Source organism: Panthera leo, chromosome A3 (genome assembly GCF_018350215.1).
Source record: "Panthera leo isolate Ple1 chromosome A3, P.leo_Ple1_pat1.1, whole genome shotgun sequence".
Taxonomy (NCBI): Eukaryota; Metazoa; Chordata; class Mammalia; order Carnivora; family Felidae; genus Panthera; species Panthera leo.
Window position 1 is genome coordinate 15,014,714 of NC_056681.1, and position 119,741 is coordinate 15,134,454.

At 50.9% G+C, this 119,741-nt stretch overlaps 12 protein-coding genes across 25 annotated transcripts; 6 read left to right on the plus strand and 6 right to left on the minus strand.

Annotated features, from left to right (window-relative positions):
• Nucleotides 1-6,353: 6,353 nt before the first annotated feature.
• On the plus strand, nucleotides 6,354-16,681 carry LOC122215473 (phospholipid transfer protein). Of its 2 annotated transcripts, none has more exons than XM_042930814.1 (16): nucleotides 6,354-6,450; nucleotides 7,067-7,177; nucleotides 7,265-7,364; nucleotides 8,036-8,164; nucleotides 8,446-8,601; nucleotides 10,009-10,072; nucleotides 10,150-10,213; nucleotides 10,917-11,008; nucleotides 12,382-12,558; nucleotides 12,649-12,708; nucleotides 13,945-14,109; nucleotides 14,207-14,274; nucleotides 15,505-15,547; nucleotides 15,652-15,715; nucleotides 15,800-15,876; nucleotides 16,288-16,681. In XM_042930814.1, exons 2-16 carry the CDS (start codon nucleotides 7,078-7,080, stop codon nucleotides 16,417-16,419), a joined length of 1,491 nt encoding a protein of 496 aa, XP_042786748.1. In that variant the 5' UTR covers nucleotides 6,354-6,450; nucleotides 7,067-7,077; the 3' UTR covers nucleotides 16,420-16,681. The 2 variants fall into 2 exon arrangements, with proteins under 2 accessions (XP_042786748.1, XP_042786749.1); XM_042930815.1 differs by having other exon boundaries at nucleotides 6,432-6,515.
• CTSA (cathepsin A) lies at nucleotides 16,524-22,492 on the minus strand. Of its 2 annotated transcripts, none has more exons than XM_042930812.1 (15): nucleotides 22,422-22,492; nucleotides 22,037-22,230; nucleotides 21,775-21,886; nucleotides 21,464-21,514; nucleotides 21,286-21,372; nucleotides 20,900-21,055; nucleotides 20,495-20,586; nucleotides 20,063-20,147; nucleotides 19,379-19,470; nucleotides 19,219-19,297; nucleotides 18,989-19,128; nucleotides 18,246-18,321; nucleotides 17,504-17,593; nucleotides 17,212-17,349; nucleotides 16,524-16,958 (listed from the first exon to the last, which is right to left on the minus strand). In XM_042930812.1, exons 1-15 carry the CDS (start codon nucleotides 22,473-22,475, stop codon nucleotides 16,875-16,877), a joined length of 1,530 nt encoding a protein of 509 aa, XP_042786746.1. In that variant the 5' UTR covers nucleotides 22,476-22,492; the 3' UTR covers nucleotides 16,524-16,874. The 2 variants fall into 2 exon arrangements, with proteins under 2 accessions (XP_042786746.1, XP_042786747.1); XM_042930813.1 differs by having other exon boundaries at nucleotides 17,212-17,316; nucleotides 22,422-22,491.
• Nucleotides 22,493-22,769: 277 nt separating this feature from the next.
• On the plus strand, nucleotides 22,770-24,600 carry NEURL2 (neuralized E3 ubiquitin protein ligase 2). Its single transcript, XM_042930826.1, has 2 exons — nucleotides 22,770-23,596; nucleotides 24,359-24,600. The coding sequence occupies exons 1-2, from the start codon at nucleotides 22,855-22,857 to the stop codon at nucleotides 24,472-24,474; spliced, it is 858 nt and encodes a 285-aa protein (XP_042786760.1). The 5' UTR covers nucleotides 22,770-22,854; the 3' UTR covers nucleotides 24,475-24,600.
• A 996-nt stretch (nucleotides 24,601-25,596) lies between these two features.
• On the plus strand, nucleotides 25,597-27,077 carry SPATA25 (spermatogenesis associated 25). The gene is made up of 2 exons (XM_042930827.1): nucleotides 25,597-25,808; nucleotides 26,182-27,077. The coding sequence occupies exons 1-2, from the start codon at nucleotides 25,688-25,690 to the stop codon at nucleotides 26,811-26,813; spliced, it is 753 nt and encodes a 250-aa protein (XP_042786761.1). The 5' UTR covers nucleotides 25,597-25,687; the 3' UTR covers nucleotides 26,814-27,077.
• A 388-nt stretch (nucleotides 27,078-27,465) lies between these two features.
• Nucleotides 27,466-30,576, minus strand: ZSWIM1 (zinc finger SWIM-type containing 1). 4 transcript variants are annotated; one of them, XM_042930820.1, is made up of 2 exons: nucleotides 30,332-30,576; nucleotides 27,466-29,481 (listed from the first exon to the last, which is right to left on the minus strand). In XM_042930820.1, the coding sequence occupies exon 2, from the start codon at nucleotides 29,334-29,336 to the stop codon at nucleotides 27,966-27,968; it is 1,371 nt and encodes a 456-aa protein (XP_042786754.1). In that variant the 5' UTR covers nucleotides 29,337-29,481; nucleotides 30,332-30,576; the 3' UTR covers nucleotides 27,466-27,965. The 4 variants fall into 4 exon arrangements, with proteins under 4 accessions (XP_042786754.1, XP_042786752.1, XP_042786750.1 ...); XM_042930818.1 differs by having other exon boundaries at nucleotides 30,286-30,576; XM_042930816.1 differs by having other exon boundaries at nucleotides 30,219-30,576.
• A 927-nt stretch (nucleotides 30,577-31,503) lies between these two features.
• ZSWIM3 (zinc finger SWIM-type containing 3) lies at nucleotides 31,504-41,262 on the minus strand. The gene is made up of 2 exons (XM_042930811.1): nucleotides 41,014-41,262; nucleotides 31,504-34,273 (listed from the first exon to the last, which is right to left on the minus strand). Exons 1-2 carry the CDS (start codon nucleotides 41,166-41,168, stop codon nucleotides 32,338-32,340), a joined length of 2,091 nt encoding a protein of 696 aa, XP_042786745.1. The 5' UTR covers nucleotides 41,169-41,262; the 3' UTR covers nucleotides 31,504-32,337.
• A 396-nt stretch (nucleotides 41,263-41,658) lies between these two features.
• Nucleotides 41,659-53,028, plus strand: ACOT8 (acyl-CoA thioesterase 8). 3 transcript variants are annotated; one of them, XM_042930823.1, is made up of 7 exons: nucleotides 41,659-41,790; nucleotides 43,091-43,227; nucleotides 48,341-48,566; nucleotides 50,449-50,606; nucleotides 51,166-51,360; nucleotides 52,093-52,196; nucleotides 52,798-53,028. In XM_042930823.1, the coding sequence occupies exons 1-7, from the start codon at nucleotides 41,672-41,674 to the stop codon at nucleotides 52,876-52,878; spliced, it is 1,020 nt and encodes a 339-aa protein (XP_042786757.1). In that variant the 5' UTR covers nucleotides 41,659-41,671; the 3' UTR covers nucleotides 52,879-53,028. The 3 variants fall into 3 exon arrangements, with proteins under 3 accessions (XP_042786757.1, XP_042786758.1, XP_042786759.1); XM_042930824.1 differs by lacking the exon at nucleotides 52,093-52,196; XM_042930825.1 differs by lacking the exons at nucleotides 51,166-51,360; nucleotides 52,093-52,196; nucleotides 52,798-53,028 and adding an exon at nucleotides 50,894-51,103.
• SNX21 (sorting nexin family member 21) lies at nucleotides 53,019-58,822 on the minus strand. 2 transcript variants are annotated; one of them, XM_042930821.1, is made up of 4 exons: nucleotides 58,755-58,822; nucleotides 58,145-58,412; nucleotides 57,560-57,717; nucleotides 53,019-54,086 (listed from the first exon to the last, which is right to left on the minus strand). In XM_042930821.1, the coding sequence occupies exons 2-4, from the start codon at nucleotides 58,404-58,406 to the stop codon at nucleotides 53,412-53,414; spliced, it is 1,095 nt and encodes a 364-aa protein (XP_042786755.1). In that variant the 5' UTR covers nucleotides 58,407-58,412; nucleotides 58,755-58,822; the 3' UTR covers nucleotides 53,019-53,411. The 2 variants fall into 2 exon arrangements, with proteins under 2 accessions (XP_042786755.1, XP_042786756.1); XM_042930822.1 differs by having other exon boundaries at nucleotides 58,145-58,787.
• A 5,518-nt stretch (nucleotides 58,823-64,340) lies between these two features.
• On the plus strand, nucleotides 64,341-65,650 carry TNNC2 (troponin C2, fast skeletal type). 2 transcript variants are annotated; one of them, XM_042930114.1, is made up of 5 exons: nucleotides 64,341-64,540; nucleotides 64,676-64,819; nucleotides 64,912-65,026; nucleotides 65,195-65,331; nucleotides 65,496-65,650. In XM_042930114.1, the coding sequence occupies exons 1-5, from the start codon at nucleotides 64,438-64,440 to the stop codon at nucleotides 65,525-65,527; spliced, it is 531 nt and encodes a 176-aa protein (XP_042786048.1). In that variant the 5' UTR covers nucleotides 64,341-64,437; the 3' UTR covers nucleotides 65,528-65,650. The 2 variants fall into 2 exon arrangements, with proteins under 2 accessions (XP_042786048.1, XP_042786047.1); XM_042930113.1 differs by having other exon boundaries at nucleotides 64,341-64,819.
• A 4,666-nt stretch (nucleotides 65,651-70,316) lies between these two features.
• On the minus strand, nucleotides 70,317-74,045 carry UBE2C (ubiquitin conjugating enzyme E2 C). 2 transcript variants are annotated; one of them, XM_042930115.1, is made up of 6 exons: nucleotides 73,879-74,045; nucleotides 73,296-73,323; nucleotides 72,437-72,523; nucleotides 71,203-71,407; nucleotides 71,028-71,087; nucleotides 70,317-70,563 (listed from the first exon to the last, which is right to left on the minus strand). In XM_042930115.1, exons 1-6 carry the CDS (start codon nucleotides 73,977-73,979, stop codon nucleotides 70,505-70,507), a joined length of 540 nt encoding a protein of 179 aa, XP_042786049.1. In that variant the 5' UTR covers nucleotides 73,980-74,045; the 3' UTR covers nucleotides 70,317-70,504. The 2 variants fall into 2 exon arrangements, with proteins under 2 accessions (XP_042786049.1, XP_042786050.1); XM_042930116.1 differs by lacking the exon at nucleotides 73,879-74,045 and adding an exon at nucleotides 73,679-73,801.
• An 875-nt stretch (nucleotides 74,046-74,920) lies between these two features.
• DNTTIP1 (deoxynucleotidyltransferase terminal interacting protein 1) lies at nucleotides 74,921-102,068 on the minus strand. 2 transcript variants are annotated; one of them, XM_042930828.1, is made up of 13 exons: nucleotides 101,964-102,068; nucleotides 101,337-101,407; nucleotides 98,788-98,884; nucleotides 91,635-91,733; nucleotides 85,162-85,230; nucleotides 84,844-84,900; nucleotides 84,534-84,592; nucleotides 83,622-83,667; nucleotides 81,085-81,143; nucleotides 80,922-80,982; nucleotides 77,165-77,236; nucleotides 75,374-75,429; nucleotides 74,921-75,262 (listed from the first exon to the last, which is right to left on the minus strand). In XM_042930828.1, exons 1-13 carry the CDS (start codon nucleotides 102,066-102,068, stop codon nucleotides 75,124-75,126), a joined length of 990 nt encoding a protein of 329 aa, XP_042786762.1. In that variant the 3' UTR covers nucleotides 74,921-75,123. The 2 variants fall into 2 exon arrangements, with proteins under 2 accessions (XP_042786762.1, XP_042786763.1); XM_042930829.1 differs by lacking the exon at nucleotides 101,964-102,068 and adding an exon at nucleotides 101,785-101,869.
• WFDC3 (WAP four-disulfide core domain 3) lies at nucleotides 102,067-117,422 on the plus strand. 3 transcript variants are annotated; one of them, XM_042930831.1, is made up of 7 exons: nucleotides 102,067-102,299; nucleotides 103,833-103,921; nucleotides 104,383-104,514; nucleotides 106,937-107,083; nucleotides 114,729-114,860; nucleotides 116,400-116,585; nucleotides 117,209-117,422. In XM_042930831.1, exons 1-7 carry the CDS (start codon nucleotides 102,067-102,069, stop codon nucleotides 117,223-117,225), a joined length of 936 nt encoding a protein of 311 aa, XP_042786765.1. In that variant the 3' UTR covers nucleotides 117,226-117,422. The 3 variants fall into 3 exon arrangements, with proteins under 3 accessions (XP_042786765.1, XP_042786766.1, XP_042786767.1); XM_042930832.1 differs by having other exon boundaries at nucleotides 102,067-102,245; XM_042930833.1 differs by lacking the exon at nucleotides 102,067-102,299 and adding an exon at nucleotides 102,331-102,754.
• Nucleotides 117,423-119,741: the final 2,319 nt, after the last annotated feature.

A 119,741-nucleotide genomic window follows, 5' to 3' on the forward strand; every position in this document is an offset into this window, starting at 1 on the left:
AAGAAGTCACATGAAGTCCTGGGACAGATGAGACTTTCGGGAGGCGAGGTGAATGGGGCCTGGTGTGGGTTGGGTCAGGGAGTCCTGATTTCTGCACAGACAGCTGAGATCCTGAGGGAGTACCCTCCCCCCCGCCCACCGACTTCAAGGACCGTTCAGGCCTCTGAAGAGATTAGGAAAGTATGGCATTCCTGGCTGCAGACCAGCGCCGGAGAACCCCAGAGAGATGGAAGGGGATGCGTGGTGCCAGCGGGGAGCGGAGGGAGCTTAGAGGCTCAGGAGGGAATTAGGCTGGGGCTGCTCAGTCTGTGATAAAATATCCTCCTTTTGAAGGGTCTGCAGATGGTAATAACCACCCACACTCCATGTACCAGACTCTGTGACGGGCCCTGGGGACACAGCCATGAATAAGTGTCAGGCGTCTACCCCACTGGGGCCTTCAGTCTGCTGGAAGAAACAGACAATAAGGAATTAAACAGAACAACAGGCAGCGATGGGGAGGGGGCCTTCCAGGGCAGATGACGCTTGAGTAGAGACTCGAGGGCATGAAGGAAGCCAACCAGGCAAGGTCTGTGGAGGGAAGAAGGGTAAATGGCAAGTTTGAGGCTGAGTGAGTGGGTGTCCCAACAGTGGTAGCAGATAGGTGGAGAGGAAGGTAGGCAGGAGCTAGACCACCTAGAGTCCTTCTGGGCTCCTGGCCAGAGTCCAAATCTTATTTTGTGTGTGATGGGGAGTGACCGGAGGCTTTTGGACAGGATAGTAAGATACTACGGTTTCTACTTTTTAAAGATCACTGTGGTTGGTGCAGGAAGGCTAGACCTTTAGGGGCAATCATGAGGCAGGGAGAGGAGACTAGTGGTCCAGGTAAAAGAAGAAAACAGCCTGGACCAGTGGTGGTGCAAAGGGAGAGGTGTGCACGGATGCGGGGCACCTTTTGGAGTTAGGGACACCAGGATTTGCCACAAAGGAAACAAGAGAGTCGAGGATGAGTCCTGTGCTTCTGGTTGGAGCGTCTGAGTGAGTGTGGTGCCATGATCTGAGACGGGAAGCCTGGGAGAGCAGGAGAATTTGGCACCCGCGTGGGGACAGTGCTGACACACGGCTCCAGCTGGGTGACAACGAGGAGGGAGGCCGGAGGGCTGTGATGTCCTCATGACTCCCGGCCGTGTGCATGTTGGGCCCTCACAGACTGTGGTGGCAGAGCATCTCGGAAAAAGCCAAGATGCTGGAATGTGCTGGGTGCTTCCTGCAACCTTTGCAAAGGCCGGCAGAGAGGCGAGCGTTGGCTGAAGACGGTGGCCCATCCTCATCGTCAAAAGGAAAAGTCCCTACCGCTTGCTGCCCGCTCCCGTCAGTTCCTTTGAAATTATATTTCTGGCTCGTGAACTCCAGACATCTAGCCAGCACTGTACAGATATTCCACCCCCTTCCCCAAAGCAGTGAGCAGCTGGGAAGCCCATGCCCAGTGCTAATGAAAGCGGGGACAGGAGGTTTAGAGGGCCATCAGCAAAGAGGCCCCCAAGGGTCAGAGTCAGCTAGGCTTCAAGAGGCATGGAAACTGGAAACGAGGGTGAAGCGCAAAGGAAACAAAGGAGAGAAATCAGAAGGCGAGTAAGTGGCTCGAGGCCACACGGAGCCGGAGAGGTACCAGGACAGGCATTCACAAGACCCGGGATCCAGAAGATCCTTTGGGGGCCAGGTGGCCGGCTCCATCTACAGAAAAAGGAGCTGGTCTCTGAGGAGAAAACTAAAGAAAAGGAGACACCAAAAGGCCAGCGTCCAGGCTTTAGAAGCCACAGAAAGGCAGTCAGCGGCTCTTCCCTGGCCAAACTCAGAGAGCCCCCGTCCTGTCTTCTCCCCATTTGGTAAATGTCTGGCCCCCACGCGGGGTCATTCCGCCTGCTTGGGGAGATGTAGTCGGAGGCTGTCGCTCTGACATCTGTCCCCCCACACATACCTCTCCCCCGTTCCAACACCACCCCCTGTCACACATTCCCAGGCACACCCACGCTGACCAACCCAGGCACGTACAGCCACAGGCTCCAGCGGACTGAGAGGGAGGGGGTTCATTTCCTGAGGGGTAGCTTGGATGGGCGTCGGGGGCGGGAGAATGGTCAGGAGGGGAGATGGGCTGACGCAGCTTCTCCAAGCCATGCGAGGATCCAAAGAAAACACAGCTGGAGACAGGGAGAGGGCGGGGGAAGCCGGGCTACACATGTTGACATCTTGGGCAGAAATCCAACTCGGTATCTTGTGGTCAGTGGAGACTGTGTTTACTCACTCGGACCAGTTACTTCCTCCCGCGGTACCTCAGTTTGCCAGTCTGCAAAACAGGGGCGATAACAGCGTGTCTCGGGGCACCTGGGCGGTTCAGGCAGTTAAGCATCCGACTCTTGGTTTCGGCTCAGGTCCATGAACTCAAAGTTCTCGGTTTTGAGCCCCGCGTTGGGCTTTGTGCTGACAGCTCGGAGTCTGCTTGGGATTCTTTCTCTCCCCCTCTCTCTGCCCCTCCCCTGCTTGTGCTCTCTCTGTCTCTCAAAATAAGTAAATAAACTTAAAAAAAAAATAACTATCTCAAGGAATTGTGGTGAGGACTAAATGGGGTCATTTAAAAAGAGACACAGTTGAGTAGGTTGGTTAAGAGCATGGGTTCTGGAGCCAGATTGGCTTGAGCTAGTTATGTAACCTCTCTGGGTCTCAGTTTCCTCATCTGTAAAATGGGATGATGATACCTGTCTTACAGGATGTTATGAATTTTCAAGTGAGTTGATATTTGTTTAAAAGAATTTTTTTTAATGTTTTATTTATTATTGAGAGAGAGAGAGTATGAGCTGGGGAGCGGCAGAGAGAGAGGGAGACACAGAATCCGAAGCAGGCTCCAGGCTCTGAGCTGTCAGCACAGCCCAGTGCGGGGCTCGAACTCGTGAACTGCGAGATCATGACCTGAGCCGAAGTCGGACGCTTACCCTACTGAGCCGCCCAGGTGCCCCAGTGAGTTAATATTTTGTAAAGCACTTCTTGTTTGTTAAACAACTAGCTAATGCTAATGACCAGAGACATTTATTGAACCTTTAGCATGCCAAGTAGTAGGCTCATCACTTTATATACTTTATTACTTTAAAATCTCACTGCCACCCAGAGAGGTGGGCAGGTACTAGATTGTCTCCATTTGACAGATGTGGAAACTGAGGCTCTTAAAGAGATTTACTTTTTCATTTACTCTTGAACGGGGTTGGCCAACTGTGGCCCACGGGCCACATCCAGGGAGCCTTGTTTATAGCTGCGTCCAGGCTGCAGTGGCAGAGTTTGAACAGCTGTGACAGAGACCACAGGGCCAGCAGAGCCTGAAATATGTACTACCTGACCTTTCACAGGAACACCTCTCTGACCTCTGCTCTAGAAAATGACAGACGCAAGGTCGGAACCAATTCTGTCTGATTCCAAAGCTCTTAACTGCTTGGCTCCTCTCATGTTTTACAATATCACTGTCCCGGGTGCATAGCAGGGGCTAGAAAAGCATTGCTTTCCTGTCCCTTCGAGTGCTGGGAAGTCCCTCCTTCCCTCTTCAAAGCCGGGAGCGAAAGTGCAAAGGGATTTGGGTATTCTGATCTCTTCAATCCTCAAGCCAAGTGTTGAGGAGCTTGGCAAAGTCCCTCCTGGGCTTCACATCTGCCAGTATCACTGAAATGTGAGGGTTGGGGGCACAAGCTTTGGGAGAAAGGGGAAACCAGTGTGAGGGAGAGGGCTGGGCTGACCGGGCAAGTCCCTGGAATCAAGGCCATTGAGTACATCTTTTCATCCCCCAGCCCAGGGCTGTATTTAGGGTCAGTTGGGCTGAGACAAACAGCGAGGTGCAGAAGTTGCGGAAGAATCCAGGGTGGTATAGGTATCACCTGCTCCCCGGGCACGTTTGAGGGCTCCGAACCTGTCCAGTCACTCCGCAAATGGGCACTGCCTACACTTAGTGCCAGGCACCGTTCTAGGTACTGGGAAGGAGTGGTGAGCCCGAGCCCAGCTCTCATGGAGACAGGCCATGTCTCCGACAACTTGGTAAACCATTAAATAGTCACAAGATCAATAAAAGCAAACAAACCAGGCTGATGTGATTGAGAGTAACTGCTGCGTAGGCAGGAAAGTCCTCTCTGAGCAAGTGCCATCGAAGCTGAGACCGAAATGACAAGGAGCTAGCTGTGGGAAGATCAGGTGGAAAGGCATTTTGAGCAGAGGGAACAGCAAGTGCCAAGGTCAGTGTGGCCAGAGCAGGACGTGAGTTCGACTCAGATGGTGAACTCACGGTTCGTGGGTTTGAGCCCAGCTTCGGATCCTCTGTCCCCCTCTCTCTCTGCCCTGCTCTCCTCTCTCTCTGGCTCTTTCTCTCTCTCTCTCTCTCTCTCTCTCTCTCTCTCAGAATAAATACATAAACATTAAAAAAGAAATGCCAGGTGCTTATCAAGCCCTTTAAATGCATTAACTCTTTTAATCCTCAGGAGAGCAATCCAGATGAGGAAACACAGGCCCAGAAGGTTAAACCACTGGCCCAAGATCACGGAGCTGTGTTTAAAGCTCACTGGGGCTGCTGTGGGGACAGGGAAGTTCAGGGGATAAGAATCCCCTGCATCTCCCACAGGAGATAACAGTGATACAAAGACGAAGCTTGCATTTCAGTGAGGAAAATGAGAGGAAAGAAAACTAACATCCACCAGGTTTTCTGCTTGAGCCAGGCTCCGGGAAGAGCGGGGTTACTAGAGTTCAAAGGCATTAAGGCACTTCCTCCTCTGGATATCCTTAGCACTCTCTTTGTTCCTGTCCTACATGCTTTCTGTCTCGTGTGCTTGTGGTTTGTGCCCCTAATCTTAACAGCCAGCATTTATTTGGCACTAAATGGTGTACCATGTACCATGTCTAAAACATGCACTATGCCCACTTTTTAATTTTGTAAGTCTATTTATTTTGAGAGAGAGAGAGAGAGAGAGAGAGAGAGCATGAGGGAAGGTCAAAAAGAGAGTCCCAAGTAGGCTGTGCACTGTCAGTGCAGAACCTGATGGGGGGCTTGAACCCACGAACCATGAAATCATGACCTGAGCCGAATTCAAGAGTCGGACGCTTAACCACCTGAGCCACCCAGGCGCCCCCATTTAATTTATTCTTGCAATAACTTTATTGTTTCTGTTCTAGGAAGAGGCAACTAAGGCTCAGAGCTGCCTCAGCAAGGGGTCCAACAATTGGACCTGAGAACTGACGGCCTAGGATTTGAATCCTGGCTGTGTGATAACTACTAGGCTGTAAACACCACCTCCCACCCTTTCACAAACAGTTCATGGCTTCTCTGATAGTAACTGCATGATGGTCTGTTTTCCTGCTAAAGCCCGTCCATACTAGCGCCAGCCTCATAGGTTAAGAAGATTAAATAAGTTAATCTAGATCTAGTATGACTAGCCATCCTGGTTTGCCTGGGGACCCTGGAACCATCCTGGAAGGGAGACATTCAGTTTCAAAGCCGGGAAAGTCCTAGGTAAATCAGGACACGTTGGTATTCCTACCTGGATGAGTGCTTGGTGCTAAATACACGTTCAAGGGACGCTAATCTTTATTGCTTCTCCTTTCCTCTTTCATCCATTGATAACAAAAAGGTAGCAAACACTTACTGTGTGCCTGTCCCAAGAGCTGGGAACACTGTAGGCAGCATATGGAGACACTGTGCAGAGAACCTAGCTTCAGAGGTTCACCAAAAAAACCCACAGAAAACAAACAAGGTTCACAGTCCCTGAGAAACACCAAACCCTCTGGGGTGATTCCAGCAGCCTGTGCACTGTCCTCCTGAGTGGGCAGCACTTGCTTGGATCCCAGTGGGAGACGTCTCTGGGCCTGTTAGGACCCTAGTCAGTGACCCAGAGACATTTAGGGGGGTCCCATAGTGAAGCCTGGCAAGGAGAGGTCTTCAGATGATTGTGGGTGGAAGGGAAGGGAAAAAAAATGTGCCTCCGGCATTGATTTTGTGGGTGGTTCCAATTACCATGCACATTTTGCTGGATGAGGAAACTGAGGCTCAGTGACCCAAGTGAAGTGACTTGTCCAGGATCATGCAGAAAGACATGGGCGTTTGGCATTTGAACCAAGGTCCCAGAGAAGCAAGGACTGTTGGGACTGGGCGGGTCAACTCCTGCACTTCCCTCCCTCCTTCCCGGCTTGGGTCCCCCACTTGTCTTGACAGCGGCCGGGCCTGTCACGGGGCTCCGTACAGCCCTCTCCACCCTCCCGGCTGCCAGCGTTCCGCCCCATCCCCTCCCAACCCCCGAGGGAGGAGGGGAGAGCGGGAGAGAGGAGGGGGGTCGGAGAGGCCCGGCATTATAAAGGCTGCTGGAACAGCGCAGCCCGCCAGACCCCGCCGCCCGGATCCCCTGCGCAGCCCGCCGCACCACGTGACCCCGCCGACCACCCAGCTCCGCCGCAGTGAGTCGGGGCGCGTCCCCATCCACCCCCAGACCCTCGCCGAGCCGCCTGGTCTACTGAACCCGGTGAGGGGAAGAGATCCCATGAAGGAGGGTGCTGATATGGGGGGTACCAGGCCGAATCTCGATGGCAGGAATTTAGGACCCAGCAGAGCCGGGAGACCCGGGAGCCCTAGTTTGGGCAGGCAGCCCCCTTTTCTCCCCCGGCGCGGGGCCTGGGAGACCGCAAGCCACCCCCCAGGAATGCGCGTGCAACCGTTCCCATGGTAACATGCAAGCCGCGCCCGCCCTCTGCTAAAGGAAAGGGGAGGTGGGGGGGGGGGGGCCGCTGGTCACTGGGAGGTCCAAACTCGTCACGCGGCGGGTGCACGGGGGAACTGAGGATGTCCCCTCCCCTTCTCCCCGTGCCCCAAATCCTCTGGGAGCCAGAGCGCGAGTCGCATCGCCCTTCTGAGCCTCAGTTTCTCCATCTGCCAAATGGAGGCAATATAATTGGTTCCGAGTTCCCCGAAGAGCTATTTCGAGGGTAACCATCTCGCCAGCCCCTCTTCTGGCTGGACAACCGGGGAGTGGGTTTTAGCGGCCCTGATGACTCCAGCGACCCCACCCCACCCCAGGCCCGCTCGCCATGGCCCTCGTCGGGGCCCTCTTCCTAGCGCTTCTGGCAGGCGCTCAGGCCGAGCTCCCCGGCTGCAAGATCCGCATCACCTCCAAGGCGTTGGAGCTGGGTAAGGCGCGGGGCCGGATGAGGGCGGGTGAGGGAGGGGTCGCTCCAGCAGTGGGCGCAAGACCTAAGGGTCTCGCTGCTACTTCAGTGAAGCAGGAGGGCCTGCGCTTTTTGGAACAAGAGCTGGAGACCATCACCATTCCGGACCTGCGGGGCAAGGAGGGCTACTTCTACTACAACATCTCGGAGTAAGTAGGAGACCCGGAGGGCGGGGTCTCGGACTCCGGGGTGGAGCCTCTGCGTTGGGGGCGGGACCTAGGGGCGGGGAAATTGGCTGGGTCTGTGGGGCGGGTGGGGGCGTGGCCAAACCGGGGAGGCGGGACTCAAGAAACTGGATGGGGCATTGAAAATAAAGGTCAAGCCCTCCGACGTAGGCCGGACTAAGCACCGCGAAGCAGAAGGCTTGGGATTGAGGTGTCGCCAAAGAGCACCGAAGAGGCGGAGTCACGAAACTTGCCCAGGGATGGGAGTGGGGTCTAGGGTACCCGGGAGAGGTGGGACAGGTCAGGGGAACAAGAGAGAAGAGCCTTGCTTGGGATGGCGGGGATAGGAGAATTGGGATATGGAGCGGAGCTCAGCCGATGGAGACAAAATCAAAGGACTCTGTTAAAAGACCAGGTCTAGCAACCATGGGGTGTGAGAGGGAAGGGAATGGAAGCAATAGACTTCTAAGAGAAGGGGGGAAGCTCCTCTCTGAGCTGTCCAAGTCCAGGCTGGGCACTCGAGGGGCAACGGAAGAATTCGTTCCACCCGCCCCGGTTACCCCAGGCCTGGACTGGAAGAGAAGGGAATGAATTTCCTGTAGTTGGGCGGGGCCCCCTCTCCGCGGTCCTGAATATGACCCCGAGGCCTCCTGCAGGGTGAAGGTCACAGAGCTGCAGCTGACAGCCTCTGAGCTCCATTTTCAGCCAGAGCAGGAGCTGATGCTACAGATCAGCAACGCCTCCTTGGGGCTGCGCTTCCGGAGACAGCTTCTCTACTGGTTCTTGTGAGGATCTGGCACCCCTAGGGGAGTGGAGGGGGCATCTGGAGGGCTGGGATGCTGTGGGGCTGTGGGCAGCCCTTTCGCCTGAGTCACAGTTTCTTCATCTGTACAATAGGGAAAAGCATACCCACTACATAAGGGTCGATAGGGCTTGGTAAAATGGTAAACTGCCGAAGTGAAGCCTTATTAAGAGGTATCATGATATATATGGGGTGGGTAGCGGGGTAGAGAAGCCGCGGTTAAGCTCCAAACTGGACATTAAATGCCCCGCACCCCCTTGGCAGCTATGATGGGGGCTACATCAATGCCTCTGCCGAAGGCGTGTCCATCCGCACAGCTCTGGAGCTCTCCAGGGACCCCACTGGCCGTATCAAAGTGTCCAACGTCTCCTGCCAGGCCTTGGTCTCCAGAATGCACGCAGCCTTTGGGGGAACCTTCAAGTAAGCCCTGTCTCCAACCCCAGTCGCACCCAGGGCACCCCCTTTGAGCCTTACTGGCCATCTGCCTAGTGCAATGCAAAGTGCACAGGCTTGGGAATCAAGCCAACTGGGTCCAAACCTCAGTACTCTCATTTCCTGGCTGTGTGACCTTGGGTAAGTCATCGAAGCTCTGTGCCTCAGTTTCCCCGTTAGTAAGATGGGGATGATAATAGAAGCTATTTTATATGATGTTAGGAGGGCACTTTGTTAATATATGTAAAAATATTTAGAACGGCACCTGGCATATTAGTGGCTAGCTTCCTAGCTAGAAGTCATTGTGAGGATCAGTAGGCAGTTGGGCGTGAACTTGGTTCTCAATAATTGGTAGCTCTTGGGGCGCCTGGGTGGCTCAGTCAGTTAAGCGTCCCACTTGAGCTCAGGTTTGAGTCCTGCGTCAGGCTCTGTGCTGACAGCTCAGAGCCTGGAGCCTGCTTTGGATTCTGTGTCTCTCTCCCTCTCTGTCCCTCCCCTGCTCACGCTCTGTCTCTCTCAAATGTAAAATAAAACAACAACAAACATACCTGGCAGTTCTTACTACTACTTAACAAAAAAAAAAATAGCATACTTCAGGTTTGGGGCTGAGAAATGGACTTTGTGATAGTTCTCAAAGAGAGTGGGAGAGAAAAGATGGTGGTTTATCATCTGGTGTTGGTACAGTGCAAGTTTTTTGTTGTTGTTTATTTTTTTTGGGGAGAGAGAGAGTGCGCGCAAGTGGGGGAGGGGCAGAGAGAGAGAGAGAATCCCTAGCAGGCTTCACACTGTCAGTGCAGAGCCCGATGCAGGGTCCAAACTCATGAACTGTGAGATCATGACCTGAGCCGAAATCAAGAGTCAGATGCTAAACTGACCGAGCCACCCAGGTCCCCCTCAGGTTTTTATTTATTTAGCAAATAAAGTGTATGCCAGTCCCTGAGGATTCATAAAGGAGCTCAGAGCCTAGTTGAAGGGACAAAACATTTGCCATCAGGGCTTTAAGGGAGGAACGAAGAGAGTACTCCGGGGGTTCAGAAGAGGGTAGTCTGGGAAGACTGCCTGGAAGAGGAAGCATCTGGGCCCAGACTGGGGGAAAATATAGGACAGGAACATTGAGGGTGGAAGGGAGGGCATGAGTAAGCCTCTGGAGGTGGGGATGCTCGCAGCGGGTCTGAGGAACTGGGGGCAAATTCAGTTTGGCTGGCGGGAGCAGGGGTTAGGAGAGGTCTTTAGAATCAGGCTGGGGAGGGGATTTGGAAAACCTTCATTAAAGAGCTGGTGCTTCAGGTCAAAGTTGAGCCACCTCCTCCCCATCTCTCTGGCCACTGATTTCTCCTGGGCCTGGTTTGGGGTCGGGCAGTGTCTGGGCTCACACGGTCTCTCCCCTCCTTGCAGGAAGGTGTATGAGTTCCTCTCCACATTCATCACCTCGGGGATGCGCTTCCTCCTCAACCAGCAGGTACGGCAGTGGTGGTGGTGGTGGCGGGTGGGGTGCCCTCCATTTTGAAGGCCCTGACTCTAGACCCCACCCTGCAGATCTGCCCCGTGCTCTACCATGCAGGGATGGTGCTGCTCAATTCCCTCCTGGACACCGTGCCCGGTGAGTTGGCGCTGGCTGGGCGGGGAGCTCTGGGCCACGCCTGGGGCTGGACCGGGGTGGGGGGGGGGTGAGGAGGAGGCTGGGTATACAGCTGCCAGGCCATGGCTCAGAGCAGGCAAGGCCCCTGCCACACCCTGGGCTCCCATATGGCCTCTGCTGCGGACTTGCCCTGTGTGACCCCAGGTCGGTACTCACTTCTCTCTGGGCCTTGCCATCTTCGCCTGGCTGGGGTGCCTCCCCGTGGGGTTGCTGTGAGCATTAGCTGCGTGACGATTGTCAAGGTCCTCTGTCTTTATGTGCTCGCTGATCATTGGGACCCCGTGTGTGTTCATCCCCTGCACTTAATAGGTGCTCAACTAACGTGGGTTCCCTTTTCCTAAGCTTTGACCTCTGTCTGCTGTGGGGTAGAGATCACCGTGCCCCCTACACGGGGCACAGGGAGGGAGGGAGGAGGCAGGGAAGACTCATGAGGGCAGGGAATCCCTTGCCACGTTGGTTCGTGATCTGATAAAAGCCCTACAGTAGTGGTGGTGGTAGGAGGAGTAGTAATAGCAGCTTCTTCCCACATAAAGCTAATTTGATCCCCGCAACAACCCTATGAGGGAAGATTGATGACCATCATTTATGGGTGAGAAACAGGCCCCAAAGGGCGAACACCTCGCCCAGCATGACACAGCGTGAGTGACCGAGCTCCTTCCCACAGTACGCAGCAATGTGGATGAGCTTGTTGGCATCGACTACTCCCTCCTGAAGGATCCTGCAGCTTCTGCCAGCAATCTGGACATGGACTTCCGGGTGAGCTGCCTGGCTGGTGTGGCATCTCTGACCTGTCCCCTGCGTCTCTGCCTTTGTCTTCCTGAACCACAGCTCTGATGAGGCCACTCCGCTGCTGAGCCTGCCATGGCTCCCCATTGCCTACAGAATCAGGGTCAATTCCTGGGGCTGGCCCCACCTTTCTAACTTTACCCTGTTTCTCTGCAGTTATTCTTTCCCAAACATGCACCCTTGTTTCCTACCTCAGGGCCTTTGCTCATGCATTGCCCTTCCCCATCTTCCCTGAAGGAGCTGGACATACGGCTCTATGCACATAATCTCATTTCACTCTCACGACTGTGTGAGTCAGGCACTTCTGTTTTATTTATTTTGGGGATGTGGACACTTGCTCGAAGAGGTGATGTCACTTGCCCAAGGCCACACAGCTACTATGTGGCCATTTCCTTTGCTCCCCACAGTGGATGGAGTGTAGCGGTTTCAGAGCAAGGATTAGAGCTGGCATGTCTGAAGTTCACGTCCTGACTCTGCCACTTACTTGCTGCGTGATCTTAAGCAAGTGGCTTAGGGGCACCTGGGTGGCTCAGTCGGTTAAGCATCGACTTCAGCTCAGGTCACGATCTCACGGTTCGTGAGTTCGAGCCTCACGTCGGGCTCTGTGCTCCCCTCACGTGGGGGAGGGGCAGAGAGAGAGGGAGATGCAGAATCCGAAGCAGGTTCCAGGCTCCGAGCTGTCAGCACAGAGCCCGACGTGGGGCTCGAACTCACAAACCGTGAGATCGTGACCTGAGCTGAAGTTGGACACTTAACTGACTGAGCTACCCAAGCACGCCCCCCCCCCCAAATTTTTTTAAGCAAGTGGCTTAACCTTTCTGTGCCTATTTCCTACTAATATGTAAATGGCTATAATACAGTAAGAAAACATCTCTCACGGAAGATTATGTGGATTAAAGGAGTTGGTGTATGTCAAGGGCATGGAAGAATTACTATGTAAGATGTAAGCAGCAGCTGTTATTGCTGCCATATATCGTTCAAGGCCCACTGAAATGCCACTTCCTCCTGAACCCTTTCCTGAGCTTCTGTTCTCCAGTCTGACGGAAGTGCTCCCTTGAAGCTGCCCTCCTCTGCATGCCTTTTTAAGAATTGTGCTAATGAGGGTGCCTGGCTGGCCCAGGTGGGAGGAACATGCGACTCTTGATCTTGGGGTCGTGAGCCCAAGCCCCACGTTGGGTGTGGAGATTAAATAAATAAAACTTAAAAATTGTGCTGAGGAGTCCCCTAAGGACAGCAGCTGGGTCTGACCCCCACCATCCCTCACAGTGCCTGCCACAGGGCGTGGGAGCATCTGGGTGCTGGGCCAGTCTGCCTTGGCCTTGACCCTGATCCCCCAACTGCAGGGGGCCTTCTTTCCCCTGGCGGAGGGTAACTGGAGCTTGCCCAACCGGGCGGTTGAGCCCCAGCTGCGGGAGGAGGAGCGGATGGTGTACGTGGCCTTCTCCGAGTTCTTCTTTGACTCCGCCATGGAAAGCTACTTCCGAGCGGGTGCCCTGAAGCTGTCACTGGTGGGAGACAAGGTATGCCAGGGCCTGTTTGTGGGATGGGCAAGAGGGGCCCTGTCAGGGAGCTCCTGATGACCCTGCTTCACCCCCAATTTCCCTACCCAGGTGCCCCACGATCTGGACATGCTGCTGAGGGCCACCTACTTTGGGAGCATCGTCCTGCTGGTGAGTGCGGGCAGGAGGTAGGCACCTGGCCAGGGTGGGAGGGCATAGCACCTGCATACCAGTGAGGGAACGGTGGAGGTGTGCGGGTGGAGTCCCCCCGAGGCCACTGTGGAATACACAGAAGGCCTGGCCTCCTGCCTGTGACCCGGTCCTCTTATTTGTCAAACTCATTTCCAAGTCCTTGAAGGGCCCTTGCTACTTCCTGCTCTTCATGAAGCTCTGAGGACAGGCTGAGACCCAAGCTCTGTAAGTGTAGGGGCGCTTTAACAATGACTGATGTAGTCTTTTTTCTTTTTAAGTTAGTTAATTAGATTGTTAAATAATCTCTATGCCCTTTGTGGGGCTTCAACGCACGACCCCAAGATTAAGAGTCACGTGTTCTACCGACTGAGCTAGCCAGGTACCCTGATGTGTTTTTTTTTTTTCCCCTTGCTTATTTTCCCTTGTTTAATGGAGGAGTTCCCACCTACTCTTTCAAAATGTAAAAAGCATCTTAGTGGCCATTAAAGGACTTGCCCTTAATTTCCTTTACACTATACAACCTCACAGGACTGTCATGAGTATTAGCTGAATCAATTCATGCAAAGGGACTGGAACAGCACCGGGTGCAGAGTAAGTGCTCAGAAAACACTCACTGGCTGCTGTTATTATCATCGCTGTTAGCACCATCGTCTCCATCAACCTGATGGCCAAACGTCAGTAAGAGTGTGGACTCTCTTGCCAGACTGCCTGGGTCTGAATCCCAGGTTCTGCAACTGGAGGACCACATAACCTTGGACAAGTACTTAACCTCTCTGTGCCTCAATTTTCCCATCTCAAAAATGAGTAGAATACCTGCCTCACACGGTCATTGAGAGGTTTCAATGAGCTAACACAAGTGAAGTAGGAGTGCCTATAGGGCAAAGGATACGGCAGGTTAGAGAGAGGAAATATGGCAGAGAGAGGGGATATTTGATGCAAACACAGTCTCAGGAGTCTGGTTGAAGATGGATCCCCACGACCAAGAGCTCAGGAAGGCAGAAAAAGAGGAAACATTTCTAGAATGAGACATTCCCTTGTGTGAGCAAAGGCACAGAGGCTGGACACAATTTTGAAGGGTCTGGGAAGCCACACCAGCCTTCATATCTGTGTGCCTGGGCTCCCAGCGGGCAGAACCTGAGCCAGCCCTCCTCCCCTCCTGGTGCTCATCAGGGAACAGATCTGGGTTTTGACCCACCCTCGCTCCTCTGTCCCCAGAGCCCGGCGGTGATTGACTCCCCGCTGAAGTTGGAGCTAAGGGTCCTGGCCCCACCTCGCTGCACCATCAAGCCCTCGGGTACCACCGTCTCTGTCACCGCAAGTGTCACCATCGCCCTGGTCCCGTCCGACCAGCCTGAGGTCCAACTGTCCAGCATGATTATGGTGCGGGCACCAGATTAGGAGCTACTGAGGGTCAGGGAGATGCGGGCTGTTGATCCTTTGGGTCAGTAACACCCCCCTCCCACCTCCTTGCCTGCAGGACACCCGTCTCAGCGCCAAGGTGGCACTCCGGGGAAAGGCGCTGCGCGTCCAGCTGGACCTGCGCCGGTAAGCAGATGGCCAAGATCTCGGGCAAGCCCTTAACCTCCCTGAGCCTCCGTGTCTTCAGGTTAATTGCACCTGCCCAGCAAGTGGGGAGCTGAAATTCACTCAGATCTACAGCCACTGGAGAGCTAAGGTCTTTGTTAATGCATCTTATTCAAGGGTAACTTCTCTGCCTTGTCTTACACCTGAGAGAGAGGCAGAACAGATATTATGAGATGTCCAAATTGGCCCAGCAAGGTTAAAGGACGTGCCCTCAGTCACACAGCAAAGAGCCAAACAACACGGGTTCGGGCAGAAACCTCAGCACAAATTTTGTGATCTTGAGAAGAGTCACTTTATCTTTGTACGCTTCATTTTCTTCATGGGCTAAATGTAGGGAAAAGTAGCATCCGTTTTGTAAGGTTGTGCTGTTTGTGATGCTAGCCACAGGTGCTAGGGGTTAAATGAGATACTGCAGGGCAGTAGTTAAGAGCCTAGATTCTAGAGGCAGATTCTGCCATTTACCAGCTGTTGAGACCTCAGACAAATTACTTAACCTCTCTAGGCTTGATCTGCCCCATCTAAAAAGTGCGAGTTGTTGAACAGTGCCTACTTCTTAGGGTTGTTATGAGGATTAAGTCAGTTGGCATTTTATTTTTTTTTTAATTTTTTTTTTTTCAACGTTTTTTATTTATTTTTGGGACAGAGAGAGACAGAGCATGAACGGGGGAGGGGCAGAGAGAGAGGGAGACACAGAATCGGAAACAGGCTCCAGGCTCCGAGCCATCAGCCCAGAGCCCGATGCGGGGCTCGAACTCACGGACCGCGAGATCGTGACCTGGCTGAAGTCGGACGCTTAACCGACTGCGCCACCCAGGCGCCCCAAGTCAGTTGGCATTTTAAAATGTCTTAATGATAGTTAACTTTTTGTAACACGCTTAGTGTCTGGTAGGGAGGAAGCTCTGTACGTTCTGTTAAATAAACACAAACAACACAGGCAAAGCTGCCAGCACGAGTCTGGCGTAGAGGAAGCGCTCAACAAATTAAAAGTAGTAGCCTTGGAAAAAAGGAACCCAAAGAGGGAGAAATGACTCACCCAAGGATGCACACCTGGAAAGCGGCAGAACCCCTGGACAGGTGTGTAGGTGGGAGCATGGCAGGCCGAAGGTCAGGGGCTTCTGGCGGGTAGGCCTGGGTGGCCTGAGGAAGGGGAACTTCCAGGGTTCATGCCCACTAGACACTTGTCTCCCATAGGTTCCGAATCTACTCGAACCAGTCTGCACTGGAGTCGCTGGCAGTGAGTTGGGAGTGGCGAGGGGGCCAGGGCTGGGTTGGGGCCGGGCAGCTAAGGCAAGTCCGCTTCCTGCTGGCTGCCCTGACTTCCCGCCTCCTCCCTCCCAGCTGATCCCACTGCAGACCCCTCTGAAGACCATGCTGCAGATTGGGGTGATGCCCATGCTCAATGGTATGGCTGGGGACGGGAGGGAGGAGAGGGAAAGGAGAGGGGAGCTGGGTGGACCCAGGTTGAGCCCGCTGCTCCCACCCACAGAGCGGATGTGGCGGGGGGTGCAGATCCCACTACCCGAGGGCATCAACTTCGTGCGCGAGGTGGTGACCAACCATGCGGTGAGTGGGGGTGGGGAGCGAGTGATGGAGAGAGGGCAGAGCCTTCCCCCCACTTCACGACCCTGACCTCCCTCTGCTGTCAGATCCCAGCCCCTTCCTTATCAAGTGCCGCTCCCATTTTAATCTTCCATCAGACCTCAGCCCTCTGCACAGGCTGTGCCCTCACCTTGCAACACTCTTCCTGGATCCCACTTTAACACCTGAGCTAAGAGGCCATCTCAGAGGCCCTCCTTGACCCCCACAGGCCACGCTCCTGCAGCCTCTTTCACACCCTTCACAGGAGTTAGAACTTCTTTGAGGCTCCTCTCCCACTAGATTGAGAGCCCTTCAAGGCCAAGGGCCTGTCTCGATCTTTAGATTTTGGTCTCTGTAATGGAATGAAGAGGCTCCCCTCTCTGCCCCACTGCACAGGGCTTCCTCACCATCGGGGCCGACCTCCACTTTGCCAAAGGGCTGCGAGAGGTGATTGAGAAGAACCGGCCTGCCAGCACCAGCGACACCTCGGCATCCAGTGCCCCACCACCTGCCACGACGGCTGCCTGAGCCCTCAACCCCACGCTGGCAGGGGCATCCAGGACTTCGACCCTCTCGGCTCCTCCCAGCCTATAGCATCCTGTGTAACCCCCAGTGCCACAGAGAAGACAGGGTTTTAAGCTGTACCCAATTTAATTCCATAATCACACTCAATCCATCAATTAGTCCGTCCACCCTCCCCGTGGGCTGTCCTGAGCTCTGCTGTGTTCCAGTGCATTAAGGGAGGGGGCCAGGCCGCACCCCAGTCAGGAATAAAGTGCTAACTCCCCCAGGCTGTCTACGTGAGGGACTGGGGCCCGGTCTGGGAGGCAGAGGGCTGTGGGGGAGGCAGGGGCGGGGAAGCAGTTCTGGAGGCAGGGACCTGCCCCACAGGGGCATTTTGCATAAAGGTGGACCTCCCTTCTAGCAGGAGGGGCCAGGAAGAGGGGCTGGATCAGGCAGAAGGGGACCGGTCTCCGTGGTCATCAGTATGGCTGCTTATTCAGGAAGCGAGAGAACATGGTGAGGGCAGCCTGGGGCTTGTCGGTGGGGACCATGTGTCCAGCGCCCTAGGAGCAAAGCTCTGTGAGATTCCCCTTCTTGTGTAACCCCTGCCCCTGGGCGCCCCTCCATCCTACTGGATCCCCCCAGCCAGCGACCTTCCTCTTCTCCCAAGCCCTGCATTCTCCCCACCCTGCCCAGAACGCTTGCCCTTATGGGGCCAGATGGTAAATGGGTGTAAAAGGGAGTCGGAAGGAGAGGACGGGTGGGTTCTGCCCCATCCCCTCCAGCCAGGTAGCCCTTGCCAGGCCCAAGCCCTACCTTGATGGTGAGAAAGGCGATGTGGGAGAACTCCTTCACGAAGCCTGCGATCTGCTCCCCGCTGTCCCCGTAGTCCACTAACCAGGGCCGGCGCTGGACCTCCATCTGCCCCACCAGGGAAGCCTTAGCAGCCTGCGGCTGTCCCCAAATCTCGCTCACATCTGCCAGCAGGACCTCAGGGGCCCGAACTCCCCCCAGGTTTGTCCTCTCTGTCTGCCAGAGCCAAGCTGCCAGGCACAGCTGCCCTATCCCTGCACCCAGCCTCACCCCAGAGCCGGGATCCTTGCCTTACCTTCTGGTTCAGGGAATCCACAAACCACTCGTCCCCCATGAAATTGCAGGCCATGTCCACATCTCCGTTGTAGAGCAGGATCCGGTATTTCTGGAGCAGAGCAGGGGGGGGAAGCGGGAGGGTCTGGAATGAGCCCAGGCCCCAGCCCTTCTCGGGTTCAAGCCTTACCCCCTCAGGGAATTCGAGGGGCCTTGCTAAATAGCACAAAGCAGGAAACACTCAAGTTTTCTGACTGTTTCCTACATGACTGGTGTTTTACTAAATGCTTTACCCATGCAAGTAGATACCATTAACCCCATTTTATAGGTGGAGAAACCAAGTCTCAAGATGGGAAAAACTTGCCCAGGGGCGCATGGCTAATGAAGGGACGTACACACAGACGATCTGACCCCTAGAGGTTATGCTCTAACCACTGGTCCTAGCCTGGCTCTGTCAGGATTTCCTAGATGACCTTGGACAAGGCCCTCTCCCACCCTGAACCTCCATTTGCTCGTTTGTAACGCATTCTCGCCAGCTCTTCTCAACCTAAAAGCTCCTTGGCTGATGCAGCCTCCTACGGCAGAGCAGCATGGGGTGGGGACAAAGCAAGGTTCAAATCATGACCCTGCCAGTCACTGGACTTCATTTCTTGGAGTTTCAGCTCCCCGTGTCCGGAGTGGCACGCTAAAGGGGGCCCCGCCTTGTCATGCCGCTCCAGGGTCCTGAGGCTGCTGGTGGACCCAGCTGTGCCGCTCCCACTCACCTGTGTGGTGAGCAGCTTAAGGTACTGGGACTGCATGCTTTGGTAGAGACGGCGGTACTGTATATTCACCAGGAAGCTGCGGGAGCACGTGGGCGGGTCCCAGGAAGACCAGGTAGAGGGAGAAAAAGAGATCAGCTCTCCTCTCCCGTCCCCTCCTACCTCCAAGCTCCAGCCTGGGAGGCAGAGTTGGGATTCAGTCCCCTCCTCAGGCATATCATCTCTCTAGGACTTATGTGGATGGGGGGCTGGGATTCAGCCCACCCCCGTGCAGAAACGTGTATGGGAACATTTAGTGATTGGTTTGCAACTGGCATTTAGCGTGCAGGAGCCCACTGGTGGGAGAACCACAGCCTGTAACGGCAGTAGGGCAGGGGCACTGGCCAATCAGCATGGACCTGAGTGGCCCCTGCTCTGCCAGGCGGCATCTTTTACTCATGCGGGTCATAGGAGATCTCTGCAGCTGGGGACTACATTGGAGTGGGGGTGGGGGACAGTGTCTATTTACTAAATGCCAGGGGAGTAAATTGCTATTTTACCAGCCCAGGTGGCCATTTAAGAACGAACTAGCTAAATATCAATCAATTTAGGGGCTAAACACCTGCACGGGACCCTGTGTCACACCCTGGGTGCCTGAAGCGCCCCTACAAGAAACCCTAGCCAAGGGATCCTGGGAAACCTTTCTGATACCCAGGAGCCCCAAGTGCCTGCCACCCCTGGGGCCACGGCTGGCCGCAAAGCCTCACTTGCACATGTCCCAGTGGGGCAGCTGCTCGGGGATGTGGAGGGCCTTCCGCACATAGGGGTTGTTGAGGTACGTGGAGGCGGCTGTGGTGTTGGTGCAGGGGGGGTCCATGCGCAGCCTATCCCCAGAACGCAGCAGTGCCTGGGGGCACAGACGGCAGGTCAGGGTCTTCGTATCCCTCCCCCCCCACCCCCCCGCCACCAGGAGAAAGTCCATGCTCTTCCTGCACACCTGATGCCATGTCCGCTTCAGCGGCAGGCGAGTGAAGATGTTGCCCAAGTCATGGAGCACAATGGCGTCCTTCTCGTACCTGCAAGTGAAGCGGGGGACGTGTGCCTCAGCCTCCAGATGGGGGCTGGGACTGGCCCCCAGGGCACACGGCAGGGCCTACCTTAAACGGCCAGGCACACCCCCAGCACATGGGGCATAGAGGTTGTAAATGTTGAGGCCGGAGTTGCCCACGATGCGGGACACTTCCTGCAGCTGCAATGATACATGGGAGCCACCGTGCTTCACAGAACCCTGGCCTCCCCGTGATCTCACCAACTCGTCCCAAGATTGACGGCTCTCCTACTCCACTTCTTGTCATTACCCTTCCCCCACTTTTTTTCCACAGGCAGGGAAACTGAGGCTCAGTGGAAGGAATCTGCCAGACCTGGGTCCAGAGCCTACTGCCGCTACATCCTAGCACTGTGACTTCAGGCGAGTGACTTTAACGTTCTTGGCCTCGGTTTCCTCTTCTGGAAAACGTGGATAATACGATCTCCCTTAAAGGAATCTTGAAGATTAAATAATCTATGTTGATATAGTTCGGCCCAGTGCCTGGCACAGAGTAGATGCTCGACAAGAGGGAGATCCTTTCCCTCACAGGGGTTATGGGATTTGCCTAGAAAGTCCCAGAAGTAGTGGTGGGAACACATCCCTAGACGTATCCCAGAGGACATCAAATTGCTGGAGGAGGCAGGATAGGAAAGCAATAGGGGATGGGGTCAGGGAGGCCCGAAGGAGGAGATGTGGTCCTATTCTCGGGGCCGGGGGTGTCAGGGGTGACACAGGTTGGGCGGCAGAACCTCACATTGGTCACGCATTCTGGGTCTCTGTTGTCATAGAAGTTACACTTGTTCTGAGAGCAGCAGTGGGTCTGGAGAGAAGACCAGAGCCTGTAGGAGACGCATGAAAGTGTTCAGGCCCAAGGTGGGCTCCCACCCTCCACATCCAACCTCCCGCCACCACCTGACCCCAGCCAATGAGGAAACAGATCACAGGGGATGGTATGCAAGTTCCAAACCTAGCTGCTCTGGGGCCACACAGCCAGCCCTCCTGAGTCCATTTAAGTTCTGGCCTCCATTCTTTGGCCTTTCAGCACCAAACACGTCTAGCAATCCCAGCCCCCACCCCCTGCTCAGAAACTAGGGTAGGGCCTAGGGTATCATGTGCCTGGAGGGCAGACCTGAGATCCTCAAGACCTGCCCCACCCTAGAGATTGCCCAACTGCCCCCTCCCATACCTGTTCCCAAGGAGGCCGTGGTAGTAGGCGAAATAGACCAGGGAGTTGTCATTCTGCTCGTAGGAGGAGAGTCCGTTGCCCACAGCCAGCCCCTGTGAAACACCCAGGGCATTCAGGTCATCTGGAGGGAGAGGGGGAGCCTCCCCTGACTACACCCAGACCTTCAGCAATCTGGAAGCTGAAATCCAAGGTGGTTTGTGGGGAGGCCACTTGAAGCTAAGAACAGAGCTGGCTGGCAGACAGGTGAGCTTCCTGTTGTGGGAGGCACGTGAGCAGAGACAGGCCACCCAGTGGCAAGCATGTTATAAAGGGGACCAGGTTGGACAGAGAAAATGGCCTCTTTCACGCTGCTAACCACAAGGCCAGGACAAGTTGCCTCTCTTCCCTCCTGCAGCGGCCCTGTACCTGAAGGTTCATGCTGGGATCCTGCATGACCAACACTGCCAGGGTGGGGATGTAAATGCCGGCATAGCTCTCTCCTGTCAGGAAGAGCTCATTGTCCTTGTACTCCGGGAAGAGGCGGAAAAAATCCTTAAGGGCCTCAAAATTACTCTGGGCGACCTAGGGAAAAGAGGAGGAGAGGATCAAAAGGCTTTGGTATTTGAGCTGGAAAGAATCTGAGATAACGACATCCACCCGTTCTGAGCAAGAGGAAGTGGCTTGGCCAAGACCACACACAGCATGTGACAGAGCCAAAATCCAGACTCCAAGGCCATGCACTTTCCCTCCTGGGTCTCGCTGCCTTTAGAGAACCAGGGAGGCTGGGGCACAAGGGCAGGCACTGGACTCACCTCTGTGTCATTGGTTGCATAAGACTTGTCATCAGAGTAGGAGAAGCCCACCCCAGCTGGGGACTCAAGATACAATACGTTGGCAATCTGGAGGGGAGGAGGAAATGAACTGAAGAGGAATCCCCAACCCATCCAAGTGCTCAGACACCCCCACAGGACCCCCTGGCTCCGGCTATACCAGGTTCCAGGAATAGGGGTTGTACTCCAGGGTGGCACCATCTGGCTGCACCTGAAGAGGAAAAGAGATGGCTAAGTCCCAAGGACTAACTGGATGGAAGGAAAGGGCTACCGTGCTGGGCAGTTCACATTTGGGCAAAACCCTTGAAAGGTACAGACAGTGAAACGAACGGTACGGATGAGGAAACCCAGGCTCCGGAGAAGGGCGCGCTTGGGAAAAACCTCCGAGTCCTGTTCTCCCTCCTCCCGGGCCCTTTCCTTCAGGAATGCTTCCCTTCCTGGTTAGGGGGCAGATGGTGGCTTTCCACTCACCAGGAAGGGGCCGTGCTCCGTGAGGAAGCCGTCTAAGGAGCTGCAGCCCGGCCCTCCGTTGAGCCAAAGCACCACAGGGCTGCTCTTGGGATCCTTCTGGGACTCCACAAACCTGGGAGGGGAGGCAGAGCAGGGTGGGTGCAGGCGGAGGGGCCCCTTCCAGCGCTCCCTGCTCTCAGGCTCCCTCAGGGGTCTTCAGACCCTCCCCCACCCCGCGCCCCGTCACCTCCCCGCCCGGGACGGGGTGGGGGGTGGCGCAGACCAGTAGTGGAGGTGCTTGGAGTCGGAGCCGCGGAGGTAGCCTGAGTACTGGCGGAAAGCTGGCTGCTTGGCCAGCCCGGGCAGGCACTGGATCTCGTCCAGGTCCGGCGCTGCCCGACCCGGGGGCGCCCAGGCCAGGAGCAGCAGCAGCAGCAGCAGCAGCAACCACGGCGGCGACAGCGCGGCTCCGACCATCTGCGGGAGGAAGTGGGGCCGACTGTTTCCGCGCTCCCTTGCTCCTCCAACGCTTCGGTGCGATCGCCCCGCGGAGGAGCTGACGGCGAGGCGGCTATCGGAGCCCCCCAACCCGGCCCGGCCCCAGCGTCCGCCCGCCCGCCGCGCCGCCCGGGACCGCGGGTCCCCTCCAGCCTCCAGAGAGACCTCACCTCGGCTCCCCAGCGTCGTTGCTCTCCCGGAGGGGCTCGGCCTCGGGAAGTCATGTGGAGTCCGAGTCACGTGGGCGCCGGCGCCACGTGACGGTCTTCCTCCGGCGCCTCTCAGGTCTCCGGGGACCCAGGGGACGCAGGCGGCGGCGGCCGGCGCTGGGTCAGAGTCCGCGGGCTTCTCAGGTTATCTCGCGGGCGCCAGCCATCGGATGACCCAGATGTGGGCGGCCAGGATCCCCCGGCCTCCCGGGGGCCCCGGTCCAGGCAGGATGGCTGAGCGAGCGGCGCTAGGACCCCCGGGCAGAGCCTCGGGGAAGGGGGTGGGGGGGGGTGGAGTGGGAGGGATACCTTACATGGTGCCCCCGCGGTCACCCTCAGAGCACGCCGCCCAAAATAGCCCCCAGCGCCCGCTGGCCTATCTCACGGCTGGGAGATGGCTGCTGTCTCCGAGCCCGTGGACTTGGGTGCGCCTTGGAGAGCCGCGCGCCCCGAGCCCCCTCCCACCCGCTTCCACAGGGTGCATGGTGCCAACATCCGCGTGGACCCCTCCGGGACGCGGGCCACACGCGTGGAGAGTTTCGCTCACGGCCTGTGCTTCAGTCGCGAGCCGCTGGCCCCGGGCCAGGTATTCTTGGTCGAGATCGAGGAGAAAGAGCTGGGCTGGTGCGGGCACCTGCGCCTCGGCCTGACTGCGCTAGACCCTGCCACTCTGGCCGCGGTGCCCGAGTTTTCGCTGCCCGACCTGGTCAGCCTCGGCCACACCTGGGTCTTTGCCATCACGCGCCATCACAACCGCGTGCCCCGGGAGGACGGCCCGGAGGCAGAGGCAGCGGTCCCCAGCCGCCCCCCAGCCCTCCTGGTGGAACCCTATCTGTGCATTGAGCAGTTTCGCATTCCCCGAGACCGCCTGGTGGGCCGCAGCCGGCCCGGGCTCTACAGCCACCTCTTGGATCAGCTGTATGAGCTGAACGTGCTGCCTCCGACCGCGCGCCGCAGCCGCCTGGGCGTTCTTTTCTGCCCGCGCCCTGACGGCACGGCGGACATGCACATCGTCATCAACGGCGAGGACATGGGTCCCAGCGCCCGGGGGCTGCCAGCCGCCCAGCCCCTCTACGCAGTGGTGGACGTCTTTGCCTCCACCAAGAGTGTGCGCCTTGTGCAGCTCGAGTATGGCTGTAGGTATCCCACCCCCTGGGCAGCGACCCCTCCTGGCCCAGTGTGGGACAGGAACTTGCGAGGACTCCCAAGCCAGCTAGCAAGGCCTTGGTCTGTCCAGCATTTGTTTAGAAGTTGGGGAATCGAATTTCCAATTATGCCTCTGCTTGTGATCTTGGACAAGTGGCTCTCTGGCTCTGGGTCTCAGTTTAGCCATCTCAGCTGTGATGGATTAGGATGCTGGCTTTGCCAGTATTTTCTGTATTAACCTAGAATCCCTAGGGCAGGGATTCTAAACTGATTTTACATCCAGGCTGCTTTGAAAATCGTGTGCCCTTTTATTCGACAAGTGCTCCTAGATTTAGGCATACCAGTTCAAAGGCACTGTAGGCCCCGGATTGAAAGCGTCTTAATCCTGAGGTCTGGTTCTTTATAGCTCTGCTAAGCTCTTTATTTATACCTCTGATCATTTTATGGATTCGCTGAACTAGAACCCACTCTGTCAGGCCTGTGCCGGAAGCTGGGTGAGCATAGGTGAATCAAGCACTACCTATATCCCTGGAAGCTGCTAAGGAGGGGTTAAAATAGAAATAGGGCTGCAGCAATGTCAAAGTTTGGAAAAGAGGTGCTTATCTTGACCACATGAACAGCCCCATGACTCAGGCTGGGCCTGGAGAGCAGAAGGAACTTGCCTAAGTTAATGACAAAGGGAGAACCGAGACCTAGATCTTTTGGGTCTCGGCCTCAAGTTCAGTTTGCCTTTGACAGCCTTCTTTCCACAGTGCCGTCCCTGCAGACTCTGTGCCGCCTAGTCATCCAGAAGAGTGTGGTGCACCGGTTGGCCATCGATGGGCTCCACCTGCCGAAAGGACTTAAGGATTTCTGCAAGTATGAGTAAGGGCTTGCGGCCACCCTGGAACAGGGCCACAGGAGCATGTCCTGGCCCTGGAGCTGTGGCTGGTCCGAAGCTGGCCATACTGCTGCCGGCCAGGCCTGGAAATAAACACAGCGATGCTGACACTGATCACTGGAGGGTCTCCTTGCCCTGGAAGCCTGTGAGGGGCACTTTTTAGAATTGTTGTGGGTCAGCAGGTCAGAGAAAGAGAGAGCATTTTATTTATTTAAGTTTATTTATTTTTGAGAGAGAGAGAGAGAACGAGTGGGGAAGGGGCAGAGAGAGAGGGAGAAAATCCCGAGCAGGCTCCACATTGTCAGCACGGAGCCCGATGCTGGGCTTGAACTCACGAACCATGAGATCATGACCTGAGCTGAAACCAAGAGTCGGGCGCTTAACAGACTGAGCCACCCAGGCACCCCAAGAGAGAACATTTTAGACGTTACCTAGACCAGTCGTACCCAGCCTGTCTACTCATTAGGGTTATCTGGGACACCTAGAAAGCTGATGCCCCAAACTCCATCTCCAGAGATTCTCATTCCATTTGTCAAAGGATTAGGCCTAGACATCGTTGGTTTGTAAAAACAGCCTGGAGGTTCTAACAGAGTCAGGATTGAGAAGCGCTCCTTTAGAATAGAGGTCTTGACTTTGGCATATATTATAACCACTGAAAGACCTTTGAAAAATACTGACAACTGGGTCTGACCCTGGCATTCTGATTTAATTGGTCTGAGATGAGATTGGACCTCAGTATTTCTAAAAGCTCCCAAGAGAACTTAATGTGCACCCCAGTGTGCGACCCAGTGTCCCAGACCAACGATTTCATTTTGCAGTCAGGAAACTGAAGCCTAGAGATGGGAACGTATTCCAGAGGCACACAGCAAACTCCCTCTCTCATACTGCAGAGCACAAAGCACTCGCCTCCTTTATTTCTATCTCTGATCTTTTGCTTCCATACGAATAATCGCATTTAATCCTCACGACGCTGGTGAGGTGGTGGGTGGCCATTACTCCCATTTTAGAGAAGACTGTCCAGGAACAAAACTGTCAAAGTGACTCGCCCACGGTAGAGGTAAGAACCTAGAATGTCCGGTCCCTGGTCCAAGGCTCTTTTAACCCCATCCCATTGTCATATGCGGGTTCTAGAATGAACAGGTCAGTGCTGTGAGGTGGGTTCCAGGTGTACAAGGGAGGGACTATGAAGTGACGTTCTAGAATGGTGGAAAGGGTAGGAGAGGAGGCAGGTGACTGTTCCCTCACAAACGGGGGCTTTGGGGCAGACATGTCCTATTTCATGTCTCCACAAGCTCATCAAGGTCTTCTGCCTTCCAGCCAAGGTGAGAGAGGGTCTTCTGGAACTGGAGGGGGCACCACAACTTCCCCTGAGAACTTGTTTCCTGCCTCCTGGGAGGTGGAGGTTCTGCCGGGGATTTGGGGGCTGGCCCTGGAGTCAATTCTCTGAAGAACGCCATTCCAAAAGTCCTTGCCGGTAGCTACCTGCCTGCTCACTCATTCATTCAACAAACACTTCTCCGTTACTTATTCGATGTTGGGGCCTGGGGATGTGGGTATGAGGAAAACACCTAGTTCCTGACCACTAGACAGCCCTGCTGGGGCTCCTGTTTCCAGTGCTCTGCTCCTATGCCCTGCTCCTCAGGGCCTCCTCAAAGAGACCAAGAATAACATTCCATCTCCTTCCTGTCTCTACAGGTGGGGCTGCTTCTCCGGGCTCATCCCTTGGCCTCTATAGTGCTGTAGAGCCAGTAGTGGTGGCCCCTGGTGGACTAGGCCCACTGAGCCAGAAACCTGAGCAGGTGGCGCCTGCTGCCCAGGCCCGGGGCCCGGCCCTGGCAGTGCCGGGAGCCAGGGGCTGCCCTGGGGGGGCTGGCTGGGAGACCCTGCGGCGGAAGGAATACAGCCGATACCACCACAAGTCCCCCCACGCGAGGCGGCCGGAGAGCTTGGGCTGGGAGGACGGCTGCTCCACAAACAGAGCTCCCCACCCGGGTGGCCCCAGCAGGCCTGGGCCCCTGCTGCTGTGTGGGCTGTCACCAGGGATTTTACCCATGCCCTCTGAGGCAGGGGGGAAGGAGGCCGGCTCCCAGCCTGACATCTGCATCCTTACCCTGGCCATGATGATCGCTGGCATCCCCACCGTGCCTGTCCCCGGCCTGCGGGAAGAGGACCTGATCCGGGCAGCTCAAGCTTTCATGATGGCCCATCCGGAGCCAGAGGGGGCTGTGGAGGGGGCGCGGTGGGAGCAGGCACGCGCCCACGCAGCCTCTGGGCAAATGCCCCTAATGAGATCCAGGAGAGGCCAGCCTCCTGGCTCCTGCTTGTAGCTGGATGAAATAGCACCAGACACACAGGGTGGCTTCTCCGTATGGTTTTTGGGCAGACAGGATTGGGGGTGCCTGTGGCAAGGATGGGGACAGGGCAGTCGTTGGAGCTGCTCTGACGAACGCAAGTCTTTCATCAGGGTCCAGACCCCAGGAAGTCTCTCCAGATAGCACTAAGTCAGGAAATAGATCTTATCAGAGTAGTTATGATGAAAATTACCTGAGGTAGGGGGCCCGGCTTGGAGTGGAGGTCGCTTTTGTATTGTTTTGGGATCCAGTCAAGATTTCTTGTACAACGTCCTAGGCAATGTGAATTTTCCTCTTGCCTTACATTTCCCGGCCAGCTGAGGGCAGGTGATGGGAGCAGAGGCAAGGAAGGAAAATGAACAGTTATTTGAGCACCCACTGGGCACTGGGCCCATTACACGCAGGCTCTCCTTTAGTCTTGCCAATGCTGTGCGATCTCCATTTTTACAGATGAACAGATTGAGCCTTTTTAAGGGTGTCTTGCCTGAAGTCTCAGAGCTAGTAGCAGGCACAACTAGGCCTCAGAAATCAGGCAAGGAACCAGGATTTGCATGTAGTGTCAGACTCCAAAGTCTTTCTGCGATATTTGCTCTGCTGCCTTCTAGAAGACAAAAAACTAGACAAGGGCTGGAATAGGCAACATTTGACTTTAATGACCTCTGGGTGGGGGTTAGGGGACAAAGGCTGGGATCCACCTTCTCTGTGGGTCAGGTGAATCATCTAATGACTGGGGAAGCTGTTACCAGGCCCCTGCCCTTGATCTCCACTCAGTGTCTTATCCTAGAGCAGGGGGTCACCTGTTTTTGCAAGGCCCTTGGGCTAAGAATGGTTTTTAACCTTCTGAAAAGGCCGTCAACGCAAAACCAAGCCAAGAATATACAGCAGAGACTGTGGCCAGCAAAGTCTAGAGTATTTACTGCTAGGCCCTTTACAGAAAAAGTTTGCTGACTCCTGTCTTCGGGAACGAGACACATTTTAGGTAGCAGTCTGCAGTAGAATAGAAGAGCCTTGTCCTTTCCTGGAGGGAGGGCCCATGGAAGTACAACAGTGTGAGTGCATGTTGGTGTGTGTGTGTCGGGGTGGATGTGAGTGTGTACGCGTGTGTGAGCATCTCCGGGCACAGGGTAATCAGAGCTGGACCTGCTCATAAGGGCCGATCCAGCTGTCGGCCAGTTCCCGCAAGGTGCTGTACCTCCGTTCGAACTCCTCCTGGCTGCAGTGCTGCAAGAGCTGACTCACCTCCTCAGTGAGGAGCGCCACGGCCAAGTGCTTATCCAGCGTCTCACTCCACTTGCTGCCCAGGATGTCGTCTAGACTGGCAGCACAGCCTGCTGTCCACTGGGCTGGCAGCATGTCGGGCTGGAGCACCTGGTGGCGGGCACTGAGCAGGGCTAGGATGTGGCGGCAGGGCAGGTGGAAGGCCTGGTTAAAGTAGCAGCTGCAGCTGGCAGGGGGCTGAGGCTGCACCCTATGGGTGTCCTCCAGGATCTGTATGTTCACCTTTTCTGAGCCGGAGCCAATGAGGTGCACCGATTTCTGGACCACAGCAAGCTCCCCCAGGCAGAGCTGGGCTGCGGGCCCCGTGCAGATGGCATTGAGGGAGTGCTGGATGCGGGCTTCTACTAACTGCTCCACTCTGGGGCTTTCGGGGCTGACGTCTAAGGGGGCGTGGTTGTTCTGGGGACTCAGGCCCAGGCTGGAGCTTGCCATGTCTCCAGAGTTCTGCTGCATGTATCGGAGCAGCAAGGTCATGCCTTGTTCCACACACGGGGTGGTGCCAAAGAACTGGCTGAGGACGCGGGTGGTGACCTCCAGGCCCTGGAAGTAGCGGCTGCTCTCAGCCCGGCTTCTCCAGCGGTGGGCCAGCCAGATGCGGTCATTGAGCAGCCAGTGCGAGTGGAGCTCGGGCAGCTGGGCCGGAGGGATGCAGCTGCTCAGGAGCGTATACAACTTCCTCAGGTTGCCAGCTGTGGCCGAGCACATCGTGCTCTGCAGGGAAGTGAGGAGCACCCTCTCCACAGGCTGTTCAAGGGACAGCTGATAGAACTTGCCCTGGAGGAACTTACAGATGTGGAAGGCTGAGAGCAGGACCTCGGCTGCGGGGAACTCCATAGTGAGGGTGGGCAGGGGGAGGAAGTGGGGATCCACCAGGATAGTACAGACTCTCTCCCATGCTGGGTTAAACTTCTTAAACACCTGGAACATCTGGGCCAGGCCTTCAGCATCCTCCTTGGCGGGAATGGCGAAGTAGACGGCCCGGGCAAGATGACCCTCCAGCTGCACCCGAGGTCCATCTACCAGGAAGGTATATAGCACCTTGCCCACTGGGTTATAGGTCCGGTGGATAAATAAGATCTCAGGGAAATGGGCAAAGACACCTTGCATAAAGCAGCTCTGGTAGTTGAGGGTATCTAACTCAGCAGTCTTGCTAATCTGATACAGCAGCATAGGTGGGTTTGGGTCCTCAATCAGGAGCTCATTCAGCATTGCCAGGGCCATGGGGAGATGGGAGATGTCTGGATGCCAAGGTCAAAGTACTTTCTCTGCAAGGCTGCTGTCCAGGAGACTCTCAGGATCTCAAGCTCCAACTAAGTTGAAGCCTGAGGCTGGACTGTAGTTCCCAGATCTTGTTCCGAAGATGGGCCTAGGGAGAGGAACACAAGTTTAAGGCAATAGTAGGGGCTCAGCTCTTCAATTATGTATCCAGACAATATTGCTTACTATGTAAGTATTGCTTATTACTGTGACAGTATTGCTTACTGTTCTGGGGGAGATATACAATAAACGTGTAAAGAGATAAAGATATAACAAATAAGGAAGGTTACAAAGACCACAAAACTGGGTAACAGGTAGAGAGTAAGGTGGGGGAGGAAGGGATACTTTGGCTAAGGTGGCCAGGGAAGCTCTCTCTGGGTGGGGAGAGAGGATGACATTGGAGCTGAGACCAATTGGTAAGGTGGCCATAGGAAAATTCAGTTCCAAGAGATTGAAATGGGCGTGAAGGCTGGAGGTGCATGTGGCCTTTTTTTTTTTTTTTTTTTTTTTCTTAAACAGCATTTTAAATATCTGTTTAGTGCTTTATATTTGCAAATTACTGCTGGCATCCGTTCTTCCATTTGGTCCTGGTATATACAAGCGAACTGATTGCCCCCAAAATTGTATGATTCTGGGCAAGTCAGTGACACTCCCTCTGAGCCTCAACCCTTTGAACCACGAACAGGGGCTATCAAATGTGCTTGGCTTCTCCTGCCTCTCCATTAATCCCTCTATTAACTGCAATACTCTGTTCAAATGTTGCCTCTATTTGGCCCCAAATCGGGTTACTGTCCCCATTCTACAGATAAGAAACTGAGGTTCAAAGAGGTTAAGTGACTTGCCCACCATTACTCTGTAAGTAGCCGGAAGCTGAGTCTTTGACTTCGGATCCTGACTGCTTTCCACACAGTACCTGAGGTCCAAACACCAGAGAGGGGCCGCAGCCTCTGACCTCTCACCTCTAACCCGGGTGGGAGGATGTAGATGTCAGACGTTCCCATTCGGAGTCCGGCCGGAGCCAGAAGAGAAGTCAACCTCCCACCCCTTGGGGGGCTGTGTCACGGCTGACCGCGGTCATCAACTGCCTCACACCTCCACCCCTTCAGAAATCACTCACCCACTGCCTGGCTCCGTCGCCATGTCTCCCTATTTGACCCTGCCTGACTCTGACTGACCTCTAGGCTCACCAACCGCGGCGCCAGCTTCGCCGTGACTCGGACCAATGGCCTGAAGAGTTCGCGGTCGATCTTTGGGGCATAGACCAATCGTAGCCTGGCGATTTGTGGGCGGGTGCTGTTCCTAGGGTTACGAGGGGCTCGGCTGGCGGTGACCAATGAAAGCCCGAAGATACTAGCATCCTGGCAAGCCTAAGCTCTGAAACTGGAACTCCGGAGCCCCGCGTCTGGGGAGAAGACTCTGGAAGAGCCTGTTACTATGGAAACTCCTCAGAGGCCGAAAATGAAAAGGAAAATAAATTGCAGTGCTTTATGGATTTTTTTTTCTTTTCTTTTCTGGCCAAATTCCAAAGCCCCGGGGGATAGGAAAAGGTGCCTATGCAGTTGTACTGTATCTTCTGCCTAATGGGGAGATGGAGGCCCAGGTCTCAAATTCTGCCCTCTCCACCAGGGGTCAGGGGCCCAACCCTTAGAGTAGAGGAAATCCAGATCTCCTTGAGAGAGCTGAACCTTGGTGTTGCGCAGCCCCACCCCTTCCAGTGGTCTACAGAAGAAAGAGATCCAGAAAGGGGCTGTGACTCAAGATCCTGGTGCAAGCAAGAGGCAAGACCGACTGCTAACTTTGACCTCGGTTCCCCTGAAGGTGGTATCTTGGACAGCTGGGTAGCTTCCCAGCTTTAGGTGGTTAAAATTACCAACCAGCAACAACAACAAAAGTCCATGCTGGTGCTTAAAACTGAAACGGGGGCCTCCGGGTGGCTCAGTCAGTTAAGCCTCTGACTTTTGATTTCGGCTGGGGTCATAATCTCACGGTTTGTAAAATCGTGGGACTCTGCGCTGACAGTGGGAAGACTGCTTAGGATTCTCTCTCTCCCCCTCTCTCTGCCCATCCCCTGCTCTCAAAATAAGTAACTACACTTAAAAAAAAAAAAAAAAAAAAGGAAGGAAATGTTCTGTTTGTATAAATCTAGAGGGTAAATTGGGATTCGAACAGGCCAACATTTATTTTTACAGGTGAGAAACCTGGGGTCAAAGAAATTAGAAACTTGCCCACAGTCTGCCAGCAAGTTCAGGCTGTGGAGTCTAGCCCCCACCCCCCTCGTCTATTTGGCCTCCTCCTGCTAGAATTCTAGGCAGCCTGAAATCAGTGTCGATGGCTTGGTTGGTAGCAAGAAGATGAAGTCAGTGGTGGACTCCTAAGTCTTTGAATTTAAGGCATCAGATTCTGTTTGGCTCTACAACCCCCATTAGGTTCCTTCCCTGTTCAAGCAGCACACATTTTCCCTGCTTATTTGATTTTATTAAAAAAAAAAAACAAACCAAAACTTTATTTAATATGAATAAAAATAAGTACAAATAACAGATTCTTTGTAAAGAGCAGCAACAGCTAAGGATCACCCTCCATCCCTTTGTCCCTGGAAACAGGTCCTTTTACCAGGTATATTTCGTCTCACCCTATCCTGGGGCAGGAATTCATCCCTCCGACAGGAGTAAGATCTGATCTCAGGAGTCAGGGCAGAAAGAGGGGTGGGTGACCTTTCAGCATGGAGATAACTTTGGCCTTGACAATGAACGAGGTTCCCGAGGAATGACAAAGGTAGGGCAGAAATGGGGTGGATTCAGAGGACTGTCACATAGTGGGGTTCCTCTTCTCCCTGTTGTAACAATCTTCCTAGCCCTACCTAGGAAGACATTGGTTAAAATGCTGACCCCTGGCACGGCCTGCCCACTTTGAGTTCTCAGACTTCCAAGGAGAGGGGCCTGTGGTCCGATGTGCCCGTGCAAGTGCCTTAATCATGAATCGTGGCTCCAGCAAGCGGGAGCCCCTCCCCTTCCTCTTGCTTTCCCCAGAGGAAAGGGAGGCGGCCCACATCCTTGAAGTCCTCCGGCTGCTGACTGGGCTCGGGCGGCTGGCAGGGGTCAGCCCAGATGTCCACAATCTTGCGCAGGGTGGAACAGCGCTCCTCCAGCTCTGGCCCCTCACTCTGCATTAGCAGGTTTGCCAGCTCCCTGCTGAGGTCCTGAATCACGTCGCTCCGTCCTTGCTTCCCAGGCTGGCCTGTGTTCGGGACCGCAACAGGGTCCCGGAGCTCCCCACTGGGCCCAAGGAGGTGCTGGTACCTCTTCTGCCACCGGCGGCACACCATGGCTTCACCCACAGGCTTCTGGCTGGTGTGCAGCAGGGCCAAAATGTGCCGGCATGGCAGGTGGTACCACTGTTGAAAGGAACAGCTGCAGCTACAGCCATCCTTGCTCACCTGGTGAGAATCTTCTAGTAGCTGAATGTCCACAGAGGAGCCAGCCACGTCCACCAGGTGGGTGGAGTTCTGCACCACCTCCCACTCATTGTGGCACAGCTTATAGGCCAGTTCAGAGCCACTCCCGTGCAAGGTGTCTAGCATGCCCTCCTGGGAGGGCTGCACCTGTGGCTGCTGCTGCAACGGCGCCCGCTGTGGCTCTGGCTTTGTCTTTTCCACAGGGAGCCTGGTGAGGCTCCCCCCACAGACTCCAAATGCCTTCTTGGACTTTGGCGGCATGCTGGCTGGTCGGGCTCTTTTTAACTTGGGAGGAGCTGTGGGCAAGTTTTTCAAGCCTTTGGTATTAAAGAAGTCCATATAATCCACAAAGCGGAGGATGCAGTCCAGCAGGGACTGCTGTTCCCGAAAGAGGCTGGACACCTTGCTGGTGACAACGTCTAGGCTGTCCATGTACGTGTTACACGCGTGCAGGCCTTTCCTCACGTGCATGTACCACAGCAGCTCACAGGAGAACCAGTGGGCCTGCAGGAAGCTGAAGAGCTCCTCGTCCAGTAGGGCTTGGGACATCTGACAGAGATTTTGCAGGCTGGCATCAGAAGTGACAAACACAGCCTCCCGCAGGGCTTCCTTCATGAGCCTTTTAAAGGATGGATTTGCCGAACTACGATGCAACTTCTTCTCCAAGAGCCGGGTGGTGTGGTAGATGGACAGGAGGATGCGGGCAGCAGGGAAGATCTCCTGCAGGATGGCTCGATGGGGGAAGGACGGGTCCACAAAGACCACCTTGACCTTGGGCCAGTCTGTGTTGAACTCTGTGAAGATACTCAGCATCTTGGCCACGGAGGTAGCTGTCTCAGCCTTGAGCACGGCAAAGTGTACCACTCGGCCCTCTCGCTCCTTGTTCTCCACCAAGAAAGCATAGAGGATGTGGCCCTGGGTGTTCTCCACGCGGTGTAGCAGGAGATTCTCTGGGAAGCGGATAAACAGATCGGTCATCTTGCTGCTCTGGAAGCTGAGCCGGTCCAGGTCTTGGCTGTTGCCCACGCTGAGAGAGGCCATGGAACCCTCATCCACCTTAAGAAAGTTTTTCATCACTTTTGCTATCTTGGCCAGGTCAGAAGGAGTGATGCCCTCCTGCTCTGGCTTTGAGGGTGCTTGGACCTTGTCTAAGCAAAATGATGGTTCAACGGGGGACTTCTTGGCTAGGTCAAGGTCTTTCTTGGTCGCAGGCTGCTCAGGCTGGGGTTTCTGCAGGTACATGGTCTTTTGAGGTTTGCCAGTGGTGTCTCCTCTGGGTCCTGCAGTTTTGGAATCAACATGGACATGCTGGGTGTTGAGTTCACTAATAAATAGTCGATCCAGTTTCTCATTGTACCGCAGGAGCAAGTATGCTGGGCACATGTCTGCCTCTGATGTTCTCTTCCTGTTTGACTGGGTCCGAATACAGACAAATTTCACCTGCATGTATCTAGGGAAGGTAGATGTGACAGTGAGAAAGGTACTGCCCACCCCTTTCCCTTATAAGACAAGACCCTGGAGGGATTTACAGTGACTGATGGGTTTTCCAGAGACCACGAGGCAGTGTAGGGTGTAGGGAAGGAAGACTGACATTCATCCTCCAATCCCAATTCGGTGTCTTTTGTCAGGACCCTGTCCAACTAACACCGCATCCATTCTCATGTATAGCAGTTTAAAGCCCCACTCCTTCCATGCACTCTCTGTGGCCCAGCTGAAGCTCCCAGGGATTCACTGTGAGACCAGACGGGAGAGAAAACAGACAAGAGGCAGCAGCAGCGGGCCGGCTGATTATGCACTGTTTAAAACGTTGCCTCTGGGGCCCCTGGGTGGCTCAGTCAGTTAAGCATCTGACTCTTGATTTTGGCTCAGGTCATGGTCTTGGAGGTTCATGAGTTTGAGCACAGCGTCGGGCTCTGTGTTGACAGTGAGGAGCCTGCTTGGGATTCTCTCTCTCTCTCTCTCTCTCTCTCTCTCTCTCTCCCTCTCTCTCTGCCCCTCCCCCCCTGCTCTCACTCTCCCCCACCCCTCTCGCTCACCCTCTCAAAATAAATAAACTTAAAAAAATATATATCCCCTTCATTCCTGCCTTTTGGGAACTATTACCTTTGCCTCCTACTCCTCCAGACAGCAAAGATACAAGTGGCCCTCTCTCAGAGGAAAGATCTCTATTCATCTTTCATCTAAGGAAAAATGTCCAAATCCTAGGAGAGTTTGAGAACCCCTGGGCTAGATGATCTTCAGGTCCCTACCAGTTTTGCCATTCTGGGCTGAGAGTGAGGATTCAAAGGAGAAGAGTCAATAAATTGAATCTCTGCTCTTTTCCTCTTCCTATCCCCATTCAACCCAAGCTTCAAGGCCAAATCAGCTCCCACCTTCCCCAGGAAGCCTTTGTGGATGTTTTCAACCCATAGTAACTGCTCCTTTCTCTGAATTCATAGCATTTACTTAACATAAAAGGCTCAAAATCGTCTCTGGGGGGCAGTATACCTAGTGGTTACACAGTGGAGACCCTGGAGGCTGACTGCCTGGATAGTAATCAGGGCTCTAGCACTCAGAAGCTCCTTGACCTTGGGCAAATCACTTTATGATGAGACTGTTTTATGAAGAACATCACACATAAAATGAGACTCTTTTAATAAGATTGTTATGAAGGTTAAATAAGCCACAGACACAATATTTAGCCCAGAGCCTGGCTACTGTTATTATAGTTCCTATGCCTTGTGACACTCTATCGGGTGTTTATAAAGTACCTTTACAATTGGATGGGGCTAGGGGGTGCCTGGGTGGTTCAGTCGGTTAAGCGTCCAACTTTGGCTCAGGTCACGATCTCAAGATTCATGGCTTTGAGTCCCATGTCGGGCTCTGCACTGACAGCTCAGAGCCTGGAGCCTGCTTTGGATTCTTTGTCTCCCTCTCTCCCTCTCTCCCTGCCCCTCCCCCCTTGCACGCTCTCTCTCTCTCGCTCTCTTTCAAAAATAAATAAACTAAAAAAAGAAAACAAAAAACAATTGGATGGGGCTGTCATGAAGCGGCAGGACTGAGTTACTTCTCAGTGTATTCCAAGCACCTAACAATGTTATTCCTTCAGCAGATGCTTATCAAAGATGTACTAGGTGAATGACGCATAGATCATGGGTGGGACAGGTTACAACCCTGCCTCTTCAGGGAGTGTCCCGGCCCAAAGACCAGGAGAGAAGGGGAAAAACTCTCAGCCCCTGGCATGCAATGACACAGCCTGGGCACCTCACTAACTCTTTTCCAAACACTCTAATCCGGCTGGTCCTGTCTGCCCACCCTGTGGGGTAAGCTTAGAAAAACAGGATACGCCAGGCCTGCAATAATAGGGCGGAGTGGGCTGAAAATGCCTGCACCTGTTGTGTGCACAGTGCTGGGGCTACGACACCATCCCCAGCTCAGGGCTGGGAAGGGGCTGGAACAGTCCAATAGTATGGCAAGGCCAGTCAGTGGTGGCCGCAGTGTGGCTTCTGCCTACATTCCCAGTCTCCTTTTCCACCCCCTCACCATCTTCTTTTTTTGTGCCCTAGAAAGACAAAGTGTCTACAGCTTCCTGCATTCGTTATGCTAGGTCTCACTTCTCTGCCTTTGCTCGTGTTTGTCTCTCTCTGGAACACCCTTCCCACCTGCCTTCACCTCAAAGCTTACTCACCCTTCAGGACTACGTGGAACGGTCACCTCTTCTAGAAAGCCTTCCCCAAGCCCGTAGATTGGGCCCTGCCCTTTTGCTGGCTCCATATCTTAGCATGGCCCTAGTTCATCAAATTAGATGGACTTCGAATGCTCTTAGTGCATGTTAGGCTTGTCCAAAAAAAAAAAAAAAAAAAAAAAAAGAAAGAAAGATACTGGAGAACATTAGCCATAAAGCTTTTTCAAACCTTTCCTGGTTCCATTAATGACTGACTATGCCTCCAGGGGAGGAAACCTTGGCCTTGTTCTTAATTCCTCCTTCTCTATGTCTATATCCAATATGTTAACAAGTGTTTTCCATTCTTTCCTACCAGTACTACATGTACTAAGGTATTCTATGCCAGGCTATATTAAACCCCTAACATGCATCACTTTATACTAGGAAAAGGGTTCTATTATCCTCATTTTACAGATGGGGAAACAGGCTTTAAAATGTTCTCAAGGATGGGGATCTGGGATTTGAACTAAGCCTGCTTGGCTACAGTCTGTGTAGTTAACCCTTATGCTGCCTGTCCGCTTTCAAAATATTTCTCCTTTTTCAGAATACTCGACCCTCAACACACTGTTCAGGTTCAATAACTTGCTTAAAGATCTGTAAACATAATGTCTTTGTTGGCATCGTATGTTTCAAACATAATGGGTACTAGGCTGAAGTCTGTTATTTTTTTCCCCACTTCGTTCAATCTTTTTTATTGAGATAGCACTGACATACAGTGAGATATACAAATCTTTTGTTAAGAATTCGTTGAGCACTGCGGTTATTTTCATCTGTACTTAGTTGTCTAAGTTAAAGCATTGACTCCCTTCAAGACAGGAACATGGTTTCACACCTTTCTGAATCCCCCTGACTGCTTATATCTAAGGGTGCCCAGCCAGGATCTGGAGGCAGGGAGTCAGCCAGCCTTGCTTCCCATCTACTTTGCAGGTGTCTGTATTCCCTACCGGACAGCGCCACCAGTGTGCTCCCAGTGCCTGCTCCCGCGCGTGGAGCACACCCAGTGCTCTAAGCACGCGTACCGAATGAGAATTAAATGATTAACTATGGCACAGAAGGTTCTCCTTATAAAACATGAAAAGTATACTAGGAAGACCACTGAGAGGGTTCTGTCCAACAACTTGGCTTCTAGTCCGAGCACAACTACTTTTACTAACTATGGACAAGTCCTTTGTTTAATTTCAAACATTTACCAAGTCCTGCTATGTACCGAACACTATACTAATTGCTACACAGACTAATTAGCCAGTCTCTACTCTCTAGGTCTAGAGAGCAGAGAGAGAATTACATAGGTAGCCAGTAAAGTCAAAATTAAGTGAATGGTTAAAGAGAGGTACAAGCAATATATTTATAACTGACCGAACAGTGATTCACTCTATAGGGATTGGTACAGATTAACTAAGCCTTTTAATTTTACATAAGATTTGTGTCCTTGTGTGTAGATCGCACCTTGAGCAATACTAGGATCTTTATAGGTGCGGTAAAGCCATTTTAGAAAATATAACTTGAGTTAGGAACAAGACTCAGAGTCAGAAGATCTGAGTTTAAATTCTACCTCTACCACTTATTAGCTGTGTGAACTTGGACAAGTCATTTCACTTCCTCTGAGTCTTCAACTCCTAATCTGTAAATTAGAAATAACAAGAAGTTAGAAATAGCAAGAGTACTGACTGGTCTGTAAAAGTCGGTACCTGATCCAAAACCAATCAGAACCACTACGAAGTGAATTCATTCAAAAGGTTGTGACTGGATCTGTGGGTTGCCCTTAGCCCCCTTCTTCCTTCCCAACAGAAAGCCAACTTAATTTGGGTTGCCATTACTCCCCCACAAAGCTAAGTACTTCAGGGCTAGTCTAAGCCAATTGAGCTCATCTCATTGGGAATGGGCATGGATACTGGCCCAATTCTGGAGAAAGAAACAGGATAGGAAATCTGCAGGAAACTGAGGAAGGCTTTTCATTTGGATGTGACCCCTGCATCTGTACCAAGCTGAGACCTGAGGATGGCAGAGCAGTAAGAAACAAAAAGCCAGGGCCATGGAAACAATCACCTTCACAGACCCACCTCTAGGCTTCTAAGAAATAAGCCATTTTGAGTCAGAGTTTTCAGTTAATTGCAGCCAAAACTATCCCTCAGAAACAACATATGATAGTAAATAGAGGGGGAAAAAGATTTGAGAGGAACTTTATCTTGAAATAGGAGCCTAAAATTATGAAGTTCATATTATATTTAACAAAACATAGGTTATAATGGCAGCTATATACCAATTCTTAAAATAATCCAAGAATAACTTACAGTGTCAACTGTTGTTTTTTTGTTTTTTTTTTCCTGGTGCATTTCCCCTCAAACACTAAGATATTTTATTTCCTGTCTCACTTTTACAACACGGAAAGGTCAGTTTTACTGAAACATTCCTGGGCTTTATCAGGTTTCCCAAAGGCCTAATTTTATTCTTTGCTATGCAAATCCTTCGTTTGTCAAATTCCTATCACATCATCATCTTTGCTCATTTTTCTTCTCCTCTTGTTCACTGGTGTCAGGCTGAGGGTGATGTAAGTAAGGAGTTCTCATTACTTTCAGAGATTTCACGAAGTCTTGCTCTTGGGAGAGGTGTAATTTTTGTTTGCAGTTAGTTTTATCTCCATTGTATTATCCTGATGTTTACCACACTTATTGATTAGCCAGAAACTGACTGCCAAAGATATTAATGGGACTGGTAGGGATAAGCAGGAAATTATTAAGTAGTGACTAATTTTATAAGTGGCTGGTTTATTAGCAAGACTTTTGTAGGACATTGCTTTCCTACTCGGCCTTGTGACTATGGATACATAGAAAATGAAAAATCGGGTAACAAGGGCCTAGTTCACAGGGTGTAATGAGGATTAAATAAAACAATGCCTGTAAAGTTCTTAGCACAATCTCTGGAATGCGGCCCCCAAAAATGTTCCAAAAAAAGGTAGCTATTAAACCGAACGGCAATGGAGAGAGACATGAGAATACTTCCTGGACTGTTTGAAGAATTATCAATCCCCCCCAAAAGACATAACAAAAGCAAAAACACAACAGCCATATATAAAAATATGAGAGGGAAAACCGGGCATAAAAGCATCGAATCTCCCAGTTGAGTGGGACTTTTGGTGGTCTAGTGATAATTCCCGCAGCACATGTGATTCTCAAAAGTACTGAGTCAAAGTACCGCTTTCTACCATGTACTGATTGCAACTGAGCGCTGAGAAACTGAGCACCACGCTTCCGCTCCTACGTGCGTTCGGTTATTTGACCTTTACCATATCCACTTCAGTTTAGAGGATTAAACCGTCACAGAAATTAAGTCTTGCCCCAACTCAAGTGTAAAGCCTGTCTTTCTGACTCCAGAGCTCTCTTTTTAACTCCTTGATGGGGTTTAGGGCAGGCTGCCCCAGAATTTGCTAATTGGACGTGTGGATTATTTTGAGCTGAAAACAATCAAGGTCCAACAGACTCAAGATGAGCTTTTCACCTCTCCCTTAACTGCCTAGAATAATTTAGAGAGAGACACTCTGCCCATGCAGCTTTGACTTGGCCCACGTGGACTGTGTTCGAATTGGACCCGATTTTCAATTTTTAAAAAGTGGAGAAACTGACCTAAAGCCTGGATGTCTGACTTCCTTTGCCCCAAAGCCTGGCCACGGGGGATCTTCATTTTCACACGGCGGCCATTAGCTGCGGCTGATTAGATAGGGCCTGCTCTCCATTTTGCCCAAGTCCCACTTCCCTGGTCCCTGCTGCAGAGACCTGGTGTCTGTGGTTATTTCATCATTCTTTCTCTTATGGTGAAATTAAAAGTTGAACTTTCTTACCCGGGGCTGTTTCACCTGAACCCTGAAGACAACTGAGTTGTCAACCCTTTTCTTAGCCCCTCGGCCTGTTTTCTCCGCTGCCAGATGGCAAAAAATAGCTTTTGTCTATCATTCTCAATTCGGCCCTGCGGGGTAAAGCACGCACACAACGGAGAAGGATGCCTGGGGCATGGGGGAACGTTTGGAAAATGGCTGTGCATCTCAGAAGCTCAGGGACCGTTTACAAAACGAATGAATGAATGAACAAACCAATCCACAACTGACCGCGTTAATTGCCTGGTAAAGAGAACACTGATGAAGGGAATCACCGCGAAAGCGTTTTTTTTGTTTTTTGGTTTTTTTTAATCCATTTGTGAAATCAGTGTACTTTGAGCTAGGGATACCGCAGGTGCTCAAAAAATGGGACAAATTACAGTTATTCCGGGGAAGCTGTAATGGAGTGAATGAGTGGAGGGGAAGTGGGTGGTCAAAAAGCGATGCCTGTGAAGCTTTGGCTCTTTTCACCAGGCACAGGGCAGGTGCTCAGCGCCCTGTTGAATGCTAAGACACCAGGGCCCAACTGCACTCCCTCCACGTCCAGGCCTCCCACCAGGGGACAGTCCGGCCTCCTCCCCACCCCCCTGCCCCGCCCCCGCCCCCGCCCCGCCCTTACAGGATGTCCTCGCGGATTGACGTGCCGTGGTTGAGGTTGTGGAAGCGGACGGAGACGCAGTCCCTGAGAATGAAGGAGCACCTGTTCTCCTTTTTGTAGGCGCTGAAGCACTCCTTGAAGTCCTCGTAGGTTTTGAAGCAGCTGCCCAGCTCCATGGCCGCCCCGCAGCCCGCACCGGGGGCTGGTCCCAAGACCAACACCAGGGGTCAGAGGTCACACTAGGAGGGCCCGTAGGCTGGCGTATGTCCGGGATGCCTTAAGGGTGGGCCCCGGCGGAATGGCCTCTTATGGAGCTCAGGAGGATCCCTAGGACTGAGAGGGGTACCAGGGGCCGGGGGCGCCTTTGCTATCTGACAGAGGGGAAATGACACTCAGCCCTTATTATCCAGTCCCGGGTTCCGCCCCCTCACGGCCACGCCCAATCACACACGGGATTCCCGGACTGGCACTCCTTTTCTCCAGTCGCTAGAGGAAAAATCGACGCCCTCTCACGAAGACTGACAGGAACATTGGCCAATCATAACTCGGATCCCGCTTTCTCAGGGCCCGCAGGGGGCTTCCGGTTGCTGGAACAAGCTGCCGGAAGAAGCTGCTCGTTCAATGCGGGTCTCCGCGTGTCTGCCCAGCGCTGCGTCCTGGCCGGCAGCGAGTGAACCCCATGTCGTCCTCGCAGGCTCCAGAGGACCAGCAGGGCGGCGGCGATCCCCCCGGGGACCTCCGCAGCGTCCTGGTTACCAGCGTGCTCAACCTCGAGCCGCTAGACGAGGATCTGTTCAGGTAGCCGGCCGCATCTGGCCTGCACTCCCCCCCCCCCCCCCCCCCATTGGGACAGAGGCTTCTGATCTCGACTGCCGCCACCACGTTGCCCCCTCCTCATAGTCTCCCGGACGAGGATGGGCTCTGCGCGGGATGCAGGCTCTGCATCCTGCGGTTGGGAGAGAACTTATCCCTGAGACGTCTGGCTTCGCTGCCCTAGCTTCCTCCTTCTCCGCACCAGGTCGGCGCAGCCCCATCCCCAGGAGGTCCTAGCAATCTGGGCAAATTAAGTGGTGGCCTGAGATAGCCTTCTCAGCAGCCTCCCTTGAGGAGTCATGTCCCTGGGGAGCCAGCCCCCAAAGGGCGGGGACTTGTCCAAGTGCACGCAGCTGATCAGGTTTAAAACTTAGAAGCAGCTGCTTGCGTATTCGTTGTCCCTTTCCTCTTACACACCTTATCCCCTCCACCACTAGGTGGGGTCTAGTAGCTCATTACTCATTCTGGGGCCTGAGCCAGTTTCCTTCCCAATGCTATTTAAATTCTCTCTGTAGCTAGGGATTTAATAATTTTGGCCTTCAAGGCTTTTCAGAAGCCATCTTCGGGTGTTAGCTTCCCTTCCCGTTACTGAAGAATTACAAAAAACTTCCTGGAGAGCTACTTAGATTGCGTGATATTAAAAAAAAGTCTAACCTTGGGCTGCGCTGGGCTGGGCTGGGTGATGGGAAACTGGAATTTCGCCTCTGGGGCCTCAGTTTCCTCCCCGGTGCACTGAAGGGCTTCGATTTGAAGTCTGAGGGCCCTTTGAGCTCTAAATCTAGTTCTTGGGAGAACTGGGCTGTCCCAAGTTGAGAGATGTAAGTGGCAGGTCTCAGTGCAGTTTACCCCCAGCTCTTGGGGTTCATCTTCGCCCTCACACGACCTTGAGGGGGCTTCTGCCTTACCCTGGAATCAGCAGTGGAAGAAACACTGGACTTGGGGGGAAAAGACGCAGATAGTGCACAGGAATGGTAATGTTTAAGTTGTGTGACCTTGCTCAAGTCACTTTCCCTCTCTGATCCCTGTTCTCTGTGTAAAATAAGGGCATTGGTTCCTTGTCCTTAACCGAAGCCCAGAAGGGTTGAGCAGTCTTGAAGACCCTGAAGTTGTACGCTGTGTGCAGAGTAAGGGAATTTGCTTGGGAGAAGGGTCCATGGCTCTCACTAGATTCTCGAAAGGATCCCAGACTCCAATAAGGCCGAGAGATCCCGCCCTATAGGCTCAGTGATGGTCGCAGGATTTGGTCTGGTCCCCAAGTATTTCCTGCTTTCCCCTCTCCCCACAGAGGAAGGCATTACTGGGTACCCACAACCCAGCGGCTGTTTGGGGGTCAGATCGTGGGCCAGGCCTTGGTGGCTGCAGCCAAGTCTGTGAGTGAAGACGTCCATGTGCACTCTTTGCATTGCTACTTTGTAAGGACAGGTAAACTACCCCCCTCCCTGTCCCCAAGCCAACCCTGATGGTCCATTAGCCACTTCTTCCTGGACTTGGGGGGCTGACCTAGGAGAAAGAGGGAAGGAGGGGGAGGGGGAGAGAGAGACTGTTAGTTGATTCCTCTCAGGGGAGCCTAGAGAGGAGCAAAGCAGGGGGCCAAGAAGAGTGTTGGACCTCACATCTGCTGAGATCACGGAGTACCTGTTTTCTGGGGCAGAATGACTTTGTTGCTTAACTGCTCCCTGCAGGTCTTTTGTTCTTCGCTCTTTACACACCTTCTGGTGCCAAGTACTGTCCTGGATCCCCAGAGGGGTGCTGTCACCTCTGCTAGTTCAGCAGTAGGCAGCTTGGCTTGGAGAAGAGAGCACCAGCCTGCAAATCAGGAGACCTTGGGTCTGGTTTCAGCTTTGCCACTAACGTGCTCATCCATCTTGAGTGAGGTTACCCCCCCTCCCCCCTCACACCCCCACTCCCACCCCTCCTCTCTGCCAGGCTTGGTTCTTCCCACCTGAAAAATGGAGAAGGGGAGGGGCCTAGTATGAGATCCCTACAGCCGCTTACGCTCTGGAATCCAAAGAAGGAGGGAGGGAGTAATCCTTTAAAACCCACGCTTTCTTTTGAGAAACATAAACATCTCACCTTCCCTCTCTTTCCCTCACTCCTAAGGCAGATGCCTGAAATTTTGAGTCCCTGTCTTCTGCACAGTCTCATCAGCTGTGACGAATTTACGGAACTTTATAATATATGATTTATGTTAAAACAGTAGTGAGGTTTCCCCCTTCATGTTACAGATACAGTTACAACTCTTTTAAAGTTTATTTATTTTTGAGAAAGAGAGTGCGCAAGTGGGGTAGGGGCAGAGAGAGAATCCCAAGCAGGCTCCACGCGGTCAGCGCAGAGCCCCATATGGGGCTCGAACTCAAGAACTGTGAGATCATGACCTGAGTCAAAATCAAGAGTCGGACGCTTAACTGCCTGAGCCACCCAAGCACCCCTGCAGATATAGTTACAATAGTAAGTATCCCTTTTTTTCATACTACGTTCTCCTGCTGCCGCTCACTCCCTATCCTTGTGCTGCCTGTCCCTCCCTGACAGTCATTGCTGTAGAGTATTTGAATACTTCCTGTGGGGTCAGCCCTGTTCTCACCTTCATGCTAGCTGGGAGCAAATGTGCTCTTACTTCTTCAGTGGAATCGTAAGCTCCAGAAGTGCTACACTTACGCTTTCGATATCGTAACCCTTCTAGCCCAGTGCGACAGTTTTATTTTGTTTTGTGGCAGTGGGAGCATTACCTGATCCCTCTGAATGGGCCTCTTTCTCTTGTTTCTAAAGAATTTTTGGTCTTTGTGAGTAAGTAAAGTATCCAGTGCAGGGCCTGGGCTGTTGCTGGTTCTTTTTTGATGAGGAACTTATGGGAATAACTAAAATTTGCATGATACAGTGCATAGCTATGTCCATTACCTTGTTTAGTCCTTAAAAGTAAACACGAGGGGTGGGAATTCCTGCCACCATTCCACCTGTAAGGAAACGGGGACCAGGAGAGGTTATGTAACCAGCTCCCACAGTGCTCAGGGAGGCAGAGCTGGGATTTAAATCCAAGCTCCACACTCTTTCCTCCTCCTTTGCTTTTCTCTTTAACTCTTGGGAGATCATTCCAAACCATGAGAGAGCTACCAGGTCCTGGGGAAAGGATCCTTTTCCTTGGAAAGTCTCTATCCAGGGAAAGCATGAAATGAGACATGCCCATGCTACTGTTTTAAAATAATCATCAATTATTTGTGTCCCTACCTGCTTCTTGAGAGGCTGCAAAACAGCTTAAAATAATTGGTAGTGGGGTGCCTGGGTGGCTCAGTCACTTAAGCGACCATCAGTGCACAGCCTGCTTGGGATTCTCTTTCTCTCCCTCTCTCTCTGCTCCTACCCTGCTCTCTGTCTGTCTGTCTGTCTCTGTCTCTCTCAAATAAATAAATAAACATTTTAAAAGAAAAAAAATGGGGGCGCCTGGGTGGCTCAGTCGGTTAAGTGTCTGACTTCGGCTCAGGTCATGATCTCGTGGTCTGTGAGTTCGAGCCCCACTCGGGCTCTGTGCTGGCCACTCGGAAACTGGAGTCTGCTTCAGATTCTGTGTCTCCCACTCTCTGCCTCTCCCCCACTCGCACTCTGTCTCTCTCAAAAAAAAAAAATAAACATTAAAAAAAATTAAAAAAAAAAGAAATAATCGGCAGCTATTACAGGACTATTGAAATAGAAGTCAAGGGACAGGAGGCTAGTAACAGGATTTGGAAGAAATGATTGTGTTAAAAAAAACTAAGCTAAGGCATATTGTGGTTCGTTCTGAGCTTCCTGGCAGCAAGGAAAAATGGGAAGCTCTCTTACTAGTTTGTGATGTGACCTCTTACTGGTTCCAGTAATGATGGTTCCATATTTTTAACTTCTTTCTTTTTTTTTTTTTAAGTGAGCTTCACGCCCAGCACAGAGCTCACTGGGGGGCTTGAACTCATGATCCTGAGATCAAGAACTGAGCTGAGATCAAGAGTCAGACACTTAAAATGACTGAGCCACCCAGGTGCCCCTCAATATTTTTAAATAAAAGATGCTGGGGTGGGGGTATTGTCCTTGGCTATTTATCCTATCAATTCTTTGTCTGAAAAACCAGGAAAGGGGCACCTGGGTGGCTCTGTTAAGCGGCTGACTCAGGTCCTGATCTCACGGCTTCAAGCCTCACATCGGGCTCTGTGCTTGACCACTCAAAACCTGGAGTCTGCCTCAGATTCTGTGTCCCCTCCCCCCCCGCCCCTCCCCGCTCGCTCGCTCTCTCAAAAGTAAACATTAAAAATATTTTTTAAAAACCCAGGAAAGAATGACAGTTTAATTTTTGTTTGATTTGTTTATTTTTTTAAGGATGCTCTAGAGAGGTATAAGAATGTTGTATAGGAGTCATCTGACTTGGTATAGGTTTAGAGCTTGGTGAATCTAGAGTCCTCACACATGAATCTGTAAAGGACCAGATAAAAAATATTTTAGGTTTTGGGGCCCCTGGCTGGCTCAGTCTGCAGAGCATAGAACTCTGGATCTCAGGGTCTTGAGTTCAACAACCCATGTTGGGCATGGAGCCTACTTGAAAAAAACATTTTAGGTTTTGTGGGCAAAAGCAACAACAGACAGTATGTAAACAAATGGGCTTGTCTGTATTCAAACAAATGTTAATGGCATCAGCTTCCTCATCTATTCAGTGGGGATAGAACTTTGCATGGTTATTGTGAGACCCACCTGACAAAACCCGCCTTAATTACTAATGTCACCTGGCACCCACCAGTCACTCCTGCAGCCGACAACCTGTTGACTCCCTTCCTTCAACACATTCCAGGGCCTACCTGCTCTGTTCCAGTAAAAATGTCCAAGAACTCATTGACACCGAAAGGGAGATCACTAGTAACTGAAAATAGTGCCTTTTAGCTGCAGCCTAAGGGTAGGGTTAAGGATTTTTTTTTTTTTTTCTTTTTTTAAGTTTGTTGGTAGGGAAAAGGGAAAGGAGGGTTCCTTTCCAGCACCTGAAATCAGACTGCGCATGTAGCTGTTTCCAGGATCTGGACTCTTGGGAGGCCCTTCCTAAAGGCCTTTGACCTTGAGGAGCCCCCACCCTTCGGCAATGCCCGGCAGCAGCCTGCTGAGCAGACCGGCCAGCTTCAGACGGTGATGTCTACTGCTGTTGGTTGAATGAGCCTCCGGTGCCCCGTTGGCTCCCCATTTGGATGACGGTGGAGGAAGCGACGCTTCCTGAGACCTGCTCCTTTCATCTGAAAATTGAAAATCATCCCCAGGACGTCTCACTGCCAAGGCGTCAGAGTTCTCCAACATCGGCCTGACTCAGGCACGGAAGAACTTCAGGGACACCAAGGAGATGCTCCTAAAAACCCTCCAGACTAGCTTGTTGAGGGCTAATAGGCCTCAGGGCAGGGCCAATGGCTTCCGTCCTACACTGGGGATGCAGACATCCAGAAGAGAAGGGCCAAGGGACTGCTATTTCCACCTAAGATGAAGTGACTGGCCGATAGTAGGCTTCTGAGGGACGAATAGTCAAACAGACAATGGCCAGACCATCTATAAAAATTGGATTCTGGTCCCCAGTTGGCAGCAAGCAGCACAGGAAGCCAACTTAGTGTCTACACATCAGACCTGTAGGAAGTCAGACCACCGTCTCTAGCAACCGGCACAGGAAGCCGGACCATAGCCCCTAGAATGATCAGCCCCAAACAGCCAAGACTTTATTAACAGAGATAACTTCCCTAATTTTTGTCCCCACTTCCAACTTAGGACCAACCAGAGAAAGCCAAATATGCCCTGTTTCTAGTTAGCTCCCTACGGACTTCCTGTGCCGACAGCTTCCGATCGTGGCATATGGTGTATCTTTTTTCACTATAATGCTTTCCCACTTCTCTGCCTGCCTTTGAGTTTCTGCCACACACAAGTGATGGTGGCTGACTCCCTTGCTATACTAAACTCTGAATAAATAGCTTCAGCTTGTTCTTAGAAAACAAAAAAGGCAGCAGGCCAGAGTTACTGACCTCTGATCTAGAAGAATAGTATTGGGCTCACGACAAGATCCCAGTCACAGATGAAGCAAGACAAAAGCGGAGATTATTTAGTTTCTTTAACAAACACTTAAAGAGCACTTACTCTGTGCTGGATGTTCTAAACACTTTACAACTGTGGCTAATCTAATTATCATTAAAATACTGAGAGGGATAAGCACTGATGATCCCTATGTAGAGAAGGGTAAAATGCTCAGAGAGGTTGAATGATTTTCTCAAGGCCACACAGTGAGTGGCAGGGCCAGGATTTGAATGCAGGGAATCTGGCCATGCCCCTCTGTCCTGTGCTGTTGAGAGAGGGGAGCTCCACTTGTCCCAGAGCATCTGGATGACAGGGTCTGGTATTGTCCCTGTATCCCCAGTACCTAGGCCGTAGCGGACCTCAGTCAGTTGCTGCAGAACAGAAAAGGAATAAAGAAGGAGTAGCAGAGGGGCCTGTCCAGCCATTGTGATGATGACTTGTCCCGTGGGGCTTACTTGGGCTCACTGTATCCTTGTGCCCACCGCAGGGGACCCAAAGGTGCCGGTACTGTACCAAGTGGAGCGGACGCGAACAGGGACGAGCTTCTCTGTGCGCTCCGTGAAGGCCGTGCAGCATGGCCAGCCCATCTTTATCTGCCAGGCCTCCTTCCAGCAGGCACAGCCCAGCCCCCTGCAGCACCAATTCTCCATGCCCGCTGTGCCCCCACCGGAAGAGCTGCTTGACCATGAGGCCCTCATTGACCAGTATTTAAGGTGAGAGACCTGGAGGCTCCAGGGCAACTGCTGCCGTCACCTGTTAGTGGGTCGTAGAGTCCATTTTAAAACTCTAGGGGAAAAAAACCCATATATGTGTATGTATGTGTGTATATGTATGTATATATGTATACGTATATGTACAACGTGTGTATACATACATAGAGGGAGGGAGAGAGAAGGACCAGGAAAGAAGATATTGGAGCATATCGTATAGGGTGGGTAAGAACCCTTTTGTGAAGCTTTAGTTTCAGTTGTGTGTGTTGTGGAGTGTGCGAGTAGGTGTGCATGGGCAAGTGTGTTGGGTCACGATGTAAACACAGAGCTTAGTGATTCAGCCAGTTCAGGTACTGTTGCAGCTTTACTGGTTGCGCAAATACTGAAATACTTCTGTAATTACTTGGTGCGTCCCTTCCTGGTCTCTCAGTGATCCCTCTCCTCCTCTGGGGTCACTCGTGATCCAGCAGCCCAGGAGTTCATGCCGGGCAGGGGTGACGGACCCCGCTGCCTTTGCCTTCGTGGGTGCTAAATATTTTGAGTATCGCCTGGTAAAATATATTTCTTACTTGGATCGTAGCTAATAAAGTTGGAAAAGTGCTGGGGCAGGGGAGAGAGCTCTGGGTCCCGACACAGGACAGACACAACGGATTCTGGCCGGGTCTGTGCCTCTGATAGCGCCCTCCTGCTGTGCGACTTTGCCTGACGCCCCAGCCTCTCAGAGCCCTGCTTCTTCATGTGGAAAATGGGAATGGTCATGTTTGTCCTGCCTACTTCACAGCTGTCTCATAAGGAGGGCTCCCATGTCTTGTGCTGCACGCTGGGGACATAGCACGGTATTGATGGGATGGATGTGGGTGTTATCTTTTGGTAAAGGCCTGGGTTCAAGTTTAGACTCTTTCTGCTAGCTCTGTGAGTTTGCGCAAGTTGCTTTCCCATGCTGAGCCGGTGCCCACAGTTAGGAAATGTGCTAATCATAATTCCTCCCTCATAAAGCTGCTGTGAGGATTAAGTGAGGTAAGAGACAATAAGGTACTCAGTGAATGCTCCATAAATTGTAGACACACCACTACCGACAGAGAGGAATAAGCAGAGAGCCTGGTCTGCCGTCAGAGCTCAGAAACGTTTGCTGAAATAAAAGGAGGACGTTGTTCTTAAGGGCCCGTAAATCTAGAGCTGTGCAGTCCAACAAGGAAGCCACTAGCCACAGGTGGCTGGCGGCTTCTGTGGTGGAGAGTGCAGGTACAGAACATGCCATCGTCACAGGAGATCTGTGGGAGGGTGCCCTCGAGGGTGGGGTGAAAGTGGAAATACTGGTGAAGAGCACCAGGGCTGGTTGTTACTGTCACTAGAAATGGGCTCCTCCCCTGTGGGGACACAGTGTTCCCACTTGCTTAGGGTAACTCAGTCCAAGTTGTACAGCCTGTTTCTGAAAGTTGAGAATAGTGAAGTAGTTAAGAGCATGCGCCACACTGCCTGGGTCCGGACCCTGCCTTCTCCACTTGCTGAGCAAGCTACTTGGACCGTCGGGGGCTTCATGCATTTATCGGATCGGGGTGATAATAGCATTGTCTCACGGGGTCGTTGTAAAAAGTGAGCGTACGCAAAATGCTTAGAACAGTGCCCGTTATGGGGTACACCTTGGTACTCCGGTAGCTACTGTCATCATGTACCTTTTGCAGATGGGAAGATAGGCCCAGAGAGGTTACTAACTTGCCAAGGTCACGTGGCTCCTAAGTGGCAAAGAAAGGATTCACACACTCTCCTTCTCTGCCTGCCAGAGAGGAGGTGAGCTGTGGGGGAAAAAGTCAGGAGACCCTGTGGAGGACCGAGGGGGGTCACAGAGGCAGCTCAGAGAGGCTCTCCCCTCCCCCTTTACTTTCAGGGACCCCAACCTCCAAGAGATGTACCGGGTGGGACTGAACCGAATTGCTGCCAAGGAGGTGCCCATTGAGATCAAGCTGGTAAACCCACCGATCCTGAGCCAGCTGCAGAGCAAGGAGCCCAAACAGATGTTCTGGGTGCGAGCCCGGGGCCATATTGGTAAGAGGACCCCAAGGACTGGAAGAAAACACTCTCCAGGGGTCTCGGCCTGTACCTCATATGCCCTGTGTGGTGCTGGGCATGTTACTTCCCCTCTCTGGACCTGTTTCCTTGTCTGCATGGTGGGGAGTTGGCTTAGCTTCTCACCGGGACCCTCTCGGCTGCTTGTATGAGGAAAACGGGGAGGGGACTATAATCATCCTGATGTCGGCCCTTTCTGGGGAAGGCAAGGTACCTTGCTGGTTCTTCTCCGGGACCTCTGCTAACCATACGGTGCCTCTGTGCAGGCTGGAAGAAGATACCCCTTAAAGGACCCAGTGAGGGAGACCTACGGAGTGAAGACTGGATTTCAGTCTTCACTCACCCCTGTCCTCTGCCCATCCCTGCTGCCTTTGTCACCTGCCACACACACACACACACCCCGTAGGCCAGGTGCCCTAATACAGTGAGTAGTCTACACATCTGTGTGTGGCAGCCCCTCTCTGCCCCCTGCCCCCCTGCAGGTCCTGAGCTGTAAAGCCCAGGAGCCCAGGGCTGATGGGGCTGGAACGTGTTGCAGGGCAGGGCGACATGAAGATGCATTGCTGTGTGGCTGCCTACATCTCGGACTATGCCTTCCTGGGCACAGCACTGCTGCCCCACCAGTGGCAGTGTAACGTGCACTTCATGGTCTCTTTGGACCACTCCATGTGGTTCCACAACCCCTTCCGAGCTGACCACTGGATGCTCTATGAATGCGAGAGCCCCTGGGCTGGTGAGTATGGGGCCACCAGGACAAGGGTGCTGACGTTGGGGGGCAGGAAGCCTGCTTTCTGGGGTGATGCTGCCCTCCGCCCCCAGCCTGTGGGGCACTGCACATGTCACTTCCTCTCCTGCCTCCTCTAGGCTCTGACATTCTTCTCTTCAAAAGGACAGGGTGAGGCTTGAGACGGGACACCTGTTCAGCTTAATATCTGTAACAGGCAGAAGGTACTAGAGACCCGGTTCTAGTCCAGAACTACTTCAGATTTTCTGTGTGATCCTGGGCAAGTCCCAGCACCTCTGTGAGCCTCAGTTTCCCCATCTGAACAAATAGGGTCCCACGAGCAGTGGTATCTGAACCTGGTGGCCCATCAGACTGCCACTTGGGGGAGCTTTTTCAAAATAGGTTCTCAGATTTTACCCTCAAGATTCTGACTCAGCAGGTCTTGGATAAAATCCAGGAAACTATTTTTGAGAGGCTCCCTGAGCAATAGTGCTGATTAGCCAACCTGGTTGGGGTCAGGGCCTTCGGTCGTCTCTGAGGGCTCCACCACTTGGACACTGTTAGTGCGCAGAGAAGCCCAGACTCGTTCATCAGTGCCTGGTCTCAGAGCCCTGGGCTCCTTTCTAGGGAACTACTTTTCAAAGGAAGAAAAGCCTCGCTTTGTAAAACAGGGACAAAACTTAAGGGATTCTATATTCAGGGAAGGGGGTACTCTCCAGTACCAACAGTATCACAATACAGGATCAACAGCCTTGCAGTTAGGACACTTGGGTTCGGTTTGGCCGGCTCCTTATGGCCGAGTTCCTGAGCCTCCCGGGACTTTGCTGTCTTCATCTGGAAAATGGGTGAGGCCTGTTTCACTTGGCTACTATGAGAACTAAGTGAGCTCTACTCTGTGTAGGGGAGACCAGCAGCTCCCTTCAGAACCTTCCAACTCAGGCCCAGGGTTAGCAGGGGAATCTCTAAGCAGGGAAGGAGGGGTGGCCAGCCCTGATGGCCCCAGGCCCTCCCTCCACCCCCTTCTTCCTGCTAGTGGGGTGGGGGCAGTGTGGGAGTCTTTTTCATGAACCACCCTGGAGGACCGGTTTCATTTATTAGAAAGGGAAGTGACAGGTTTGCTACCACAAGTGGCCAGGGTGGGTGGCTCGACCCGGCCAAGCTACTGACCAAGACTGTCCTCAGAACTCCTCCCCCGTGATCTTTTTGAGGAAGCCAGTGAATATGTGAAAGTGCTTTCAAACTGTCAAGTGGGGTTCCCACAGGAGTTACCCCCAGGGACCATCCATAATAGGCTCATAAAGGGGCACCTAGAGATTGGAAGAGGCCACAACACTCAGTGTGCCCTTGTATGGGGCTGTCAGACCAGTTGCACCCTTTTCAAGAAGCACATTATGCTGGGCTGTGAAGGAGCGAGAAGGTCATTCTCACCCTTCTCCTCACCCGCAGGTGGCTCCCGGGGGCTGGTCCAAGGGCGGCTGTGGCGTCGTGACGGCATCCTGGCTGTGTCCTGTGCTCAAGAGGGCGTGATCCGAGTGAAGTCCCGGGTCTCAGAGAGCAAGCTGTAGCCAGAGGTACCAGCTTGGCCTGGGGCTTCTCCCCCAATTCCTGAGGCAGGAATTACAGTCAAGGGCTGGGCCTTCTGTCCCCAAACCCAATAAAGAGACCAATGCCACTGGAGCTGCTGGCCTTTAATTCCCCCGGGCCAGGCTGCAGCTCTGCTCCAGCCCTCAGCTCTAGGACTCCAGAGGCAGAGTCCCTGGCCCTCTGGCCAAGGAAGAGGTGACACTGACCTACCCTGGGGCATCGTCCCCAGACATTCATGAGCTGGAGAGGCTGCATCCGGCTTCCTCCCTGCACCATCCCAGGGCAAGCCCCGCCGAAGCTTGTCCTGAGCCCAGCTCGACAGAAAGAACATATTTCCTTGGTTTGCTACAAATTCTTTGTAGGACTTACAGGGGTTCCCAGCACCCCCTACCACTTCCCGACTGCTGTCTGTGTCCTTACTGCCCACCCCCATCCCCCATCCTGGGGCAGTGCCTCTCCCCACAGCGGCAGTAAGTCTAGTCCAGTACCTCCTTGATGAGCAATTCTTTGAGACTGGGGGGTGGCGTGGGGGTCAGACCTGCTTCCTGCAGGGCCTGGAGGCGGGCCTCTGATTGGCGTTTGTCCAGGCCCAGGCGCCAGGAGAGCCGCACGTGGGCCTCCAGAAAGGGTGCCAGCAGAGGGTGGGGGTTCTTATCCCCCAGCAGTTGCAAGGCCCTCTCACAGCACGCCCGGGCCTCCCCAGGGTCCTCCAGCTCCTGGTGGCACACAGCCAGCCCAGCCAGGGTCAGCAGAGGGCGGTCTGGGCCCGAGGGGGTGCCTAGCTGGGTCTGCAGCTGCCAGGCATTGGCCCAGAGTGCCAGAGCCTCACGATAGAGGCCAGTGCAGGTGAGGCTCTGTGCCCGTCGCAGCTCAGGCAGCACGAAGAAGTCCTGCAGGTCCGGGGCATGGCGCAGCTCGGGCACTGCCTGCAGGTGGCTCAAAAACTGCTCGAAGGCCCGGCTGCGGCGGGCGATGGTCTCCGCGGTAAAATTCCGGCGCAGGCGCTTCCGGGGGAAGGAGATGGCGGCCATGGGGCCCCGGAACTGTCGCTGCAGGTTTCGGTGCAACCGCTCAAAGTCCGAGTAGCGGCGAGAGATCTGGGCTGGCTGGCGATCAGGTGGCCCTGGACCCATCACGGCGAGGGTGTAGAGCTGCGGGGAGGGTGGGGTCAGGGCAGGTGTGAATTGTCCATGTACCCCTCCCCACACCCGCACTTCAAGCTCTGTTCCCCCACCTCTCCCCTTAGTCCCTGAGACTGGGCCCAGGAGGGTGGGAGCTGCTGGGGCAGCAGCTAGGGAGCCCAGTCCCATCTTACCTGAGGCTCGTCTGAAATGACCCAGGCCCAAGGCAGCACGGGGAGAGAAAGACAGAGATGAGCTTCAGTGCCTAGAGCTGCCACCCCTTTTGTCCCTTCCAGGGAGCACTCCCTTCCCATAGGGTAGTTAGCTCTTCTGATAGCCTCTCTGGAAAACCAGCGGTGAGCTGAAACCCAGGCGACTTTCTTGGGCCTCTGAAGCAACCTTCAGGACCAGCCTGGGGCTTTGCTCCACTCTGGACACAGAGCCCCCACCTCCTTAGCTAGGTTATTCCAAACTGGCGGAGAGGTCTTCAGACAGCCCTGGTAGCGGTCGTTGTGAAAAGGACATTGGGCACTGCACGAACTCCTGGGCAGCTACTCCCCTGGAGGTGTGTATCCTCAGGCAAGGCAGTGCTCCCCCTTGGGTCCGCCCTCCTCTCTAGTGAACGAAGCACTGGCCTAGGTCATGTCTACTCAAGTGGAATGTGTATAAATACATGTTGGTCCTGAGATTTTAGGTGCTATGTGCTGGAGTAAATAACACTGCATCAGAGACAAGAGGTGACTCCCCCTAATTTGAATCCTGACTACAGATTAAGAGGCTCTCAGTTTGATTTTTAAAATGCACTTCTCGGGGCGCCTGGGTGGCTCGGTCGGTTGAGTGTCCGACTTCGGCTCAGGTCATGATCTCACAGTCTGTGAGTTCGAGCCCTGCGTCGGGCTCTGTGCTGACAGCTCAGAGCCTGGAGCCTGTTTCAGATTCTGTGTCTCCCTCTCTCTGTGACCCTCCCCCGTTCATGCTCTGTCTCTGTCTCAAAAATAAATAAAAACGTTTAAAAAAAAATTAAAAAATAAAATAAAATAAAATAAAACGCACTTCTCCAACACGTCTCATCTCCACCTTGAGAAAAGTGCTAGAAAGCAAATCTCCGGGCAGAGCCTTCGGGCAATAGCATTCACACAGGATTTAATGACACGGTGTCATTTTTCACGGATTTTATTGTATTAATTTTTATGGTTCTCTTTATGGCAAACAAGGCTTTCCCCATACGGTAGAACTTTAAAATCTTTTGAACTTGTTTAAGACGAAAAATGTTAAGCAAGGAGTGGTACAAGTAGCATTTAGCCAGGACAAGAATTGTGAAGGTGGTACTGGAAGGACCAGTGTCTGAGAAACACGGGGCAGGATGACCGTGAAGCTGAGAACCTGAACACGGATTAATCTAGCATAATGCTGAGCCACCAGACTTAAAAAGGGGGATTAGTGAGCATCAGGTGTTGAAGGCACACCAACACCAAACCCAGCCTTTTCTCGAATTTGCTCTGCGAAACTGCCAACATTACAGCCACCTCTGGTCAATTAGGCTTGCTTATTCTATACTTCTCTGGAAGATTCAGTGTACAGTAATATTTTAAAGGATTAAGAAGTTTAACCTTGGGGTGCCTGGGTGGCTCAGTCAGCTGAGCATCTGACTTTGGCTCAGGTCATAATCTCACAGTTTGTGGGTTCGAGCCCCATGTCAGGCTCTGTGCTGGCAGCTCAAAGCCTGGAGCCTGCCTCAGATTCTGTGTCTCCTCTCTCTATCTGCCCCCCAACCCCCGCCCCGCTTGTGCTCTGTCTCTCGCTCTAAACAATAAATGAACATTACAAAATAAATTAAAAAAAAAAAAAGTTTAACCTTAAAGAAATTTATTTTATTCTTCAATTCTGCTTTCCCAAAACATATCGACTGCAAATTTTTTTTTTTTTAATTTCTTTTCTTTTTCAAAGGAATAATTGTTAACATTCCCGGAAAACAATTTCCTGCAGAATACACTTCAAGAAGCATTGGTCTAAAATGACCTCCTTATATTTATCTAGCTTTAACTTTTAGTTTTTTGGCAAAAAGAAAACATTTTAGATCCATTATCTCATCTGACTCATCAAACACGTCCCCCCAAGTCTCACAGCTGGGAAATGGCCCAGCTGGGATTGAAACCCAGGCCAACCTAATTCCACAGCCTGTGCTCTTAACCCCCAGAAGTTAAGTCAGGATTTAGGGTCCCCACTGGACAGAGAAGGGGATTTGTCTCCCCAGACACGGGTCAGGACCTATCCTGCTCTTCTTAACCCCCAAAAGTTAAGTCAGGATTTAGGGTCCCCACTGGACAGAGAAGGGGATTTGTCCCCCCCAGACACGGGTCTGGCCATCCTGCTCTGTCTTATCATTCTCTTCCCAGAGTCCCACCCCCACCATGCTGCCCAGCTGCTCCTCGGGGTCCCTCTCCTGTGCATGACGCCTGGCTGGGACTTTTGCCACTTAAGACTAGATCATCAGAGGCATCCCTGCTCCAACTGGAGCAGGCACCCCACGGGCGTGGCCCCTGTTTACTAACAGCAGCGGAGAGGAATGGAGAGAGGCCCAGATGTGGGACAGTGCTACAGGCCCCTTTCCTGCTGAGTCAGAAATGGAGGAGGGTGGCGAAGATGAGGGATGTCTGAGGCAGGGAGCTGCCACTGCCCAGACTGGCCAGGTCGGGCTGGGGCTCAGGACCTGGCGACCTCATTCTCCATGTCAGTTTCTCCTTTCCACAGCAAGGAAAACAGACTCCAAGGCCTTCCCCCACACTGCTTTTCATCCTAACCCCACCTACCCCCTAAATCCAGCCCTCAGAACAACATCATGGGGTACAGTGTGGGTGCCTGGGAACTGGGTTGTAAGGATGCCACAACAGGCCCTACCTGGATGCCAGACATTTCCAAGCCAAGGTCAAGTCATAATAATAGAGGTGCCATTTTGTCAAGCACTTCATAATGCCAGGCACAATGCTAAGGGGTTGCTTTCTGTGCACTGTCTCATTTAACTTCTGCAACTGCTCAGATGAGAAAATAGCATTATCAAGGTTACACAACGCACCGAAGGTCAAACAGCTGGTAATAAGTGGGATCTGAATCAAGATCTGGATCCAGAACCCTTTTTTTTTTTTTTTTTAACCACTAACCAATGCAACTTGGGTTTCAGGTCTAACCCAGATAATATTTTTTCCTATGTATCTTGTATTTTGCTACAGTCTGCAAAACCTAGGGTTGGGGGGCACACACCCTAGTTCTCTTTAGTCTCAAAACCAGGATGGGGGGCAGGTCCATAATCCCTCAGAGAAGCTAAATCATTTGCCTGAGGACTTGCTCAAGTTATATCTCCTTTCTGGCCTCAGTTTCCCCATCCCTAAAATGAAGTGATCCTTTAGAACTACACAGCCAGACTGCCCCCTTCAGGAAGTTGGAGTCTCCCCTACTTAGCCAGAGTTCTAAACTCACAGCCCAGGGGTTCCTGGACCCTCACTCACCACGTACTTGGAGGGCGGGTCCTTGACCACGTTGGCGCTGGTCACCTCGAAGAGCAAACGCTGGGGAACCAGGGTGTTCCGGGACTTCTTCCAGAAATCCTGCAACTGCCTTGTGAGGGGCTGACTGCCCCGCTGCCCATCAGGTGGGGGGCTTCGTTCTGCATGAGCACATCACCAGTTACATCAATGGGCCTGGGGCTAAGGTCGACATAAACCACATGCAGTAACCTCACTCATCCTCCCGACAGGTGAGACAGGCTTTATCTCCATTTGACATAAATGTAAACCGAAAGCCAGGGAGAGGTCTGGGGCCAAACACCGCGCCTAGCAGAGCAGACGGTCGACTCTAAATAAATATTTCCACCCCCCAAACATCGCGAGCACATTGTTCGTATTTGTACATCCGGATCCTGTACATTTAATGCCCGCAGCAACCTCGAGATGGGAGTGATTTCCCCCATTTGACACGAGGGAAAACTTGGCTCAGAGAGGTGTTGTGATTCTCTCAAGGTCACACAGCCAAGAGGTGGCTGGGGTGGAGGCCTAATGGAGCCCCAGGTCCCGCCTCTGTCCTCGGGAACTCGCCTGCATCTTCCCCCGACGCCCCGTCCCCGGCGGGCAGCGGGTCGGGGCCAATGTCTCCGTCGTCCTCGTCGTCCTCCTCCTCTTCGTCCTCGGCGCTGGTGAAGCTGAGGGTGCCGCTGAGGCGGGAGGACAGGCCCTCGGCGTCGTCGTCCTCTAGCTCCGAGCTCTCCGGGAACTGCTCGGCCTCCGGGCCGGCCGCCGCCTCCCCCGGGCTGTCGCCGGCCAGGGCGTGCCGCAGCCGGTGCAGGAGCCGTGAGGCCATGGCACCCTGGGGGGAGCGCGCGACGCTGGGGCTGGGGCCGGGGCCGGGGCCGGGGAGGGAGGGAGACCGCCCCCCCCAACCGCGCGAGAAGGGGCGGGCCCAGTCAGGGGAGGGAGGGAGGGGCGCCGCGGAGGCCCCGCCCCTGCCCGTTGGGGGTCCTGCGAGCCCCGGGCGTCGCCTGGCGTCGTTTCCCTCCCACCCACGCAGCCTAGGGCCGAGCTCTGCCGGGAGCGGCTGGGACCCTCCCCTTGTCTCTTTCGCCCCTTGGCGCGTCTCTCCCCCCGGCGCCCGCGGTGCACCCAGAGGCGCGCGGTCCCCCGGGGTCCGAGTGCAGTCCCGGCAGCTTACCGAGGCCGGCCGGGCTTCCCCGGGCTCAGGCCGCTCCGAGCGCCGCTCCGGCCGCTTCCTGCCGCCGCCCCGCCCCCGGCCCCGCCCGCTCCCCGGAGCCTCCCGGGAATCCCGGGCCTTTCGCTCCGGGAGGGACTTGGGAATCCTGGGTAGGCCTGGGCGAACCCGAGCCTCCTGCGGGATCCTACCCAATCTAAGGGGGCTCACGCCCTCAGTGAAACCTCCCGCTCGTCCCGAAGATCCCGTCTGTCCCGGTTGGCCCCAATCTGTCCCACAATCTCCACCCAGCACTCTTAACTTTCCAAAGTCATTATGCCACCGTTGGAAGCCCATCTCTCTGGTGAAAAATTTGAGGCCAGGAGAAGACACGTGATCTGAGTTGGAATCTGGCCTCGATGAGCCTAGGTTTTCTCCTAAGTAAAACAGGAATAATTAAAACTAGTACTAATTTTTCAGCCTTTGAAAGGGCACTGACTGGTTCAGTGCCTGGCACAGAGCAGAGGCTGACAGATTGATCAGTTACATAGTGATTATTGTTTCCATAGTGTTCTCAGGTTCTTACAATTTCATAATTTCATTTGAGCCTCACACATAGGAAGTAGCAAACGGGGAAGTGAGATCCAGAAAGGCAGAGTTACTTGCCCAGAGTCACACAGCTTGCCAGAGGTTTCTGAGTGTGGGGCCTTGCAGCCTAGGTCTCCTGAGTTCCTAATACTGGTTTGGTTTTGTTTTTCCCCCCCCCCACACACGGGAGGCGTGGTAATCTCAGCAGCTCTTCTAAAGGGCTGGCTGTGTTTCATCTTTTACCAGGAGGTCAGCAGGAGGGAGAATTTATTGTCACTTCTTGTCAAAAGCCCAAACTATCAGTCCCTAGCAGGGCAGATATTGTTGGTTATACAATTAAACAAATAAAATCTCTCTGACAATCGTTCCTACCCTTTTTGAATGGCACAAGAGAGAGGTGGAGGGAAATCGCTTTGAATGGAAAACATACTCCCTGCCCCGCTATGTGCAGAAAAGGCAGGGCTTTCATTTGAGGCTCCACTGTGTCCTACATCCTGTTCTAGGCACTTTATATGGGGTCACATGTCACACTCAACCTCTTGGGGGAGGGGCTGTTATTGGACAGTAATGGTCCATTTTCAGCATGAAGAGGCAAATTGACCTCCCCAAAATCCAGAGCTAGGAAATAGGGGAGCTGGGATTTATGGCCAAGTCTGTGTAATTTCAAGGCTCTAACTACTCTTCATTCAGCTTAGCAGTAGGGTGTTGGGGCAAAAAAGGCCCCCTTCATTCATTGATTGATTCAACACTCACTTGTTCACCAAACACCAAACAAGAATATTAAGTTGTATTTTGGCATGTTTCACAAGTCTGGGTACAAGGCAGGTGTTCAAAAAAACCATGGGTTGTCAGAAATCTGGTTTGGCACTTCTATTTTACAGATGGGAGGTCTGAAGGTCATGAGGGGAAGGGACCTACCTTGGGTCATACAAACAGGACCAGAACTAGATCTCCTGATGTCTTGTATCCTCCACTATACTTGGATTCTGTGTAATATCTCCCCATAGCCTCCCTGAGAGATGGTCATGGAATTCCTGATTGCATACATTCAGTAACAGGAAGCTCATTATCTCCCGAGGCTTTCCGTTCCTGTTATTATTCAACCACGACAGTTAGGAAGTTCCTTCTCATAACCAGATGTCACCCAGTTCAGTTAGTCTTATGAAGAACAAGATATTTATTGAGCACTTGCTAAGTGCCACGTGCTGAGGTGCTGGGGAATGCAGTGATGAACAGGTAAGTGTCTCTGGTCCACGGAACTCAGAACAGGTCATGTCATGTGGCATGCTCAGGGATATGATTGAAGAAACTACCAGAAAACCACCTTGGACTGCTTTGGCCCGGGTAGAGGAGGAGGGATCCTGAAGGAAGTGATGTTATTTTTGATTTGTATTTTTTTTTTGCAACTAATCTCTACACCGAACATGGGGCTCGAACTCAAGATCCCAAGATCAAGAGTCGCATGCTCCACCGACTGAGCCAGCCAAACACCACAAGGAAATGATGTTAAAGCGGAGAAAGACGGGGATGTCTGGGTGGCTCAGTTGGTTAAGTGTCCGACTTCGGCTTAGGTCATGGTCTCATGGTTTGTGAGCTCGAGCCCCACATCAGGTTCTCTGTCAGCACAGATCCTCTATCCGCCCCCCCTCTGCCCCTCCTCTGCTCGTTCTCTCTCTCTCTCTCTCTCTCAAAATAAATAAATTAACTTAAAAAAATTTGAGAAAGATGACAGGGAAGTAGGCAGGTGTAGAGAAAGAAGACAGAATTACTGGCAGGAAAAAAAACCCAGCATGTACAAAGACCTGAAGGCTAGAAAAGGTGGTGTTTGGAGCCCCATTTTAGTCTGACCAGAGCAGCAGGCAAGATGTGGAGGAAAGGGGATTGGGATTGGAAGGGTCAAGGGGAACAGATAAATTCGGACCTTCTGTATTTCCCTGAATAAATGAAAGAACAAATCAGGGAACAAATGATTGCTGAGGGTTCCACACTCTGTTCCAAAGGAATCCTGCAGTTCCAGGGCTCACATCCAAATTGGAATCCCCTGGTGTCGCTGCCCCTTGGCCCTCTGCCTGGACAGGGGAGGCCTTCTGTAGCCTGGCCTAGCTCCACTGAGCTTTTCTTGGGAATGTCTATAAATAGAGGAAGATGGGCTGGGCTGCCACTGTCCGTCTGCCTTCCTTGGAATCCAGCCTCCTTTCACTGGCCCCAGGCTCTGTGCTTAGTTGTCTTAGTGCTCTTTCTGTTGACTTAGCCACTGTCCACAGCATCACCTACCCCTCCGACATCCACCCTAGGCTCTGTGGATTCTCGGGGTGGACCCCCTCTGGACTGGACTCGCTCTGCACATCCCTTCGCTCTCCAGACGGCCAGCTGAGCTGCTCCAGACTTCCTCACCGAGCTCTAGGAATGGGCCAGCTGCCCCTTTACCCACGTAGAGAACCTGCCCCTAGTCCTCTAGTCTCCCTCTCCCTCAAAAAAGTGAATCCCAAACATCTTTTCCCTGGAGAAGGTGTATTTGAGAGATGGATCTGCTTTATTTCTTTTCTTTTTTCTCTTTTAAAAATTTTTAGATTTATTTTGAGAGAGAGAAACAGAGCACGTGAGTGAGGGAGGGGCAGAGAGAGAGAGGCAGAGAGAGAGAATCTCAAGCAGGCTCCTTGCTATCAGCACAGAGCCCGATGTGGGGCTCGAACTCACAAACTCTGAGATCATGACCTGGGCTGAAGTCAAGAGCCCCACACTTAACCAACTGAGTCATCCAGGAGCCCCTTGGGAACTGCTTTCAGAGTTTATTTCTCCTCCAACTACATACCCATTTCCCGGACCCCTCCATAGATTTCTTATTTGGATAGGACTTCCCTTGAGGATTAATAAGAATCACCCAACATGACTATAGACCTTTACGATTTACAAAGGTCCCCCGGGAAAAGGGAGTAATAATAGCTTCTATCTCAGAGGATGAGCACCAGATGAGATCACGTGGTTAAAATGCTTAGCACAGAGTGTGGCACGTCGTAGAGGTTCACAAACCGTGGCTGTCACTTCCTCCTCGCCCCCTCCCCTGCCTTCTACCATGGTTCAAAGACAGGACATTCCACTTGCCAAGCATCAACCCTCTGGAGCTGGCACAAGCTAGGTGACTTGTACCTGGGCCCCCGTTTACCGTGGTCTCTCTGTGAGGGAGGTTATGACCGTCCCCATCTCCGTCTCGCAGAGAAGGAAACTGAAGCTCAGAGTGGCATCGTCACCTGCCTAAGAGTGCATGGCTTGCAGAGACAGGATTTGGATCTTGGGTTTTAGACTTCAAGTTTTGTTCTCTTCCCAGTCTACCTTGCTGTCTCACTTGTCTGTCTTCTGATTGTCCTTACCCATCTTGGAGCAAACATGATTCTTGAGCAGGGGCTTGCTAAGGCGGTGAGCGGGGCGGGTTCTCCTCCCAAGAATCTAGGACATCAAGGCCTGCCACCTGCTCAGAGGCTTAAATTTCTCTGCAAGGGCCCTTGGCTAAATTAGGTAATGGGCTAGGACTCTGGGATGGGGCGGGGGTTGGGGGGGAGGCACTCACTGACCCCAGGATCTGATTGGCTGGGGCAGCCAGTCCTGGGGAGCAGGGAGGTGGGAGGGGAGGGAGCCCCTACAAATCCTAGGGGCTGGAGCAGGCCAGGGCAACTTTGGGTGGTGGAGTGTCTGAGGCGGTGACCTACAGCAGAGGAGGCCCTGTGACTAGCAACCATGGTAAGGACAAGAAAGGACTTCAGCCCTTTGCTTGCTGGAGCACCTCTGGACCTCTCCCAGGCCAGATCTGGGTGCTCTGTAGTTCAGTAATTGGATGTTTGAAGATGGACCGTGAAGGTTCCTGGAGCCTGGGTGTCTAGAAGGAAGCCTGGGGAAGAAGCCCTTGGACTTCTCCAGAAAGGGGAGGGCTGGGATGTTCCGGGTATTGCCAACTCCCTGCAGACCTGAGGCTTTGGCAGTGTTGGTCATGGAAGTGTGAGGGGGTCCTAGCTTGTCTCTCTCATGGTGGGGACTCCGAGGGCCAGAGCGAGTCACCCAGTGAGCCAGTGGCAGGGGTGGGCTAGAAGTCTTGCCAAACCTTCCTACTGCCAGTGAGAGAAGACTCTTCTGGAAGAGGGGAGGTCTGCAGGGTCTCAAGTCCAAGAGCTTCAAGGGTGAGGAGAAGGGGCAGAAGAGGACAGACCCCAGCCTCTCAGAGGGGGGTTCTAATCTGGGGCTGTCATGTCAGCTGAGGTCCCCCACCCCACTTCACTTCAAGGGGTAACTAGACCCTGGAGGACAGCTGCTGTGGCCCACGCCAGACTAAAAATAGCCGACTCTCCTGCATGGACAAGGAGGAGGGAGGAGGGGAGGGGGGGGCAAGGAGGAAGGCATCAGCCAGCCCGCCAAAGAACACCTTGGCCACCTCAGCCCCTCCTCCTCACCAGCCTCAGTCCAAAGCCCCATAGCCAGTTGGCTTGGCTTGCATGTGGCCAGATCCCCTCTCTCGAAATCTTACTTTCACCTCCACAAGGCCCCCATTATATTCGGCCCAGCATGAGTGGTATTTACTCCGATGACTGAATGATAAGAAGGAAGCTTAAAATCTCCATCTCCGCAAGTTCTTGGAGGGGAGGGATGCTGTGTCTGAATCTTCTTGGTTTCAGTGCCTATAGGGTCTTTGGCCTGATGGGCACTTAGTAGGTGCTCAGCGACTTTGCGTTGCATTATTGTTTATTTGAGAACATACGTTTATTGAGCACCTATTACAGTGCCAGGCTCTGTCAGGAGCTAGGGAAAAGTGGGAAATCATGCTGGAACAGTGCTGGCACTTTACAAAACCCTTTCACACCCCCAATGCTATCTCATCTCTGAGAAGCTGCTGAGAAGAGATAAAGTTACAATAAGTGACTTGCCCAAGGTTAGTGGGTTAGGGATTCCTGACCTGGCATCTGACTGGCAAGTTTGAAGACCTTGGGCGTAATCCGTTTTCTCCCTAGCCCTTCATAACTGGGGCCAGGTGCTGTGAGAACATGCAGAAGGTGTTGCTAGTTTGGCCTTGTTCTTCTGGAAGACCAAAGGGCACTGACAGAAGGGGGTTAAAGAGAATGGGGTTGAGACAAGAATGAGCTCGGGGGTCTGCCCCTTCTTCTCTCTGACTCTGCGTCTTCTGCAGACGGACCAGCAGGCAGAGGCCCGGTCCTACCTCAGCGAGGAGATGATCGCTGGTGAGTGCAGGTGGGCGGGCGGGCTGTTGGGGGGATGTGTGCTGGGCAACGGTGTTGGAACAGGGTGGGAGACAAGGTGTGAGGCTGACAGTCCAGGCAGCCCCACTTCGGTCTTCTGCCTCGTTCCTCCGGCAGAGTTCAAGGCCGCCTTCGACATGTTTGACGCTGACGGTGGCGGGGACATCAGCGTCAAGGAGTTGGGCACGGTGATGAGGATGCTGGGCCAGACACCCACCAAAGAGGAGCTGGATGCCATCATCGAGGAGGTGGACGAGGATGGTGAGCTGCTGGCCCTCCAAGGCAGGGCTGGGACGGTGGCGGGAGAGGTGGGCATCCAGGGCTCAGGCTCACTCACCACCTGCTCCCCACAGGCAGCGGCACCATCGACTTCGAGGAGTTCTTGGTCATGATGGTGCGCCAGATGAAAGAGGATGCGAAGGGGAAGAGCGAGGAGGAGCTGGCCGAGTGTTTCCGCATCTTCGACAGGTGCACTGGGGGCCTGGGAGCCGAGAAGGCGCTGGGCTGGGCGAGTCTGGCCGGCCGGGCACTTACATTCTCGGAGTGGGGTGGCGGTGAGGGAGGGGAGGCGTCGACGTGGCCAGGGCAGCTCGCCCCTGCCTGTCCTGAGCCCTACGCTGTCCCTTCGCTCCAAAGGAACGCAGACGGCTACATCGATGCGGAAGAGCTGGCTGAGATTTTCAGGGCCTCCGGGGAGCACGTGACGGACGAGGAGATCGAATCCCTGATGAAAGACGGTGACAAGAACAACGATGGCCGCATTGACTTCGACGGTGAGGGCCGCGAGAGCTTGGTGGCGGTGGGCCGGGGGCCGGGGGGCGCGCCACGCGGGAACGTCCGGGGCGTGGCACCCACATGAACGTCCTTGGCTTTGTGGGCAGGGTGGGGAGCTCTCGGCGGTTTTGTGCAAGATTTCCTCCCCTCTCCTTCCCCGCAGAGTTCCTGAAGATGATGGAAGGCGTGCAGTAAGAAGTCGGCTTCTCCCCCGCCCCGACCGCGCGTCCCTCGGGCCCGGGCGGTGCCACCCCGCCCCGTCCCACTCTCCGCCCCGGGAGGGAGGCGCGGCCCCTGCTGGCTCTGTGTCCAGAAAGAATAAAAACAGACGCTGAGAAGCACGTAGCCTGAGTGAGGGGAGGAGAAGGGGGGTGGGTGTCATGGCCCGCCGGGCTGGGCGGTGGCCCAGGGCGCCAGCCGAGCGCACTTGGGATCCGAGGAGGGGCGACCCGAGTTGCCTGACGCGCCGACGCGCTGGTCAGGTTCCCGGCCGGCTCCTGGTAGCTGGCGCTGGGCGTGGGCAGCTCGGCCGACGGGCTGCGGTGGCGCCTGGCGCTGGAGGAGGGTGGCCGGGGCCTTGGGGCTATCGGGGTGAGTGAGGGTGCCCGGGATGGGGGTAGGGTGAGGGCGCCGCAGGCGACCGAGGCCCCTTTCCTTCCCTACCGTCCCTCCTTTCTGGAGCCTTTTTGGGTCTTTGGTGCAGACTGCCGGGCTGGGGAGGGAAAGGGGAGTATCCCTCCGTTCCAGGCAGCATTCGTTCCTGCTTGACTTTTTCTACTTCGTCTGTTCTGACATCTTCGTCTCCACCCTGGACCCCTGCCTCCAGCCCCGGCCAATGGGCTCAACACACGGCCGTCAGCACGATGGAGCCAAAAGAAATCTGACCTTGCTCCTCCCCCGTTGAAAGACCTTCAAGGCTCCCCATTGCTTCTAGAATCCAATCCAAATTCCTTTCCCCTCCTTCCCTCCCCTCTGGGCTCCAGTCACGCTGGGCGATTTGTCACTCCTGCCCTGGACAGTGGGGGTGCACTTTCAAGCCTTCTGGCTTTTGCTCCTGCCTTCTCCCTCCTTGGAATGCCCTTCCTCCTCTAAAAAGCCTGGCAAGTTTCTCAGCCCAGCTCAGATACCACGTCAAAGATACCAGGACCCAGCTCAGATACCACCTTCTCCCTTGATCCCTTCTCCCACTGGCTGTGCTCTGGCTTCTGTAACTCTTTGTGCACGACTCGATCACAGCAGGCAGCAGGTCAAAGCTAATGCCGTGCAGTGGTGCCTTAGCTTTAGAGGCAGGGTGCCTCTGAATGAGTTCGAACCCTCACTGCCATGACAAACCACTCCGTAATTCAGTTTCCTACTCTGTAAAATGGGGATAATGAGAATCATCACAACCTTGCAGGGTTGTGAGAACAAGTTAGTTTGTTAGTGCAGAGCGCTTAGAACAGAGTGTGACACGTACTAATGCTATTATTATTTTTAAATGTTTATTTGAACAAATAAGTACATTCGAGAGCCCAACGTGGGGCTCGAACTCTCGAACGGTGAGATCCTGACCTGAGCCGGAGTCAGACGCTTAACCCGACCGAGCCACCCAGGAGCCCCACTAACGCTGTTATTAATGTCACTACTACCACGTTGAAACCCTGACTGGTGCGGTTATTCATCGCTACAGTCCTCCCTTTCCAGTTCCTTCGTGTTCTTGGCTCCCCTTTCTGAGGCATTCATGTTTCCCAGTTTCTATTTCCAGCCGGGGTCAGCACTCATCACCAGGACCGCTTGCTGTGTGCTGTGCCTTGCGGGCCTGTCTGATTGATGCACATAACCCTAGAGGCAGGCAGAGGCTGTTCTGTCCGTTTTACAGCGGAGGAAGGCGGTGACGTACCCGGGCACACACATGTGGAAACAGGAGCAAGGCTCTTAACTGTGGCACCACCTGCCTGTGGACAGTTCTCCCTAGCTGCCCTTAGAACTTCACACCCGTCCTGCTCTAATCTGATAAATTCCCCATCTCAGAGATGGCACCCTGGAGTTCTGGAGCCGCCTTCCCACCCGCGGTTTGCTCTGGTCTGCTGCTTTCCTTCTGTCTCCTTACTCTTTTATCCGTCCTCTCTGAGCCCGCTCAGTGTTGTGACTCAGAACAGTAGTTAACCTCCTGGCCGTTCCCTCCCCTCAAGGCTGCCAGAAGCAGCTTTCTGACACCAAATCCTACTCAAGGCTTTATTAGGTGCCTCAAGGTAAAGCCCCTGTATTTTATTATTTTTACTTTTTTAAAGTTTATTTATTTTGAGAGAGAGAGAGTGAGAGAGAGGACTGAGAGCAGGAGGGCAGAGAGAGAGAATCCCAAGCAGGCTCCATGCTATCAGCAGAGTCTGGCGTGGGGCTCGAACTCATGAACCATAAGATAATGACCTGAGCTGAAACCAAGAGTCAGTCGCTTAACTGACTGAGCCGCCCAGGTGCCCCAGAACCTTCTCGGTAAAGGCCTTTAATTTAAAGGCCTTACAAGCCCTTTGCGACCTGACGTCCATGCCACTATGCCACTATTCCATACTGCTGAACTTCTTGCTATCCAAGGAGTGTGCTCCCTTCCTTATCCCTCCCTCATGGCCCAGTCCATTCTCCAGAAAGCCCTCCTTGACTCTCCTGGTCTTTGTTAGGTGCCCCACCTCTGAGCTCTCATAGTACCCAACATCTAAGGAGGGCTTACCACATGCCAGGCACTACTCTAAGGTCTGTCTGTCCTATGAGGTAGCTACTAATATTGCCATTTTACGGAGTGGCTTAGTCTAAATGTACGCAAGTAACAGGGAGGGGTGTGGGGATTCTAACGATCGTTCTGCCTGTGAGGCCTGAGCTCCTAACCACCACTCTTATGGCACTTATTCAACCCCCACTCACCTGCCTGTCTGCCCCCTGACCTTCAGCCTCTGAGGACAGGACTGTGTTTTTTCCCCTGCTTGATCCCCAGCCCCAAGCATAGGGCTTGTACTGCAGGCGCTCAGTAATGGTATGGGGCGAATGGGAACAATACCTTCTCCGTCTTGTTGCAAGTGCCAGAAACCTAAATCAAATGGACTTAAACTAAAAAGGGATTTGCTGGCTCACGAAACTGGGATGCTGAGGCGTCAGCTGGAGGCCAGTCTCAATGTCACCTCCATCTCCCAGCTACTGGTCTCTGCTTGGCTTTCTCCCATCTGCAATTGTCTGCACCAGCTGCCCGGACTCCCTCCTCTTTTAAGCAACCCTATTAGTAAAATCATTTTACTTTCTCCCAGGGATTAATTCTAAGGAACACTCTGATTGGTTCTGAGCTATAGTCCACCCCTGTGACTGACACAAGGCAGGCCATGTGGCCATCTGGGTGGCCCAAGAATTGGATCAAGGACCACGGGGAGAAGCCTCCTAATGCAGACAAAAAAATATACCCGCCTTGGCCAGCGTTTAGTAAGGATCATCTCAGTGCTACTTTCTGAGCTGTCTTCTTAGACATCCTCTAGTCACGTATTTTCAAAGTTGAGAGAGCCTCAGAATCCTGGAGAGCTTGTTGGGGCCAAGAATTTGCATTTCTAACAAGTTCCAGGTGGAAGGGCCACGCCTTGAGAACACCGCTCAGCTCATCTTCAACTTCGGGAGGAATGCAGATCCTCAGGCCCCACACAGACCCACTGAATCAACATCTGCACTGGAGGTAGACCCCAGGCAGACTTCTCTGCACATCCGATTGGGCAGCACTGCCGGGAGAGCTAGCCACACAGTGTCAGCCAAATCCCATCCCAGATCCACAGGCCACTTCTCACCTGCCTGCTCCGTGGGGGCACAGAGCAGGGAAGGAGCCTGGGCTGGCAGGAATAAGAGAAAAGTGAGAACCTTCCTGATGCCTTCCGCTGCGGTCTCCTCCCCCTCCCCCCCCCCCCGCCCCCCCCAGGCCTGCGCAGTCAGCTGCTGGCAGAGCTGGGTGAGGCCAAGACCCAGGCGGTGTTGGAGGGCATCTTGCTGCTGTGTTGGTCCACGTTGGAGATTTTCCTGCAGTACCTGGGCTGGGGCCATCACCCTACTCCACCCTTCCCCCTGCCCAGACCCCAACTGGTCAGCACAGGAGTTTCCTCTCAGGGCCCCAAAGGCTGGGGCCTGTGGCAAGCCAGTGGAGAGGGCCTAGGGGCTGGGGGCCTGGGCCAGTGGGTACAGGAGCGGGAGGAGTCGCTGGTGATGAGTGGGTGAATGTGAGTGGGGGCATGGGGGGCCTGGGGCAAGGGGGGAGTCGGGAGCTGTCCTGAGGTCTCTGCCCGGGAAGAGGCATTCCCCGGCTGTCTCCCAGACCCCAGGCCTGCTTAGGGTGAGCTGAGTGCTTTCTTTTTCCTTTTTCAGGACCAGAACATCCCGTCATAAAAGGTGGCTGGTCCTCACCTCCCAACCCCCTCCTGTGCGCACGTGTGCACGTACACGCTTTCTTCTTAAAATTTTTTAAGATTTATTTTTGAGACAGAGAGAGACAGAGCATGAATGGGGGAGGGTCAGAGAGAGGGAGACACAGAATCTGAAACTGGCTCCAGGCTCTGAGCTGTCAGCACAGAGCCCGACGCAGGGCTCAAACTCACGGACCACGAGATCATGACCTGAGCTGAAGTCAGACGCTTCACCGACTGAGCCACCCAGGCGCCCCCGTACACGCTTTCTGATTCAGCCTCATCTGTAACTCAGCTGGGCAGCTCCAGTATCCACTGACGTCCCTGGTTCATGTCACAACTCTACAGAGGCATTTTGTGAGACCCATCTTATGGGTGAGGAATCAGATGCAGTCATGAAATGACTAAGCTCATAGAGGAACGAGTCCTCATCACCCCTGCGCAGCCACACAGCCTCTCAGCTGCTTCTAGTCCCTGGAGAGGAGCAGGGCAAGGGCCTGGACCCTACTCCACCCATGCTGAACACTCCCAACCCTGAGGAAATTACAAGGCAACTTGTACAAAACAACCAAAAAAAAAAAAAAAAAACCAACCAATGTATTTATTTAATATATTCATCACAAGGGCTCAACCAGACACTTAATTTAAAAAACAGAAACAAAACAAAAATAACACCACAGTTTAAGATACAGAGTCCTAGGCAGAAATGAAGGAAAGGACAGACCGTCTAAGGAGAAAATAAAAAGACAACACAAGGAAAGAGGCTAGACAGTCAGGGTTCTTGGCTGGAGACCTGCTTTGAGTAGGTTTCTTGCAGATACTTCTTGAATGCTGGAAGAGAACAGGCAGGTATCAGGGAGTGGTGGGGACGGGGGTTAAGATGCACATGAGGGCAATCAAGGATACAAAATCTGGGGAGCTGGAGAGGATTTCTTAGCACAACAGAGTCCCTTTTGCTGCCCACCCAGTCAGGTCTTGGGGAGGGGTTCTGCTTCCAGTGAGGCTGGGGAGGTGACTGGGGGGCCTCAGTGAGCAAATCGTTTGCACAAAGCTTTGCCTTCTACTTAAAAAGCCCCTCAACCTACATTAACGTGGGAAGAGTTTCCTGATTTTTATAGCAAACAGGCAAATCAGAAAACACCAAGGCAGAGGCAGAAGTGGATTCCCTAGGTTGACATCCACTCCCAACCCAGTCCTCAGGACACAGTCCCAAGTCACCAAGATCCTTCTGTGTGAGGGAGCCTTTGAAGGCTGGGGAGGGATCACCCGGTGCCGGGAAAGGATGGAGGACCCACCTGTGGGGTTTTTCCAGAGCTCAGCAGCATGTGTGTTCAAAGGGCTATCGATGTTAGGTTCTGTGGACGGACAGAAAGAGAATGATCAGTAGGGGTAGAAGAGGCTGGCCTGGGGGAATCCCGGGAGGCCTGACAGGTTCCCGGGTTCAGGGGACGGGCTGGTCTCAGAAGTCACCTCCTAGCAGGCTCTGGATGGACAGCAGGATGGTCCTGACATCATACAAGGCAGACCACTTGTCCTTCAGGATGTCCAAGCAGATGTTACCCTGGGTGTCCACGTTGGGGTGGTAGCAGGGCGTGAGGAACTTGACCGTGGGCGCATTGTAAGGGTAGCCACTGGGGAACTCCAGGGAGAGTTTATACCTCAGGTCCTCGTATACCTGGCATCGGAGAAACAGGTGGGGAGTACACCTCCCACCCTGAGCCTCACAGCCCAACCCAAGCCCCAAAAAGGGGCTTGCTAGGACCTTTGGGTTTATCTGGGACTTGACAAAAGACAAAGTGTTGCAATGGCTCTGGTTCTTTCTCGCATATCTGGCAGGGACATCAGTGATCCTTATCCTACAGATAAGGGGCGTAAACTGGCATCCTGAGGGTTACCACAGCTGTGCTTTAGTCAGTTATAACATTAGATACTAACATGTAAAAACCAGGATGTTTTAGACATATACCCAGATTTTTTTATTTTTTAAAAGATTTTATTTTTACGTAATCTCTATACCCAACGTGGGTATAGACACAACCCCAAGATCAAGAGTCACACGTTACACTGACTGAGCCAGCCAGGCACTCGTGGATTTCTGACTAATCGTAAACCAGATGTGGAGCAGGGCGCCTGGGTGGCTCAGTCGGTTAAGCGTCTGACTTTGGCTCAGGTCATGAACTTGCGGTTTGTGAGTTTGAGCCCTGCACTGGGCTCTGTGCTGACAGCTCAGGGCCTGGAGCCTGCTTCCGATTCTGTGTCTCCCTCTCTCTCTGCCCCTAACCCATTCGCATTCTGTCTCTGTCTCTCTCAAAAGTAAATAAACATTAAAAAAAAAATCAAAAATAAAATACCCCAAAACCCACCAACCAAAACCCAGACGTGCAGCAATGGCAAGCTGCCATCTTGGGACTTACTTGAGCCCTTTCATCGGCCAAAGTCCTCATGTACCCTCCATTCTCCTTTTTGTCTGGCCCCCTGTAGGCACTTAAGATGGGAAGCCCTGCTTTAAACCCAACCTCTTACTGTACAGAGGGAGAGACGAGGCCATAGGCTCAGAGCACAAGGCCATAGGCCAGCACGAGGTCCTGGCAGGGGAACGTCCTGCCAGGCTGAAGACTTGAAGCTGACCTGCACTTGGATTTCTCCTCCTACCTCTCCCCAGACCCAGCCAAGTCACACTCACCGACCTCAACCCTACACTTACTGTGCCAGCTGCTCCATGGATGGTCCCCACCCATTTGAAAAGGTTGTCGGATTCAGGGAAGGCAGAAATTCCTTTGTCACCAGACATCTGGGGGAAGAAACAACACCTGCTGGGCTGCAGACTACACTTTTAGGGGTCAGTGGGTGAACTCTCCTTCCTCTGAAGCGCATCACATTTTGATCCGAAATAAAGCAACCAGACCAAATTGACAGGCTTTTCTGGGGAAGCGATTCAGTTCTTGGGGGCTGAACCTTCCCCTTTGGGGAGGGGTACTGGGTATGTTAAGGAGAGAGGGGTTATGCAGAGAAGCAGAAGGGAGCTCTGTACCTCCAATCTTGTTGGGATGCTGGGAATTCAACTGAGCATGCCAGTGAGTGCTGGTTACACACAAAGCCTCCAGATCATTCACAGACTAGGTAGATTTACATAGGGGCACTGAAGGATTTGAGTTGATATTCAGGGTTAATGCAGACAAGGTCATCTGGGAAGAAGCATTTCAAAGTATGACAGGATTAAGAATATTAAGGGTGGAGAGCAGGGTATGGGTAAATCTCCAGGCAAGGAAGTAGGACCAGGCAGGATAGAGGGAAAGCCTTGTATGGTTTCAGGGAACTGTATTTTAGAGAGAACTTCATGGTGGGGGTGGGGGTGGGATGGGGAGTAGACACTGCTGGAAGGAAAGGTGTAGGTGGGGTATATGAACTTCTTCCCAGAAGGGCGCCAACTGGACTCGTGTTTTAATCCCCTGCACTATGTCTAGCAAAGAACCTGATGTACGAAAGTCGCTGATTAGCGGAGGGGAGTGGGAGGTGGAGGGTGGAAGAACTGGTTGGGGGGGTCTGGGCACGTAGTCACTCACCATAAGGGTCATCAGCTCCTGCTGTAGCCTGCAAAATGAGTGCTGGGAGTCATCTGGGAGTCTGGAGGAGCCAGGGCTCCAGGCGGTGCTTCTCCCCCCACCCCAATCTCTCTGGAGGAGCTGTCATGGAGGCTTCCCCTACCCCGAGGTCAGACTTCAGCGGGGGCACACTCATTTCCACTTCCATAGGAGGGTCCCAGTGAGTCCTCACCCTTCCTAATTCCAGACTCCCGCAGGGCGGTCTGGCTTGTTCTTCACTCCCTCAGCTTCTCTGACGTCTCTCCCCGTGCTGGGTCCCAATTTCCACCCACTTCCGTCCCCACTCTCCCCCCGCCCCCCGCCAAGTCACCGAAGGTCCCAGTCACACTTTCATCTTGGCTTACCCGCGGAGGATCCTGGCAGCCTGCCTCCCCCTTCCGTCCTCCTTCGGGAGGCCCTCCCAGGGCGGCCCGAGCTCCCGACGTGCCCTCCTGTCCCCGTATCTGCCCGCTCAAGGAGGAGGTGGGGGCCCGGAAGTCCGAGGTCTCGACCCCAAGGCCCAGGGCGTGTTGGGCACGGCCAGTGTTACCTCCATACCGCTCACCTCTTGCCCACGGGGCCCCGGGCAGCGCCCCCGCTGGGCTCGGCTCCTTTGCGGGCGGCGGCGACGCTGGCGGCGGCTGGGTCGCGGTTCTGGGAAGCCATCCGGGCGGCACGGGGAGGGAGACAGGAACTCGGAGAGCACAACTGCAACTGCAGGGCTGGGGGCCCGCCCGCCCGCGTTTGAATTGTAACCCTCCGGCTGCACCAGCCAATCATCGGCTCGCTTGGGTTTGATCCAGCCAATGAGGAGCGCCAGAGCACTCTGTAACTGCGCAACTGCTAGACCCACCCTCCAGCGTACCACTATTGGGCGGCAGGAACAGACTTCTGATCGACGATTGGTAGAAGAGGCCGCCATTAACTAACGGATCTGCAGCGGATTGGTGGCCTTTGGAAAACGCCGACCATTAAAGGGCCAAGAAAAAGTCCACGTGGGATGATGAACCCTTCCAGGACAAACGCCGGGATGCGGCTGGGAACGGCCGACGCGCTCAGCCAGGATCCCTACGCCCAGGGGAAGGGAGCGTCCGGGTCTCGTTGACGTTGGTACTTCTTCCCTCAACCCGGAAACCCCTGGTCCTCCATCTATTATAATGTCCCGGGCACCTCTGAAAACTCATGCGAGGGGAATGATGGGCAGAACAGGAGACTCTTAGAAACGGGCTCATAACGCTGCCTCTCCAACCGTCCTCTGGGACCTCGGACACGACATTTCGTATCTTAACCTGTAAAACGGGGGGGGTAATGAAAGCCTCTCCTCATTTTCTGGTCTGTCATCAACCCCTATGGATGCCAGCCATCACATTCTGGCACTTCGTCTATACCTTAGGGGATGAAGAAATAAGAGAGACAGGGAAGGTTAACAAAGCACATGATGTCCCCAGCCTCGTCTCATAAAGCAGATAATGCCTGGGGCAGTGGGACTTCACTGGGTCTGACCTGGAATGGGGGAGGGTAGCTGGTCATCTTTTCCTGTGCCCCCTTCTTCTAGAGCCCTTGGTAATCCGTCCATCCCTACAATGCAGACCACACAGCAAGCTCACTATGTTTATTACAAACTGTTTAATTGCTTCTTAACCCGATAACTTTACAAATATAGAACCACGTGCCATTCTGGGGGTGCTCTGTAATGAGTCACTACAGACTAGCCCAGGCACAGTTTAATGCCGCTGAGATCCATCCAGGAGCAGTCCCGGCAGTGGCCTCAGCCATGTGGGGGAGGGCCTTGGGAGGAGGGGACCTGGCTTCAGGTCTGAGGAGGTGCTTCAACAGCACGATGCTCATGCTCTGTCCGTAGTGTCTCCATGTACTTCCGCATCTTCTCAACCATCCAGGAGGGTAGCACAAAGGATTTCAGCTCCTCCAATTTCAGGTCCAGGCATCCTCTGGAACAGACATTGAGGAGAGTTGAAGCAAGGGAGGGTATGGGCCCAGGCTCACCCCAAGGGGCTACTGTGATGGGGGGGGAGAGGCAGGGGACAGATGACTGGTTTTACCTGTAGTCATCACTGGCAGCGAGGTCCCGGATGTCCTCCTCAATGAGGAGGTAGGCCTGAGGCGGGAGCAAAGGAGAGTGGTCACTGCCTTTGATTCAATTCAACTCAACAACACTTGATTAAACATGTGCTTACTGTCAGGGCTGGAAGGGAGAGGGGCACGATCTACAATTTAGGAGGGGAGAGTGAGTAGGGAGAGACTGGGGAACAGCGCCCTGAGACCACCTTTCACACATATAGAAACTTTATGGGTTAGGGAGTGGGACTGGTGACTTATTTATGGCCCTTTCCTCTTAAAAAAGGCCTCTGAGGTAGCTTAAAATGAAATGGCAAGAGAGCTAGCAAAACACATATGGAAACAGGAAATCAGGAGGAGGAAGCCATATGTTAACTCTAAGAACGAAGATAATCTGGTTTTGAACTTCATGGCAAAAGGGAAAACATGAGAAGCTGCACACACTGCTGTGGTCCTGGGGCCTACGGAACAGCTCTGGCACAATGCCACGGTCTGCAGTGGGAGAGAGCCCTCTCATGAGCTCACCATACAGGGGATGTCATCCGTCACATGAGAAAGTCTTCTGTGAGAGACAGTTCTTTCTGCTCTTATGGTCAGGATTGTGTGTCCCCTGAGGAATCTGTTTTCACCTTATGAGCACTGTGAACTATCTAACAGATGAGGTGTCCTTGAGAAGGAACTAGAGCTAAATTTGTGAAAACCCATGGAAGTGTGCTGGTTTATCAAGTCAGCAATTAAAAAAAATTTAAAAAAGTCAGCTGCTAGTCTTGCAGCGCCTGGGTGGCTCAGTTGGTTGAACATCCGACTCCGGCTCAGGTCATGATCTCATGGTTCGTGAGCTCGAGCTCAGCATCAGGCTTACTTCTCAGTGCAGAGCCTGCTTTGGATCCTCCGTCCCCCTCTCTCTGCCCCTCTCCTGCTCATGCTTTCTCTCTCAAAAATAAAAATTAAAAAAGAAATAAAGCTCATCTTGCTTATCGCTTAACTTTAGATCCTGTCTTTCCTTTTTCCCATCGATTTCTTATTTATGTTATTTTGCGTTTTATGTATCAGTGCTAAGCTCCCTGACATCTTCTTAAACAGGGGGTAGGAATAAGAAGAGTACTAAAAAGAAGATGGTTTTTCCTTGCCAGAAAGGAGATGGCATACTGGTTTGCAAGGCCACTGAGTTCTAACAGGTGCAGTCACAGTGGTGCGACTGAGGCCTCAGGTGGGGGACACTGCACGTGATGAACAAAACCCTGCTACTTTTAGAACACACACAGCGATGATTTTCCCCAAGATTGTTGCTTGATATAAGCTAAGTACTCTTTAAGCAGAGGTGATTCTGGAAAGGGCTGCTAGGTGTGGCAAACAAGTTTTACTGCATGTGCTAACTCCTACTGACAAGAGGTGCTGCCTGGATCACTGTGTCGGGAAGATTCTATAGCTGTGTCTGGTAGAAGAGTGTTGTGATCCACGAGTGCAATCTGTCAATGGGCACATGAGGGGAAAGTAGCGTTAAGTGTGTCTGGTGCTTGACATTTGTAGGCACAGCGAATACAATCTAAATACAAGGGATGATGTGGGAGGCTGAGGGAGTGGTGTGTGGGAAGGGAATCCAGGGATTAAGTCCGACCTTCAGCATGAAGGAATGGGCCCTCTCCACCCTGACAAGTCTCCCTTTCCACATTCGTCAGGCTTTGAGTCTCACTGAGTCTCACGTGGAGGTAGGCCGGAACCTTGGTCCCCGGGCTGGGTGGGTCTCTGACATGGCACGTGTGAACAGTGCTTACCATCTTCCCTCCTGTTGCCCGCATGTGATGCTGCTCGGCCAGCCAGTGCTTGTCCTGGGGGTCAGCTGCGTACTGTGAGGGATGAAATCACAGACGTTAGCCTAGTGAGAGGAACTTTTCTCATTTGGTCCCAGAGCCATCTCTTGGTCCCTGAGTAGCTCTTACTAAGAAGACCTCGTCTCAGCCTGGTGGATGTCAGAGGGCTCGCCAACTTCTTCACAGTCAAGTAGAGCTGAGCCCAGGAGGCCAGGGGTCGGGACCCCCATACTAGACCTTTAGCACTTCTAATCCCTACCCCTTCCTTTCTCAGAACACAGAACTCTGGCAACTGGTCAGACTGATGACTACTATTCTAGAGCTTAACTCCTCTTTAAAAAATGACCTGAGGTAGTTTATAACACATGTGAATGGTTATGGTGACCATTATTTTCTAAGACAAAAATCAGGACAGGTCAAGCTCTGGGGGAGGCAGAATAGTACTGCGGTGAAGAACCTGGTTTTGGAATTAGGTTTAAATTCTGGTTCCTGCCCCTTAGTAGATGGTGTCAGCCTGGGCAGTAATTTCCTTGGGACTCGGTTTCTTCATCCATGAAATGGTGTCCATACTTACCTCATCGGGTGCTCGGTAAGGATAAATGATACAGTGCATAAAAAGTAGGAAAGATAGTACCTGACACAGTAAGTGCTCAATAAAGGTAGGTTTTATAAGACGGGCACAACATTTGAGATAGAGACAAAGCAGAGAAATCTGCATCGTTACCACTCTTTGAGTTTAAATACTTATTTCATTTCCCAAGTAACATAAATATTAATCAGAAAATTTAAAAGTATGCACTTTCTGACCCAGCAATCTCACTTCCAGGGATGTATCCTGCAGAATCACTCACACATGTACACAGGCATATTTGGGAAAGCATTGTGTGTAATAGCAGAACTACTGGGAAAAAATGTAAATATCCATTAATAGCGGAGTAATGAAGTAAGTTATGGAATATCTGGTCTATAAGTTCTACACAGCTGTTAGAAATAAAATGAAGGAGACTTAATTTAATAACATGGACAAATCTCTCAGATATTATCCATAGATTCATAGTGGTCAGCATACTTTTTCTTTTCTTTTTTTTTTAAAGGGCCAGCTAGTAAGTATTTTATTTTATTTTTTTAATTTTTTTTTACATTTTATTTATTTTTGAGAAACAGAGTGAGACAAAGTGGAGGGGCAGAGAGAGGAGACACAGAATCGGAAGCAGGCTCCAGGCTCTGAGTAAGCAGTCAGCACAGAGCCTGATGCGGGGCTTGAACCCACAAACTGTGAGATCATGACCTGAGCCAAAGTCTGATGCTCAACTGACTGAGCCACCCAGGCACCCCAGCTAGTAAGTATTTTAAACTTTGCTGGCCACATACATTTTTGTCACGTATCCTTCATTTTTATTTTTTTAAATTACTTTTTAAAAATATAAAAAACCAGAGTTGGACAAAAATAGGCTACAGGTTGGATTTGGCCCCCAAGCCATGGCTGCTGGTCCTGAATGTTAGCTCTGTGGGACACCTGGGTGGCTCAGTCAGTTAAGCATCTGACTCTTCATCTTGGCTCACGTCATGATCTCACAGTTCGTGGGTTTGAGCTCCAGGTTGGGTTCTGTGCCCACAGCACAGAATTCCTGCTTGGAATTCTCTCTCTCCCTCTCTCCCTGCACCTCTCCTGCACATGTGCTTGTGCACATGCGCACTCTCTCCCTCAAGAATTAAAAAAGAAAGAAAGAAAGAAAGAAAAGAATGTTAGCTCTGTGAAGGCAAGGAGTTTTTTGTGTCTGTTTTGTTCACTGCTATGTATCTAGCACCTTGAGAGTGTTTAGCACTCAATAAATATTTGTTCAATGAATGAATTTTGGGGTAAAAAAAATACAATCAGAGAACACTATGTACTTATTTTTTTTTTTAAATTTTTTTTAAACTTTATTTTTGAGACAGAGAGAGACAGAGCATGAATGGGGGAGGGTCAGAGAGAGAGAGGGAGACAACACTATGTACTTATATACATATTACGGCTACTGACATATGTATTGTCAAATCACTAAAGGACACACACACACACACACTCCCATGTGTGTGCACAGGGCGGGAACTGAAGGATGCTACCATGTTGGTGGTGGTGGCCTCTAGGGGAGGAGACTCCAAATCAAGGGTGAAGGGAAACTTTGTGTTTTGTTCCCTATTAGCTTCTGTATATTGAGTCTTTTTACAATAAGAATGGGGTGATATATTTATAATAAAAAAAGTTAAAAAGGAAAAAAATTTGAATAATGTGTCAGAAGGACAAGAATGGGCAAAAAATTCAATAAGCAGTTTACAGAAGAAATACAAAGGGATGCATCGAAATGATGCTCGTTGTCACTAACAGAATATAAAGTAAAACAACAAAAACATTTTCCCTCCACTTCTTAGATTGGAAAGATTACAGTGAGACATCACACCCACCAGTAATGAGTGTGGATCGGCAGTTTATTGCAAATGGCGAATCTAAGAATCGAGAATGTCTGCTGGTTACAACGAACATTTGCTGAGCCCCTGCTATGTGCCAGGCATTGCTCCGGGAGTTCACTGCACTCTCTCTTAATTCTGCTCATCCTAAAAGGTTGGTTTGTATCATTTTCTTTTTGTAGATGACAAAACAGACTGGGAAATGTGAAGCCACTTGCTCAAGGTCACCTGGCTACTAAGCGGTGGAACCTGGACTGAAACTCTACTCTTAACCACTGTGCTACTGGAGTTCCAAGTAGGTCCCGGAGCACAGACATGGGAGATAATGCTAGAGGGGTTTTAGAAGAGGTGGAGGTTACAGAAGAGTCAGGCAGAGATACGCCTGGGGGAGGAAGGTCATCAAGCGCAACAGCAGGAGTGAAGGCACTGAAAGGGAAACGAGGTAGCAAGTAGGCATACTGTCCAGGTGCTGAGGAGCCCAGGACGTAAGACTGAAAGACTAGAAGCAAGTCTGCCCATCAGAGAACTTGAACTTGCACAGAATGTAGCACACAGAGCCGTAATTCTGGGACCCCAAAGGAGCCGTGTGGTTCTGGCAAGGGGCACCAAGCCTTATGCACAGGTGCAACATCACCTGTCTTCAACACACACGCCCTACTATCTTTGTAATATATTTGGATGCTTTTGTGACTGAAAAAACATAAATTCATTTAAGGGGGTGAGGGAATTTGTGCCCCTCCCCCATTATTTTCTTAAATAGTAGAGACCAAAGTACCTTTGTTTGAAAAGGATTAGAACTGCTGCCCTGCTTCAATCTCTTTATTTTATAGACAACTGAATAAGGTAGTGGTAAAGAGCTCAAACTTTACCAAAGACAGGCCCGGCCTGGAATCCTGACTCACCACTTACTGGCTGAATAACTTTGGGCAAGTCACTTAGCCATTCTTTACCTCTGGGTTGTTTTTTGTTTTTTTTCCCTTTGTAAAACAATATAGCAATCCCTATCTTAAAGGATAGTTCCATGAGATAATGTAAGTGCAGCACAAGAAACTGGTACACAATAAGCACACAAAGAAAGTTGCTGTCATTATTGAGATACAGGGTTGTTGAGTAAATTACAAAAGGTAAAGGTTAAGGGCAGAGGGGTGACTAGAACCCAGAAGTCCTGACTCCCAGATCAGTATTTGTTCTAAACTTCTCTGTGCCATCCAGAGCTCCCAACAACCATCTACACACACTGCAAAGGCCTGCCTAACTCCTAGCACTCACCTACCTTAAAGAGGTGCGGGTGCTTGATGTAGATTCTCCCTCTGGTGCCCCCCATCCCCAGGGCCCTGAAAAGGAACAGACGAGTGGTAAGGATTCCAGCAGCTGCAGTCCTAGGAGCAGGCCCCGGAGTTGCCCCCCTCCCTCCGCGCCAAAGCTCTTGGACTTACTTGTTGGCTCGAGATCCCAACACGAAGGTGGTAGATTCATTCAGCCGGGCTGGGTCCCACTATGCAAAAGATAGAGGCGGGTGAGGGTGAGGTGTACCTGGTGGACAGGATGGAAATACTCTTCCTACCATTATCTTTGTCCACTATTCCAAACAGCTGATTCAAGTAACCGAGTACTGACGATATGCTAGACTAAATATTGGGGATAAAGAGACGAGTAAGATACAGTCTGCTCTCCGGGGACCACAGACGTATGTGTAGTAATTATACCACCATGAGACAGGCAGGGGTACAGATGAGGGCCGGGCATGAGGGATGCCAAGGGGGAGAGCAACAGGAAGGCTCCCTTGCAGAGGTAATTCCCAAGTTAATTCTGAAAGGGCGGAGGAGAGGAAGAAAGGGACCAGGATGAATGCAGGAGGGGACAGTGGGCTTGGCGTGCTAGAGAAACCATGAGCAATTCTGTTACACCTAAAGGAGAGGGAGCACAGATTAGCAAGTGGCAACTGATGAGACTGGAGAGAGAGGCAGAGAGGGCTTGAGGCCCTGGTATGCTTCTTTTTGTGGGTCTGTACTTTATTCTGTAGGCCACGGGGAGTTACTGAGGCCTCTAAATAGGGAGAGTCAGATTTGCTTTAAAGACAGCTCACTTGGGGCGCCTGGGTGGCGCAGTCGGTTAAGTGTCCGACTTCAGCCAGGTCACGATCTCGCGGTCCGTGAGTTCGAGCCCCGCGTCAGGCTCTGGGCTGATGGCTCGGAGCCTGGAGCCTGTTTCCGATTCTGTGTCTCCCTCTCTCTCTGCCCCTCCCCCGTTCATGCTCTGTCTCTCTCTGTCCCAAAAATAAATAAAAAACGTTGAAAAAAAAAAAAAAAATTTAAAGACAGCTCACTTGCCCACAATGTGGCTAATGGATTGGAAGTGGCAAGACTGTAGGCAGGGAGCAGTTTAGAGGGTGCTGTCCTAACGTACTTCTGAAAGATGAGGGTCTGAGCTCAGATGGCAGTATGGATGACGAGAAGGGAAGAGGAATGGTGATATATTTGGGAGGTACAATTGTCCAGGACTTGAGGGGATGTAGATGGGAAGGAGGGGGAGAGGGAAAGATGACTCAAGTAGAGAATGTCAAAGAAGGTCTGTGAAGAAAGATTCTGACTGCAATGTGGGATATTTGAAATGCTATGGAAATTCCAGGCAGGGCGTTCTAGCAGGCAGGGTATATAAATTTTACACCAGAAAGAGAGGTATGGGACAAACAAGGGGGTATGGCAATTTCAGGACATACTGAGCCCTGAGTACATCATTCCCAGAAACTTCGGGGGCAGGAGTGGGCCAGGGAGAGAATTCTGAGGAACGCCCATGTATATGGGTCATTGCTGAAGAACTCACGAGAGAGAGAAGGGATGTCTGGGGAGGAACAGAAAGATCAGGCAAATGCAGGAGCATTTCAATCAAGGGAGCAGAGTTTAAGACGAAAGGCATGGTCACCAGTGTGAGAGCAGAGAAGGCCAGTAATACAGGAGGTGGAACCTTTCTTTTCTTTTCTTTTCTTTCTTTCCTCTTTCTTTCTTTTTAATGTTTATTTATTTTTGAGAGAGAGACAGAGCACGAGAGAGGCAGAGAGAGAGGGAGACACAGAATCCAAAGCGGGCTCCAGCTGTCAGCTTAGAGCCTGACATGGAGCTCGAACCCATAAACTACAAGATCATAACCTGAGCCGAAGTCGGATGCTAAACTGACTGGGCCACCCAGGCGCCCCGGAGGTGAAACATTTCTACACTTGATCTTAGCCAAAAGGCCGAGAAGCAATGGGAGGTGAAACATTTCTACTGGACACAGCCTCAACCAGGACAGAGGAGTTTTCAGGTACCTTACTGGGCTTCCACACATGATTTTATTTGAAGAAAGGATTCTATTGCTAAAAGAGCTTGCAAACAACCGTTCTGGAGGCAACAGAGGCTAATGGTTAAGAGCATAGCCTCTGGTGGCAATGAACCTTGGCTTTGAGACTTGGGTTGACCACTCAGCAGGTATGCGACTCTGAGCATGTCTCTAAGCCTTCACATACATTCGAGGGTATTAAGTGTATAAGATAACTAGATAAAATAGTTACTTCCCACAAGGTCGTTCACAGGAAAGGAAGCTCAACTACAGAAGCATAACAGAATCTATCTCATAAGATTGTTATAAAGATTAAATGATACTCCTGAAACCAGTATTACACTATATGTTAACTAACTAGAATTTAAATAAAAACTTGAAAAAAAAAAAAAGATTAAATGCAATCACATAATCCGTACAAAAGATTTAGTACAGTGCCTGTCACATGTTAAGTATCCTTAGCTCCAATCCCTATTTAAGACCCTTCTGGGAGGCCAGCAGGGGCGTGGATGCAGGGCAGGGGTCGGGGAATTGGGGGATGGCTCTGGAATGGCATTCACAAATACCTCACACACTCGCCCCTTCCCTCATGGTGGGCCCAGAGCCTTGACTGAGTCTCCCTGGCATCGTGGTCACTGCCATGCTCACATAATCATACCTTGGGGCCTTCTCGGCGAATTGGTTCACAGGATTTTGGTTTCCATCTGATTAGAAGGAAAGAAGAAAGGTGACTTCTCCGAGGTGAGGCCCAGGACTGGAGCAGAGCCTGCTGGCGGTGGTGGGAGTTCCTCACATACTCTCACTTTGGCCCTGGCTGTCTTTCCTCCTGGTAACCCACAGGAGGAGGTACGAAGGCAAAAAGCCATTCTAGGACTGGCTCTGATATTACCTAGCCACGCGGACAAGTCCGGGAACCTCTCTGAGCTGCAGTTTTCTCATCTGCGAAAAGGAGAGAACAGCAGCAACTGCCCTCCCTCTCCTGTTTGTGAGCAGCGGGGCTGCTTCGGGAGACCACGCTACGGTACGATGACTTTACTGCTCCGTCTCCTAGACCAGTGGTTTCAAGCTGTCCCCGTTGTTCCCAACCCCACCCGTGCGGCTCTATCAGGCTTCCATGTAAAGTTTTGTTTGAAAGAAAGATTCTGCTGCTTCAAAAACCGTAGCGCAATTTTGTTGATTATTAGCTGTGGGACCCTGGACAGAAATTCTCTGAGTCTGTCTCCTTACTTGCAAAAGTAACTATACCTTCACTACAGGGTGGCTGTAAGGATGAAAAGGTAAAGTACATAAGGTGTTTAGACCAGTTGTGGCACCTTATGAGCATTTAATATATACTAACAATAAAAACAGCTCTGGTATTTAATCAAGCTGGGCTGAACAGTTCTGGGGCAAAAGCAGGATAAAACAGTGTCCCCCCTTTGCTGCCTTCTTTCCCCAGCCCTCAAACCAGACTAACCCTCCTCCCTGGTGACTCAAATGCTGGGTCTGATTTTGGCAGGCAGAACTCTGGCCTGTCCCCCTCCAGGCCCACTCCCTCCCCGTTCTCACCACACCGCTGGCCCCTACTCACACCATGCCGGCAGCCGCCCGGTCATTTGACAGCATGTGTCCAGGAGGCCGTCCCTTCCTCTGCCGTAAAGAACAGCTGTCAGAGGCCTGACCCTGTGGGAAGCCCTACCCCGTGCCACTGGCAGGTCCAGGGTCACTTGGTGGGAGATGGTTTTCCAAAGAGACCAAATGAGAGTGAACAGGGAGAGTAACAGTCTCCAGGGGCCCTGCCTCTTATGCTAGATAGGCTCCACGGTGCACGGAGGAGGCCCTCTACCTTCTTCTGGACTTGTAGGGCCTTTTCCCAGCCAGAAAATGGGGAGATGGTTTACCTTTTTGGGAATGGGGCTTCCTCGATGGGCACATTCTTCTTCTGTCTGTCGGCCACGCTGGAGGAAAATGGAAGGGAGGAGTCAGTGAGAGGCCAGAGCCTGGGAGCTGCAGGTCCCCAGGGGCTGCAGAAGCCAGAGCCTGGGACTACACCCTCCAGCGCCTCCCTGGACCAGGCTTCAGAAGCTCTCCCAATGATGCTATTTGGACCTGGTCCTATAAACAGGTAACACGTGGAACCTCCCTGGGCCCACAGAGTTCACCTGCCTCCCAGCCTCATTGGTCTCCCCATGCAACACCCCAGACACAGTGAGTCTGACCTTTATCCCTGGAAGTTCATGGGTCAATCTGGGTATTACTTTTTCTCCATCTGAGAACAGTAGTTTAGCCTGAAGGGAAAAGACCAAGGTGTTAACAGTTATTATTTTGGTGGATAACAGCTAGGTTAAAACTCCAAACTGGGTTGAAAATTTTTCATGATCAGTACAAAGGCACCCCAAGATATACATATAAACAGAGACCTATTTTTTAAAATAATTAAGTACGGTTGACCCTTCGAATTGTGTAGGTCTACTTACACACAGATTTTTCCCCATAAAAACAGTACAGTACTGTAAATGTATTTTCCTTATAATTTTCTCAATAACATCTTCTTTTCTTTAGCTTATTTTATTAAGAATACAGTATATAAAACATACAACATACAAAATGTGTTCATCAACCGCTGATGTTATTGGTAAGGTTTCAGTCAATAAAGGTGTTAGTAGTTAAGTTTTTGGAGTCAAAGTTTATAATATGTGGGGGCATCTGACTGGCTCAGTTGGTAGAGTGTGGGACTCTTGATCTCAGGGTAGTGAGTTCGAGCTCATGTTGGGTGCAGAGATTACTTAAAAAATTTTTAAAAAAATGTTTTATCTATTTTTGCAAAGAGAGAGAGGGACAGAGAATATGAGTGGGGGAGGGGCAGAGAGAGGGGAACACAGAAGATCTGAAGCTGGATCCACGTTGACAGCAGAAAGTCCATGTGGGGCTCGAACTCACAAGCTGTGAGATCATGACCTGAGCCGAAGTCGGATGTTTAACCGACTGAGCCACTCAGGTGCCCTGAGATTACTTCTAAAAACAAGTTTATATGTGCATTTTCTACCACAGGAAATTGGCGCCTCTCATCCCTGCCTGTTCAAGGGTCAACTGTAATTAATGATCATTGATGAAAAATTAGAAAACTATGTAAAAAAAAAAAAAAATCAAACTTGAAATTTCCCATATGCACAGGCTACTGTTAATATTTCAATGTAAATTCCTCATTACTCTTTTCCTTGTAAATATATACTATATATTTTTCCTAACTAAATGCATTAATACAATACATATTACTTCATAAGCCACTGCTTTTCATTTAATAAATATTTGGCACCAAGTATAGACGTGCTGGGGACATAGTAGTAAATAAATAGCACCTGCAAAGTCCCTGCTCTTGTGGAGCTCACACTCTGTGGGCAATCTGGAAGTAAGGAAATCAACAAACATACAAACAAGGTAATTTCAGATCATGATAAATGCTCTGGAGAAAAAAAGTCCAGGCAGATGTGACAGACAATTAGCAGAGGGGAGGCTGTTCGGCGAAGGCAGCCTTCTGGGCTGGGCAGGAGGAGGAGGAAGAGGGAGAGGGGGAGGAGGAAGAGGAAGCAGCAGTTAGAAGAAAAGCTGAGGGGAAGCATGTCAGCAGCAGGGAAGAGTGCAAGAGCACCAAGGTGGGAACAGACTTGGCCCGTGTGAAGAAAAAGATGGCCTGGCAAATAATGGGCAGAGGACAGAGGGGTGAGTGAGGAGCCCTATAGTCATGTGAACACCTGTGTTCATGTGAGCGGCATTTGACAGGCCTGGGCACTCCCCTCTTCTGGAAACTCTTTCCTACAGGCTCCTGTGGCCACACTTCCCTGGTTTTCCTCCTACTTGTGTGGCCACTGTCTCTCAGCCTTTTCTGCTGGCTCATCTTCCGCAATCTGGTTCATTCTATCTTCTTCCATTTGGTATTCTAACTACTCTCATCATGTTCACAGCTCCACTTAACATCTATAAAGTGACGACACCATAATTTAAAAAAAAATTTTTGAGTAGAGTTGACACACAATAGAGTTGACACACTATGATTTTTTCTCTTCAGCTGTGGCTTCTCCTTTGAGCTACAGATTTATACAACAGTCTGTCTGATGTCTATGCGCTGAGGTCCCCAAATCTGCTAAGTCTGAACTCATGACCTCCTCCAAACGCTGCAGTGTAGGGTGCATAAGTCTCCATGTGAAATTATGTGCATATTTTGTGGTAATTTAATTCATACCTGTCTGCCCTAACCAGGCTGTCAGTTTTATGAGAGCAGGAACCCTGCCTGTTCATTTGCCATTTGTTCCTTTGTTTCCTCATTCATTCATTCATTCATTCACTCACTCACTCACTCACGCAATCACTCAACACTTTGTGTACACATATTACGAGTCATAGTCTCAGGCTGGGAATATTGCAGCGGACAAGATCAGGCCTCAACTCTTGCAAAGCTCAAGCTTTTAGCAGAGGTGGGGGTGGAAAGGGAGACAGGAAGTAGGTGCACGAACTATTAATAATTTCATATTGAAATAAATGGTAGAAATAAACAAGTAAGGTGACAGAGATTAACTGGAGGTGAGGAAAGGGGTGAGATGGGGTGCTACTTTAGATGGAGTGGCCAGGAAAGGCCTCTCTGATGAGGCAATATTTGAGCCAAAGCTGAAGAAAAGGAGGCACCTATATAAAGAGTTAAGGATAGAACATGCTGGGCAGTGAGAACAGCAGGTGCCAAGGTGGTGAGCTTGGTGTACTGGAGAAGCAGAAAGGACTCCAGTACAGCTAGAAGATAGCCAGCGAGGGACTGGTGGGATGAGATGAAGTTAATGGAGCTAGTGCAGGTAGGGAGGGCTCTGTGGATCACGTTAAGGCATCAGGGTTTTACTCTGCCTGCGGTGGGAAGTCACTGGGCTTTAAAGAGGAGAGCAACGCAATCTGGTTCATCTTTAAAGAGAAAGGTCTGGCTGCCGTGAGAGTGGACCGGAAGAAGGCAAGGGGGGAGGCAGCTCCGGGCTCAGATACACATTTGAGAATCATCAGCAGTTAAACTGCTTCAAAGCCACAGGACTGGAGGGAATCACCTAGAATGAGAGTGAGCCGCAGAAGAGAAGGGGTCTGAGGACTGAATTCACGAACGCACCAATGGTTAAGAGGGCAGGTAGAGAAGGTGAGCTGGTCCAGGAAGCCGAGGAGGAGCGGACGCAAAGTCAAGGCACTGGAGAGGAGTGTTCGAAGAAACATGAAATGACCCCCTGGCACAAACGCTACCAAGAAGTAAACTGAGGACACTTCGGGTCCAGAGGATCTGACAACATGGAGGTTACTGGGGACCCTGAGCTGGGAGGGGTTTTGGTGAAGTGGTGAGGAATGGCACCGAAACAAAGTGAGTGAAAGAATGAACAGCAGGTGCAAAGTGGAGCCAGTGACAGCCTCCTTTCCCAAAGTCTAGCTCTAAGAGGGAACAGGGTGGCAGCTGAAGGAGACCGCGGGCTCAAGGGTGGTCTGTTTTTGTTCCTCACTGCATTCCCCGTGCCCCCATGAGTGAACACACATAGGTGAAAACATACATAGGGAGAAGAAGAAAAGGCACCAAAACGTTAATATGAGTTACTGCTGGTAGGGAGATCAGGAGGAATTTGAATTTTCTTCCTCATAATTTATTCTGTCTAATTTTAACATAAACCAGCAGCAGGTAACATTTACTGAGTCTTGGTTGCTGACTGAAATGTTTTCAGAGTACCACCACATTTAAACCTCACAACAATCCTATGAGGTAGCACCTCTCTACTCACTTTGCAGATGAGAAAATGGAGATTCAGTGAGGTGAGGTAACTTGCCTAAAGTCACACAGTGAGTCCAGCCAGCACTCATATCTGGATGGTGTAAATCAAGAAAAAGCCTGCCTTCTTAACTACTATGCTAAATTGTTAATGGATGTATATTACTTGCATAAATAGAATGAACAAATAAAAACAACTGCTGTGCAAAATAAAATGAAGGACACAAAAAATGCAAGGCAACGGGCTATTGCTAAGATCAGCCATTTCTCCCTAAGAAATCGCCATAAAGGGATAGCTAAGGAGATTAGGGAACATGACTGAGATGGTAAATGTCGGTAACAGAAGTGCAAACAGGCAAATCAAGTCTTAACCCAAACAAACTAAAAACCCTACTCTAATTATATCATGTCCAATGTGAAGAATCTTTGCATGTAATGAAGTTCTGCGTGCAGTTTAGACAAGGGGACCCCAAAGAACTTCCGAGTACCTGGCCACCAAAAACTAGGTTCTGTTGTAAGGCAGTTGTGTATTACATTTACTATTTTTTTAAAAATGTTTTTAATGTTTATTCAGTTTTTGAGACACAGAGAGAGAGCATGAGCAGGGGAGGGGCAGAGAGAGAGGGAGACAGAATCTGAAGCAGGCTCCAGGCTCTGAGATGTCAGCACAGAGACCGAGACGGGCTCGAACTCACAAACCGTGAGATCATGAGCTGAGCTGAAGTCGGATGCTTAACCGAGCCACCCAGGCGCCCCTTACATTTATTATTTTTATTTTTTTAAGATTTTATTATTTTTTAAAGTAATCTCTACACCCAACGTGGGGCTTGAACCCATAACCCCAAGATCAAGACTCGCACACTCTACTGACTGAGCCAGCCAGGGGTCCCTAAGGCAGGCGAGTGTTGTAATTATGGATAGAACTCCCATGTATTTAATATCTAGTATGTTCTGCGTCAGTAGTGTATGTATATTTTCTCATTTAATCCTTACAGCAAACCTTGGGGGTAGGGGGGTGGGATTCTTACTCCTAATTTTAGGAATAAGGAAACTGAGGAACAGAAAGGTCAAAAGACTTGTTCAAAGTTTCTTGATTCGTCTCGTTTCAAGATGGACTTTGGGCTTTCTACCTTCCTGTGCTCTAATTCCTGTGCTCTGATCATATACCTTCTGTTCCACATGCTAGCTTCCCAGTCCCATCAATCCCAGCAAGGGGGGAGTCCACAAGGTGGACATGGGGATTCAGGAGACTGGAAAGGTGAAACCATTCGTGGAGTACAGACTATGCCCAGTTCACTTTAATCTCATCTTTCATGGGGACTCAGTCATAGTTTCACACATTTCCCTTCCAATCTCCTCTTGGCAGCCAGAGTGATCTTTCAAAATGCAAATCTCATTAGGCGGCTCTTTTGCTTAAAACACCATAGTACAATTCAGTTTGCAGTGCTCTGCTTGATTTGGCCTCTGCTTACCCTTCTGACCTCATCGAGTATTTTCTCCACCCTCTGAAAATCAGCAACCCTGCCTGCTTTCCATCCCTTAGATGTACTCCACTCCCTTACCTTGTAGTGTACTCTCTCATGGCCTCCCACACTCACAGCACTTCGAACAGTTTGTAATCCTAGGTCTATTGTATGATTACTGGAGTAACATCAGGGATCTGGGGGTAAGGACCATGTCCATCTGGCACAGTGCTGTCGGGGCATGGCACAGAAATGGCACACAGTGGGCTCTCAATACATATTACCTGAAGCGAAAAATAAACTAAAAAAAAAGCATTCTAGGGGGCACCTGGGTGGCTTACTTGGTTAAACGTCCGACTTCGGCTTAGGTCATGAACTCATGGTTTGAGAGTTCAAGCCCCACATCAGGCTCTGAGCCTGCTTGGGATTCTCCCTCTCTCTCTCTGCCCCTTCCCCCTCCCCAAATAAATCAACTTAAAAAGAAAAAAGCATTCTGGGATGCAACTGAGACTGAAGGTTTATTAATTTAATCTTGATTTGGTTCAAACTTATAGTAACGTTAGCAAACTGCCAGGTTTTATTACCAGCAGACGTTACAACTGATTATATACTACAGACCCAGAGTGAATTAATGAATTGGCCTCCTGGGAGTTTGGCTAGCTTAAATGTGACAGACCATGAGAAGCAGATCAGCTTTCACTGCACTGGTGGATGGAATCTTGTCCTCTCGAGGCTGAGGCTCCGGCCCTGGTCTTGCTCTTTTCTGAGGCTGTGCCTGAGCAGCTGGCCAGCCAAGCACCCAGAAGACATCACTCTCTCATGTCTGAGAATCGTCCTCACACGACTAAGCTCAAACTAGCCTCTGTGCCTCTGAGTATGAAAAAATTTCCATCTCTGATACCTAGTGGTTTCACAGTCGAGCACAAAATCCGGGTGATGCTGACAATTCCTATTAGTAAGAACAGCTGACACATGCAAACAGGTTCACTTCTATCTTGGGAACACAGCCATATTTATAGACCTGATGTCATGCCTCCTGACCACACCCTGAGAGGCAGAAAGGGTGACAGTCTCCATGATGCCAAAAGGGGCTGTAACTACTTGAAGAGTTAAGTCACCAAGTATTTGCAGAGGTGAGACAGTCCTTAGCTATTCTAACTCTTGCTTATCCTGAACCACAGTTTCTTCTTCTGTAAACTAGGGATGAAAATATGCTTTCTGGGATGTCAATGAACTAATACATGTGAAAGTATCTATCACAGAGCCTGGCACATGGGAGCCACTTCCCTCCTCTCTGCCAGCAGCAGCTCTAAGCCCTAGATGGATATTAGTGGCTTGTCAGGCACCACACCCCCCGCCCCCCCAAATACCATGAACGAAGTGATCACATTTCTTAATAGAGCCCCGAGGACTAACCCTGTGCCTACATCTCTTGCCCCTTTGGTCTCACCTGCTCCAGGCAGCTCCGACAGGCCTCCTGGATCAGCTGCTCTGCGTCCACTTCTTCCCCCACATTGTCTCTCACATTCAGTGCTGCCTTCTGGAAGAACTAGGGGGAAGCAGAACAGAGGACAAGGTCAGAAGACCTGCTAATTTGCATCAACTTGAAGGAAATGGAATATAAAAGAGAAGCTTTTGTCTTACCCTCATACAGAAGGGAAAGGGATTATGAATGTGGCTTTGAGATCAGACAGATTTATTAAAAAATTTTTTTAAAAATGTTTATTTTTGAGACAGAGGGAGATAGAGCGCGAGTGGGGGAAGGGCAGACAGAGCGGGAGACACAGAATCCGCAACAGGTTCCAGGTTCTGAGCTGTCAGCACAGAGCCCGATGTGGGGTTCGAACTCACGAACCATGAGATCATGACCTGAGCCAAAGTTGAACGCTTAACCAACTGAGCCACCCAGGAGCCCCAAGATCAGACAGATTTAGAGTCAAATCCTAGGTTCCTCACTTTATTCTCTCTTAAGGAGGGAAATAATCATGGAGATGCCCAAAGGATGGTCATTACAGCATTAATGTGTAAGCAGTACAAAACCAAAGAATAACTTAAATGTCCAATTATTGCTCAAATAAATTGTGGTATATCCATACCAGGAAGTAGTGTGCAAATATTAAAAACCACAGTAAGAAAAGGGGCGCCTGAGTGGCTCAGTCAGTTAAGCGTGTTGACTCTTGGTTTCAGCTCAGGTCATGATCTCATGCTGGTGAGTTCGAGCCCTGCATCGGGCTCTGTACTGACAATGTGGAGCCTGCTTGGGATTCTCTCTCAGGGACCCTCTCTCTGCCTCTCCCCTGCTCACACTGTCTCTTCTCTCTCAAAATAAATAAATAAACTTAGAAAAGAAAAAAAAGATTCTCTCTCTCCCCCCCTCTGTTCCCCTCTACTGCTCACTGTTTCTAAAATTAAAAAAACAATCCCTTTCCTTTCCTTTTGAGAAAGAGAGCAAACAGGGGAGGGGCAGAGAGAGAGAGAGGGAAACAGAATCGGAAGCAGGCCCCAGGCTCTGAGCTGTCAACACAGAGCCTGATGTGGGGCTCAAACTCACGAAACATGAGATCATGACCTGAGCCGAAGTGAGACGCTTAACCAACTGAGCCACCCAGGCGCCCCGAGAATATATTTTTGACATGACAAGGCATTCAAGACATGTTGCTAAGTGAAGGGAGCAAGGCATCAAGCAGTTTCGTACAGAGTGAGTCTATTTATGTAAAACAGCACAAAGCAAACACAGACAAAAGAACTATAAAAATTTTATTAAAGTAACAGTGGTGATATTATGGATGACTGTTCTTTCTTTTTTTTTTTTTTTTGCTTATCTATAGTCTCTCAATTTTTACAATGTACCTGTATTACTTTGTATAGGAAAAGAGGAACAGCCCAGGCCAGGAAGGATCCCGAGCGTAGAAGGTCCTCACTGAATTTTTTGCCCTATCTGAAAGAAATGTGTGGGATGGACAGCATGAGACCTGGCCAGGGCCCCAGGACACCAGAAGTCCCAATCAGCTGGGGAAAGGGAAGGCAGAAGGTTCCTCTATGGGGGAAGAGGGAGAGCTGGAGCCTGAAAACACTGAGGGACAGGTGATGAGCGGCCTCAGATGGAGTCACTGAGAGAACACATTCACAGTAAGAGTCCAAGTTGTGTCCTAAAAGAGTGTTACAGAAAAATGCTGGCATCTATAATCACTGCTCCTACTGTGGGAACGTACTTTCTTTCTTTTCTTCTTTTTTTTTATTTTAAGTAGGCTTGGGGCACCTGGGTGGCTCAGTCAGTCGAGCGTCCGACTTCAGGTCATGATCTCGCAATTCATGAGTTCGAGCCCTGTGTTGGGCTCTTTGCTGACAGCTCAGAGCCTGGAGCCTGCTTCGGATTCTGTGATTCCCTCTCTCTCTGCCCCTCCCCCACTTGCACTCTGTCTCTGTCTCTCAAAAATGAATAAATGTTAAAAAATTTTTTTTTTAAATTTTAAGTAGGCTCCGTGCCCCCCAACTTGGGGGCCTTGAGATTAAGAGTCATGTGCTCTACTGAGTCAGCCAGGCACCCTCAAGGAGATATACTTTCATTTTATTTTATTTAAAATAATTTTTGAAAAATGAATCTATCAGTATCTGTATTCAGCTATTTTTTTTTTTAATGTTTGTTTATTTTTGAGAGAAAATGAGCAGGGGAGGGGCAGAGAGAGAGGGAGACACAGAATTCGAAGAAGGCTCCAGCCTCTGAGCTGTCAGCACAGAGCCTGGTGCTGGGCTCGAACCCATGAACCATGAGATCATGACCTGAGCCAAAGTTGGGTGCTTAACCGACTGAATCACCCAGGTGCCCCCCCCCCCCCTGCTTTTTGAGTTTATTTTATTTATTTTGAGAGACAGAGAACAGGAGGGAGAGAAAATCCTAAGCAGTCTCCACACTGTCAGCATGGAGTCTATGTGGGGCTCAAAATCATCAATGGTGAGATCATGACCTGAGCTGAAATCAAGAGTCAGATGCTTAACCAACTGAGTCACCCAGGCACTCACATTTTATATTTGGCAAGGCCAAATGCCTGATATTATTAATGTCCAGCCAAGGAAAAGAGTGAGAAAGTGTGGATTAGAAATCTCACGAGATGAAGAGGAAAATTCTTCAGGCCAAATTAAATGAATGGTCACAGTTTCACTTTAGAACAAAACCCTAAGAACTAGAGATTAATGTTGGTATTCAGTGTTGAGTATTGGCTAAGTGAAAGCTAGTTAAAACAGTCTGGATTCTTTACAGCCAGCAGGGGAGATGGCAGTGTGATGAATATACAGGGGTGACTGTAAGTGATCTCTGGACCTGAGAATGAAATTTGGTCCTGAATAAGGTGTTTGCAAATGCTGCTGGGAGAAATACAAAATTGTACAACCCTCTGGAGAGAAATTTTTCTCAGGGCAAAAAATGTTTTCCTTTCTATCCACCAATTCCATCGCTAGAAATTTATCCTCCAGAAAAACTCTCACAAGCGAATAAAGATGTACACTCAAAGTGTTCAGTGTAGCACTGTTTGTAATAGATAAAAATTTGAAATAATCTGAATGTTCTTGAGACTATCTAGTTGTGGTACATCCATACAATATACTATTCTGCAACTATTATAAAAGAATCAGGTGGGGCACCTGGGTGGCTCAGTCGGGTTAGGCAGCCGCCGACTTGATTTCGGCTCAGGTCATGATCACACGGTTTGTGGGATTTCACCTCGCTGACAGTGGGGAGCCTGCCTGGGATTCTCTCTCTCTCCCTGTCAAAATAAATAAATAAACTTAAAAAAAAAAAAAAAGGTATCAGGGCGACGGGGCGCCTGGCTGACTCAGGCAGTAGAGCACGTGACTCTTGACTTCAGGGTCGTGAGTTCAAGACCCAAGGTAGGCACTGGGATTACTTAACAAAAAGAAAAAAAAGAAAAAAAAGAAGAAAAAGAAAAAGAATCAGGGTGAGCTATTATGTACTGACCTAAAAACAGGACCAAATTATATCGTTAAATGAAAATACTGAGTTGCAGAACAGTGTGTGTAAAATGATGCCACATAGTTGTTGAACATGGGTGTGCGCACACACACACACACAAATAAGTATGGGAGACTACGTAGTCACTGTTAACAGTTTGGTATCTCTGGGAGGTTTAAGTGACTTTAGGTTTTTACTTTTCAAAATATTTGTATTATTTTTTTCCCAATATTTTCTTATGAAAAACTTCAAACGTAAAATTGAAACAATTATTCAATCAGTGACTAGCTAACATCTACCATGTCGAGTCTATAATTAACATTGTGTTACATTTGCTATAACATATCTATTTATTCATCCCTTTGTCCATCCATCAGTCTATTTTATGAACTATATTATTAGGATATTTCTTTTAAAAAGAGGGATGCATTTAGTCATCACACAGATCAATAACGATGAACAGATGAACAATGTCTCAGATAAGATCAGTCGTGGCTAGAAGTTACTACCCTAAACATTTTTAAAACAATGGATAGACAGAAGAGGTCAATCAACAGTGTGAACTTATCTGAAGCAGTGATATAATCAAGTCTCTTATCTGAAAACAAGGGTGATAAGCAGATATACATTTTTTAAGTTTATTAATTTATTTTGTGAGACAGAGAGCACGAGGTGGGGGAGGAGCAGAGAGAGAGAGAGGGAGAGAGAGAATGGGGGGGGGGGGGCAGGGGGTGGAGCAGAAAGAGAGGAAGAGAAAGAATTCCAAGCAGGCTCTGTGCTGTTAGCCCAGAGCTGGATGTGGGGCTCGATAACACAAACCATGAGATCATGACTCGAGCTGAAATCAAGAGTCGGACGCTTAACCGACTAAGCCACCCAAGTGCCCCAATAAGGAGGTATCTCGACAGACTACATAAGAAGGGAGCGCAGAGCCACAAATTGTGTTCATCCAGCATTTGTCCAGGAGAGAAAGTTCTTGAATCACGGTATCCACTATTGGGAAATGATAAGGAAAGGGCTTTGGAGACTGGCAATCCTGGACTGACTCCTGGCCTAGTCTTTTCCTAGCGGATTAACCTCTTTACTTCTGCATATGTAAACGTGTGCAGGCATGAGAATACATGGTGCATTCTGGAACATGCAACATTTGGGGGTAGTAATAACCGGGTATATGGGGAGGTGTGGCTGGGGTCTGATCACAGTGGGCCATATATGCCATGTTAAGGAATCTCGATTTTACCCAGAAGGCAATGGAAAGTCACCGAGGGATTTTAAATAGGGAAGTGACACCCTTAGATTTACACCTTAGATGTCACTGGCAGCTGTATGGAAGGTGAGTTGAAAGAGCGGCAGTTACAGCTAGAGCCTGGGTGAGAGAAGATGAAAGCCTGAACCAAGGCAGAGGCAAGGAAGAAGACGGATGATGAAGGCATGTGTGACGGATGATGAAGTGGAAGGTACACGACTCCGTGACTGGATGGGGAAGGTGAAGGAAAGGCAGAGTTCTTGGTTTCCAGTTTCTAACTGAATGGTAGACCCATTCAAACTTCACACTAGCTCCAAAACTGAGCTCCCGATTCCCTCGCTCGTTCCTGCTTTCCTCATAGTAAGTCAGTGGCAATGCTATTTTCATAGCTGCCCAGGGCAGATAACTCAGAAATTGTTTACTTCTGCTCTTTTACCCCGCACATCTGAATTGTCAGCAAATCTTGTTGGCACCTTTAAAATACACACTAGAATAGAATAGAATAGAATAGAATAGAATAAAATAAAATAAAATAAAATACACACAGAATCTGGGGTGCCTGGGTGGCTCAGTCAGTTAAGCATCTGACTTGATTTCGGCTCAGGTCAGTCTCGTGGTTTGTGGGATTAAGCCCCACGTTGGGCTCTGTGCTGACACAGCTAAGCCTGCTTGGGATTCTCTCTCCCTCTCTCTGCCTCCACTCTCCTCACCCCCCACTCATGCACAAGCACGTGTGTGTGCTCATGGGCTCTCTCTCAAAATAAATAAAAACTTTAAAAAAATGCACATGGAATCCGACTCCCAACACCTTTACCGTTAACACTCAAGCCACTATCATCTCAAGCCTCCTAACTGGTCGTCCTGCAGCTGCTTCTTTTCACATCAGAGTGACCCTTTAAAAATATTCAGATCAGGGGTGCCTGGGTGGTTCAATCGGTTAAGCATCTGACTTCAGCTCAGGTCATGATCTCATCGTTTGTGAGTTCGAGCCCTGCGTCGGGCTCTGTGCTGACAGCTCAGAGCCTGGAATTTGCTTCAGATTCTGTGTCTCCCTCTCTCTTTGCCCCTCCCTTGGCTCACGCTCTGTGTCTCCCTGTCTCTCAATAATGAATAAACATTAAAAAAATTAAAAAAAAATTCAGATAAGTACTCTGCTCAAAACTCTCCAAGAACTTCTATTTTACTCAGAGTAAACCCCAAAGTCCTTACTGTGGCCTCAAAGATTCTGTATGAACTGGGCCCCTATTTCCTCTCTTATTACCTCTCATTACCCTCCTACTGGCTCAGTTGGTTCTAACCACACAGGCAACTTTGTTGCTTTTTTTTTTTTTTTCCAAAGTTTTATTTAATTAATGTCTACACCCAACATGGAGCTTGAACTCATGACCCTGAGATCAAGAGTTGCCAGCCAGCCTTCTCTTCTGAGCCAGCCAGGGGCCCTGACTTTGTTGCTTTGAATCTGCCAAGCACACTCGTGCCTCAGGGATTTTGCCCTTGTTCCCTCTACCTGGACTACTTTTCCCTGATGTGTCCACATAGCTTGTATTTTCCTCACTTTATTCAAGTCTCTGCTCACGTGTGGCTTTCCTAGATACACTCTATGAACTAGAACTGCTCCCCACTGGTCACTCTCCCCCTTCTCTCTGGTGTTCCTAATGCAGTACGTATCAGTTTAAAGAGAACAAGGACACTGTCATTTTGGTCATTGCTACATCCTCAGTGCCTTGAACAGTGCCTGCTATTATGGTGGGTTCTCAGTAAATACTTCTCGAATGATTAAACAAATACAAGAAGAGGAAAAGGTTTAGGAAGAAAAACAGTTCAGTTCTCAATATGCTGAGTTTGAAATATCTATGGGACAATCAGGTAGAGTCATGTAGACGTTTATTTCTAGGTCTAGAAAGGAATTTTTAAAATTTTAATTAATTTAGAGATGGAGGGAGGGGGGGAGGAGCAGAGAAACAGGGAGACAGAGAATCCCAAGCAGGCTCTGCACCATCAATGCGGAGCCTGACGTGAGGCTTGAACTTATGAACCATGAGATCATGACCTAAGCCAAAACCAAGAGTTGCATGCTTAACCAAATGAACCACCCAGGTGCCCCAAAAGGAATTTTAAATAATAATAATGGTGATACTACTAAACAAATAAAAACACTTGTTTGAAACACAGTGCTGAGCATATTACACTTAAATCATTTTATGCTCATAATGACTTGACAAAGAGGTATTCAAATTACCCCCCAAAGAGGGGAGAAAAGTTCTCAGGGATTCAGAATAGGAAACCTTTACACATCTGTGCACTAGAGAGAGCCAGGGGGATTGTGATGCAGGAAAGATCTGTCCGTGAATCTTTGTCCTTCTTAATTTTTTACTGCTGTGTCCCTCTCACCTTCATGTACTTGTTGAAGACAGTCTGGATCTCCTCATTGATGCTAGGCTGGAGAACAGCTCGGAGGAGGTCCATGGAGATAGCAGGATCTGTGAAACTGCATTCAGGAGGGAGACATAGTTAGGGATTATGTCCCAAACATATCTTTCCTGGTCTGCCCAGACAATTATTGACACAAACTCTTTTATTTATTAAAAAAAAAATTTTTTTAATGTTTATTTATTTCTGAGACAGAGCATGAGTGAGGGAGGGGCAGAGAGAGAGGGAGACACAGAATCAGAAGCAGGCTCCAGGCTCTGAGCTGTCAGTGCAGAGCCTGACGCGGGGCTCGAACCCACGAACCATGAAATCATGACCTGAGCTGAAGTTGGACGCTCAACTGACTGAGCCACCCAGGTGCCCCTATGTTTATTTATTCTTGAGACAGAGACAGAGCATGAACAGGGGAGGGGCAGAGAGAGAGGGAGACACAGAATCCGAAATAGGCTCCAGGCTCTGAGCTGTCAGCACAGAGCCTGACGCGGGGCTCGAACCCACGAACCATGAGATCATGACCTGAGCTGAAGTCGAACGCTCAACCAACTGAGCCACCCAGGCGCCCCTGACACAAACTCCTTTAATGAGAATAATAGATAGCTTCTACTGAAAACAAGCTATGTGCCCAGATGTAGTATGCACTACATAGATGTATGGCTTTATTCCATTTTCATAATAACCTGTGAAATGAGCATTACTTTTCTAAAAAAATTATTTTTTTAATTTACACCCAAGTTAGTTAGCGTATAGTGCAACAATGGTTTCAGGAGTAGGTTCCTTAATGCCCCTTACCCATTTAGCCCATCCCCCTTCCCACAACCCCTCCAGCAACCCTGTTTGCTCTCTGTATTTAAGAGTCTCTTATGTTTTGTCCCCCTTCCTGTTTTTATATTATTTTTGCTTCCCTTCCCTTATTTTCATGTTTTGTATCTTAAATTCCTCATATGATATTTCTTCCTCTGACTAATTTCACTTAGCATAATACCCTCTAGTTCCATCCACGTAGTTGCAAAAGATTTCATTCTTTTTTATTGCTGAGTAATACTCCATTGTGTGTATGTGTATGCATATATATATATATATATATATATATATATATATATATATATATACACCGCATCTTCTTTATCCATTTATCCATCGATGGATATTTGAGCTCTTTCCATACTTTGGCTATTGTTGATAGTGCTGCTATAAACATTGGGGTGCATGTGCCCCTTCGAAAAAGCACACCTGTATCCCTTGGATAAATGCCTAGTAGTGCAATTGCTGGGTCATGGGGTAGTTCTATTTTTAATTTTTTGAGGAACCTCCATACTGTTTTCCAGAGTGGCGGCACCAGTTTGCATTCCCACCAGTAGTGCAAAAGAGATCCTCTTTCTCTGCATCCTTGCCAACATCTGTTGTTGCCTGAGTTGTTAATGTTAGCCATTCTGACAAGTGTGAGGTGGTATCTCATTGTGGTTTTGATTTGTATTTGCCTGATGATGAGTGATGTGGAGCATTTTTTCATGTGTCGATTGGCCATCTGGATGTCTTCTTTGGAGAAGACATTCATGTCTTTTGCCCATGAAATGAGCATTCTTCTTCTTTTTTTTAAAATGTTTTATTTATTTTTGACAGAGAGAGACAGAGCACGAGCGGGGGAGGGGCAGAGAGAGAGGGAGACACAGAATCCGAAGCAGGCTCCAGGCTCTGAGCGGTCAGCACAGAGCCCAATGCGGGGCTCGAACTCACAGACCGCAAGATCATGACCTGAGCCCAAGTCGGACGCTCAACCTACTGAGCCACCCAGGCGCCCCGAAATGAGCATTATTCTTAAAGTGTTTTATGAAATACAAAATCTGTATGCTTTAACAAATAGTTTTAGTGAACATCCATTTAATCACTACCCAAGTCAAGAAATATAATCCACATCCTATAGGCCTATCTTGTACTCTCTCCCTTCACGGAGATAAATACTACTAGCCCCACTTTTTTCTGAACCTCCATGCTATTCTTTCTTTTTAGCAGTATATTCATTAAATTTTTTTAATGTTTATTTATTTTTGAGAGAGAGAGAGAGAGAGAGAGAGAGAAAGTAGGGGACGGGCAGAGAGAGAGGCACAGAATCCAAAGCAAGCTCTACGCTCCGAGCTGTCAGCACAGAGCCCAATGAGGGGCTGGAACCCATGAACTATGAGATCATGACCTGAGCCGAAGTCGGACGCTTAACCGACTGGGCCACCCAGGCGTCCCTCTGGATCTCTTTATAGCCCTCAACCACAGAGCCAGTGAGTGTTAGGGATCTTAGGCACGGTTGAATCCATGACTACCCCTCATTTGGTACATCAGTTCAGAGGAGACAATGACCCAACCAAGGTCACACAGAGTTACAGAATCTTAGTCTCCTCTTTCTTAGTCCAGTGCTCTTTCCAATGGCTCATTATCTCTTCTCAGCTCGGTGCAGTGGGGACCCCAAAGGTGCCATCCAAGCCAATGCCTGGGAGGTAAATACGCAAGACCAGCCTTACCTTGTCGTCATCTGTGAGCGGCGGCCCCTTCGCTGCACCTGCCGGTGCTTTATCATTATGTTCCAAGGGTTCTGTGGGGACCAAGGGAACGGGTGTCACTGAGGTCCATGACACTGGGGTGGAGGGTGGAGATGAACTTAAACGTAAACATCCCCGCTTCTCTGGGACGGGGTTGGCGGGAGGGCAGCTTGAAAGGCCCTGCCCGGGAGGGAGGAGGAACTGAAGAAAAGTTTCCTGCCTCCAAAGGTCCCAACCCCACCTTTTCTGGAACGGCAGGAGGAAGGTAACCAGTGTTCACCGAGGGGCTACTCTGGGGCAGGTGGTGTGCTGGGCGCTTTCCTCGTACTTACACCCCATCCCCACAACTTTATGAGGCAGGCACTAATCATCTCCATTTTACAGAAGAGGAAACTGGAGCTCAGGGGTTGGCAGGACTTGCTCACGTCACCTAGCGAGGAAGGCGGCACCAGAATTTGAATCCAGGTCGTTGGACTGCGAAAACGCCAACTCCCTGGGCAGCAGCACCAGCCGCCGCGTTCTCTCACCCGCGGGCCAGGGTCCCGGGAGCCCGAGGCCCAGCCGGCCCGAGCCCAGGCCCAGCCCCGGCCTCCCCGGGGGCGCCCTCACCGTGAGAACCAGCTGCCCCGCTGCGCCCGCGTCGCCCAGGTCGGGGCCGCCCCGCTCTGCCCCGCTGGGTCCCCGCGGCTGCTCGGCGTCGCCAGTGGCCCCCATGGCTCCCCCGGCCCCCACAACTTCAGACCGACTCTACCACCGGCCGGAAAGTGGCCTCGTGACGTCATTGCAGCGCGCCGTTCGCCGGCCCGGAAGCGCGCCGCGGGGAGCTGCGGCGTTTCCATGGGAACCAAACGGCCGCGACTCGCCAGGGTCTGAGACGCCTACAGGCGCTGAGTGCGCGGTCGCCGGGGCTGCGTCCGGGGCGGGGCCGCGCCTCCCGTGTGGGCTGTGGGTGTTTGGTCCCGGAACGCTCCCCGTTGGGTCAAGGCCGGTGGAGAAGTGTGGGGCAGGAGGAGGGCAGCAGGCTCCCTGGGCTGGGGTTGGGGAGCGGAGGGGAGCACAGCGGCGCCTACCGTCCAGTCTTTGAAAGCCGTAGAATTTAATATGCCTCGTACTCATCCCCCCGGAATGGAGGGAGTGGGCCTACTACGGGGACCCGATAACCCAACAAGAGGGGGTCTGGCCCATGCCGTCCCAAACGCTTACCCACCGGGGCCCTCCAGGCCTAGACGCCAGGGGCTGCCTCTAGCATCTGAAGGCATCATAATGAAGGTTGAATCTTGGGCCGTGGACTCCCCAAGCCCCAGGGAGCTGGGCTTCTATCCCCAGAGGGGTGATTCTGGGATGGGCAGGGGATGCAAGGGGTTAACAGCTATGGAGCTCCTCTTAGCTCTGGCTTAGAGGTAAGAGGTCCGTGAAGAGAACTGGATCGATTTATGGGTGGTAGAGAAAGTTCCTTTTACCAGGTCACAATATGGGGGAGTAAAAAGTACACGAGTTTTACATGTAGAAAGATCTGAGTTCCAATTCAATATGATATGGTGATTAACAACATTGACTATGCAATTGGGCTGCCTACCTTTGGTCTACTAACTGACCCACGTTTCTTTCTGTGCCTCAGTTTTTCCATCTGTAGAGTGGGGATAATAGTACCTAACCTATAAGATTGCAGTGAGGATTAACTACATGCAGTTAATTCATGTAGAGCACTTAGAACTGTGGCGCAAGTAAACCCTCAGGCAATGTCATCTATTGTTACTATTAGTAAATTCTGGTAGCCACTACTTACTAGCTTAATGACCTTGGGCATTCTTTCTCAACCCCTCTGAATCACCTTTCTTACCTCTGCAAGATTATTGTGAGGATTAAAATGAATAATACACACAAAGCAGATGTTAGGTCGTCAACAAATGTTAATTATCTCCATGCTCCTACATCAGCCTTAAAACGATGAGGCAACTATATGGCACCAAACTCTGGCTCTATTAAGGAGATTTTTACTTTGGGCCTTGAATTTCCTCTGCCCTTTAACCTTACTGGGATAAGCAGCGTCAGATGAACAGGAGCCACAGTACATTTTATTAGCTTTGGTTATTATTAAGTCGTGTCTCTGGTCCTTCCCTCTGTCACTTTGGCTGCGGCTGGGTCCTTCCAGAGGCTCCTTTATCTAGTGGCCCTCCCTACATTTCCCCAGCTACTGAACAGGTTCCTCATCATTGTCCAGGGATGTTGTGTGTATTGCATTACAGAGTCTGATCACCATCATCACATGTGCCTTTTGGGAGTGCCAGGAATTTTCCCACACACCAGCGACCAGTCACTTTTCTTTTTGTCAGGAGAAGACATCCTGGGGGATATTGCACAAGGGGAGACTTTGGGGCTGGGTTTGGGCCAGTCTCCTACTCCTGCCCTTCCTTTGGTTGATGCTCTGGGCAAGGTGTATACCTCCGGCCTGGACTAAGTGCTCATCTCACTTCTCAGCATCATCGTCATGTTGAGCTGCCTTTTCCTCCTGAAGGCACTTCTTGCTCTTGGGTCCCTGATATCCTGGGTGGCTTCTGGAGAGCATGGTGAGCTATTACTTGGATTCCTTGGCTGACAGTAATAGAAAGTGACTAAGGAGAAATTATCCCCTGCCTCTTTTTGAAGTGAGAGTCCTTATTTGTGGAAATGGTGATCCCTGTAGGACAGGACTGGATGTGTAGATTCTCAGGACAGCCAGGGTAGGTCTTCCTGGCTCGGAGGTAGGACTTCCAGTCTGGCTTACTAGAGGTTCTAGGTTTTCCCTAGGGCTCCTTAAATGGGAACAAGATCACCCCAACCTTTCCCTCTCTTTATCCACAAAGTGGCTGGTTGTTTAGTAGTGGTGGGCGTGTCTCACTGGTTGTGTGGGGGGAGGAGAAAGTGGTTGCAGAGATATTGGATAGGAATGTTTGCAGAGCCTGAAAAATCCTTGAAGTGCACTTGGCTTTCATTCCCTGTTTCTTGAGGCTCAGCCAGTTACCCTAATCTCGCGTGCTATCTTTTGCAGTGAAAGAAGGAGAATGCCCTCCTAATAAGAACCTATGCAAAGAGCTGTGCTGGGGGGACGAATCATGTCCGGCTGGGCAGAAGTGCTGCAGCAACGGCTGTGGTCGGGTCTGCCGAGGAGGCATTCTGAAGGGTATGTTGGCTGGACGGGCAAAATCCAGGTGTGCTTTCTGACCTTGCCTCTGGGCTAGAAAGACCTGGAGAGCTTCCCACCTCCTAGATTGCTCTCTCTCTTTTTTTTAATGTTTATTTTATTTTATTTATTTATTTATTTTTTGCTCTAAAGCATTTTATTAGAATCCTTTTGACAAGACCAAGTATTTGATTACAATGAAGCAAAGTGGTCTGAATGATATTTAAATATCTCAAAATTTCTATGCAGTTTTTTTTCTCAAGTTCAAAGCTGCTCACAGGTTAATGCAAGACAGCTAGATGAAGTTCCTAGGATTTGCTCAACACCAAATAAGACACATCCTCTCGTTAGCAAAATCCATAGGAGCCAGGGAGAAAGGACATGGCTCTTCACTCCTCATTGCAGCCCAAAGATTCAAGTGGCAGGAGCCACTATCTAGGCGACCCGGAAGTCTCAACAGCACTTCTCCAAGAGGCTAAGTTCCCAACTTCAGCCCTTCAGTCACCAGATTAGACACTGATCTATGAAAGGGCACTGTCCCAAGTAGGCTTCTAGAATAATCATGCTAGAAAAGTAAAAAGACAACCATTGAGAGGCACAAGCAAATTTAAAGGCCCTCCTGTTGGCCCCTTCTCAGACCCAAGCATCCAGTTCTCCAAATGAGTCAGAACTTTAATGTTTATTTTTGAGAGAGAGAGCGTACGTGTGTGCAAGCTGGGGAGGGGAAAAGAGAGAGGGAGACACTCTGAAGCAGGCAGAGCAAAGCCAGATATGGGGCTTGAACCCACGAACTGCGAGATCATGACCTGAGCGAAAGTCAGACGCTCAACCAACTGAGCCACTCAGGTGCCCCTGGATTGGTTCTTGAGATCTAGCTTGCTTGCAGACCCTCCTCCCCCTTTTGGGGCCTCTAATCACTCAGTTCCCAGTTCTTTGTCTTTCATCAGGAAAGAACACATAACAGATGATCTCTGTCTTTTATTGTTATTTTATTTATTTATTTTTACTTTTTTAATGTTTATTTATTTTTGAGAAAGAGAGACGCAGAGCATGAGCAGGGGAGGGGCAGAGAGAGAGACACAGAAACTGAAGCAGGCTCCAGACTCTGAGCTGTCAGCACAGAGCCCAATATGGGGTTTGAACCCACGAACCGTGAGATCATGCCCTGAGCCAAAGTCAGGCACTTAACTGACTGAGCCACCCAGGCACCCCTATTGTTATTATTTTAATGTTTATTTATTGAGAGAGAGAGAGAGAGAGAGAGAGAGAGAGAGAGAATGAGTGCGGGAAGGGCAGAGAGAGAGAATCCTAAGCAGGCTCTGTGCGGGTCAGTGCAGAGCCCAACGCGGGGCTTGAACCCACAAACTGTGAGATCATAACCTGAGCCAAAATCAAGAGTCAGATGCTTAGCTGACTGAGCCACCCAGGTGCCCCTCTGTCTTTATTTGAACTTGGGGTTCCTGTGAAGACTGGAGGGCAAAGTTGTGCAGGGAAGCCTGTTAAAGCCTGTTAAAAGCCTGTTAAAGGAGGGAGGGTAGCTCGGTTGAGTGTCTGACTTTGGCTCAGGCCATGATCTTGCAGTCCGTGGGTTCGAGCCCCATGTCAGGCTCTGTGCTGACAGCTTGGAGCCTGGAGCCTGCTTCGGATTCTGTGTCTCCCTCTCCCTCTCTCTCTCTCTTTTTTTTTTTTAAAAAAATTTTTTTTTAACGTTTATTTATTTTTGAGACAGAGAGAGACAGAGCATGAACGGGGGAGGGTCAGAGAGAGGGAGACACAGAATCTGAAACAGGCTCCAGGCTCTGACCGTCAGCACAGAGCCCGACATGGGGCTCGAACTCACGGACCGCGAGATCGTGACCTGAGCCGAAGTCGGCCGCCTAACCGACTGAGCCACCCAGGCGCCCCTCCCTCTCTCTCTCTGCACCTCCCCTGCTCACATTCTGTCTCCCTCTCTCTCTCTTAAAAAATAAAATGAACATTAAAAAAAAAAAAGGTAGTGATCAAAAGAGTAGACCCCAGAGCCAAGCAGGCTTTCCGTGCCTCAGGTAAAGCTTTACACTTGATCTTAGCCAAAAGGCCGAGAAGTGATTGCCTTAGGTAAGCTTTAAACAGCTCTTTGTAAGTGTTAAGCTTTTAAGCCTCAATTTTCTCATGTGTAAAATGGGGATAATTGTTGTGAGGATCAAATGAGAGGTTCCTGGCACAGGTAAACTCAGTAAACCTTATAGTAAATGTGAGCTGTTATCACTGTCTCTGCTCTAGCACCAGAGCTGAGAGTCCTAAAGAAGCTCAGGGCTTCCTTGCTTTGATTTTCCCTTTTGCTACACCCGTGGGTGCCACCGGGCACCATTCTCTCTCTCTCTCTCTCTCTCTCTCTCTCTCTCTTTTTTGAGTGTGTGGCTGTCTCTCTTTTTTGCTACAGGGAGGAAAGGAGATTGTCCCAGGGCTGTTCGGAAACAATCCTGTTTCCAAAGGTGCGTCACTGATGAGACTTGTCCGGGTAGAAAGAAATGCTGCGCGTTTGGCTGCAACAAGAGCTGTGTGGTCCCAGTGTCTCAACCAAAGCTGGGTAAGAAACACTACCTCGGGCCCCATGGGCTCTTTGGGGGCCTACTTGTTTCTTTCTCAAATAAGCCCATACCATCTTATTGCTGGTTTCACTTTACTTTGAAAAACAATAATTAAGTGCCTGCCATGTTCTGAGAACCTTTCTAAAAAAAGATAGACAAAGGCTTACCAGCCGTGATGATCTGTGGTATGTGGTCCAGGCAGGCAGAGGAGGCTGCCAGAATGGAAATCTTGGCGTGTCCTTATTGGCAGGCAGATTTGAAAGCTCTTGGCTAATTCTCAATGCCCCTTGTCAGTTGCACTCTTCTCTATTAATTCTTAACTCGAGAATCTGCAGGGAGACAGCAAGATAGAATCTTGGTACCTATGCAAGGCAGCAAGCGTTTCCCTGCTCACTTGCTTCTGAGGCCTTATGTCCCCTCTGTCCGCACCTAGGTAGGCCATCTCCTACTGGAAATGTGCCCTGTTTTATTCTGGTTCTGGTAGAGAGGTGTTTGAAAGAGATTTCTCCTACCTTTTGCAGGATTCTCATGCCCCAAATTCTCCATTTACACATTATGTCTTCACCAATTATTTGTTGAATGTTTATTGTTTCCTAGATCTAGCATGGGCTCCGGGTATATTGTGGTTAACAAAGGGGCTCCCATCCCGGCCTTCTTGGAGCTCATGGTCTGGTGCGGGAGAAAGAGGTTTCCCAAATGAGCAGGTGAACATACACTTTCCAACTGTGAGAAGGATATGGAGGAAAACTAATGGGTGCTGAGAGATAGAAAGAGGGGGTGCTGGCTTTGGACTGGGTGGTCAAGGAAGGCCTGTCTGGGGCAGTGATATTTCACCTGGAGTTGAGGTTAGCCAGGCGAAGGGTGTGATGAGCATCCCAGGAGCTTTGCCACATTAGAGAAATCGAAAGAAAGCTGGTACGGTTGGAGTAGAGACAGGGAGGGACCGGATGCTTCTTGCTGAGGATGAAGTCCAGTCAGACCAGGGGGTTGGCAGTGGGGATGCAGGAAAGGTGACACAGTGGAGAGAATTTGGCGGTCAGGAGGTGGAAGTGACAGAACTTTCTGCTCGATTGCTTGCCTCCTCCTTCATTCCCTGAGAGGCCCTCCCCTGCCCTCCGCCCCCGCCAAAGGTATTAGGAATTGACGATGTGTCTGTCTCCTGTGTCTAGCCCCTTCTCATTTCTCTCTTGTTTCCAGATTTTTATGATTAATTTTGCTTGTTTGTGCTTCCAAATATATTTTATCATACTGTCTATCACTCCCCCCCTCCAATACAGAGGCTATTTTTATTGGAGAGGTGTTAGATGTATACATTAATTTAGGGACAGCTGATATTTTTATGTTGAATCTTTGTCTTTCCACTGTCCAAGTGTATTTGGTGTGTTTCAGGGTATTTTATAGTTTTAAAATACTGTTTGATAGGGTAATGCCCAAGATACTTTATTATCTTCTTTGTTGTCTTAAATGGGGTCTTACATCATTCCTCCCATTAGGTTTTCTGAAGAAACTGGAACCTTTCTCGCCTCTGAGCGCATGTGGCAGAATATTACAGTAGAAAAGAGTAGGTTTTGGTTGTCAGAGAGCCGGGTTCAAACCTGAAGGCTCACCAGTTACTGGCCAGCGTGTCCCTGGTCAAGTGTCTTCTGCTTCCCTGAGCCTCAGTTCCCTTCTCTATAAAATGGAAAGAATAAGCCTCGGAGGTTGTTGCGATGATTCAAAGTATGTAAGGTGTTTAGTATACATTACACATTAGCTTCCTTCCTCTCGCCTACTAAGGTGGGCTTCATCAGGAGTACAGTTTCTAACCAACTCCTTTTGTCGCGAATCAGGATTGCTTTCTCCTCCCCTGATCACTCCCTCTCTGAGACCCTGAAACTCCACAACATGTGACAATCTCTTTCCTTCTGGCCAAACCTCCCCAGGCGGTGGGCCCCTTCCCTGTAACCCAGTGGGGCTGTGTCTGGCTTAGGCAGATCTTTTGGGCGCCCTGCCCATAAAAGAGAATAGAGGGTTGTACTCCTTGCCAGGACTCTTGAGGCCCAGCTCTGGAAACAGAGCCTGGGAATCTGTGTTAGGCGGGTCACTCCCTGCCAGCCGGTAGGGCCCAGCACAATCTTCCCAGTGTGTGAAGCTGATGGCTGAATTACGGGGGCCGAGGGTGAGGCTGGCACCCAGGCAAGGCACTTTGTGAGCTGCTCTGGGGCCTGGCCAGCCCTGATGGGGATTCCTCTTCCCTTCGAGCCAGGCGGGCTGCAGTAGTGATCCCCCTAAAGATCTCCCAGAGTGCATTGGCCGAGTGGGGTTCCTAGACTGGCCGGAAGCGATCCTGGTTGCTGTGTCCATAGTTAATGACTTTTCTATAGCTTCAGTCCTGCACTGGCCCACTCACCCAATGGGACTGGTTGCTATACTCAAGGTCACAGGAAGCCGTCTGTCTTGGGCTCTGGGTGGTTCCTGCTTTCCCTCAGTTCTGACATTGCCAGAGGTTTACCATCGTCAGTGCTGGTCTGTTTGGTACAGTGGAGGGACAGTCAAGCCTCCAGAGGGCTCAGGGCAGACTCTGGGACCTGCTCCCCTCAGGCAGTTCTCGTCTGCACCTGCATCTGAGTCTTGGCTTCTCTGCTTGCTGTGTGGCCTTGGGCAAGTCCTTTCATCTCTCTGAACCTCACCTTTGTCATCTGTAAAAGTGGAGATGAGGAAGTTTACCTCAAAGTGTGATAATGTAGTGTCTTAGTCCTTTGGGCTGCGCTAACAGAGTGTCACGGGCTGAGTAGCTTATAAATAACAGCAATTAATTTCTTATGATTCTGGGGGCTGAGAAGTCCAAGATTAAGGTGCCAGCGTAGTCAGTGTCTGGTGTGGGCCAGCTTCCCGGTTCACACACTGCTGTGTTTTCACCGTGACCTCACATGGCGGAAGGGCAATACGGGCATCATCCCATTCATGGGGGCTCCCCTCTCCTGACCTCATCACCTCCCGAAGGCCCCATCTCCTAAAACCATCACATTGCGGGTTAGATTTCAAGATACGAATTTTAGGGGAATACGAACATTCAGTCTGTATCATACAGTTTGGAAGAAATGTATTTAAAAAGCCGGAACAAAACCTACCAAATAATGCTTAACAGCTCAGACTGTGATACCAGTGCCTCCCTGTTCAGCTTTCCACCTGTCTGAAGTCTGGCCTGTTTGCTCACTCACTTATTTGCTCACTGGAAGTGTGGAAGTGTGGAAGGAGAGTCCTGGTCCAGTTTTCATTAAAAAAAATTATTTTATTTTTTAGACAAAGCATGCACATGGGCAGGGGAGGGGCAGAGGGAGGGAGGGAGGGAGGGAGAGAGAGAGAGAGAGAGAGAAAGAATCCTAAGCAGGTTCCATGCTCAGAGCACAGCCTGATGGGGAACTCCATCCTACGACCCTGGGATCATGACTTGAGCTAAAATTGAGTCGGATGCTCAACCAACTGAGCCACTCAGATGTCCCCGGTTTTCATTTTAAAATCACCACCCTGCTGGCGTGTGAAGAATGGATGGATGGGGGCAAATGTAGCAGATGGCAGGCCAGTTAAGAGGCCGTTGTGGCAGGCTGGGGGGGAGGTGAGCACGGTTTAGACCAGGGTGGTGATGGTGTGGACGTGGGAAACTGGCAGGCTTGGAGTACTTTTCAAGGTCGAGTTGACAGGTGAAGAAGTAAGTGGATGTGGGTGCTGAGGCAGAGGAAGTGTCAAGAACAGTGCTTAGGTGTGTGGCTGGAATAAGTTGAGTGATGGGAGCACTTGGGGAGGAAGAGGTATTGGAGCAAAGATTCAGATTATGGTCTAAGAGTTGTCTCCTTTGGATCCCTCACGGTCCCCTCTCTCACACCATGAAACTTGATCACTCCTCATCACCTGTGGCCACTGTTTTGCTTATTACAACATGTGTAGTATATCCTTTGGACAGATGGGTGGCATGGGCTCCCTGTGTGCTTGGATGACCTTTTCCTGAAACCTCACTGCTGGTTGTTGAGAAAAGAGTTAATGTAGCAGGCCTGAGATTGATGTTCTTAGAAAGGCCTGCCTGTAACATTGGCCCTGGCTGGCTTCTGGGAAGTTAGATTTTTGAGAGTGTTCCTACCACCGTAACTGGTAAGAGTCATATCTGCTAGGCAGAGAGTGCCCCGTAAAAACCCTGAGTCTCTCGTGAGCATTCCTGGGAGACAACACTTCACATGTGTTTTCATGTGTCATGTGATTCCACCGGAAGAAGACTCTTGGTGCCTGGTTTCTTCTGGGCTTTGCCTCATGCACCTTTTCCCTTAGATGATTTTGCTTTGTATCCTTCTGCTGTAATAAATCATGGCCATGAGTCCAACTGTACTCTGAGTCTTGTGAATCCTAGCAAATCACCCAGCCTAGGAGTTGTCTTTGAGACTCCCAACACACTGGTTTATTGATACATTTTCCTAATCCCTAAAACTCTCTACCACTAGGTCTTCTCTTTTGTCAGAATTGAGCTAAGCAAGTCCTAGCTCTTATTGATTCATTTTTGGGTAATCCTCGTGGAAAGTAGGGAGTCATAGTGATGTGGTTTAAAGGGCACCGGATCTAGTGTCAGGGCTGGGAATTTGGGACCCAATTCTGCCACCATTGACCTCAGGCCAATCCTGCCCCCTCTTCCTGGATGTCTGTCTGTCTGTTTGCAAGAGAAGTAGGTTTGATAGCTCTGAGGGCCTGTCTTGGCTTAAGAAGTTTTGAGGTTTTACTTTTCTGCCAGCACCTGGAGTCCTTCCCTCGGATATAGTGGAAGGTTGGAGCTGGGGCAGCAGTAAAGCCTATGTCCGAGTATTTCCTGGCTTTCATATTTTTATTCCACTTTTTTTTTGGTGATAGCTTGGGGTCTTGGGATAGAGACATATTTGCAGGGTGGGGATGACCATTCCCATCCTGACTCTCTTCCCTATTTCTCATCCTGGTTCCTGGTAAGATAACTGTGAGGTGCCTAGAAACCATGCGGTATGAGGAACTGAGCTTACCTAGTCTGGGAAAGCTGAGATGGTGAAGGGCAGAGGATCCTATCTAAGGGGATGGCACAAGCCATGTTTTCCTCAGGTCTCTGGGGATAGGACAAGGGCCAATGGATAGAACTTCTAGAAAGCCAGATTTCAGTTGAGTATAAAGTACAAGGATGGGATAGTCCGGCTTGGAGGTCGTGACACCCCTTTCCAGTGTTTGAGCTGAGAGTAGGGAATTATTGGTAGGGATTTAGGCATCAGACATGGGGGCCCATGCTGGGCCCTGGTCAAAGGGCATATGTTCTGACCCTCAGGGCTTTAGCCTGTTCCCCAAGAGTCCATTCAATGCTTCTGGTATTTGACAAAACCCCAGGGACCTCAAGGAAGCCTGTCGTGGAAGAGAGTAGAGGTTTGGTCTCAATGCCTGGTCCCGGGGATGAGGGCAGAAAGTGCAGAGTGCTCCTGGCATTGGTCACTTTGGGGCCAAGCTCAGCAAAGTGGTGAAATCTGGGAAGGGTGCTGCTCAGTATAATTCCGTGAGGAGTTATGTTGCTAGGTTTTTCTCACCAGGAAGATTGTTTTTATGCCCAGCCTTCTTAACTGTGGATGAAAGGCTTTGTTCTTTGTTAAATAGATTTTTAGTGTTTGTCAAACAGGAGGGGAGGTGTGGAGGGGTACATCGGCAGTTACAGTGGCCATATTTTCTGGATAAAAAATCAGGTTTGAAGGGTGCCTGGACGGCTCAGTTGGTTAAGTGTCTGACTTCGGCTCAGGTCATGATCTCACAGTTTGTGGGTTCGAGTCCCCACATCAGGCTCTGTGCTGACAGCTCGGAAACTGGAGCCTGCTTTGGAGTCTGTGTCTCCCTCTCTCTCTGTCCCCTCCCCGCTTGTGCTCGCTCTCTCTCTCTCTCTCTCAAAAATGAATAAAATTTTTTAAAAATCAGGTTTGATGTGATGTGCCATTGGCCTAGAATCTTTGAAAGGGGGGCTGTTCAGGAAAATCCTGGGATGCAGGGTTATTAGACCTTGATTGTTCAGCTGCACGTGTTCTTGGAGTCCAGCACTTGCTTTTTCCATCATGGCAGACTTCCCGGCAGCCATATGCATTTGTACTCACATGTTCTTACTCAAAGGTCCTGGGCCGGTCCTGCTTTGGTTTTCTACAATGCTTTTAATTGCCTGCCACTTCTTTTCTCCATTTCAAAAACTTGAAACAAACACTGGGATGAATGAATCATGGTGAATCAGTTTGTTTGGGGTGTGACTTCTTAGGGAGTGCCTGCTCCAGAGGACCTGGCCTGGTGCCTGCGTGTTTTAAGGATGGTGTAGTAGAAAGAGTGCTTCCTTGCAAACCAAGAGGCTGAGTTGTGTCCTGCTTTGCCGCTGACTCACTCTGTAGTTCTGGGCAAACCCCTTCACTTCTCTGAGCGTCATTATCTTCCTAGGGGTGGTGAAGGGGCGCATCAGGGATGTTTGGCTGTGTGCAACAGAAAATTAACGGAGTCGGTATGACATTTTTCTCATATAGCGAAAGGTCCTGAAGTAGGTACCAGGACTGGTGTGGTGGCTCCATGATGCTAACAAGGATGAGGTTATTTTTTTCTTTCTCCTTTGCCTTCCTTGTCTTTGTCCTCATTAGTTGCCTCACGGTTGAGAAAAGACGGCTCTTCCTCCCTGTGTTATGTCTGTCTTTGCACTGGAAGAAAGAGAAGCCAGGGGGCAGTTTGAAAGGAGCATTACCTGGGTCGGGAATGCAGAATTTTCCCAGCTTATGTCTTCATTTCTGGTCCTTCTAGTTACCAGGTAATATGGGGAAGCAACTCACTGTAGCTGGCTGGGCTCATTGACTCTGCATGAACCTGTGGCTTTATTAGCAAGTGTTTCTGTTGTCCATGGCTGCATAACAAACACTTCCTGAACTTAGTGGCTTCAAATCCCAGCAATTGACTCTTTCTCACAGCCGTGTGGGTTGGCTGAGCTTAGTTCTCATAACCTATATGGTGCAGCCATGTCACTCATGAAGCTGCCTGCAGCTGGGAGCTCAGCGGGGAACTTGACGGTGGCTGGGATGTTCAGGATGCCTCTCTTCATGCCTCTCTTCGGGGCATCTCATCATTCTGCAGTGGAGCCCAAGCTGCTTCACAGCATAGCGGCTGGTTTCCAAGGAGGCGGTGGTGGGGGGGGGATTGTTTTAAGAGGATGAGCCCCAGTATGCAAGTGCTTACCACGCCTCTGCCTGCATCACACTTGCTGGTGTCCTGTTGGTCAAAGCAAGTCCCTTACAGCCCAGCCCAGAGATAGTATGGGAGGTGTGGCTCACTGGGGGCCACCACCTACCACAGGAAGGAGGGACGGAGAGTGACTGTGGGGCTGGCAATAGGTACGTTTGCCACAGTGGGTTAGACCTCAGCAGTGTTTCCCAGACGGCGAATCTTGAGATCAGTTTAGTAGTTGACGGCCAGCATTAAAAAAAAGAAGAAATAGACTATAGAGTATATACATGTGTGTACATAAATATATACGTTTGAGGCATGCATACGGATTAACATACACAATGAAAGATGTATTTTGCACTCAAGAGTCACAGTGAAAATAACCAGAAACACTGGGCTTGAACACCTCTGAGCCCCAATGCTATGATTCTATGGCAGAGCCTGGAGGTGAATGTCCGGCTGACCCCCTTCCGTGTAAGGAGCTGTGTGATGGGGACGTATCCTGCCCCCAGGGGCTTAAATGCTGTAGCACCGGCTGTGGCCACTCCTGCCGTGGAGACATTAAGGGAGGTATGTTGGCTCCTTGGGGAACAAGTCCTGAGTTCCAGAGTGGGATGGGGAGGGAGCCATCTCTGGCCTTCCTGTCTTTCCCTTTCTGGAGGGGGGGTTGGTGAGAGTTCTCATGCTTCCTGTCCTCCTAGCCCCCCAGTCCAAAGCAACCCCTCTTTCTAGGGCCCAGGGGCCCATGTTGGCATTGAAAGAACTGGGGGAAGGCAGTGTGGGTTAGTAGGAAGGGTCCTGAGGCCTGAAGATGGGCAGTGTGGCTTCTGGGCTTCATTCTGCTGCCGACTGGCTCTGTGACCTCAGGGAAGCAAACTCCTTTCATTGAGCCAGTTTCTTCGTTTGTAAAGTGAGGGAGTTGCCCAAGATCAGGATTTTCTGACTGATTTCTTAGCAGCATGTATGCAACAGAGAAAAGCATTGCTGCTCTGATTTCTTTGTTTCTTCAATATATTTTAAAAAACAAATACATCTTTTTGAATGCTCCTTTTGTACCAGACTGTAGAACTCCATTAAAAAATTTTTCTTTAAGTTTATTTATTTATTTATTTATTAAAAAAAATTTTTTTTTTCCAACGTTTTTTATTTATTTTTGGGACAGAGAGAGACAGAGCATGAACGGGGAGGGGCAGAGAGAGAGGGAGACACAGAAGCGGAAACAGGCTCCAGGCTCCGAGCCATCAGCCCAGAGCCTGACGCGGGGCTCGAACTCACGGACCGCGAGATCGTGACCTGGCTGAAGTCGGACGCTTAACCGACTGCGCCACCCAGGCGCCCCTTAAGTTTATTTATTTTGAGAGAGAGAGAGAGAGAGAGAGAGCGCGTGCACGAGTGCACAAGTTGGGGAAGAGCAGAGAGAGAGGGAGAGAGAGAGAATTCCAAGCAGGCTCTGCCCTGACAGTGCAGAGCCTGAAGTGAGCTTGATCTCATGACCACGAGATCATGACCTGAGCTGACATCAAGAGTCAGACGCTTAACTGACTGAAGCACCCACATGGCCCTGTAGAACTCCATTTCAGAATCACTGGCTCAGATGTTGTTTTTAGACAACACGTGGATTCCCTGGCAAGGTTCAAGGTTCTGAAGACAGATTCTCTTCCTTACGTAGCTTAGAGTTTATCAGGGAAGGTAGACGGATCAGGCATCGTAATAAATTCTGATGAAAGGCACACAAAGCAGGGCACCAAACCTTGTCTGGCAGACAAGGCCTCCCTGAAGAAGTAACACTATAAGGCCCAGGTGTGGGGGAGAGAGTGGTGGTCTTGACAGACTCCAATCAGCCCCGCCCACAGAGCTGTCAAGCCCCGAGGGACCACCATAGGGAAATCTGAGATGCCAATTGAAAACTATTGGTCCAGATGCTCTCTTGGGGACCTACCGATTCTCAGAGGCTGTAGCTTCCTGGTTTCTCAGCCAGATGTTTGGTTAAGATCTAGTTACAGTCAGGGATGGATTCATCTGGAGCCTCTGAGTCTCAGTGCCAGTCGGAACATGGAGTCCATGGAGTTGACTGTCCTGTCTCTTTACCTGTGCCTGTTTATCTCGCAGGGCGGAGTGGTGATTGTCCACATATTTTGGTGGGCTTGTGCATTGTCAGTTGCATGACGGATGAGAACTGCCAGGCCGGGGAAAAGTGCTGCAAGTCAGGCTGCGGCCGCTTCTGTGTCCCACCAATTCTGCGAGCCGAACTGGCCACAAACCCCAGCTGGACCCTCAGGTCTGATTCTGAATTAGGTGAGTACAGCCTGTCATCGCTGAAAACAGCCAACTTAACTGCTAGGTGCCGAGCACTGGCTTAGGTGCCGGGCAGGGGGCTTCAGAAGGTCGAGACAAAGTTCTTGCCCTGCAGAGGCTAGTTGGGAGAAAAAGGTCATGTGTCACAGATAAGAATCCTTGAATAGACGAGCTGGGGCTTCTAGGCTCTCTGTGTGGGAGTGGCTCCTTAGGAAGGTCTTTCTGCCAGAAGTGGGATCTGATCTGGGTCCTAAAGGCTAGGTGGGCTGTGACAGAGGGAGAATAGCACAGAGTACACGCTGGACAGCGAGTCTGGTGGTTAGCAGGCACAGAGGGTGGAATACGTGTGACATGTTTGGGGAACTGGGTGGGGGTGGGGCAAGTGTGGGTGAAGGAACAGCTGGGCTGCTTTCATGCCAGGAGATATGAGGTTGGTATCTGAAGGAGTAGAGTCTTCACCACCAGTTTGGACTGGATTATCTGGGAAGCAGGGCACCATTCGAGGCTTTGGGGAGCAACGTATGCCATGCTTCTCTAGGGTGTAGAAGGGAAACCTCTCTAGGGTAGAGGGGAGCTGGAGCCAGGAGGGCACAGTTATGACCTGATGTTTCTTCTTTTTGCAGAGACCCGGGTGTCCTAGCTGTCCTGAGCTGCTACAGGGGGCTTGTTCTGGCTGCCAGGAGAGGGAGATATCCTGGGGCTGTGACCCTCTGGGGGGCTCTCATTGCCCTCCCTGCTCTGCTTCTGTTCCTGCTGCTGCCCTGACCGTGGGAATATAGCCGTGGATTTGGGCAATGGTGTTCGGTGCTGCTTGTCCCCAGTAAAGGCTTATGCTGACCTTCTTGTCTGTGCTGTTTGAGGGCTAGGATGAGGAGAGAGAGCTAGGGGGTCTGAGCATGGCTGCAGGATTATGGCACCTTAGGCAATCCATCCTTTCTGAGAACACTGAAATGTTGCTGCTCAGGTGGCGAGGGCAGAAGAGGGTGGGAGCTCAACTGACTTGCCCCAGAAGTCTCTCAAGCCTCAGGAGTGGGACCCTCAGGCCTCTTCTTGGGCCTGCTGATCTTTCTTTTATCAGAATGTGAGTTGGGCTTGGAACTGGTTTACTGCAGTCGTTTGGATGTTCCTGCCTTGGACCTCCTTCCTTAGGGGCTGGCCCATGGCTCCAAGACAGGCAGTAAGTCCCCTCCAGGTCACTTTGCTGTAGGGAGGAATTATCTTTAGGTTCTTGGAATCAAGATCAGTTTTTAAAAATTATATTTGTTAGAGGGCATCTGGGTGTCTCAGTCGGTTAAGCTTTGGACTTTGGCTCAGGTCATGATCTCGATATTCCTGAGTTTGAGTCCTGTGTCGGGCTCTGTGTTGGGCTCAGAGCCTGGAGCCTGCTATGGATTCTCACTCTCTCAAAAATAAACATTAAAAAAATAAAAAAAAAAATTATATTTGTTAGGTATACAAAATGGACCACATTCTATATCTTTGAGAAATTTATGTCCTCACATACACTCTTGTAATGGGACTCCATGAAAATAGCTAATTTAGCTAGTCATCTCTTGTTGGACCTTAATCTGTGTACGTTTAATGTTGGCCTACTTTTGCAGGTAAATCTGGGGACAATTCTCAATAGTAGAATTCTAGGTTCTCAAATAGAGTCTGACAAAAAAGACACACACACACACACACAAAGCCCCTCAATCAATGTTCATTGAATGAATGGAAGAATTTTTTGAGCTGCAAGTAATAGAAAACCCAACTAACAGTGGCTTAGCCAATAAAGACATTTAATTTTCTCACATCAGAGTCTGGAGAGAGGCAGTGAGGCTGGTTCGGCAGCTTACCCTCAACACCAATGCGCAGACTCATTCCTTCCTTCCCCACCAACCTCAGCATGCTGGCTTTTGTCTTCGAGAGGGTCACCTCACAGGTGTGGGATGGCTGCCGTAGCTCCAGACATCACAGCAGGAAGATGTAGTGGTGAAAAGACCTTCACCTCAGATGGTGCTCTCCTTTTAATGATGGAGACCATCTTCCCCAGAGGCCATCCCCTCCCCGGATTTCCCTTGTCCTCTCATCGGTCAGAACTGTTGCCACAAGGGAGGCCAGAAAAGCAAATGGGAATGGGAAAATGTGACTGTCTTTGATTAAACATGCTTCATCCTTGAGGCTGAGGGATGGACCCATCTGTATATAAAAGCTGAGATTCTATTAGCAAGGAAGAAGGAGAGAATGACTTTGGGGTTAGGTGGGTAATGAACCACACATGTCATATTGGGTCAAAGGACACATGCATTCAAAATTTAGAAATTGCTAACGTAGGCAGGGCTTTTATAACAAGAAAAAAAGAGTATTAGTGCTCAACTTGAATATTGCAAAAATGTTTTTGTAATTCCCAAGTCTAGTGGAAAAAGGCAAGTTACAACTTAAGAAGAAAGTTCCCATCACTGCTGTCTTTTTTGTTCCTCCCTTCCCTCTGTTTTCACACTGGCCTATGAAATTCCGGTTTCTGCTATGATCCAAGCACTCTTCTCTCTGAGCAGACGTGTCTGTTGTTGCCTGATCTGAACAAGAGTAGATGGTGTGAGCCTGTCCATGGCCATCCCAGGGCTCCGGGCTCACAGCGCAGGGAACTAGGAGGACCCACAGGTGTCAGTGTGACAGGCTGCTGGACATTTTGGCAGGTTCCTCTTCCATTGTTTTGCTTGTCGTGTTATTAAAAAAATCAAAATAACACGTGCACACTTGCAACAAAATCAATGTGGAGCAACTTTCAATGAAAAACAGCAGTCCTAGAACCTTAAAATACTGTAAAGTAGGGTGATTTTTCTGCCGGGATGGGGGTGGGACTGGAAAGGAAGGTGTGAGTCCCAGCACAGCACAGGCTGAGCACCAGGAGAGAGGTCCCTTCCAGGTCTTCCCTCCTCATCTGGGGCTACCCACCTTGTCCACTTGGGAGCAATGACATGGGGCTGGCGGGGGGAAGGGGAGGGGAGAGAATGAGGTGGGATGGGGGGAGAGGGAGAGAGAAAGAGAAAGTATGAACTGAAGGGCTGAATTTTTTTTTTTTTACAGTCTTTTTTTTTTTTTAACCTTTATTTTTGAGACAGAGAGAGACAGAGTATGAACGGGGGAGGGTCAGAGAGAGGGAGACACAGAATC

What these genes read in the sequence shown, in the direction of transcription:
- LOC122215473 (XM_042930814.1), top strand. Translation starts at nt 7,078, where the DNA reads ATGGCCCTCGTCGGGGCCCTCTTCCTAGCGCTTCTGGCAGGCGCTCAG. An exon ending in CAGCTTCTCTACTGGTTCTT is followed by an intron (nt 8,165 to 8,445) that starts GTGAGGATCTGG and finishes CCCCCTTGGCAG; the next exon opens with CTATGATGGGGGCTACATCA. An exon ending in TTGGGAGCATCGTCCTGCTG is followed by an intron (nt 12,709 to 13,944) that starts GTGAGTGCGGGC and finishes CTCTGTCCCCAG; the next exon opens with AGCCCGGCGGTGATTGACTC.
- CTSA (XM_042930812.1), bottom strand. Translation starts at nt 22,475, where the DNA reads ATGACTTCCCGAGGCCGAGCCCCTCCGGGAGAGCAACGACGCTGGGGA. An exon ending in TCCAAGCACCTCCACTACTG is followed by an intron (nt 21,887 to 22,036) that starts GTCTGCGCCACC and finishes CTCCCCTCCCAG; the next exon opens with GTTTGTGGAGTCCCAGAAGG. An exon ending in TTAAGCTGCTCACCACACAG is followed by an intron (nt 17,594 to 18,245) that starts GTGAGTGGGAGC and finishes GCTCTGCTCCAG; the next exon opens with AAATACCGGATCCTGCTCTA.
- NEURL2 (XM_042930826.1), top strand. Translation starts at nt 22,855, where the DNA reads ATGGCTGCTGTCTCCGAGCCCGTGGACTTGGGTGCGCCTTGGAGAGCC. An exon ending in TGTGCAGCTCGAGTATGGCT is followed by an intron (nt 23,597 to 24,358) that starts GTAGGTATCCCA and finishes TTCTTTCCACAG; the next exon opens with TGCCGTCCCTGCAGACTCTG.
- SPATA25 (XM_042930827.1), top strand. Translation starts at nt 25,688, where the DNA reads ATGGTGGAAAGGGTAGGAGAGGAGGCAGGTGACTGTTCCCTCACAAAC. An exon ending in TCTTCTGCCTTCCAGCCAAG is followed by an intron (nt 25,809 to 26,181) that starts GTGAGAGAGGGT and finishes CTGTCTCTACAG; the next exon opens with GTGGGGCTGCTTCTCCGGGC.
- ZSWIM1 (XM_042930820.1), bottom strand. Translation starts at nt 29,336, where the DNA reads ATGGCCCTGGCAATGCTGAATGAGCTCCTGATTGAGGACCCAAACCCA.
- ZSWIM3 (XM_042930811.1), bottom strand. Translation starts at nt 41,168, where the DNA reads ATGGAGCTGGGCAGCTGCTTCAAAACCTACGAGGACTTCAAGGAGTGC. An exon ending in TCAATCCGCGAGGACATCCT is followed by an intron (nt 34,274 to 41,013) that starts GTAAGGGCGGGG and finishes TACCTTCCCTAG; the next exon opens with ATACATGCAGGTGAAATTTG.
- ACOT8 (XM_042930823.1), top strand. Translation starts at nt 41,672, where the DNA reads ATGTCGTCCTCGCAGGCTCCAGAGGACCAGCAGGGCGGCGGCGATCCC. An exon ending in TTGCTACTTTGTAAGGACAG is followed by an intron (nt 43,228 to 48,340) that starts GTAAACTACCCC and finishes TGCCCACCGCAG; the next exon opens with GGGACCCAAAGGTGCCGGTA. An exon ending in TGTCTTCATCTGGAAAATGG is followed by an intron (nt 52,197 to 52,797) that starts GTGAGGCCTGTT and finishes CCTCACCCGCAG; the next exon opens with GTGGCTCCCGGGGGCTGGTC.
- SNX21 (XM_042930821.1), bottom strand. Translation starts at nt 58,406, where the DNA reads ATGGCCTCACGGCTCCTGCACCGGCTGCGGCACGCCCTGGCCGGCGAC. An exon ending in GGCGTCGGGGGAAGATGCAG is followed by an intron (nt 57,718 to 58,144) that starts GCGAGTTCCCGA and finishes GTGCTCATGCAG; the next exon opens with AACGAAGCCCCCCACCTGAT. An exon ending in ACCCGCCCTCCAAGTACGTG is followed by an intron (nt 54,087 to 57,559) that starts GTGAGTGAGGGT and finishes CCCTCCCCGCAG; the next exon opens with CTCTACACCCTCGCCGTGAT.
- TNNC2 (XM_042930113.1), top strand. Translation starts at nt 64,438, where the DNA reads ATGAGCTCGGGGGTCTGCCCCTTCTTCTCTCTGACTCTGCGTCTTCTG. An exon ending in CGAGGAGGTGGACGAGGATG is followed by an intron (nt 64,820 to 64,911) that starts GTGAGCTGCTGG and finishes TGCTCCCCACAG; the next exon opens with GCAGCGGCACCATCGACTTC. An exon ending in TGGCCGCATTGACTTCGACG is followed by an intron (nt 65,332 to 65,495) that starts GTGAGGGCCGCG and finishes CCTTCCCCGCAG; the next exon opens with AGTTCCTGAAGATGATGGAA.
- UBE2C (XM_042930115.1), bottom strand. Translation starts at nt 73,979, where the DNA reads ATGGCTTCCCAGAACCGCGACCCAGCCGCCGCCAGCGTCGCCGCCGCC. An exon ending in CGGGGCCCCGTGGGCAAGAG is followed by an intron (nt 73,324 to 73,878) that starts GTGAGCGGTATG and finishes CTCATTTTGCAG; the next exon opens with GCTACAGCAGGAGCTGATGA. An exon ending in TCCATGGAGCAGCTGGCACA is followed by an intron (nt 71,408 to 72,436) that starts GTAAGTGTAGGG and finishes CTCCGATGCCAG; the next exon opens with GTATACGAGGACCTGAGGTA.
- WFDC3 (XM_042930831.1), top strand. Translation starts at nt 102,067, where the DNA reads ATGGCTCCCCCGGCCCCCACAACTTCAGACCGACTCTACCACCGGCCG. An exon ending in AGTGTCTCAACCAAAGCTGG is followed by an intron (nt 107,084 to 114,728) that starts GTAAGAAACACT and finishes ATTCTATGGCAG; the next exon opens with AGCCTGGAGGTGAATGTCCG. An exon ending in CCGTGGAGACATTAAGGGAG is followed by an intron (nt 114,861 to 116,399) that starts GTATGTTGGCTC and finishes TTTATCTCGCAG; the next exon opens with GGCGGAGTGGTGATTGTCCA.
- DNTTIP1 (XM_042930828.1), bottom strand. Translation starts at nt 102,068, where the DNA reads ATGGGGGCCACTGGCGACGCCGAGCAGCCGCGGGGACCCAGCGGGGCA. An exon ending in CGGGCGGCTGCCGGCATGGT is followed by an intron (nt 83,668 to 84,533) that starts GTGAGTAGGGGC and finishes CCTTCTAATCAG; the next exon opens with ATGGAAACCAAAATCCTGTG. An exon ending in GCTGCCAGTGATGACTACAG is followed by an intron (nt 75,263 to 75,373) that starts GTAAAACCAGTC and finishes TGTCTGTTCCAG; the next exon opens with AGGATGCCTGGACCTGAAAT.